Source organism: Dermacentor silvarum, chromosome 6 (assembly GCF_013339745.2).
Source record: "Dermacentor silvarum isolate Dsil-2018 chromosome 6, BIME_Dsil_1.4, whole genome shotgun sequence".
In the NCBI taxonomy this organism is placed as follows: Eukaryota; Metazoa; Arthropoda; class Arachnida; order Ixodida; family Ixodidae; genus Dermacentor; species Dermacentor silvarum.
In genome coordinates this window covers 131,348,003-131,469,898 of record NC_051159.1, presented here as the reverse complement: position 1 = coordinate 131,469,898, position 121,896 = coordinate 131,348,003, and the positions used below count along the sequence as shown (strand labels likewise).

Below are 121,896 nucleotides of genomic sequence, written 5' to 3'. Positions count from 1 at the left end.
TGTGCCCGAATAAACAATTTGGGACATTCGGGCCGGTACCTTCAACAGCGTCTGCTTGGAGCTCGAACCAGGTTGACCATCGGAGAGGGTCCGGCAGGGAAGACGAGGCGACGTAAAAACAAATAACACAATTTTAGTACATGGTTACGGGTGAGCGGTGTGCTCCAAAGAGAACACACAAGGAAAGTTCAGCGTGCCTGCACCTGCACGCTGGGGCAAAGCAAAAGTGTTCTCCACGTGGCTGCGGGCTGGCCTTCTTATACCCTCCACCATCCGGGCACTTTCTCCCTCTCTTCTTCCCTACTGCAGGCTAGGGCAATCCAAAGATTAGCAGAAATGGTAGGCGACCGGAGCCGGGTGAAAGTCCTCGGCGGGGGAGCAAGGTTGAGAGCTGGACGACAGGTTTCGTCTCTGACCCTCGCGAGTGACACGTCTATTCATGTTGACGAGCGAGATCGTTAGGCACGCCGATCACCATGCACGTGGTCCGAGCATGGTTGCTCTGGGGGAATCGTAACAATGTGCAACTAAGTGACGTGTTAACATTCTTGGGCAATCCTCTAGAAGGGTATATGTGCTTCGTGGGTAGGTGCCGCGGGATAGACATGCAGGACGAGAGGCAAGAAGTGAAGAAGTCGGCAACAGAAAATTGAAGAATTCAGCTACACCAAAGTGAGAAAAAGTCGACATCAAAATCAGCCGAGTATGGAGACAGAAATGAGGGGAACAGGGCCCGCATTCACAAAAAGCTGTTACGTTAAAGAATTGTTCGTAAGAGAAAATTTTAGCCAATCCTGATGGTGGACATATCATCAGCAAAGCCAATGGGAAAGAGGTCCTCACGAGCGAAAATCTTTGTGAATTCGGTCCCAGAATAAGACCAGAGCGTGCACTGAGCGAGGAGCGTAGATCTACAGAAAAGCGATAAATTTGGCTATACCGTGTGTCGCTGCATTGCTTCAGTACTAATCGCATTAACGTCGACAATCATCGAGTGATGGGTTCTGCCAAACTTTTTTCTTTCTTTTTTTTTTTAAGCAGCAGATTCTGCGCTTCGAGAACTTTTGCGGACAAGGGTATCTCGCGCTAGAACGCTCTAATAGGAGTTTTAAGAGCACGTGTTACCATATAGGCATATATACATTGGCGTTACACGCTGTGACCTTTGTCATATACCATATGCGCATGCATGCGTGGCGCTGTATATAATGTACAGTGGTAAAGTAGGAACGTTTTACTAAGGCTTTAATACGCGTTCCTGCAGCTTTGCGTATACAGAGCAATCTATAGAGAGACCTGTCGTTGCGCAAAGCAAGCGCGATGCCTTTGCTATCCGGCAACATCGCTGCCGCCGCATCTTTATTGAAAAATAACGACCTCATGCCTGCTAAAAGAGACAACTAAATTTAAAAAAAATGACATCGTATTACCGGGACGTTTTTCACTAGCGACATATTTAGACAAAGGAGTTAGCGCGCCTCCAATTGTACGAACCGTCAAAGTCGTGTTGTTTCTCTGCAGCGCATAACATTTCGTAATCGCCCACCGCATCGAGGCGTTTGTCTGTATTTCTCTTCGTGTCGCTCAGCGGCCTTTTGCAATATCCGTGTTCCAGACGGGCCTTACAGTTGTGTCACACCAATAAATAGCGCGTAAGAGTGCCCTTACACAGTCGGGAGAGAAAAAAAAAAGGGGGGGGGGGAGAAAAAGAAAGAAGAGAATAAAACAAACCGGGGTGATGGCGGTAGTAGCGGTACGACAACGCGTGTGCGTAAAGAGCGCATGAGCTACTTTCGACACAACACACACACACACACACACACACACACACACCACACACACACACACACACACACACCACACACACACACACACACACACACACACACACACCACACACACACACACACACACACACACACACACCGCGCGCGCGCGCGCGCGCCCCCGCGCGCGAAGCGTGGAGATTGGGGTAGTAGTGGTACGGCAACGCGTGTGCGTACAAGCGCACGAGCTGCTTTTGACGGTGTTCACAGACACACATAAATATATACACACACACACACACGTGTGTGTGTGTGTGTGTGTGTGTGTGTGTGTGTGTGTGTGTGTGCTGTGCGTGCGTGCGTGCGTGCGTGCGTGCGTGCGTGCGTGCGTGTGTGCGTGCGTGCGTGCGTGCTTGCGCGCGCCAGCATGTGTTACAATTCAGATGCAATGCAAGTTTTGCGGTGGCGACCATGTGCCAGATATTCTCCAAAGTACTGCAACAAAGGAGGCCCCTTTGCGTTTCCTTTCTTCGACGCTTTGTTTCTGGCGTCGATGAGACACAAGGAAAGGAGGAAAGAACGTTATTTGACGCCGTCGGTATATACTCGTCTCGCACGTGGCTCCCGTATATGGTCCGTGTGACATGGGTTTCTTTCATGGACACTTCAAGCACATTTCTGCCGTTGCCGTGAGGTTCCGTATAAAGTCCAAGGGCGATAAAATCGTCGACGCGCGCCGTATGCGTGAGTGAAAGCGCGCGGGGGACGCGCGCTATCACGGAGAGCGAACGCACGTCGGAAAGCAAACGCGACTTCCGTCGCGCGAAAGGCCGTGGGGGTATGGGAGGGAGGCGGGACGACGCTGTGCTGCGGCACCAAATGCTTAACTTGCAACCGGGCGCAGGGAGAACTGGCCACTCAATCTCCCACGCGAAAGGAGGAAAGCAGGAAGGCAGCGCGGGAGGGAGGGGGGGGGCAGCTTCTACTCTGCCAACAACTGGGCTTGTACTTTGCCCGGCTGCGGCGGTCGCCCGCACCGTCTCTTAAAAGCGATCTCCACACGGCTCTGACCTTTGTATGCGCTGTGCATTCGCCGCTCAGTTTCCGTTGAAGCGATAGACGCACGAACCTCCGCTCGCTGCGGCGGCTGCGCTTGCTGCCAGCGTTTTGACAGTCGTTGTCTGCGGTCCTTCAGTGTGATCTATTCATGTTTGTTTGTGTGCGCTGACACCACGCGTGTTAATTCAGTTAGTAAGCGAATGTGTCCAAGTTTATGCAGCCGATAAAGCTACTATCCCTACTCCGAATAGCTAGCTCTCTACTAATTTGCTATCGCAATTGATGCTTCGCCTTTCGGGCGAAACTCCGCCATTTTTTTCCTTTCTTTTTTTCACTGTTATTGCGATTGCGATGGCTGGTGTCGGCTGGACTTACAAGGCCGAGCGCCGACCAACTACTCTACTTTTGCTGTTTCCCGGAGCTTGAGCTGAAGAAAAAAAAAGAGAAGAAGAAAAGGAAAAAAAAATCGCAAGCGCAATCACCAGGACACCGGTTCCCGTACGACATGTGCGACGCCTCGACCCGCACCGGATGGTGTAGTACTTAGAACGTATTCCGAAGCGTATGCACGCGCACTGAACAAAATTATGGGGACTGGCATATAGGACGCACGCTTGTTGGAGACTTTGTTTCACAATAAAGAGTTTTATAGATTAGGGGACGCAAGCGGCTTGCCTACCTAAAAGTCTGCTTGGGCTTTGCTGGAGTCTGTTGTGCCATAGTACGTGCCAACCCTATCATACAGGCGACAGGAACTCCGATTTATCCGCGTCGAATGGATTCGTCGCGGGTAATTGCAAAGCAGCACCGGCCATCATCGCCACCCGTCCCTCTGGGTCCTGTCGACGAGTCGCCAAGGGGACGCGACGACACAATACGACGCGGGTGCGTCAGCAACCGCCCCGTCTGGGTCCTGTCGACGAGTCGCCAAGGGGACGCGACGACACAATACGACGCGGGTGACGTCAGCAACCGTCCCGTCTGGGTCCTGTCGACGAGGAGTCTCCGCCAAGGGGATTTAAGGAAGAACCGGCCTTTTGCTAAGCCAGAGAGTCGCCACCAGCCGCCCGGTCGGTCGCATACATACTGTATACAGTATACATACTGTATACTGTATAAGAGGAGATATACATACTGTATATCTCCTCTTCGTCTCCTCTTCGCCTGCTTCAAGACTCCGTCTCTCGTCCCCGACCCCGGGTCACAATAAGTCCGAGCGGATTGCGCACACAAGCCTCTTACATCCCCTAATCTATAAAGCTCGCTAATAATGCGACTCCGCACTGGAAGCTATACTATGGTCGCTGGACAAAAAAACTCACCGGACTCGCACGCGCACACCACCTTTGCGACGGACAGCTCACATGTTTTTTTTTTTTTCGGCAATCCGGAGAGAAGTAAAAAAAAAAAAAAGCTTTCCAGACAGAAGCTCAACCAACAAATACTCACCATTGCTGACATACGTGGACAAAGGCTGACCACATTAAGTCTCTCCGGACCGAAACTCACTATACAATTGCCAACTGACCAGGATGAAAGCGTGCAGAGATTCGGGCATTACTATAAGCTAACCTCTATAATTACAGTGACGGAAGTTTCGGAAGGTAGAACTTGCTGCATGCATTCATCAGTTTCACCCTCACCCTATGAAAAAAAAAAGGAAATACAGTGTGCTGATTTATCCAATTAACGTACACGTTGGAATCCATGCGAAGCGAAGCTGCCATATAAATTAAATACGATGCGTACAATTGTCTTTACTGTCATCATCTGCAACGTTTAATCGCATGCAATGCTTGTGTTTATGCACCTGACTTTAATGTCATGGCAGGCCTATCTTGTGCACTACTTCGTTTACAATGTATCCGCCGAAATGCGAACATCAGTTCATGCAAATGAACTGTAGTTCTAGCTGTGAGACGTAGACGCGCCGTGATATGTCAGCAGGATGTTTAATGTTTGTTGAGGGTACAATGGTAGCAGAGTTTGCAAAAAAATAAAAAAAAATCACTGGCGATTACGGTACTCCCTGATGCGAAATTTGAGCGCAACTGTATACGTGTTTTCATTTCGCGATATACGCGTATTGGCTAGTGCGGACAACGTGCCTCGTGCGGCCAGTTGCAAACGGAGCGAAGTGTGGTGCTACTGCCTTGCAAATCGGGAGATTGCGAGATGCAGCGCGTGGGCGACGCGTGGGCGCGATTCACGGCAGCCTGCGCAGACAGACCTCCACTTATGCAGCGCTTTGTTTCCATATATGGTATCGGGGGACGCGCTCGCCGCATGCCTTATCGTTGGTTTCATTGGTGAAAGCCACTTCGTATAGGCATCGTCGCCGCAGAGCTCGTCTTGCGCGGCACTACGCTTTTCTTCTCACGCTTTCGCCATGTCCTCTTCCTCCGCTTTCCACCTCATGGTTCCGCTACACCCTCCTCACGGTCTCTTCACTATCGCCGTCTTTCATTCTTCGCTGTGCTCGTTCGCTCGGTTACGAGGGAGAACGCCAACACTCGTCTCAGGAACGGGCGACTAAGAGCTGCGCTCTAAAACTCATATATTGAGCAAGTAATATCGAGCACGAAATTACACACCTGCGGCAATGCGCAGTCGGGAGGCGGCCGCTGAGCTTTTGTCGCTCGCGCAGCATTCGCACTTGCGATTTTGTGCGGGATTTTGTGGGCTATGCCGATCGAGTACGTGGTGGCGTCTGCGTGCATGCAAGTGTATCGAATGATACGTACAGCAAGCGTGCACTGCTGTAGCTGGCGAATACGACCCCGCGCGCATCGCAAAGTTGTTCAAATGATATAGCGTCATTATTTGAGGAGAGAGAAAGAGAGATAGTGGAGAGAAAAGGGTGCTATTTTCTGCGTCCCTTTAGGGAGCAGGGCTCAACACCTTGGGGAAGGAGATGGGGACATAAAGAGCAAGCAAACAAAATAGCAGCGTCCTCCCTGAGAGCCAGCTGCTGTCGCAGCAAAATAAGCCCAGAGCACATACAACTGCTGAAATCTGGTAGTGTTATGAAGGGACAAAGCTCAGCGCGTATGAAGCTAAAATTTAATGTATGCAAGCATTTGCGTGCCACACGAAGAAAGTTAAAAGGTATCCGAATGGTCAAACATTGCGAGAACTAACGGTTATTCTGTGAACACGCGGGATTATCCGAAGGGATCACTTCGATTCGTTTGAACCTGCGTGGTGAGCTACGTATGCAGCGGCAGCGCCATCTTATCAAAATTCACACGCTTGCGACCATTACAAAGAAAACGAAGCAAAATTTAGCGACTTTTTCGCTAAGTTACCAACACTTGTCCCGCATCCGATGACGGCAAATGATGACGATGATGATTAATTGGCATCCCCTTTAAAACGGGGAGGTGACAAATAGCCACCTAGCCTGCTTGAGTTAATCGGGTATGCTAGATATACGTATACTTTTCATTCTAACATTTTTGCAAACCTTTCCTTAATATTTTTTTCCCGTCCTCAAAACTTCTGGAACCGCTACCTATGCCTGTAAGGGACCCGGTCGTATCAATCTCTTCACTGCTTTCTTTCCACCAGTACTCTAAACGTCTCTTGTATATCTCGACTGCTGACCGGTTGATGCTACCGTCCACTTTAAGTCCAAGCGCTTCTAGAAGGTGTACGTTACCTACGGGTCTCATTGGGTGAATTCGTTCGCATTCCATTAGGATGTGCTGAGTGGTCTCCGTATTTTTGCTGCAGCATACACATGCCTCATCTTGGTGCGAATATTTGCTCCGGTATGTTTTTGTCCTTAGACAACTATAGCTCAAGCCTCAAATAGCAAGGGACTAACTACCCTTTGTGTTATCCGTACAGGTTTTCCCATCTAATTTCTTTCTTCCAGTTGTAAATCCCCACGGTCCTCTATGTTTCCATTCTTTGCATCCAACTCGCTGTCTCTGTTTCTCTCTCTTTCTGATGACTCCTGGGCCGTCTACTACACTTTAAATTACCCTGTACTTGATTGCCTGCGTTGCCTACATTGCCTGGTTGCTTACATCACTATCAACTTCATTACGAGCGCTCCGAGCGGTTGACCAGGACGCATGCGCGGTGTCTAGTGTGTGCGCGGGCGTGGTTATGCGTGGTCTGCGGTTTATTGCCTGCAAGAGTTGCAGTCACAATGCGTGCGAGTCTCACTCAGGCTTGCCTGAGTAAGACTCACTCAGGTGCCGCCCGATCTTCGCCGCGCGCTCTGCGACCGCAGTACTCAATTCTTGAGGCATTCGAGGCGAAAACGTGACGGTCAACGAACGCATGCAGTTGCATATGGGAGGTTGGACCTTTTAACGCGACAGCGTTAAGGGCCCCGTGTCGCAGAAAAACCGGTGTCGGCGTCGACGTCTACCGTCGGCGGTGTTGCCCGTCAGAAAAATATCCCGAACCATAACCACGCAGGCGTACTCCGCGTGGCGCATATATGCGTTAATGAACTAATTGAATTACTTAAAGTAAACTCCGCTAGAAAATTCATGAAGTTTCACCTACACACAGCCTAAAGACATCAGTGGCGTAGCCAGGGGCGGGGGAGGGGGGGGAGGGGGGCTGATGGGGCTTCAGCCCCCCCCCCCCCCCCCCGAAATTTTTTCGTGCCGGCATGCACCGCCGACCAAAACTACCACCGACGTCGGGAATCATTCTGGATTCTGCCTACAATGTCTTTTTCACCCTCGAAAAGACATTTCCGCACGAACATTTCGAACTACGGCTGGATTTCGTGGCAACGCCCTTGCACCTAGAGTCACGTAACGCAAGAAGCCCCATCCGAGCACAATTTTTCAAGGGCTTTTCGATAGCGAGCGGGCGCGTTGCGGCATCTCGCAGCGGCCGCGGAATCTACGGCGCGCATGGATTTCAATTACGAAACTTTATAGGTATAAAGTTCTTATAAACTTTTGACGCGAAAGGTGCACTGACATTTCCAAAGGCGTGCTTTAAAAGATTTTCAATTCTGGGACTTTATGGGGCTAATGATCTTATAAACTTGGGCCAACATGCGTGCACTAGAGCCCTCGTGTCCTAGCCGTTCCGGAAATGAAAGCACGCGCTCGCAATCTTGCCCACACACGAAAATACTAAATATCACAGTGACTGTGAGCTGGCAGCTGATAATTTTCTCCAAACATTTTCAGGAAGCGGGCCCAATGTGATCGATCAGCTGGACCAGGGCAGGCAAAGTAAAATATGAGAAAACAGAAGAAAGTAAATAGCCTATTCTTGAGGAAATTCTTTTGCGGGCGACAGGGTCTGCCTCTCTGTGGCCACGGGGACAGTGGCCCTATGGATTTAAGCATAGCCCCCGCTGAAAATACAGGTATTTTCAGAGCGCTTCTTCGCATGCGAGCTGATTGTGGAGATACATATCTGAGGAACCATTTGGAAAGTTGCCCCAGTAATGCCTCGTATTTAAGCTCAGATGCACAAAACCAAATTATAGAAATTTGTGCTGAAATTAACAAAGGAAGCCTAGTTGCAAAAGCAGGCTGCTTCTCCATACTTCCTGACGAAACGACGGACATCGCTGGAATCGAATAGCCTACTGTTTGTGCAAGGTACCTAAACAAGGATGCCAACGACATCGAGGGAGTGTTTTAGGTTTTAGCACCGGAATAGATGCCCTCTCTCATTGCGACTGCAGGTTCTATGCAAATGTGTACAAACTGCTGCAGATTCTAGTCACCCTTCCAGTGACCACTGCCAGCGCAGAGAGAATATCTTTTAACAAGAGTTTACCAAAAAACTACTTGCGCTCTACAATGTCTGTGGAACGCATGGTTAGGCTGGTGCTTCTATACACCCACAGAGACGTCGGCATCAACGTGTCCGAAGTCATTGACTGCTTCGCTCAACTTCCCCGCCGAGAGAAGTTTGTCCTGTAGATAGCGAAGCAGCAAAATATCAATGCAACTAAAAAGCTCTGTTCCTTCAGGTCCATACGCTCGTAATTGTGAAAACGTATGACTGTTCGTTAGCTTTTAAAACCGCAGAAATTTTAGCTGTTCATTCTAGCAGTTAGCATCATGATCAAAATTATCATGCAAATACGAAAATTACGAGGACATCAATAACCAATTTTGACCGACCTCGCTCATTGAAAGCCCGGCCCACGCGGCGTTTGCCAAAAACACACTCAGATATTGGGTAGTTCAACTTGCCGCATCGTCTGTGGCTTTCGTTTGACCCTTTCTTTCCTTTTTAGCTACCTGCTGCTATTTCTTTTTTGGAACGAAACAATACCTTCCTTTAATTTCGGGTGCAGAATAATTGTTACCGCTGTGCAGGCAGTTAAATTACACATTTTCGTACTGATTTCTGCATTAGTACTCTTTTATTCTACCCATATGGCGCTGTCGCGACCACCGCATGGCCTGAGTACATATCACGATTTCTGCGATCATAGTTTTGTTCCTGCCTAGATCATCGGTCTTTCCGTGCGCGAAAGTTTACTATCTGTGACTGTGCAAAATGTTTATTTTTCTTGTTTGACACATTATATACAGTGACGTTTACGTAGTTTTATTGGAGACTTAGACGTATATTTAATTATCTTGTTGCGAGGTTTTGTGTATACAAGCAGTGAACTTTGTTTCCAGCGACTCATTTTTGCCCTTTAACGAGTTGTATCTTCGCATTTGTATATTCTATTCTATCTTCGCATTTCTAATGTATATTTCGCAGAACTCCTACTTTTTATTTGTACTCACTGTTGCGAGTATAATCTCAGTGTAATTACAATACACGACCGGTAACAGCTGCTCCTGCGCAATCTATTGCAACGAGGGACAACGTCATTGAGTTTTTTTTTTTTCCTCGCCGTTGCATATGTGCAAAAATGTAAACAAGGTTCTTCAATGACACAGATTCATCAAAATATATGTCCTCAACTTATTCATTTCTTGGCCTTTACGTTTTTCATATCAGCTGCATGCACTGCTTTGCTGGCTTCGAACTGATATAGTTCTAAAGTTCGTGTGATATTTTCTTTACTTATTAAATAGAGAAAAAAAAAAAAAACGCAGCAGCATATATATCAGTTATTTCTGCCACAATTTTTGGGACATACGAATATATTCTTCTATGAAAAAATACATATTTTACTTGACAGTGCGTAGCACGCAATAATTCGTTTGCAGCATATTATATACAATGGCATAGGCAATGCAGTTGTTATTCATGTATTTGACCCTCGACAAATTCTATAAGGAGGAGGCCGCGCTGCAACCTGAGCCCCGCCCCCCCGAACAAATTTCTGGCTACGCCACTGAAAGACATGACAGCGTCGGATTGTAATTTGAGTATACGAGAAAACATAATTATGTTACGGCGGAAGCTCACACACAAGCCCATTTTTGCTTGCGATGAGTCACTGCTTGTAACCTCTGCCTTAGAGGGGTACGAGCCACTGCTCTGCCCTGCACGGCCGCCGGCATCGGCCCACCACTGTTTTCCGTCAACGTATACGCCGTGAAGAAATTCCGGGATCCTATAGCCATAGACAGCTGCGTTGTAAAAAGAAATGGCGCTGAGCAGGCCATGAAACGCGTAGGGCAGATAACCGGTGGACCATTATGGAGTTACAGAATGGATGCCAAGGGAAGAGAAGCACAGTCGAGGACGGCAGAAAGTTAGTTAACTGCGGCTAGCCTCGCGATAATCCCCAAATCCTTCAACCACCGTCATCGCCTACTCTGGTGCCCGGGCCACGCGGGGGTACAGGGGAACGAAAAGGCTAACGCGTTATAGCTCGAGCGTTTACTAACCGAGCGACAGTGCCCTCTTCTAACCCCAACCACTCGCACTATCCCTCACAAAATTCCACCAATTTAAATGCCAAAGACATGCTTGCTCATCAGCGCGGAGTCCGCAGAAAATACCCCCTGCCTCACCCACAACTTAGCGGGGAAGAGGCCGCCGATTGGCGTAAAATACAGACTGGGGTACTCCCCCATTTAAAATTGCTAAACGCCATGTGTCCCACTCGTTATAGGGCCAACTGTCCTTGGTGCGGTGGCATACCTACCCTAACACATGTAACCTGGGAGTGCGCTAAGCACCCTCATAGACCAAATACGAGTCGCACAATGGAGCAATGGGAGGCACAGCTCGCCCGCTCCGACCTGGCAAGACAAAAGTCTTTAATTAGCCAGAGCAAGCAGGCGGCAGAGGCCAGTGGGGTCCTGGACTGAGAGGCTCCGACCACCCCTCCTTAATATATTTTCCATTACAATAAAGTTTCTATTAGTTGGGGGGGAAGACATGAGGTAATTTGCAAGCTCAAGTTGGAATCAGCTATCGCAAGACTATCGTGTACCACTCTTAAAGGCGAAGCTTAAGCGTCCTCGAAGTTTTTTCCTAATTTCTGTGTGTTGGCTGTCGTGCAAAGCTCCGCAGACCCGTAAAAACTTTCGTGCCCAGGCCCGTTCTGTCGAATGCGTAAGTTGACTCCTCGTCTTGGGAAGCCCTCTATACGCTTTGAGCCATAGCTGCCTTGCACCCCGCTTGTGGTGGGGCCCTTTGGAACAGGAACACCAGTCAATGGAACAATAAGAACCGCGTCCCAAGGAACTGGTGCAGCGGAGGCGCGTAGCGCCGTGTCACAGCAGCGCGACATTTCCCGGAATAGAAAAAAAAAAAAGGAACATTCGCGGAAACCACTTGAGGGTGATTGTCAAACCCATGCGATGGCTTCTCAACAGACCCGTTGATATACTGTAACGCCGCACAGGAAGAGAATAGAAGGAAAAGAAGAAGCGGCGCGAGGTTTTTGGTGGATCGGCTGTTTCGGACCGTCCCATGTCTTCTCTACCCCTTTCATTGTAAATGAATACATTTTACCTCCGTAACAAGTGGTGGAGGTGCGGGGTACTGGACGCCCTGGGCCACCCAGTCCTACCAGATCTTCGCAGAAGCAGACGCCTGGCCGGACTACCACCAGAGCCAACAAGCATGGCCGACGCCCAAGCAGGCCGGTCAATGAACACCGCCGAAGAGGGCATCGATCAAGTCAGTCTGAGACCAAGGCAACCGAGCTATATTCTCCGGTAAAACAGATGAAGACGTGGATGACTGGCTGAGACACTACGGAAGAGTAAGCACGTCCGCGCAGCTTGTGAACGCTGCATTTTTTCTCGCCGGTACCGCTCTACTTTGGTTTGACAATCATGAACATATGCTGACTACTTGGGAAACTTTTGGCCAGGAACTGAAAGCCTGCTTTGACGACTCGAATTCCAAAAAGAAGAAAGCGGAACACACGCTCTCGCGCAATTGCCATGGCGAAACGTGTACAACGTATATTGAAGAAATATTAAAGCTATGCGAAATTGTCAATGCGAATATGTCCGATGAAGACAAAGTGGGACATCTGTTAAAAGGCGTCGCCTAAGACGTTTACAATTTTCTAATCACGAAAGAAAAACCTGAACACTCCTTCCGAATTCCGGCAGCAATGTCGTGCGCTCGAAGCTCTGAAGACCCGAAGGATCTTACCGAAGTTCGGGCGCTTGGACAACGTAACCACAGTTGCAAGTATGGATGTCGCTGCCTGCGAGGACATCGCCTCGATCGTGCGTCGAGTGGTTCAAGATGAGCTATAGCACGACTTCAGGGAGTAGACGCTGGTTATCAGTGCGCGTTTGTCGAGTGCTTTCCCGATACACCGCCATCCTGGTCGCGAGAACCTAGCATTGAGCGCCGACCGCGATCGGAAGAACCACACTTAAACAACACGAGCTTAAGGTACCTCCCGGCGAATCTCAGTCGCCGCCAGTCCTCACCAGTTCCTCGTGATACTGCGGAGTACTACCCAACATCTGGTTAGCTCTAGATTGTTAAATGAGTGCAGAAATGGCATTTTCGACTTTTTTCTTTGGTTAAATGAAGGTGCCTTGGACCTCAGAACCATAGATGAAGTATTGGCAAGCATCATGAGCACCCTATAAATAACTTAGGGGACCCGCAGAAACTTGTCGCTGTCCTAGCGGTCGGACAATTAAGCTACAACGACGACGCGGAAGTCGCTAGACTAGCAGATGTGTGCGCGAGCTGCAGGGCCAAGGCTTTAGTATTCTTCCTTCTCAGCAGCCAAGCGGCAGCAGCGCTGCTCGGGTTCTCTTCGTCATTACAAATACAATTTTATACGAAAAAAAAAAAAAAAACAAGATGACCAGAAATACAATCACAACTGCAACGGGCTTCACCACGAGCAATTTGCTATCGAGGCATAGGGTGGCGCACTCGAATTTTCGGGTGTGTGCGGTGCCTTGCAGGGAAGTAGCTTAAAAGGGTGTGAAAAGGTCCATCATCGAACTAATTGTGCCGTGACCAAAGTCACGCTGCACCGCCGACATGTAACTGAAGTCACATTTGTGCCTCTCTGTCGTCCCCTCGCCATTTTGCGACTATGTATTCACCTCGGTATACTTTGTCATCGTGCGGGATAAATAATGATAATAAATAAACGTAATTGATAACTTTATCGCTAGTCCGGACACCGCTTTGCCTTGCATCTTCATGTTTGCGCTGGTTTTATTTGCGTGGTCATGCAGCTTGCACAGCTCCTGTAACATCAGCTTTTTTTCTACGACTCTCCGAAGGTTTTGGGACATCCGATGGAGGTACCCTGCTGGACACTCAAACGTCCGCAGAATGTAAGAAAGTATCCGGAAGACGTCCATTTAGATGTCCGGTCTAAACGTGCATGGAAACCACGCATCCAGCAATTATTCGGCGGGTATCAGAAATTGAATATTCATACGTTCAATCTCTCATGCTTTTACGATCTCCGGTAGACGTTGCTCAGCTATTTGGATATATTGTGCAAAAATTTAGAGCTTAGGATCGGAGAGTACAGATAAGAGCCAGACAGAAAAAAAAATTACACCATCTTCCCGTACGGGAACCCTGAGTAGTATGCGAAGCAGCCATAGGGTCGACTCAAGGTAGTTTTATCAGCTGTATAAACTTGGACATGCAGCAGCACCAGCAACGCGCAGAACTGTTGCCGGTGCCTCTGGGGCGCCTACCGTCGCGCCTCTAACCTAAGCTGCTTCGTATTATCGCGCGCGGAGCCGCAGGTGTTGCCATTCGTTGCGCAATCCGGAGAGGAGGAATGCCGAGAGGAGAGGGAGGAGGATGCGCATGCGCAGTAGGGGTGTGGACGCATGGCGGTTGGATGGAGGGAGGGAGCGACATAGCCCCGAGCATAGCCTCCTATATATTCATATATAGGATCTTATATAGATCATATAGGAGGCTATGCCCCGAGCCATAGCCTCCTATATTATTATATAGGAGGCTATGCCCCGAGCATTAGATGCTTCGCATCTAAAAGTTGGGAGACGCTTAAGCTTCGCCTTTTAAGAGTAGAATGCGATAACATACAAAGACCCCTGACTGCTTATCACGCTTCCCGGCAGCTGCAGCTTATGTAGCCGTAATGTTAATACCGGAGGAGGAGGAAACAGCTATATTTCGTAAATTTGGCTTAGTCAGGGGTGGCTACCAGGCGATGTCTTACAGCCACCACCTCTGCTCTTTCGATGGCCCGAAGTTGAACCTCCCGGCTCGGGTCTCGGAGTATTGCTTCCCACGCTGCAGGCGAAGGAGCGGCCGGGAAACGCTGGCGGCGAACGCTATGCGCGAAGGCGAGCGTTCTGGTTCTTTTTTTTTTTCCCGGCCGGCCGGTCGGCAGCGCCGCCGCCTCTCTGTGATTGGCAGAAACGCGGCACGCGCACTCACGCTCAACGCCGTTGCCGCCGTGTTCATTGCGTAACGGGGCCCTTAAAGCTCTCGCTTTAAAAGTTCAGACCTCAGATACTTTACCTGCGATCATATGCCATCGATTTCTTCCCGTGCAGGGTGATCTTTTCATTGCTTCAAAGGGTGGCCTCGCAAAACCGGTTTCGGTCCCTTAGGGAACGCCGGGTGCTTAAGGCTGTCACGCAACAGTTCACGTGTACACTATCCACGCAGCCGAGACTCCGCAGGCCGTCCGTACAGAGTCCAAGCTCACCCTCAGCAACTACAGTGCTTACGAAGGTTTCGGCAATGAATTCCCTGACCCCTCAGCCCTAGTTTCGTAAATACCTGCTTTCTCATTCCCACCTTCACTTTTTCAATGCAGAGCATTTCTTTAACTCACATGTAGCGTGCGCCGTCCGTCCGCAACAGCTCGAGCACAGGTGCGCCCTCTCCCCCACCACGCTTGCAGCACATGTGCAGCGCGCGAAGCGTCGTAGTTGAGTCGCGCTCCGGCGCTGCAAGCACCTTAGCAACAGCAGGTGCTGTAGCGCGCCCTCTCTCCACCCCCTCTCCCACTAACGCGCGCTAAGAATCGCAGTGATGCCAATAAATAATAACTTTACGTTACCTACTTACGATTTTCTCTTCTCTCTCAACCCAGACCACTACCACCACACCATCACCACCAACACCACGGAACCCCACTATGCTCTGCATTTACACGTGTCCCTCGCGCGGGGGCATGCGACGGAGCATTTTTTCTTCTTTTCCAGCACAAGCTCCAGCCACAAAACGGTATTACACTTGCCCTCCGTTGCTAGGAGACTGAAAGGCCGCCTCCACCGTTACGTCAAGGAAATACAAATCCCTTTCGAGTTGCCAGCGGTGAATTTAACCACTGTATTCTTAAGTTGTCACTTATAATGCACATCCCGCTTGTACCGATCGCTGTACGCTTTCCGCCCAACCGTGTGCCTGGGAACTTTGTGGGGTGCCCATTTTCGGGATGTTGCTGCGTTTGAAACACGCCAGCTAGCGTAAAGCTGTAGGCTGCATTGTCCAAATTATGTCCTTGTGCCGTCTCCATATTTTTTTTTTATTAAGTTACTCATAGTTCACTGCGCTCGACTCGAGAGATACTTTTGCCGCTTTCGGAAGCGTTGTCCCGCCCTGCTCACCGTGATGCCTCTTTCGCTCGTTTAATGTGGACAGCGCCATTTAGGTAACAGAAGAGGTCTCAAGACCGCGACGTCACAACTAAAGGCGAGAGACCACTCACTCCATCACTAAAGCCCATCACGGGACGCAAGCGACACCTCGCGCCATCAACCTATTTGCAAACCATTGTTCAGCCGTTGCGAGTGCTCACCCCCGTTCACGGAGTGCATTCGAGGTGCCGCAACAGCCTTTGGGCAGAGAGAGAGGCGTGAAACACGACGTAGGATACCTGTACCTTTATTACAGTAGAAAGTATCTTTTTTTCATTTTGTACACTTCTGACAGAATTTGTACAAAGCCACGCATTTGACAGTGGAACCGGTCACAAGGGGAAAAAAACACATACCTACTAGAAAAAAAAAGAAAAAAAAAAACATTATTTACACTTTACATATGTACAAAAATGCATGAGAAAAAGGAAAGCTTTCGTTAAGTCATTCTCATCGTGCCTCCACACTCCAAAACGATGAAACATATAATACAGCACAGTCTAGGACGCTTGAGCAAACTTATTAAAACACACATGCACGCACACACACAGCTTCTTTTTCGTACATTTGCTTCTATTTCACAGTATTCGTAAGGCATTGAGGCAGGCAGAATGGTATTGGATTGTCACTTCCATACCACGCGTAGAAAAATTTTTTTCATTTGCATCTTGGAGCCACAGATACAGACAGATGCATCTGAAGAAAAGTAAGAAAGGGCAGCACGAAGCCATTTGTCTCTTCTAAGGGGAAAGAAGATTATACTATCTAGAAAAAGTGCATCTATACACGCACGCTTAACAACAGTGTACAGCGTACACAATTTTTTTTCCCCAACCAACCAGGCACTTACTTTCTGCAGGCTTCGCCTAGCTTCTATAGCTGCTGAACAGTATGTCCACACATCAGTTATATATTTATATATATATATATATGTATATATTCATATAATCTTTTCGTTACCAAAGAGTGGATGGAATAGTTTTCTTTTCTGAGTGATTTGCATGTGCATGTACCACAAGAATGCGCTTTCGCTGAAAACGTTCACAGGTTTGCTTAGCATGCAACACACACAAGAGAGAGAGGGATGCAGCGAGGCACTAAGACCTTGGCCTGCTAACAAAGCTGTGGCCATGGCAGATGTGATAGCGTTTTCACCCAAGCACAACAATATATGCCACAGGATCTTCAATTTCCCTGCTTTTTCCCCTAACCTGAGCCCTAACAGAGACGCAGACAACAACGAAGTTCCTACTACAGATTTTGGCACTTCATGTGTTCTTTCATCAATAAAAACAAGAGGGCGAAAGAATGGACAACAGACGCAAGAAGATAGAGAAACGGGGAGTGCAACATGAAAAGGTGTCCTAAAATGGCTCTTCAGCCTAACCCTGTTTTAACTCGCAAAGCCTAGTAGACTACCGAAAAGAAAGAAAAAAAAAAAAAAAAAGAAGTGCCACAGGTGGCGCCACCAGTCAAAACTCCATCATCTAACCCTCACAAGAATTTGGTGCCGAGTTTCATGGGAAGGTAAAGTGGCAGAGTGTCCGCACTACTCAATTTTGTGGAAAGCTTCTTCAACATCTCATTTGGTGGGTATATGAATTCAGAAATCCCCAAGTCAATGAGAATACTACAGACATGCCACGCATACACCAACGAAGAGGTGAGACTTGCCGAGTACAGTGTTCGTAGAAGCTCAATGCCATAGCTTGCAGCAAGGCCTTCATTGAAAACGGAGAAAGCCAATACAATTGGGGAAAGGTTAGACAGCCACATGGCGACGCAGGTGTGAGAAACGTGAAATGTCTGTGACGGAGAAAGGGGCTCGGCCCTCCCCTGCTAGGATAGGGTCGGCCCCATGTGGAAGACGTGAGCTGCATGCACGGAGGGCCTCCTTTGCACAATCAGGAAGGCGAACCAGGCTGGGCACCCACTACGCACAGTACTAAAGGGCGAGACATTTCCCTGCAAAGTGAGGTGGACAAACGCGTACCCAAAGCTTGGCAATCATGCTTTCAAGCTGTCAATGGGGAAGAGGAAGCAAGCTCCCACGAGATGCCAGAGGAAACAATAAAAGGCACATCACATTCCTACAAGATGACAGGTGGGCTTGGTCAAGATGCTGAACTTTAGAAGAAAAGGTTAAAGTGATGATGTGTGAGAAAAGGGAGAAAGCATAGCAATCAGCATGAAACACCATCAGCAACAGACATTAAATCATGTTGGATTGATTCCTCTCATACACAGTTACAAAGATGCCATGAGCAACGTCTGTATGAGCCACATGAAAGCATTTGCATGCACTTCAAAGCAAGTTATCAACAATGCGCCTTGGGGCAACAGATGTATCTTTTTTCAGGCTGCCTGGTTGGGATTCAAAGGAAGCAATTTTTCAAACTGCAACAGCACCAAGCGCCCTCATCAAGCTCAGAGGAACGTCAACGACACATGAACAGAGTGACAAGAGTGGCAAGGGAAAAGCGGAACACTTGTCTCGACCCTTCAAAGGAACAGGAGACCCAATCAAACCTTCCACGAATGCACCTATGAGATAAAAATGTCTCCAGCTGGAGGCAAGGTTTGACTGCGCGGGGTCTGTAGAGAGCTAAGTCAACTTGCACAGCGCACAAGACAACAAGCATTGGGACATCAAGTGCTGACCCTAGACCTACAGGCTGTGCTGTGCCACAAGAAAGCAGTTATTGTGAAGATCTAAGAACAAGTAAAAAGAAATGCACAGGTGACGCAAAGCTTTTAGGAAGCAAACATCTGTTCTACAATAAACTTAAATCTCTCAGGCTGGGCACCGATTTATGAGAAGAATGAGCACAGGCGGCGACGAGTCTGAGAGCTTGAAAGATGAAGATGATTCAAACAACACACATCTGATTTAAGTAACTCCATTCTTCATGCTTACCATAATAGTATTATTAAAAATAACTAGATACAGTAAACAGCGTGAGTTCTCAACAAATTAACACACTACACAGTGTCCACATGCTCAACACGCAGCTGCTTGCAAAAACACCTAGTTGCAGCGAAGCGGATACAGACACACCAGAAGAGAATGCAACAAGCAATTTGTACTCTGTTCTTTTCCTTTCAGGAGAGGCTTTAGAGAAATGAGAGCAGGGATAAAATGGGAGGAGGAGGCTGTGCTGAGACACATCACAAGCATATATATTTTATATATATATTTATATATATAAAGTCATAGCAGGCAGTTCTTTCTTCCCTACTCAGCGGGAACCACGATAATAAATAAGCTGACTCGCATGAAGGAAGAAGCTGCTTCAGGCAAACTAGTATCTCTTGCACTCCACAACAACAGAGGCTTCAACACTCGGGGAAGCAAGTTGGTCATCCTCTTTTAAGAGGACAACAGCAATGTTTATGAGAATGGCATAGGTGCTTCCAGTCATCAACGTAAACACCTCACAAATTACCTTCCCTGGCATTTCACCCAGCAGAATATAGACTACACGTGACGATGCAACAGGCTGCACCTTCTGCCTGCCTCAGATTTTTCAGCCAACACACGTTGCACAAACTTGACACCGGTTATCATAGACTACACCATCAAGCGCTGCAATAATCTTTGCAAGCATCTCGACCATATCAGCTAATAGAAGGGGACAAGGGGGGGGGGGGGGGGGGCATTTGCGTAAACTTGCAGAAGTCTGGCACATTTTGCATGTAAACCAACAATATTGTTTTAGTGCTTTCCTCGAAGACTCTGAAGCGGTTTTAAAGGATGACGATATTCAAGCACATAACTTGAAAGAATGCATGGCTAAATCCCAAGACATGGAATGTTGCCAAATTCTGTAACATAGTAAAAACTGTTCGCAATTTCAACCCTTTGCAGTATCGGGTAGGCTAAATTCATTACATCATGCTAGCAAGTAACATGCAAGGTCATCCAGCTGATGGATGACTTTACATCCATCAGCTGGATGACTTTACAGATGATGGAAGAACAGTCAAATCATGTGCAGAGATGGCCTGAATACTTGCCATGACAAATTTAGCTTACAGCAGCAATACTAAACTATAATAGATTTAGAAAAACTGCCACTAAATGTGCATTTTACACCAGCATTAAAACCATTTCAGTGTCTTGAAATTAATGGTTACATTTAAGACATGTACAGCTGTCACGCTAGTGCAATAGAACAGCTCATGTGTTTTGTTTTCATCTGTGGTTTGAGCAAGGCCAGAACTATTGAATGTTTGATTTCAGCACGTCCTTTCAGAACACACAATAGAAGCATCAGCAGAGACAATTTGTGCTCCTACACATTTGCTTTTACAAGTAACTGGAGCAGGTACCAGGCGCAAGGTAGCTGCTAAAACCTGTGCCCTGGGCTACATTCAAAATACAGTAGCAGCAAATATACAGCCATACAGTGCGAATAGGAACAAAACTTTTTTCAATGTGAAAAATAGGCACTAGTCCTTGTGGATTCTAGACTTCTACTACATTTATGTGAATGCAGCCATATATTATGCATTCAGTATGTTATTTCATTCGTTTTTTGTTTTGAAGGTCTCCATAAGTGCACACAGTATGTGTACTCCACTCCTTGCTAACCTGGCAAAAGCACGTGACCAGGACAACACCTTACAAAAAATGAGAAGCCACATTCCTTTGATCAAGTAATGCAACGAACAATACACAAGTCAATCAAAGGCTTGAAATGCAATTTCTAGTTGCCAATAAGCTTTTTCATATTCATTACTTTTCGCATTGACAAGTCAGCATGGATTAGAGTGCACAACAGCAAACGAAAAGATCTAAACAATGTGCAATAATGGACTGGGTAGTACAGAGAAACTCTCAATGAACAGAGCAGCACCTAAAGTGGGTAACAATCCATCATTACAGTGCTCTTTGCGAGTTAACAAGATAGCATTTGCGCAAAATTTAGCTGTGGTCTGCACAAAGTTTCACTTTCAAGCTCTCAGGGATAAGGCTTTGATGCTCAAAATTAAGCAATTGGTGTACTTATATTTTGACAATGGTAGTTAAATGATAATGACTGCAAAGCGTGCCCCTGTTAACGCAACTATTGCTTACTGTGAATCGAACGACTCATTGTGGTGGATTTTGATCCTCAGTACATACACAAATGAAAGGGTGGCAGGTCCATGAGAACAAAACCAAAAGTCAAGACTTTTCGATAAGCACACTAGAAGAATGGGACCAGTGCATTTTGAATGCTTCAATAACTCTAAACTGCACATGACTGATGATAGCAAAAACTATGTTATCTGCTAACACATGGTTTCATAACAAGCGTGCCTCGGAGAACACCGGTCTGTGGCATACGACCCAATCGTGACAGTAGAACACAACCAATCAGCTGTGAAGAAGTACAACACGACGATGACGTGGCCTAATCAGTCACAACGCTCGCTTGCGTGTTTACGCGTTGATGCGATGGCAGTGCCTCGCCCTCAAGGCAGTTGTTTCCAACTTAATGGTTGGGGAGCAGCAAAGCGAATGAAAGAGGTGGCGCCACTCTTGCCTACCCGAGGAACTTCTCGCGCACACGTAACCAGAAAGCTTTCACACCCTGCTTCTTCGGCGCAAAGACCACACACACACAGACATAAAGAAAGCCTCTCCCTACCGGGGTCTCGCTCCCTGCCACGACGAACACGTCCGCGTCGCCTTCATAGCGACGGGACGCAGCCGCTGCCGCGTGTCCGGCCGACACAAGCACGGGGAGTGGGGCAGTGCGAGAATGTTAAAAAAAAAAAAAAAAAGAACATGTCAGGCAGACCCGCAACCCGCGACAACGGCAGTCCGCACGGGAGCCTCTCGTCCAGCCGGGGCCGAACAACGAAAAGACAACGAGTTTGTTTGTCAGCCCCATCACCTGGGCGGAGGCGGCGTGGTGCGGAAAAACAGTTCGAGGGAGCAGGGCAGTGCGGTGACGATCTGGCGGGCGTACTTGGGGCCCCAGCCCTTGACGAAGGAGATGCGCGCCACGTTGGGCGCGTACGGGCCGTCCCACGACACCGACGGGATGCTGCGGTAGAAGCGCGCCCGCTCCCAGTCGAAGACGCGCAGACAGTAGCCGGGCAGCACCTTGAATACTGTGAGGTTGCGCACCGTGGGCATGTCGAGCGTCGGCGACGCCACGAACACGGCGTGCTGGGAGCGGTTGTAGACCCAGACGCCGTCGCGCTCGTGCAGCAGGGTCAGGCCCTGGCCGATCTTGGCACGCGTCCGGGCCACGGTCTCCTTGCACGGCCCGCCGGGGGAAGATGAGGGCGCCGCCAGCGAGAGCAGCTGCAGCGCCTCTTCGCGCGCCGACGACGAGGGAGCGCACTCGTCAAAGGTGACGTGCAACCACGGCCGCTGCACCGAGTACAGGTCTCCCACGCGCTCGTTCAGCTCCCAGTAGGCGATGCGGCACCACGGCTCGTCGTCGTCCCCGCTGGCCTCCCCGACGGGCCCGGTGGCGCAGTCCACCGGGGTCGTCGACGAGTAGCCTGCGAACGAGAGAAGGGAAGATCAGAAACGTGGTTTGCATTGTGGAGTAGCGCCGCGCCCGCAAGCAGGGCAGGACTAGTGACTTCCGAGACCAGCTCCTGCGAGCACAGACGCGCGTCAGACTCTCACGTGAGTCCGAGACAAGGCCCAGACATTGCAACAGATAGGGAGGTGGCCGAGGGCGGTTTGAGCCCTGTCATAATCGGCATACTAAATCACAAGTGCACTGGTTCATACTGGCGCCACGCTCATTTCTCAGGCGTGAGGTACGGCGTTAGTGCGTGGACGTTAGCATAAACTCGAGTGCCTGTAAACGCGAGTATAAAAGTGACTGCGATTTTGAGTGGAACACGAGTACGAACGTGAGTGACTATCGGCGAGTGTGGGTAAACGTATATGTATATGTGAGCCGTAAAGGTGGATTGGGCCCGAGTGGGAACGTGAGTGCGTACAACGCTCAGCAATTTAAACGCGGAGAGCATGGCTGCCGGCTGGGGCCACCGAGCTGATGCATTGCAGCATACAATGAAAGCGAGCGCCGTACTGTGTTAGTGAATTGGTCCCTCAGCGATCATCCAGTGCTCATTGGTGGCACAAGAAGCGCCGGCCGCAATTTGGTCCAATTATCGGGTTTGAATCGCTGGGCAACTGACATAGCCTGCGAAATAATGAACCAGTATCCGCAATTATAACGCCGACCTATGATGTACAGCGTTGTAAGACGCAAGGGTGATTAATTATTTGTGGAGTTTGACGTGCCAAAACCACGATCTGATTATGAGGCACGCCGTAGTGGGGGACTCCGGAAATTTGGACCACCTGGGGTTCTTTACCGTGCACCTAAATCTAAGTACACGGGTGTTTTTGCATTTCGCCCCCATCGAAATGCGGCCGCCGTGGGTGCGCTCTGGGCAGACTTACATCCGCGAGCTTCGTATGGGAGGCGGTAAAAAGGTCTTAAAAATTCCGCACACAAGAAAAATAAAAATGCACACAGATACACGCGGATGTAGCACTACGTACGACGCGGACGCCATTCAGTCGCACCCTGTCCCACAAAAAGCTTTAGGATCGCGACGCTTGCCACCTTGCTACTCAGAGCAATGCAACAAAGATAGCACTGCCGCGAGCCAGCTTTCACTCTTGCTTCGCTACTGCTTCGAAGCTATGGCGGCGACCGGGCAGAAGAGAGAAAAAAATAAGGAAAAAGCACCCTAATGAACCGAAAATGAGTCTCGACGTCGACGTCCCCACCATCTGCCACACACACGCGTAACGGGCGAAAACCTGCGACGCCAACGACCTGACAGAATAACCCCCTTTATTATTATTATTTTTTTGTCTACCCTCCCGATACCGGCCACCGTATGCCTTGCGGGGCGGTTTGCCACTGGCGCCGCTCGAAGGCAGGCAGCTGCTAGCGTGGCCAGTCCGATTCAAAAGACGTGCACGCGCACCTCCCACCGCCCCCCCCAGCCCCCCCCCCCCCCCCCCCCTTCATTTGCTCGAGCAACGGCGGCGGAGAACCAGCCAGTAGCGGTCAGTCAGCAGCGAGACAGACGAACGGCGCCTGGAGGCCCTTCCCCCCTCCAACCCCGTCGCGACGCCGCCGACGGCCCAGCAAGGAGACCGCTCAACCTCTCCACCACCAGTCAAGATGGGGAAAAAAATAAAGGGGGAGGGAAGGGGGGGGCGACCGGCAGGCGCGGCGGCAAGAAAAAGCATAGACCACCACCGCAAGAGGGCTTGCCGCAGCCGACCCAGAATTGCGAGACGCGAAACCTTTAAAAATATCGCGGGCACGATCGAGCGAAAATACTACGTTGCGGCGGCAGCAGCACCGGCGCGAACGAACGCGAAGGCCTTCCCGGCGCCGGCCCCCCGAGAACAAGCGAAGAGCAAGTCCTTGGCTCAGACAAGGCTTTCGGCAAGAAAAAGCTGGAGATAAGCTGAGGGCTGCGAGTTTCTGAAAATGAACTCGGGGCTTAGAGGAACCAGCTCGCTGGGCACCCAACTTGATCTGCGAGCTCCGTCGAGAAAACTTGCACTAGTTTTATTTTAATCGCTGCCATCGTAACCACGACTCAACGAGCTGGGCACACACTGCGGGGTACGACTCCGCAGGCTTATCGTGTCAAATCGTAGTTTTGCTAGAACCGGAACAGCGAAAGGCACGCATGAATATCGCGGAATAATCGAGACATTTTTTAGCGAAAGCGACTCGCGATGTGACGGCAGGCACGTTGGCGCGACACTGCAACGAACTCGGCACACCTGTACCTGCAGAGAGCGCGCAATCGCCTAAGTTGGCTGCTATGTTCTCTTATCACACAACTAAACAACCTTACAACCAAACAAACTCGTCTTCCTGGAACTGAGCTCACATACCAAATACTATTCGCGGGGAATGGCTGCCAAAGAGGTGTTTCTGGCAGAAAGCCTCATCGAAATTCAGAAGGCAAGCCAACGTAGCAACGAAACCGTGACCGTACAGATGGGATAAGGCAGAATTGCGCAGCGAAAAGAGATGCAATTTCTAGCAAAGTGTAATCGTCCTGCGAAACCCGCCGTTTACTCCGGCCTCTAAGCGCAGCAAAAACATGACATGCCCGTTCAAAATACTGACAGCCGAATGTCATTGTCAAGCACGAAAGACAGCGCAGTTGCCGTTAGCTTTTGCGGCATCGCTTTACAGTTATCAATTGAGGGCATAAACAGTAGCATCACCCGCTATTTACAATGGTCTGCGAGTCTCGAGACGTGGCGCACATGACAGTGCCATTAGCGTCATTTCAACCCCACAAAACGTAACCGACAAAATGTAGCACAAGGCTCACCGCAGCGCTAGTAAACAACCACGACGTATTTATCAAGCAGTCTCCAAACGCAGCGCTCATCATCGCGTACGAGTTAACATTAAAAGAAGAAAAAACCCCGAAAGAAATGATGCATGTGCCCGGCACGACAGAAATACCTGTTGCGGACGACAAGGACGAGGCCACGGCGTTGCACCGACGGCGCAGAAGCGCGCGCAGCGCGCTGACAAGACGCCGAAGTCGCTTGACAATTCCCTTCGAGAGACGGAGATACTTCTTAAGCCGGCGCAGCCACGCCAAGACCAGCATGCGGCAACCGCAAACGGTACGCTCCATGGCCGCGGACGACGCTGTGCAGGAGGACGTCGTCGGCATAATCAAGACTACGCTGTCGCAGCAGTGGCCGGCGGCGCCAGCGATGTAGATTCAAACGACGACGTCGCGCCGCCGCCAGCGCACGCGGAGTGACGCTGCTGCTGTCGAGGCCGCCATTGCGGCGCCCCTGGATGCACGCGTAGAGGAGGGCTCGCTCGCCGCACGTAGACTCGACACGGCGCCGGTTGACGCGAGAAAGCGCGCGCGGGGAGGGCCGTCCTCGTTCCCTCGCCAGCCCCGCACTCCCCTCCTCCTCCCTCCGGTCCTTCCTCCTCTTCCTCGTCTTGCCACACTTCCGGATACGCTTGCCGACTCCGTCGACAGATGACGCCAGCAGCAAAGGAGGAGGCGCACGGCTGCGATGAGCGAGTACGCCGGCGCAAACGTGCCTGTTGCTCCGTTTTAATGTTCTCGTATGACAAATGCACGCCGGAAAAATTACTGTCAAATACCACGTTGTAGCTCACAAGAACGCAAACGAAGTTGCAATGGACTGCCTCGTTATCGGAAACGTTCGGCTCCGGGCTATCCAGAGTGAAATATAAGGGAAAAAAAAAAAAAAAAAAAACGCAATGTAAGTGCCTTGCGGCCTTAAGTTTTTCAGTTCATGTTGGGGGACCGTGCAGTGATCGATCCATGTTGCGTGCCCAACAATGCGAAGCTCGGGAAGTTATGACAGCTTTCGTGACTCTTGCTCGGAAGTGTCGCGCAACCCCAACCGCGCGGTGCAACTCTGCTCGCGCGCACTGAGGTGTGAGACATTCTGCAACACGAGCGGACGCTCCGAACCTTCTCGGTCGACCAGTGCAACGGCTCAGAGCGACTGAACTGCCTCCTTACTGTCTCCCTGCAGAGTCGTCGTTATTCTGCCGAGATCCACTTGCATGAGCAACAAGAGGTCTATAGTTTTTGTTTGTGATTCGATAGCTACGATACGGAATACTTGACTGGTGCGACATGTTCTCGACCGATGAAACGCAGTCGGACATCAGACCAGTTACTAACTCCGTTTTGACGCGCAGCGCGTGTATGCGAAGCGTCGCTGCGATGGACACAGCAGCAGCTATGCTGCTCTGGCCGAATTGCTTCAGTGCAGGTTTCGATACGGCAGAACAAGGTGACCACGCTTCGGCGATGCTTACTACATATGCAACTTTAGTAAACTGCCTCTCGTTAGGCAGTTCTATAGGAGGAACTTTAGCAAATGAGCTATGAACTCAAGCGTCTACCAGAAACTGCGTGCACTGTCACGTACACCCTTCTGACAGGCCGAAAGCCGGCCTCTAGCACCCTGCACGAAACTACCGAGAGAGAGAGAGAGAGAGAAAAAAAAAAGAAGTACGCGACGGAGGATGGCGCCTTCCCCTCCGGCAGGCCCCGACTGACGTCGCTTCCGTCGTTTTCATATATCGCCGGCGCGACGTCGTGGCTCGAGCCAAAAATACTTTTCATCCGGGCGGACAGGAGGAATGCATCTGCGAGGATGCCGTCCAAAAGCGTTGCCCCTGATCGCGCCTCGACGTCAGTACAGTAGCAGCGGCAGTAGCAGTGGCCCGGGAGGGGGGTTGGGGGGGGGGGGTGGAGGCTCCTCTCGGCAGATTTCCATGTCTCTCCCGCGCATGCCTCGGCGGGGTTAAAGAATTCTCCCCCCACCGCAGCAGAGTTGGAACGACTCCGCGAAGTCATTCTGAGCGCACCTCGGCGCGAAAACGAAAACGGGACGGTCTTGGTTACAGAACGGGCTTGGAGGCGGTAGCAATACCATGCGCCAGGTGTGTCACAAGCAACCAAAAAGACCGCTCATCTTCGCGTACAGGTATAAGCTTACGAAACCTGGGGCGAGAGACGGCATAGGCGGAACGCCTCTACCCGCACTGTGTTACGTTAGAGCGCAAACCAAAATTTTAACGAAACACTCTGCCGTTCCTTTCCCGGTCCCGTTTTGTCGCCTCCTACTTCTGCTAACTGACGCTCGTGTGTCCGCAGGACGCTCTTACGAACGGCCCTATATATCGTAAGAACTTTGTGTGTGTGTGTGTGCGTGCGAATACAGGACGACATTCCGTTTTGCCACAAACAATGACAGTAATTGTTGCGGCGTGTAACCATCAAACAAAGCGCAGGCTTTAATCGGGCCCTATGGTTACTGGGAGCGTATATTTCTGTATTTGGCGAAGACGCCCGGAGGTCTTGTACAAACGCACCGCCGGAAGCGTCCTTCGCCATTCAGACAAAAGAATCGTTCACTCCCATTTGCTGGGGCCAGCGTACCTGAGAAGCAGCAGGCCTTGGCGCCCGATCATTTGTCCCTCAATTTTCGGGCTCGACCTTCACCGCGCTAGACGGCAGCTGGGGTCGCTACTATATAGGCCGCATGCGCAACGATCAAGGCGGCAAGCGTCCACGTTTGCGAAATGTGCTTCACTGACGGATCGTCTTTTTCCTTATTTTTATATCCCCTCATGTTATCATTCGTTAAAGATATTGAAGCTTGTGGAGAAGCCGACGATATCGACCGCACTTGCCATCACTTTCAATTTCATCAAAATAAATCACAGTGTGAGCCATTACAAAAGAGAACACCTTTTCGGAACATAGGCAACGGCTACAAGAAGCACAACCTTGAACCTCAATCGCTGATGCTTGCTTGATATACTTCACTTGTCGAAGAACAACTTTCCACGTAACGTCTTTATTTCACTATGCAATACAGCGACAGTTTACAGTCTTGAATACAAGTCATGTGTGCCCTTCTATTATTGGTGCTCACCCAACATGATGTATGTATGCATTGACGCCAATCACGGCGAAAAGCTGCGCGTTATCTCGACCCATTTATCTCTACGGCAGCGATGTGGAAGCTGTGAATAGGGCAACAATATGGCGTACGTGACGTCACGTGTATACACCCATACACGCTCACGACACGAACACATTTGGTACGCACTAATCTCAATACACGTAAATCGAAGTGCGCAGCAAACAGCACAGATGGTAAACAAATGAGGCGAAGGAGTTGCGTTCGCGCGGGTGATAGCGATAGATCCGCCCAGTGCCACGTCAGCAAAATAACACGAATATATATTTGCACGTCCGCTTACCTCGCTATATTGGCGACAAAAGTCGGCAAATGGACGACGTATTGCAGGAATATCTCCACCTTGCATGTTCGAGGGCGCATATTGGTAACGTACTCGTGACGTATACGTTCCATGCAAAAGAATTGCCCGCACACGTACATAATATGGAGAATGAGGGCCAAGAACCAGCTGGAAGCGATAAAATGCTTCCGTAGGATTCTGGTCAACAGCTCAGACATTCCGTTTCGAAGGCTCTGCAGACAAGTAGCAAAGGAAACGGCACGCCTCTAAATGTTGCCCCTGATGCAAGAAGCCGTGAAATAGTCCGGGTTTTCTACAGCTTCAGGCCAACTCAGCAATGCAGAATACAAACATAAATAGAACTGTCGATCGTCGCGGAGATAACAATGCTGCTGCTGACTGGAAGTAAGCCGCAGCTGGGGCACTGCATGCACTTACGAGCAGGCGAACAGCGTGAAAAAACTATGCAGACAAAGGAGGAGTACGGATGCGGATAGAACCGACGATGTGGCAGGTCGTTACATATGTATGTCGCCGGGCTGCGAAGCGTGGTCGTAAGAAACGCCAAAACCGAGTCGAAGGATCGGAAACTATATTACGTTTTATCAACCAATTACGATTAATAAATTCTACATCACGTCCATGGCGAGTGAGAGATCGAAGATGTTTTCTCTATCAAAGTTTTCCAGATATGTGCCCCTTACCTTATTCTCATTATATGGGTTTACACAGGCTGACTAACAAACAAATCAAAGCTCTACGCGATAACCCTCCCCCATTCTTTTCGCTCACCTGCAGTTTAGCGAGACACGTCGCGTGTGCGGATAATCAGAATGTAGAGTTGGGGTAGGAGGGAGTACAGGCGATTACGATACGTTGCACGCACAAGGCGACTCGCTGGACTGCCAAAGGGGTTAGGGGGAAAGAGGTTGCCTTGTCGCTGTTGAATGGATGGATAAACTTGATGCCCGCCTAGCGCACATTGATAAGGGAAGGAGCGAGATGAAAAAAAAAAAAAAATGCCAAGATGAACCCCTCGCTTTTTTATCCCCAAGCAGACTCCGAGGCCAGCTTCGCAAGGTGCCTCTTCTCCTCGAGTTTATGACGGCGGCTGCTGTAGCGCCGGCGGGCGCCGGCGCGTCGTGACGCACGCCGCATTCGTCACGGACAAGCGGCAGCCAACGGCGAGCATCGCAAAAAAAAAAAAACCGCGCAAGAGGCTAGCGAAGCGCCCAGGAAAATTTGGCCTCTGGGAAAGCTCTCCCGCGCGTCGGACTTCAAACGCACGGCCGCCAAGGCCTCACAGCCCCGCTGGTAGCCTTTCACTGCTGACGTAGAGTGTGTCACATTCGCAGCACTCTGTTGTGCCATGGCCACCGAAAAAATTCATTTGCCGGGCGGCACGCTATAATGACAAGGCGACAGTGAGCAAACCCCAGAAGATCGGTTCCACCATGACAGAAGAGGGAGATACGGCGCGAGCAAGCCTGCGGTAAGTCTATTTGCGACGATTCAGCGTACTCGGAAAACCGCTGTATGCTTCCTGGATGTCACTCGGCTCTAAAATTGCGACAGGTGAAGTTTTAAAAAGGGCAGGCGCCCATCGGAAGTACCGACCCCCCTTTTCACCCCCTCCTCCCCCCTAATATTTCTTCGAACCAGTAGCGCACAAAGGGAAGGTCACGCGCTTGCGGGGACCGAGACAATACCAATTAACGCACACACACAAGGAAGACGACGAGAGGGACACATGCCACGTCTTCTTTTCGCCGAAGCGTCAGCACCGGGGTCCTAATTGGTCAGAAAAAGCTGCCTTCTCGGTGGCAGCCCGCGACAGGGTGCACACGGCAAATGCAGCGGCCGCCGGCGCCCCGCCTCGCGCAGACACAAAGTGACAACAGCAGACGGCCGGGCAGACAGTCGGTCGCACGGCCGCGTCCCCCAAAAAACTAAGCAGCAGTGCGGCCGAGCGCAAAGCGGCGATAGACGCCACCGCACTGCCTGCCGGCCGCAGAGAGGAAGGTTTTCTATGATTAGCAGGAGGGCAGCCCGAGCGACCGACCGCGCTGGTGGTGGCTGCTGCTGCTGCTGGCGGAAGCAACAAACATCGTCTGCTGCGGCCGCCGCCGCCGCCGCCGCCGGTGATGTACGAGCGAAGGCTGGCGCCGAAACTCGCCGGCGCCACTGGCTCTCCCCAATCCCCTCTCTCCCGAGTCGGCGCCGCCGCCGTCGCGCCGGAGCCGCCGCCTGCGATCCAGGGACGCGATAAAAGGCGACCGCGGACACTGCGCATGCGCCGATGACGCTCCCGCGCTGCTCGTGCGCGCGCGGTGCAAGGGGAAGTAAAGAGAGAGAGACAAGCAGCAGCAGCAGAGTGTGTGTATGTATATATGGGGGAGGGGTCGTCGTCGTCGTACGTACGTATTCGCCCGTACGATCACTCGTCTCGTCGTCGCCACCGCCGCCGTCAAACGCTCTCTCGGACAGATGTCGCGCGCCGCGCCGCACGCCGGAGGCGCGCACTGCGTTGCACGCCCACTAAGCCAGAGGCGCCAAAATCGATTAGCCTCTTTACCGTTTCTTTTCATTCTTCTCGCACCCCCCACCCCTGCCGACGCGTGCCGCCGCGAAACACGTGCTGTGCGCCGCCAGCCGCAGACCGGAACGGTTTTCGTTAGCACCTATAGTGGCGTCGTTCTCTGCGATGGCAAGGGCACTTCCCTTCACACATTGCACGAGGGCTTCGAGAGCATTAGGCGCGCGTCTGGCGCATTGTTGCTTTTCTAAAAAACTGTCGAAGGGTTAAGCGAGTGGGCTACATACAAATTAGAACCTCGTTAAGCCTGCCCGACAAAGCCAACGGCATGAGTGCTGCAGTCGCTGTACGCTATTACATGTATTCCAGCGTCATGGAATGCAGACAGGAAAATAAGAGGTACCAAAACCATGCACAGTGGTAATAAGTTAATAAACATCTGCTCTGGAAACGTCTCGCTCAAGTGCTGACAAATATTTCGCTGACAAAAGACCGCCTGCTCCGGCATCCCATATTTCCTCATCACTGACGCTGCTGCTGGCGCCCGTCACAGCTCGTGAACACGCAGCGAAATAATAAAGCCAACATGACGCTCACCACGATGAATCAAGATGTAACGGCGCGACTTTGGACGAGAACGAGAACATAAACCGGATAGCAGACGAGGGTCAACACAAACTAGCCCTATCTTTGACGTTAGTTATACCCTAGCCATATTCTAACCTATTCCACTAAAAGGTCCGCAGGCAAGCCGCCTGTGACGTAGGCCGCGTGGCGGCAGCGAACGAAGGTCGCCGCGGCAGCTCCGACAACGGTGTTTACTCTTCGTTGGAAACCCGCGGCTGTCCGGCCCTGGGGAACGACTTCCCGAGAAGTCAATAGCGCGCCCCGACCAAGTTGTAGAAGCCGGGCCGGCACAACAAAAAATAAAAGGAAGGCGACGCGCGCTCCGACAAGGAGGCTTTGAGGGAGAGGCTCCTCGGCTCGGTGAAAGCGGCGCCGGAGCGACCACGACGCGAAGGTCGCGCCGGCGCCACCGCTGACGACGGTAGACGACACGACAGCGCTCCCGCGTGCCACAGACAGAAAGGAGACGTCGATGACGCGATGCCGTTGGTTAAATATAATTAACTCAAGCCTGCTGCCACGTGGAAAGGTGTGCAACCCACAATAGAGTATATATATATATATATAGTATATATATATATATATATATATATATATATATTGCCCGTCGTCTGGCGCGAAATGGCAGCGCCGTGTACGTGACGAACATCTTCGAGTAAACGAGACTTTATCTGTCGTCCGGTGCATTCGTAATCGTCATGCAATTTGTTGACAGGTTCAATCTGTCTGACAGGCTGCCCGAGTGAGCTCTTCTAGTTTGCTAGATTTTCGTTTTGTGTAAACTCCGACTTGACCAGTCTTTAGGAACACTTCTTTGCTTTAGTGAAGCAGCCGTTTCAATCTCTCTCGTCTGCGGTAGGCTTAGTTCAGCTTTTTAATCAAGCGTGTTTAATATGTGTTTGTGACGAACATGCATACGCGTTTGTACAAGCCCTCCCTACACGTCTAACATGGCAAATAGCATACACTCGTCTGACAGCAGACAAGTGTGTCTGCTGTCTGACAGTATTATAAACTAATAAATAAATGTATTGCTTTCGTGCTACGAACGATTTTGCCGCTATCACGGTGCAGTACCACCTGCACCGTGGTAGCGGCAGGTGCAGGTGGTACTGCACCTGCCCACAACTAACCTTATCAGCCATTCAAGTACCTTACGGCTTGCCTCGTGTGGAAGCCTCGACATCGCTCCCCGGGCTCTTCTCATATCAATTCGGTATATCCCCTTGTCAACAGCGCCCCCCCCCCCCCCCCCCCCCAATCGCTGCCGATATAGAAACACCCGTATCTTGTCATTACGCCATCGCGCAGCCCCCTCTCTCGGACCTCAGCCACGTCGCACTCGATACAAACCGTTACATATCTCGGATAAGCCAGTTTCAAGCTGTTATCTACACCCATAACCAATATAGTACTTGTAATATTTATCTTTCTTTCGCCCCCCTTCCCTAAGCGCAGGGCAGCTCCAACCGGTCGAGACAATGGTTAACCTCCCTCCTTCCACACCTTTCCTTCATCTTATCTTTCTCTCCCCTCGGACTGGCCGCAAGCATGAGTAATCGTTACTTAGCAAGGAGTACAGCCGTTGTCAGTCTTAACCAGACCACATGGTTAACCTCCCCCAACCACTGCCTTTCCTTCTTCTCATCTATATTTGTAATCTGACTGCTTATAAGTAGGAGTTAACGTTATCCAGAGGGGAGTACAGTCTCCCTCATACTTAACACGAACAGTCTTCTGGCTTCTCCTGCGGATGATGCCGGAGATTGGTGGTTGGGAGCGGTTCTCTGAAAGTGCCAGCTTTATGCGTCTTCCTTCCAAACCACTCGATGCTTGCTCATTACAACTTGCATTTAAGCCGCTTTTTATTAAGCCGCTAGAGATGCATCTTCATGGTTTAGGTTAAGTCGGACGGCGGATGTACAAGAATGTTTGGAAGGGAAGTTGTAAATACAGAATAAAGTACCATGCTATAGTGTTTCTAAACTTTTTTTTTATCATGATTATTATTCGCTATCCTGCTTGCAGGGCGGCGGGAAAGTTGGATCCAAGCCTGCAGTATCCTGGAAACGCCGTCGAGGGGCATTGTTTAGTGATCTGCGTTTTTAGTTCTAGCAACTTTAAAAGATATCGCGTTCACCATGGGTCTCGTTTTCGTTGAATTATCGAGACATGACTGCATCTCTTAGTCATCATCGTAAAATAAAACGCTTATCGCTAGTTTGCCCGGTCGCTTCGGTTTGTCGACAGCATAATATGCGTATAAAAGTTGCCTTTTTGTTTTCGCGTACAAGAAGATGCTACAAAATACTATAACTTTATTAGGTCTTTCGATTAATGATTAGGACCGAAAGAAAAATAACTCCTTGATGCGAAATCTGAGCGCGAAATATAAATCGGTGGTAGGCGAAAAATCCTCGTTTAATGTTCGAATAAATACGCAGGTCGCTGTTTCCCACACGTCGAGGTATATAGCGTGTTTTACGGGTCAGAAACTGTCGCGCACTCCCAAGGCAGGGTAGGCACGAGGCGAGCATTTCGCAAGCTCACTAGACCGCGTTCTCGGGCGATAAATAACTCACGTGCAACATTGCGTCCAGGTACAGAGCTACGAAACGCAAATAACGATTTGTTATGCGAAATCATTAATCGCGCGTGCACTACCAACGCTGCCACTCGCCACGTTGTCGGAAGACGGGTCTGCGTGTTTTCCGTTTTCTGGCTATGCGCCCATCCCCCCCCCCCCCTTTTTTTTTTTTGACTCTCTCTCTCTCTCTCTCAGCCTTCTTTCCGGCCCCACCTAGCTGTCGCGGCATCGCCTTAAAACCAAACCACGTCAAGGAAACGGCGGAATCTTGAATCTCGTCCAGGAACGCGTTTTACGTCCTCACCAATGCACAGAAGCGTTAGCGAAACAACACAGATAACAGATACCACTGCCAGCGGAGAGGATTAAGGCACATGCCACACGTGGCGTACGCCTAACGTAAGAAATGTTAAGGAAAGTGTTCAAACTATTACGGTTGTTCATAGTTCCTTCTTGAGCTCGATCTGTACGAAAGGACGGGGACCGGAAAACAGGAACAAACGCCCTTTTGAACTTTATTACGGGTGCCCTTTAGCGTAGTGTTGCTTCAAAGCTGCAGCTAAGTGTACGCTCACGCAGCTTGAGCACAGTCGAGCCGATCTAACGCATGCGTACAAAGGAAAGCGTAGACGCCAGGAGGGTCGATGGTGGGCGGCATCTTGTGAAGTCTGGTTTAACCGAGATATATCCGACCATGGCCTCCGATATCGTGTCGCGCCGCCAGATCTCGGGAGGTCCGTTGTTATCAACTTGGCGTAAACGTGCCGGTAGCGGCATCAGCGTAACGAAGTTTATTTCTTCTACGTTTCTCGAAGGAAAGAGCGCGAGCACCGCGAGAACGCTCCTATATAGCTCGTTATGGTTGACGACGTCGCTCGATATGTCGCTTTCAGCAGCGTTACTCTAAAGAGACAACCAGGAGTCATCAGAAAGAGACAGAAATAGAGACAGTGAATTGGATGCAAAGAATGGAAACAAAAAGGGCAATGGATACTTACAAGAATGAGAAGAAAGAAATTACAAGGGAAAATCTGTACGATAGCACAAAGGGCAGTGCCTTGCTATTTGAGGCTCGAGCCGGTTGCCTAAGGATCCTGATGGAATGTGAAGGGATTCACCTAGTGAGAAACAGTAGGTAACGCACACCTTCCGGAAGGTTTAAAGCGAACGGAAGCATCAACCTGTCAGCAGTCGGGATAAGCAAGAGACGTTTACAATAGTGGCGAAAAAAAAAAAAAGCAGGGAAGTGATTAACACGACCTGATTTCATATATTACAGTCATAGGTAGTGGTACGAAATAGAAATTGAAAAAAAAAAGTGAAATGTACACAAAAATGCTAGATGAAATACATGCACCTGATTAAAACAAGCAGGCTAGGTGAGTATTTGTTACCGCCCCGTTTCAAAGGGGATGCCATTAAATCACCATCATCTGCATCGGAATACATTTTACGGTGCACCTTCGTTTATGCTGAATCTAAGAACCCTGCGAATCCCTCGAAAACTTTCATTGATCGATTTCCAAGATCTGCGCCTGGCCTAATACATAAACAGAACACGGTGACGGATAAATGTGCTGGTATTTTTTCACCTAATTAGAAAAGCATTCAACATCGTGGATCACTATACCCTATATTAAATATACTAAAATACTATGGTTTTCGCGGACAGGTTCTGCCGAGTTGCTCGAAACATACTTGACACACTGCAGTCAGGCAGTCGTACTGAATGAATTTAGATCGTCCCCTCGGCAAATTACATTAGTACACGTTTTCCCCAAGCATCAGTCCTGGGACCTTGGTTTTTGCTTCTTGTACATTAATGACTTGACCAAAGCTCTGTACAAATACTGATGTGTGCCGATGACACAGTTATACTAACAAGAGATGATGTCCAGGATGTCCGAAAGAAAGCTAATGCCAAGCTGGCTAACATTTCTCGATGGCTTTGCCGAAAATAAATTAACAGTTAACGTAGAAAAAAAATCATGATCACTCGCGAAATAAGCCCGTAGATGTATCTTCAGTTCACATAGTACTTAATAACAATCCTCTCGAGCGCTATTCCTTCGTTCAAATATCTTGGCGTAGTAATAAACTACACTACACTGAAAAAACCACATTGATGCGCTATGTCATATGCTTTCAGGGGGATGTTATCACTTATTACAAGCCTGAAATTACTTTGGCACCAAAGCTCTCCGTACCCTATGAATTTATAATAGTCATTTAAGATACTACAGTGCATACATCCAGCCGGTAAGCAAAATTAAGAAAATGGATATAAGAATAATTACTCGATCTCTGACATATTTCATCCTAGCAAACCGCTGTTCAAAAATGTGCAGCTACTGCCATTTGATCTAATACGTCAACTAAAAGCTGTTCTAGTTACTAACAGTATAATAACATAAACATCCTTCATCCGCGTCCCTGTTCCGGACATCACGTGTCACTATATAGAAATGTAGCCTCGTATAACTTACCTCCAATTCACAACATATATGGAGAGCGACCAATACAAGTTACTGGTGCTAAACTATGGAACTATTTGCCACTAGAACTAGAAGAAGTCTATAAATTCAATACCTCATCGACAAGAAGTATTTCTTATCATTAATTCTGTTATCATGGCATTGCCTTCACGTCTCCTTAGCCCGCATTAATACCTTGATATTTATATGATGGTTTCTTTCTCCCAGTTAATTCTGTTATCATGGCATTGCCTTCACGTCTCCTTACCCCGCATTAATACCTTGATATTTATATGATGGTTTCTTTCTCCCAGTGAAAATTTCGATTATCTGGTGAGCCAACGAGAATTTCAAACTATTCTGTTTTTACACCTTTTGTGTATTATGTATTAATGATCAATGTATTACAGTTCCGTAGTTTTTTTCTTACTGTGGCATCGTTCTTTTTTTTTTCTTTTGTTTATACAAGACGAAACTCGTGAGCTTTGTCTATTGTTATCGCGCTCTCAATGCGAGTATGAAACCTACACCTGCGTGCCTTATTGAACTCCAGTACTGGACTATAATGTGGCTACGTGTCCAAACAGTTCATGGAAATTCACCGTACGCGTTGTGTGAAATAAATTTGAATCGAATTGAAAACTAGGGCGCACTTGACGTTCCTGCACAAATCAAGGAACACGACTCATGCGGCAGGCACTTGCGAGTAATCGAACCAGCGACCTTGTGTCCGGGTTCGATTGCACACACACACGCCCCCTCCCACACACACACACATTTTTTTTTCTTTTTGATGAATGTGTATTGATACAGAATCTCGTCAAGAAATTCTTAGAATGCCAACAAGAGAGAGAGAGAGAGAGACAACTGTGATGCTGGAGCTGTTAGCCTGGCTATTCGCCAGACATACTCCAGGTGCTGGGTGATGATTATGATACATACAGTGATAAACATTTAACAGTACATACAGTCACACGCACACACATATTTACAAAGTTTCGTTAAGGCTCGTGGCCCGCAAGAACGTTAGCAGCGCTTTCGTGGCGCGTAACGCGCAGGTGGTGCTTTGCCATGGGCCGAGTCCCGTTTAAGGTGTAATGTCGCCTTTAAAGACTGTCTGTCTGACGCGCAGCGGCAGCAGCGACACACATGTTGCAGCTCTTCAGGGGCGTCACATTGAAAGCACACTGGCATATCGATCGCACGCGGGCGTTCTAATCAAGCGCACTAATTATTCCCCTAACCCAAGCTCAATTGCACAATCTTGCTGGTTTGAATTTGGACGTATACATTCCGGGCCTAACTTCCGGTTCACAACAAGCACGAAACGCACATACCTCTAATGGGTGGTTGCGCGTTTAGTACCAACGTGCTTTCGTCGCGAAACCGAGTGGCTTCCAACTTTCTTCGCATTTACGACGACTCCGGCTTCCTTCATTCTTTTTCCCCCGTTTGCTGCAGCTTACGCGCGCCGCGCGAAATCAGAGGGTGCAAACAAACGAGCACCTTGCCAACAACGCTGTTGGTTGCACGTGCCCAGATGTTTGTTGCCTCGTTGCCACCGTGGTGATGCGAGGGAAAAAAAAAGCAAAAAAAAAAATAAATAAAAAGCCACACTCCCTCGAATTCGGTGCCAGACCGAGCGCCGTTTATCCTCCTTGTGGCAGTTTACGGACACAGAGGCGGTTATTGGCGCAGTCTTTTTTTAAGCGGAGCCGTCTAATTAGAGGGGTTCTCGGGCTAACCAAAACACAGTACAAACAACAACTGATAAGAGTGGACGACGCGAGCGCTGTCAGCCAGATATTTACTGATAAAAAGAAGAAGAAGAAGCAGGGCTCATACAGAACCACACATTAATTTTCTTCTTTTACGATCCTCACCAGCGACCTTCGCATCTGCTTAGGCCACTGATACATCCTTGTGATTAAAAATAATTCGCTGTTTCTTTTTTTTCTTAAATGGCATAATTTATCTGAAGCACAAGCGAGATGCCACGCGTACTTTACCACTCTTCATTGACGATACTCATTAAGATCTCGTATCTACACTGTTATCTGGTTTTCACTAGCACGGCTGTAGGTATCGGCACAGGACTCGTGTAACTCTCTAGCGTCTTACACTTTCCTGTGTGCTCGTTATGCCCAATCTGCGTTTCCTGTCCAATGTTTAGCTTACAGTATAAACGCTCGCGTCACTACACTCTTGTCGTGCCATTCCTTGTATTATGTTGTTTTCAATAATGCTAAGCCAGTAAAGACTCGCAGGCGGCTCTGCGTCCGGTTTATGCATATATAGACACACCGTCGAGACGAAGCACAGCGGTCTTCCGCAAAACCTTTTTAGCCAGACAGACCGAGCATAGAACGCGGCCACATGCCTTTTCTACAATCACACAAAGGCCTTCCGCGTCCCGCGAACCAAACAACCAATCAGACGGGTTTACAGATCTCAAACGCACTCCCCGTTTACACGGCGCAGGGTCTTGACCACGGTGTAAGATATATACTCTTTAGGTGGGGACACTCGCGAGGCGCGATCGACCAGATAAAGTAGCAACAGCGCGCGTCAATCGGTCAGGTGCCGGCAGCGGATACCTATCGGCGGTACGAGGCAACTTCAAGACAGAAAAGGTTTTATCTACAGTTGCTATAGCAACCGGGCGATTCGCGGGAAATCCGAAATGGTTGCGCGACGCGTGAAAGTAGGTCACCGTGGTGAGGGGCACGAGGGACGAGGGCATCGCCTTGACGGAGCAGATACGGCGGCGCAGAAGCGCCGGTTGCTATAGCAACATTAGATAAAACCTTTTCTGTCTTGAAGTTGCATCGTACCGCCGATAGGTATCCGCTGCCGGCACCTGACCGATCGGCGCGCGCCTTTGCTACTTTATCTGGTCGATCTCGCCTCGCAAGCAAGCCGAGAAGTGTCCCCACCTAAAGAGTATATATCTTACACCGTGGTCTTGACATAAGCGGTTGCGAATGCTGCTAGTGTGCGTCACGCCAAACACACCGGTGGCAACAGCCCTTTACAAATCGTGTTTGCAACGGTGGTTCCGCAACGTAAACGCTGATAAATAAACTACGCGAGGTAATAAGCGCGATAGTGGCTTCCGTGTATAACACGCTATAGCAGTCGGCTGCACAGAAGGATAGCAGAGGGAGAATACAAACATGGTGATTCGAAGAGAACGGATCGTTAAAGTCACGTGTTGTAGGCGCGCACAGCTGGCGTTGCGGAGTATAGGTAGAGGAGAGAGCGCGGAGGGATTAGTCGGTAGTCCTAGGAGTACTGAAACTACGATGACGCAGATATTCGCAGTAGCGTTGGTGGCGCCACATTGTGATGCTGACGTGAACTAGAGCACACAAAATTATTATTGCAGCGACAATGTCATACTTATATGCTGGTAAAAGGACATTGGTAGAAGTAATTATGAGCGCACAGCGGATTTATTTTTTATTAATTTTTTTCCTTCTGCGAGAATAATGACCAACACAAGAAAGTTTCTAAGGCGTGGGTGAAGGAAGTGTCACAAGATGTCGCTACCAGTACTGCTGCTGTCGACGTCTCCGGTGCCCTACAGGGTATTCTGTAAACTAAACCTTTTTTACAAACAAGCAAAGACTCTCTGATTGTAGAAAAGGGGCAACCGTATTTGGCGACATTAACTACTTCCTGTATAGACCTGTCATTCGAGCGGGAAACGGAGGCCAGCGAACGTATACGCGAGCACCAGATATATAAGCGTCACAGTGGTGTGGTTAGCATGAGTTCAGTACGGGAGCTAAACGATAAAAGCGACGAAGTTATGACAGCGAAATGTCGAAGCAGTCCGCGTTATCACCGAGTTTCTTCCTGTGATAGTGTCGTTTATTAACTTGTCAAGGAGTAATTAACGGTCGAATTAGTTTTCCATGTGAGAAACGAAATTAAAAGTGTTCGAGTTAACAACGCAATGGTTATTTTTTTCGCGTGGGCTGTAAATTCGAGCTGATACGACAATTACACGCAATGCAAACTACATAGTTTACGTTTGAGCCGGCTGAAACCGTGGGAAAGCACCTACGGGAACCGCGTATTTCTTTGTACGGAGGTTGCGCAGTGGAAGCGCAACTTCTCTCTCTCTCTCTCTCCCCCCCGCCACCCCATCCCCCTCTCGATTTTCCCCACTGAAAGCGTTCTTTACGACAATGTGTATAGTCGCCCGCATTATTACTTTCACTTTCTTTCTTTTCGACGTCAAGCACTCCCAGCTTTAACAAATCCAATCGTTCTCAATAGAAGAGAAAGCTCAGAACGGGCTGTTCGGCGGGCGCTGTGTCGAAACTAAACGAGACAGAGAACTAGACAATGGAACGATTACAAGAACAAGAAGCAACAGAAGCAGCAGGTGAGGAGAAGCCGACGAGGGGCGCCAGGCGGGGTTGATTCAGGCGGACACCGTGAATGGCGACAGTAGCCGGCTGACCGGTCCCGCAAGGCGAGAAGGCTGAGGAGGAGAGGCGCGGAATGCGCATCGTCGGAATGGTCCTCCCATTCGGCGCTTCCACCCAAGTTTTCGGCACAGTTGAGGTGTGCACGGTTGGTCCATTTCTTCTTCTCTTAAGAACCACTACTGCACTACCTAAGTTTCGATAAAAGATTACTTATTTATTTATTTCACGAGCTAAGCTGAGTTTATGCACAACGATTCGGTGAATCCGTCGCGCAGGTCGCATCCTCGGCGCCTCCATCTGCCAGTTACCCAGCTAATTAACATATATATATATATATATATATATATATATATATATATATATATATATATATATATATATATATAGAAACTTTATTTGGCTGGAAAATATTTTAAGTATAGCGGTGGTCGGAGCCCCTCAGTCCAGGGCCCCACTGGCCTCTGCCGCCTGCCTGACCTGGCTAATTAAGGACTTTTGTCCTGCCAAGTCGGAACGGGCGAGCTGTGCCTCCCACTGCTCCATTGAGATATTATTAGTGGGCCTATGAGGGTGCTTACTACACTCCCAGGTCACATGTATTAGTGTAGGTATGCCACCGCACCAAGGGCATGTGGCCCTATAGCGGGTGGGATACATGGCATTTAGCAGTTATAGATGGGGGAATACCCCGGTCTGTATTTTGCGCCAATCGGCGGCCTCTTCCCCGCTAAGTTGTGGGTGAGGCGGCGGGTATTTTCTGCGGACTCCGCGCTGATGAGCAAGGATGTCTTTTACATTTAAATTGATGGGATTTTGTGAGGGATAGCGTGAGGGGTTGGGGTTCGAAGAGGACGCCATCGCTCGGTTAGTAGACGCTCGAGCTAAAGCGTTAGCCTGTTCGTTCCCCTGTACCCCCGAATGTCCCGGGCACCAGAGTAGACGATGGCTGTGGTTGAACGATTTGGGGATTATCGCGAGGCTAGCCGCAGTCACGTGCCCCTTAAGAAACATGCAACATGTCTCCAGGGAGTCAGTGACCACGACTGAGTCCCTTTCCGAACGCTCCGCGTGAGCGAGCGCCATCGCCACTGCTAACATTTCGGCTGAGGTGGGGGAGCCCGCCGTGGTCGACGCGGTAATTAATTTGCTGCTGGCTGATCGCGTTCACGACTGCCAGGGCGTACCTCCTTTGGTAGCGCTGCCCGGTAGCCTCTGCATACGCAGCTGCGTCCGTGTAGTACGTATTGTACCTAGCGTTATTGGAGTACATCGATTGAATATGTTGTGCGCGTGCTTTGCGCCTTTCCTTGTTGTACTCGGGATGCATATTCTTGGGAATTGGAGCTACTGTAATTTTGGATCTCACCGAAGGAGGGAGAGGTACGGCCTCTTCGGTGAGATAAATCGGGTATGCTGGGATATTAAGTCGTGCCAATATTGCCCTACCAGTTTTTGTGAAGCTGAGGCGCTCCCTCTGTCGCATCAGAGTGGCCTGCCTCAGTTCGTCGAAAGTATTGTGTACTCCCAAAGCTAGCAAGCTACCTCCACGGAGCTAATTAACAGGTTCTCATGGCGTAGGGCGACACTGCAGGAGCATCGGAAAAGTGAACCGAAAGCGTGAAAACCCGCAGCGCGCTACTTATATTGAAATGCTCTTTCCTGCGACTTCACCAAGATGCTGCACCGGCGGCTTCCCTCCCAACCTCTGCCGTCTCACTTTCTGAACATTGATGCTAAAGACGCTTGGCTGTTGCGGCGAGTATTTCGCTCCTCCACCGTAATCGCGCGCATTCTTCAGCACTCGGAACAAATTTTTACCCCCAGCAGCAGTAAACGGCAAGAACAGGTCAGCGATGGCCACGCCGCCAGCCAACTTCTATTCGGAAGCAAAGCTAGCGGCGACAGGTTGCGAAGATGCGCTATGGCGGTCACCTCAAGACGATGGCGGAGAGGGGGAGGTCACACACAGACGTACCCCCCGCCGACCAGGCGAGTAGGACGGCGGGAGCACTCTTTTTTTGCGGGCGTTCTTCACCGGGACCGCTCCGGCCCCCGCTTGGGGTCCCGCGCGAGCGAAGTGTCCGCCAAGAGAAAGGCATGCCAAGTATGCGGGCAAGCGCGCATGTGCAACCAACCCATCGGGGACGCCCTCTGCCGGCCGCCGGGAGAAGTCGGGCGGACCGCCGCCAATTATTGCGGCCACTTCGCGAATTCCGCGCGGACTTCTCGAGGACAGCGAGTTCGCCCCTGTTCCGACGGCCCGCGTAGACGGGAAGCTTAAACTATCCGGTGCGCGTTAATTAGCTGGTTACCACCGCCGGCGGTCCGCCAATGAGCACCGAGCTAGCTCCCTACGTCGGGGGAGCTGGTTGGCGGAGTTGTGTGCAGTCAAAGGGACACTACGGAAAAACGCTAAACCGGGGTGGCGATTTGGGCGAGCTGGTCTTAAGTTCATGGCGTAAATGCAGCGCAAGGCACCCAAGTGCGGGAGGAAGTGGCTAGCGGAAAGAGGTACAAACACACGCGCGGCCATAAACACTAAATCAGCGTAGACTGGTAGGGTACTCTTTCAAAACTCTGTGTTCGTTAAGTTCGCTAAGAGGTCGATTAGTAGAAGAGAAAATAAAGGCCAAACATGATTCTTTCTTTTTCTTTCTTTAATTTGCGCCGGAACGCCATTTCCGGTATGTCAACCACATCACGAATTCGAAAGTATTTTTTTCCCGTATTTCAGCCACTGCGGCTGCGAAAATGTTATCGAAACTTCCTACGTTCGGTCTTTGGCTCTTTTAGAATACAGCGTGGTCAATCTTTGCCGAGAAAACGTTAAGCCCGGAATGACGTCACAGCGAGCTGGTCCGAACATAAAAGGGCCACCAAGAAAAGGTAATATACTACTAGTAAGTTACCCTAATACAATATCAGAAAAGCGACTCTTGCCATAAGAACAAGCTCGGCAAACAAGAAAAAGACGCAGGAACGAAACAGCAAGTTTCAAGAACGTTTACACTGGCTGACGTAAGAGTGACGTGTGGGCGCTGCATGACCACGATTCTTCGCACATAACACAAACCCACTACGGGGGATAGACCACGAACCAGGTGGTAATATGATAAAGGGGGAAAAAAAAAAAGGCACGAAATTCAAGAAACTGAAGTTTTCACCTTAATTCCCTGTTGTCACAATCAAATCATTACACCGCGGATTGGCAGAAATAGCCTTGAGAACAGTAATTAACAGATCTATTTAGTGTTTATCTTTAGCGTTCCTTTAACAAGACCAATACTAAAGGGCTTCGGACTCAATTTAACCATCGCGGCGTCTTTAATGCGTACGTAAGTCAAGTAAGTACTGACGTTTTATTTATTTATTTGCATTCACTAAACTGTTTAATAAGTGTAGTGCGTCACGCAATTTTTGACTGAACAAGCTGGTCAAATGAGTTCAACGGGGCAGTGCAGTTCGCTCCCCATGCCGGCCGACGTGAACATTCCATCCGATTGTGTCCTCGCGGCTATGGACTTCGCCTGGCGCCTAAACACAAGACAATGCCGGCCGCGTTGCCATGTCTGGGCCGGCTGCCAGTGCCCCGCCAAAAAAAATGTACCGCACTCGTATCAGTAGTACGCTGACCGCAAAAACGCATCGACTTCCAAGAATCGCGGCTTCGATAACCGCGAGAGAGCTCCAAAGAAGAGACACGTATCTGCAGCTCACGACGAAAATACAGGTCAAGCAGCCTCCTCTTGTAAATGGTTGCCGCGCGGGTGTGAGCGCGAGTGAACGAACGACGGGAGATACAGGTGGGAATCACGATAAGAAACAATCGCAGAAAAGAACAACAAACAGGGAGGCCAAGCAAGCAAAAGCCCCCAGCCTGCGTTCTCCTTTCTAAAACGCCACACTTCGTGTAAGCAACGCAAGCTATTTGCGCTATGAACGTGGCCTCCAAGATCGCACCGGCGCACTCGGGTGCGAATCTCCGAGGCTACGCTATCAATTAAGCAGGAGTACACCGTTGGTACGTCTAACGCCTGACTCGTTTACCAATTCAGCCAGAAGAGACCGCAAATGATATGGGCGCGATGTAAAATCTCGTGGATCACTTTCATATAGTCAAACTGCACAGCTGATCACGTCTTTTATGTACGATTTTTTACGAAGTTGCGCGAAGTTTACGAATCACGTTGAGCTCAGAAAGCTTCGCTGATATGTGCGCTATCAAGACTGCTTGAAATTTGTTCTCACGAAGTGACCCAGCGTAGGAACTGCTCCACGAATACGGGCCCTGCTGTTTATTTTCCCAGCAAAGCGTAAGAAAACTGACTTTCGATTAGAAAGATGCCACAGAACTGAAGACGCCCCGCTACGGGGCGGGCGAAGACGACGCCCTCGACCGCTTTCGTCGCCACAGAAACGGGCGCGTATATCGCAGCCGACCTTAGCTCCCAAGTGAGGCACAAGCCGTCCTTTTTAAGAACTGAAGCACCACGAAGTTCACGCACCACTACAGACTCCCAAGTCCATGGGCGCCACTATACAGACCTGCGACTACATCAGTGGCGCTCCGCCTAGAGCTTTCCTCGTTACAGCACACTCGTGGTCAGCTCGCGTCTATCTCGGTCGCACATCAGTACAGTGCCGTCCACCCAGCACGGCGGTGGCGCCGTCTTTTCCTTCAATCGACGAAAACGTAGTGAGTATATGCGGCACGGCTCGCGTTCAACTTGAGTCGCTATGGAGCGAGAGCCAGCTAGCTATATAGGCCCTTCTGCCTACTTCAACATCCCTCATTCTCCCACAGCGATATCGACACAACAGCAGCAGCAGCAACAACAACAAATAAGACTGCCACCACGACACCAGCGTGCAACAAACACGAAAACGGAAGAACAGAGAGGGAGAGGGAGCAACTGCTCGCGGCAGTCTGCAATGGCGCCACTCCCTACGCATTCTTTCGCAGCCGCGTTCTGCTACGCGGGGGTCCTTCTCCGTTGTAGCGGGGACAACGCTGTGCCATGAAGTGAGCGGCTACGCTCTTTGTAGCGGCGTCCTTCTTCCTCCTGCAGGCACCGGGGAAGGTACCCACCGTGCCCCACCTACACGGTTTCCCACTCGTGCTTGTTCACCCCCCGGCCCCCACCCCGCTTTCGCGTAGGCTGAAAAAGCAGAGCACTCAAGACGGCCGCTCTCGCGAGACCCACCTTCGCTGCCGGGCGCGCGACAAAAGGCTGATCTCGCACGAGTGCGTGTCGAGCGAAGGGATCAAGGAGGTCCTCAAAGCGCAGTGGCCTAGCGTATCCGCGACGACGAACGCCGTACATAAACACAGGACATCGGAGATTTTTCTTTTCCGACGCTATTTTTTTTCTTCTTCTCCTGCACAAAGCAACTACACGAGTCTACCACAAGCAGACACTGTTAGCGAAGGACAAAGGCTTTACGCGTCGCGTGGCGCACCTCGTCGCCCCACAACGCGTTGGGATCTGTACACAAGCCGCATGTTTACAGTTTACATTATTTACGAATGTAGCGAATCGCACCGAGCAACCAAGGACCAAACACTGGAATAAAAAAAGACCAATCTCCAAAGTGCACGCATGGGTAAGCGTAAGGCTACGATCATCATCATCATCAGCCTATAGTTATGTGCACTGCAGGACGAATGCTACGATAAAATCTGCTAAAGGTGCATGCTTGCCTCCGTGTCATGCAAACTGGACGTGTAGCAATAATTCGGGCATTTCAACTATTACACGGTTAGCTTCACAATATACCATATTAAGTATGATTACTGCTAGCATTACCATACCCGCCAGATGGAATCGGTACACTTTCGCAGAAACCGTTACTGCTGTAGGGCAAGTGAATTCACCAGGCGCAATAGTTAGGCTGGTGCACCAGCTAAGAGCACTTGGATACTGAGGTAACGGTACCACATATGCTAAATAAAGCATGTCCAGTTTCCGGATTAGGCGAAATGTATACAGCTAGATATATGCAGTCGCATAACGGAAACCCGACCAAGATGGTCGCCCCTTCCCGAAGGCAATGTGCACGTCGAGAGGTATCGTCGCCTTCAGAGGTGGGCCCTGCATGACTAGATTCCGCCGAAACGTCACTTCCGTTTGGGAGGCTGCCCGAGCGGTGACGTGTTGAGGCGTGACCGCATTGCGAAGTCGGAGGTTTCTCGCACACCTTCTCGCACATACCAAACGTGCTTCGGTCATTGGCGAATGCGGTGTCTAAGTATACAACTCTTCCGTCCCAACCTATTAAGAAATCGAGTCAACGTGGGTATGCACTTAAAACGAGCCGCTTGTTCTTGCTCGCGCACCATTTATTCGTAGCTCTGTGCCGGGGGCTGGACCCTCCTTTCTGTAAACACTAACTTCGGACACGGCGCAGTGTTCGAACTGGGCAAACACGCGTCTCGAAGGAAGCGTAATTATGCCTAAGGCGAAATACTGCTTTGCCCCATGAAGTGAAAAGTCCGGCGTCTGTCCAGCGTTAACTACCGATGGTACAAAAACCCACGTGACTAAGTGATGACGTCACGTTCCCGGCGCTGGACCTACTGCAGCTCGCACTGCGAAATCCTACGGTGAAGTCAAGGGAATGAAGGTGTAATAAAGTGGATTAAGGTTGGCACATATTAGAGCAATGTGGATTTGAGTTTTAATTTAAGGTGATAACTTAGAGAAGCCATAGTGCTATCGCATTCAAATCACGTAAGGATACTTAAGTGACTGTCACTTTTTGCACCCTGGGCTGGTTTGTCATTTTTGCATGCTGAAGTGGCGCTTGTTTCTCTCCCTATTTCCAGCGCCGAGTAATATTGCCACACGGCCGCATTAATCATGGTTAATCATAACATATGTTTCGGTTGGCCGCATGCAGTTAACGCTCAGTTATTGGCAACACTTAACCGCACTTACGCGTGGCGCTACCACGACCAACGAAGTAACTGCACTTAGCTTTCCAAACAAGGCAGAGGATCACCGGAAGATTGAGCCTTGAAATGATCAGCAGTTGTCGAACAAGGGATGTTTAAGCTTCAACCTAAGGCAACTCTTGTTCGACCACTGTAATGGGCGCTAAAGTTCGTTGCTTAAATGAGCATAAGTGCAGCAGCTAGGCCTCAACTGAAGTTTAGCTTAGCCGCGGTTAACGCGCCTGGGCAATACGCTTCGTATATTCCGCATTACGATATTAAGAGACTAGCGTAGTTTGCAGAAAAAAAATGCGGTGAGCCGTCCGCGAGTAAGTACACTTCACAGCACAGTCCAGGCCAACAGAACGGAAAACGAGTCCAGTTCACGCCCACGTTTCGGAACAGCGTGAAACGTACAAGTGACAACTTCATACGCGACAACACAATGCCTCCGCTAAAGGCGAACGACTGGCTGTATAACCTAGTGTGTATGGTTTGCGCTCGCCGGCGGTAACTGACGGGTGCAAGTGTGTGGGATGCAAGCGTGAGTCATTCTCTAGCTCGGGACCCCCTGCGGCGGCGGTCATGACGAGCGCACAGAGAATGCGACGTTTCTGACAAGCAGTTGTCGAGCAGACGTGCGCTTTCACTGCCGAACACAAGCGACGCGTTGTTTCGAATGGGGGAAAACTATAGGTGTAACGATGATGTTCGCAGCCCAAAGAAAGTTCGCCTCCCATCTCTTTTCAAGAAGCACGACCACGCTGTGCATTGCAAACGCAAAATAGTCAAATTGTCTCGTCAGGCTTAGCTCGGTGCTTCATGGGGGACTAGGATGATAATTCCAGGTATTATATAACGTCTCGGCACTGGGCAGTCCACGGTGACTTAAGGCCACGGTGAATGGCAGTGCCACCCCACATATCGATTTCTGAGCTAGACTAGGATACGCAGGTGACCTCGGCGTCACTTGAATGTATTTCTTGAGCAACTCCTCTTCGCCCTGGAAATCACCAGGTAGACGAATCACAAGTTTACAACTGCGTCGGAAAATAATAATAAAAGAACGAGGGCTGCGGTAGCGAGGGACGTACAATTAATGGTACCACATTATAGCAGGGTTTGCAATAAGTGTGGAAGGCCGTTCGTGATGCGCAAAGCCAAATGTTGATTCACGGCAGTTAGGGAATACTCCGGCGACGGGGACCGAGTGCAATCCGCCACACAAGTGACTCCCAACCTATAGGGCCTCGATTTGGCGTGGTCATTTACACCGTTCGGATAACTTACACACACACACACACACACACACACACACACACACACACACACACACACACACACACACACACACACACACACACACACACACGTGAAAGGAAATAAGAGTCTGCTTCCATCGTTGTCCCGTCCCTTTTATCAATAAGGGACAAGAACCTCGGGCATTGGCACTGCGGCGGGAAAGAAAGTGCGCGTGCCCCCCTAGCGGCCGGGCCACGAATAAACTAAGAGAGGACGCGGAGCGCAGGCAGGAAGAGGAGGACCGCCGCCAACAAAGGCGCGACCGCCGCAGAACAGCGACAACGCTCGAGAAGTCGGCGATGCGAAAAAGGGCGCCGCCGCCGACGAGGGTCAATGCTGCCTTGGGACTCGGGGAGAGGCCGAAAGAGCGCCGGAGGCAGAGGAGCGTGACGTCAGGGCAGGGGAGCGGCAGGCGGCGCAGGCTCAGCAACCGCTGCCTGCGTTGTCCACCGGACAGGCGAGGGAGACGGCCTCACACAGTGAAGTCCATTCACGAAATATCAGGTAAGGAAAAATGGAGAGGGGGGGAGGGAGCACTGTTGTACGCGCGAACCCCCTACCTAGCCTCATTAATTTCGCGCACCACGGCGGAGCAACACGAAAGCGCTTAAGACTGGGAGGGGGGAGTAAGACCAACTACGCAACTTCATTACGACCGGAGTCTTCCCGCATCCGGTCAGTTTCACGAACGACGCAGCATCACGACATCTCCGGAAAAAGAGAAAGACACGCAGGGTTCGGGCTGAGTGCAGCTTTCACGTTACGTTACGCTGACTGCTCAACTATACAGCGGTGCCGGAACACAACTGTGGTGCATCGAAGCGCGACGGTTATGTGCGGTGACAGCTTTCGAGTCTTTCAGCGCGGCTTAAACATGACAAATAGATATGCGCGGGAAGACGGAAGCATACTTTTTGTTTCGCGCTTAGCGACGGTGGCGTCGTAGACAGGGCTGGAGGTCGATGATCTGCATCCGGGCCGAGCTACGATGATGTAAATACAACGTCTACGGGCGACTGAACGGCTCATGACAGGTCATATGCCGATTTTTTTTTTTTTTTTTTTTTTCAGATCGCGTGTCCGCGAAGCTTCCTCAAGTATGAAAAGAAAAGCAGCAGGCTCCACACGGAAGGCATGAATTATGCATGTGTGCACAACGCGTGCAAATCGACCGAACGCAAACTGCATTTGATCAGTGGTCGCGAGTTGAACTGCATCTTGCGCGTGTTTGAAGTCACGAGTGCTCTCTGAGTTCGCTCACGCATCGGCCGCAGAGTTAGAAGGGGTCACAGACAGATAAAAATAACGATAACTGTCGCAAGGGCCTCATTCACGGCTCTCGAGGTGTGTAATAAAACTGGAGGCGCTAGCGAATTGTGCACGACTTAGAACACAATCTAAATTTGCACGACAGTTCTTGTTATCCGATAAGAATGCTAGGCACATGCACTATAGGAGAGAAACGAAGCCACCAATGCTGTCGAAATTAATGCTGTTACGAATAAAGCTTCAATTTCCATCCGGGTATATAGCTCGCAAACATCACACAGCCTTGATGAAAATATAACGCGCGTGTTCTTTTTAAAACGACAGCTCAGTGTAAAACAGCTCACGACACCCCTCTGACGACCGCTTCCAATTTCCATCATGTCTCGAAGGTCTCGTCGGCCTCAAAAATTTCGACGTCGCGCAGTCCCGGAAGAACGTACGATTTTAGTCGAGGTCCAAGAGAGGCTTCAGGCGGGTAAGCCCTAACCACAACCACAAAAAGACGCAGTGTTGACAGAAGTAATACGGGGAAAGGACTTCGGGAGAACCTCGATCCAACAAAGAGCTGCGCAACAAGGAGCCTCGCACAGCCTTTCGCGCCGTTAGAAACGTGCAACCGCTGGCAACCTGAATACACGAATTTGACCCCACTGGCGCCGCTCGACTTCCACAGCTCACAATTGGGGCCAGGCAAATGCGAATGTCAACTCGCTGACAGGCTGCGACGGCGCGCAACCGCGACTGCCCGCTCCGATGGAACTGTCGCGCCATGGGTTCGATAACAGGATAAAGTTATAGCGCGCCTCACGGCCGCCACGAGTACGACGCCATACACACAAGGAAAGCCTGCCGCAAGAGCCGGTCGCATCGCCCTTCAACCTTCAACAACAAAAATCTTCACCACAAAGACTACGCCGTATATGATACACCCCGTGGTACAAGTCACAATCCAGCGCGTCCATCACGGCGTCCATCGTACATAAATCAACGCGCTTAGATTGGGCACTAAACCCAGCGATATAAAAGGAGTCAGCGTACGTTACGGTTCAGCGTACGTTACGGGTCACTACTGACGGCGGTGCCGACGTCCTGATGCGACGCCTTCGGGGAACCACGAAGCAACGCTTCGCCTATGCACGGCGTCTTCTACATACTCTCTCGGAAGGCGTCAACGTTGTCACCACTCGGATGCCCGCAGGCTGCTGAAATCACCACCGCGCGCGCGCGCTCTCACCGCCAACTTTCCTTTCTCCCCAAGAACCTCTCGCTGCCAGCACCGGAAGGCCGGAAAGCGAGAAACGTCCAGAAACCAGCGGCGGGAAGCGCAGCGCAGTTTGCGCGGCACCCCTTCCTTATCCACGCCGGCAACGACGCCAGAGAAGCAGTGCGCGCAACAATGCTGCTGCTGCCCCGCGGCGGGATCTCCTCCAAGCCGACCGAGCGTATCATTCTTGCGCGCTATCAGCAACGGTCGACGTAACGGGTGTGTAACACGCCGCCCATGTCACGTAGGCCGCCGCTGCGGCCGAGGTTCGCATGCAGCAGCCGCAACGTCGCGACCCATAAGCCGCCCACAAGCAGACAGGCGGGCACGACAAGACGACGCGGCCGTGCCCACCCACAGCAAGGCAGCCGCGGTGCAGTCGGGCCGGCAGATTCGGGCTATATACGTGGCTGGCTGTTCACGACGAGCTCAAGCAGAGTAGAAGGAACACCACAAATGAAGGGATACGCACAACGCTTAATTGTGGAAGTTTAGAGAGATACAGAACTTAGAAGGAGGGGGGAGAGAGAGAGAGGGAGGGGGCTTACATGTAGCTCGCCTCGGCATGCTTGGCGAGCAGATGAACGATCGAAAGTGTGTCAAGACGATTTCATATAGGCAGTCTGCAATATCGCATAAAGTCGCCGCAACACTCGTCTACAAACATGTTCCTCGTATTGTATCCCTGTAAGGGTTCCTTTCGTTTTCCATTCTTTCTGCCATTCGTCGTTGGTTCGCACGGATCCCTGCCTCCGTTATCACCAGTATCGGCCACTCGCCGCGACGAGTGATACAATATACGGACCCTGGCAAGAAGTCATGCGTAAGGTATTGTGTCCTCTACATGCGTGCTGGGGTGCACATGCAACGGCGATGCCCTGAGCACACAGCGCGACGTCCAAATTCCCCTGAGAACCGCGTATGGGTGACTTCCTCCCCGCGAGTTCATCCGATGCCGCGAGCGCTGTGAAAGCGAGCGCGTGCGTGCATCGCCCCTTCGACCGCTACGGAGGACTGCGCCCGCCGGAAGGAAAAGAAACCCTCCCCGGCCGACCACGAAGGGTCGTCGTCTTTTCCTGGTTACGTCACGGCGCCGCTTTCTCCCGCGATAGAACACGTGGTGCGACGAGCCAGTTGCGTCAGCTGGTCGTGGAAATCGCCTCGACTTTGCACGCACGCACAACTGCGGAGCGGAACAGTCCACACCATTGTCCACTTACACGCGGTTCATATGTCAAACTCCTTCCGTAGGACAGACTGACTATACAGTTACCATATACAACCTTTGGAGTGGCGCTCGGTTAGAAAAGTACCTGGCGAAGAAATGGGGGTTTATATCTTGCCATTATTGTCAACAACTACTGCCAGTAAGCTGTAAATCAGGTGGGTCCCACTATCAGGTTTGAATTAATCATGTCTTTCAGGATACTTTATCACAGGACCAGGCTCATCCTCACAAATACCGGCATTATGCGCGGATTGCGTAGGTTCAGTTGAAAACTTCGCCTTCCTTCTGGCACAGAAACAGCTTCGCCATAAACACTGTAGATAAGAATTTCCCTGATTCGAGGCAACTGGGTGAAAATTCGGTTTTTTTTTTCCTCCCTAATTTTTCCAGGCCTGATAAATTTCTGGAAAATTACAAGTATCCAGGTTCTTAACTGATGGTAGACCTACCACCGTGTACCGGAGTGCAATGGACGACCGTCCTCATTTCGCACTTCTGTGCGGGGCGCGTACGCTTAACTTACTATAAGACGTCTTCAAAAGGATTTCGTTCCGTTGCAACAGTTGACCAGTGATTGACAGGTGCACGACATAACAGAGCTTCCGCTAATGTTAATGCACCGATTGACCGCGTAACTGCGCAGCATGCAGCCGCAGAACCAGGCGCTGCAACAGTGTCTCGCTATTCTACCACTGGCTTTCATCATCATCATCATCATGTTTATCTCACCACGAGATACACAAGGTGAAAAGGGAGAGCCGGAAAAAAAGCCGAAATTTCTTCGGCTTGACAGAGCTCCGGTCTCCCAGACAGGCACGGTAGCGGCTGGTGTACCAATATAATCACGTATAAAGTGTTGATATACGAGTATTCTAAGCACAAGTATATGCAGATACTTTCATGTTATTGTATAGAAACTATAGTTATAATACAGTCGTGTGAATTGACTCTCAGTATACAATCACAATCTGTTATCTTGCATATTATGATTTGACACAAACTCAATCGTATATAGCATAAGAATGCAAAAGCAATATATATATATATATATATATATATATATATATATATATATATATATATATATGTGTGTGTGTGTGTGTGTGTGTGTGTGTGTGTGTGTGTGTGTGTGTGTGTGTGTGTATAACAAGTTTCACAGAAGTATACAATAAACACAATTTACCATCAGGAAACGTTCTTTTTTTTTTAGAAATTATTTTACATACTTGTAAAATACATCTGCGCATTTATGTTAAAAATAGAAAAATAAAATCTGCATAGGCTGCTGCTTTCGCGACAGACACCCGGCAACGTAGCCCAGGGCGTCATCACATCCTAGAAGTTTAGAAGCGCGAAGACGCCCTTTGCAACATCCAGTTCACAACGCAAGCCCTGCCGCGCGGCCCGGGCACAATCGCTGCAGCGGAAACCTGGATGCTGGGGTTCACAGTTAAAAGTCTGAACGTATAAACACAACGAGAGTACATCATAAGTTCTGCGGTACTGTTAGAGCATTTAACAATACACATCTATAAGAACAGATCCAATATTTTAGTTTTGTTTTAGCTTTGTTATGAGGAGCGCCGGGATGCTCGTAACGAAGATCAACGAGCAAGTTTTCGCACTCTCGGAACATGCACCTATACAAGCTCGAACGCGCACCTGGCAGGATGCCAACTCGCATGTCGCCGCGCATATTTTAACCGTAATACACATATTGACAGAGGACATGGTACTAGCTGTGGCAATCACCTGGGCCGACCTCGCAGCTGAAGCCGCACTCTTCTGAAACATCTGAAACGCGAAAGTTGAGCATCTATATATGGGTTTACACGGCACTATTGCGCTCTCAAAATAAATATCTGACGCTGCCATTTCGAGTATACCAAGCGATGCTCTATATTCGCAGCATTGTTCACAGTGCTTTAACTTACAAGTGTATATATATAGTGTTTGAATTGGTTCGTACAGTCTCTTGTCTGAAGCCTCTTTTGCGTCACCTGTGCCTTCGGGATGTCCAATCAAGCAAAGTGTTACCAACGACAGTAAGTTAAAATTTGAAATCCTCACATGTTCGTGTCATCTTGTCTGGGTCCTCTAGTCTACCATAGGTTACGCAAAAAGAAGGCGGAAAATGGCGCAAAGGTATGCACCGGAATAATGGCGACAACAGCCGTATTCTCCGAGTGCGTGCTATATAGATGGCGCCACTATACCGCGCCGCAGCAAACATTGATGCTTCAGCAAGGCGCGTAGTATCTGCATCATCTGCACCTTGCTAGCGCAAGTTCGTCTACGTGCAACTGAAGCGGCGACTGATGAACAAGATCACGTACAGACAATCAGGCTCCCATGAGCACCCTAACAAAATTATACATGACATTCAATTGTACCTCAACAGAACGTCGATATAAGTCACACAGTCGGAACATGTTGATAGGAATACAGTATACATTTTATAACAACTGGTCTTTATTCCCTCACGATAGGCAGTATGTCAGCGTCATGCACTGTGTGCAATAGAGATCTGAACTTGCTGTCGTAAGTTCGTTTAGTGTTCCAAGCAAACATTTGTGTTTCTTCGTTACTTTTTTTTAAACAATAACGCCGGCGAATCGCAAAGTGGACGGTAAGCAGCACTTGTATAGAGACAAAGCGTCGACCATTTTTAAGAGGGCATCCTCAAAGTCCTTTCTGACAGAAACAGGCAGGACCGAGCAATGAACTTCACCAACGAGCTCAAAATATATGCACAAACACACCACTGTGAGTTGATATACACTCCGCACCAGTTCAGCCTCCAGCGAATCGGGCAGCCAATTTTTTTTTTTTTTCGCCTGTCTCAAATGTTTATTGCTCTCCCGCATATTTGACTTGTACTGCGATTTCTTAGAACGTCGTGTCAACACAGCAGCGCCAAAGTTAACGACACGCACGCAGCAACCATCGTTCCCGTCATCTGTACAGCTAGCACGGAGTTTACAAGCGGAGTTTGTAACAACTTGCGCGCACCCGCCGGGGGCTATGAGCGCCGGCCCGGGCTGGATCAAAATCGTGGCAGCCCGAAACAATGGTCCGGGGGCCGAAAAGAAAACAATGGCTCGCGACACGACACCGCCGAAGCCGCCAACGGCCGACATGGGAAGGAAGCGAGCTCCTGCGCTGACACCCGACACGCCTCGGCTCTATCCCGCGCTGGTTTTACGCTCGGATCCATGGCCGCCGTCGACACTGCGATAACTGTGCTCGAACACAAGCACTAGGCCTAAGCTGAGCAGAACTTTTAAGAATTTTATAAACGGAGCAGGCAAACGGCTACAGCGTGACCATAAAATACCATCAGAGGCCCGCACACACGCAGAATCTGAACTCTGCTTGGTGGCAGGGCTGCGCTACCTTAAGGTAGCGCGGGCGCCCTTATGAGCCCTGCCTCCAAGCGGAGTTCAGATTGGGTCCATAAATTTGGGCCTCTCAATTATAACTGCGGTTACGGAAAAGAGAGATAGAGAGAAGTAAACGACGTATCTTACTGCGTTTTACATGGGCTTGTGTAACGGAAAAACGGGAGCAAATATACAGATATATGCAGGGACGTTGACGATTCAGCTCAGGTAAATGTGCGATGAAACCGCGGGAGTTGGTGGGACGATCTGTCGTGACTGCCGTGGGGATTGTTGATGCGTCAATTTATCATGGCATGCCGGACGGATAATGAAATACACGAAGCGGTGACTACGTGCGCCTACTTGGTCGTCTTCTCGGCGTTTGCCAGTCCTTGGTTTGACGGCACAGGAGTCGGCCGTATAAGGTATGGGTGCCCGGTACCAGCTGCTGGTGCTGCGCGCCTTAAGGCAGGTGAACGACAGCAATCTTCTCGGAGTTCGCAAACTCTTCCTTATACCCGCGACAAACGGCTGCGGTGACACTCCTCCGGTGTGACAAGTGACGGTGTGACGAGTGACACTCCTCCGGCAACAACGCGACGCGCGGAGCTCGAAGCCCTTTCAACGTAAGGATTTCGTTATAACGAGAGCTATTCACTGCAACGCATTTCCGACTTCTCTGCTTTCACTTGTTGGAACCGAACTGCATAGACGCGCAACAAGACAGACAGGGAGTGGTTGCATCGTTAGGTTAGGCTTATTCTCCCATTCTCTCTTGCATGTGTTCGTGTCTGTTTCTCCATTTGCCGTGTACGCGTAGCGCCTCGTATACGCTCCTCCGACATGGCCGGGAAGGGGCGCGCCCGCCGCCGCACACAGGGCAGAGTCGCGTTACGTGACCGGAGAGGAGAGAGAGCCCTAAAAAAAAAAGACGGGGAAAATAATAAAAGCAGGCTATACACGTATACAGGGGGAGAAATTTTTCACGAAGAAATGAAAGTAGCGCACCCGGCGCGCGAACAGCAGCGGCCGCGCACACACATGCTAGCGTGCGCCGGCGACGCCGCCGCCGCCCACCCCGGCGCCCGCCTGGCTGAGTGCACAGCGGCCTTGGTGGCCTTGCGGTCGAAGCAGGCCCTGCCCGCACGGCAGGCACGCACGCATACAACACACGGGGCGGGGATTGAGATGGAGGAGAAAGAGAAAGAAAGAAATAATAATAATAACGCGGACGGCAGCCAGCACAGGTGGGCAGAGGAGACGCGACGCGGTCGATGAACAGTGTCTAGACACGGCTCGGTCGCCGCTGCCGCCGCCGGCGTTCGAACAGAGACGCAGGAGAAGCGAGAAAAAAAAAAAAAAAAAAAAAAATCAGAGCGCGCTTGATCAGCGGTCGAACGGGACCGTATAGCGGGGTGAGCTGCCGGCTGCCGCCGCCATAGGGCGTGAGACACTTCCTATTGGCTGTCCGAACGTGCTTGGTTCGTATAGGGCGAATGGATAGGGCACAATAGCAAAGGGTACACGTCCCCTGTAAGCGTGTTTCACTGGAAGGACGTTGAAACGAAAGTACCGTCGTGAGTAGCTAATAGAACACCGCGCGCACGACTGAAGTTGAGCACAAGGACTATAAACAGTCACTCAATAACGACGACGGATTTGGCCACGGCCCAGTACTTTCGAACCAGAAAATGGTCGGAAGTCCGACCGGTCTTCCTCCAGAATCGAAACAAAATGACAGAAATTTCAAGAATGTTAACCACACGTACGTGCTTCATCGAGTTGGCTATACACTGCGCAAAATGCCAAGTCCATATACATACATAAAAAAAAAAAGACAGTTTTCGATTCCAGCAACGAACACGAGAAAGTTTTTTGACAGACAATTGAACAGCGTGTGGGATATGCCAAACCGTAAGGCGTGTTGCTCTGGAGACGATTCCCTCGACGTTATTCTGCCGAGCGCGTGGTCGTGGTTTCGATTCCCTGACAGGGCGGCTGCGTTGCCATTGGAAGGTTGAAGGTGTACGCTATAGTGTACTTGGAATTGGGCATACACGTTAAGGAAGCCGAAGTAATCAAAACTAATCCTAAAAAACCCGCGCCTGAGCCCGTCATAGCGAGTGTGTTGATTTGAGACAGTACACCCATGCACCCAAAACAAAGAATCCGTCAACCAATTAATCAATCGTCAATTACTCAATAAATCAACCAAAATTGTGCGTAGTGACCAAGCACTGTTGAACCAGCCTGCAGAGCTATTTACGGAGGCCTCGGTCGGACTTGCGCGAGGTCTCGACAAGTATATGATACACTAATCAGCGCCAGTCCGCGCCCACAGCACCGGTCATCAGAGCACCGCCAGGACAATTAGGCCCCGCGGCCGCTCGCAGCTACGGCACCCGCCGAATGAGCGTGATACGACAGCTTCCGCGCAAAACTTGCGGAACAGTATAGCAACGGACGAAACATGTATATCAGATACACATTTGCTACCTTGAACCGAAGAGATAAGCGAACGGCCTTGCCGCGAGATCCTCTCGTCGCCTATCGCATGCAGCAAAAGTGGATATTTACGAGAAACTGCGTTTGCTACGTGGCTCCCCGTTGTCGGCGTTCACGAGCAGGTTTTAGTCGTTCATCTGTCACGTGTGAACGGTTTCATAAACCGCTGTACGATATCAGATCGAGACAGAACTTAAAAAACTCGGAAGTTGGCGGAAATTCCGTGCAGCATTCCAGCAAAAGCGGGAACGTTACATGCGGAGAGCCTTTCCGTAGGTTTAAGAGCTTAGAATAACGCAACTTCATTATATTAATCAGTGCTGAGTGCAATGCACTTCATCGTATGTGCTATCACCCCTAATAGTCGCGTGCAAGAGCTGCAGCCCACGCGACATTAAACACCACGTTTATATTGGCCCTGGTGCTTGTCGCAGTAGAACTCATACGAGGGCACCGATCCTGCACAGGTATCAGGACCGGCCAGCCCACGCCTATACGATGGGCACGCCGCTGGAGTGTGTCCCGTGTTTATTGCTAGTGCATTAAAATGGGGGGGAAGAAATGCAAGGCACACTCACCGAAAGGCAACGAGCAGGCATCGGCCATCGGCTGAAGGCTGTAAGGAGGCGGTGGCGACGACTCTGTGAATGCAGCAGCGGGAGACGCATTCAGAATCACGTTTGACAGGCAGTGTATCGCGCAATGCTGGAACTAGGACTATATAGTTTTGCGTGCTCGCGTAAATCCTGCAAAGTTAGAGGAAGACGCGCAGTTAAAAAAATTATAAAGAAAACAATACGTACTCGGGTCTGCCACCCCCCCCCCCCCCTTAAAAAAGAAAGAAATAAAAAGCTCTGAATTTCGCGGTGAAGTCGAGTCACGTGACGTGACCCGCCTCACTCCATAATATATATATATATATATATATATTCTTACCCCCCTGCCCCGTCACATTTGCAATACATGTAACGCAGTCGTGTCAACGGTCGAATCTTGTAGGGTTGTGCGAATAGCAGTTTTTGAGACCGAATCGAATCTAATCGAATATCTTTCGAATAGTTTGCGAATAGTGAACCATTAATCTCACCATTAATATCAAACAATTTTACCATCCTGGCCTTCACAACAATAGAAAGTTACTGCCATTATACACTGCAGATTGTAAAGCATGCTTTATTAAAGACACATAGGGAGCAGTAGGAACAACTAAGCAGATCGTTAGCCAACTCGCGGGACACTTAGGATAATACGCGGTCACGTATTATCAGCTTATAAAGGTAACTTCGAAGACCAATTGGTATCCGTGTATCGTCGGGACCAAACATGCATGTCGTCTGCGGCGACGATAGAGTGGAAAGAGAGAGAAAGATACGCTTCAGTTCGATCGAATTGTCGCGGCAGATGGTGCCACTATTTTGTATAAAGTAAATGCTGCCATGAAAGGCATTCTGATTTAATACGATGAGAGGACGCACGCAGGTGCTGCTTGTATGGGAAATAGGTTCTGCCATCTATAAATAGCACCAAACAATACCCACTGCCGAATTCCGTGTCTCAACAACATTTTATTGCTAGTGATCGTGTTCAGTCGGGAAAAGTCTAGCTGTCTGAGCGACGTTATGTCTACTGTAGCTTGGACAAATGTTATAGCATTTTTTTGTTTCAATTTGATGTTTGATCGCGTACAGTCGACGACGCAAAGTATTCTAAAAATATTGATACCTTCAAATAGTGACTATTCGATTCGAGGACCCAATCGAATATGGGGCAATATTCGATTCGTTATTATTATTATTTTTTACTTCGAACACTTAGAATTTCTAAGCCCACAAAGGTTACGCGAATGACGTTACTACAGATTAACTATGTGCTCAGGCGGACATAATTCGCAAGAAAAACCAGAACAATCAATTCAACGATTAAACTAATCACGTTAACTAACTTCTTAGCCACAATTGCCTTTACGACACATGTTTATATTATAATTCGAAAAAAAAAATGGGCACTAATGTCTAGCTCCGTGATTGTCGACATTTCAAAACGGTCACGTAAGCCGAAATAATTAGCTTCGAATTACCTGCTGTAATTACCTGATTACGGAACGTAGCACTGCGAAGCGCGGCTCGCGGTACAACCCTCCTGTGACGTAGCAGGGCGGCATAAATAGAAGCCGGGCTATGTATACGGCGCGATAAAGCGGCCCCGCCTCATCCCTGCCGCTGAAAGTGTAAAGGCCGATTTGCGCTCGAGCCGAGCCCAGCGCCGCAAGTCGCACCCGCACGCGTGCGGTAGCGCGAAAAATTGCATATATGTCGGACACTTGTGCATAAATTTCGGCTTACACTGTGTGCACAGTGTAAACGGTGGGTACAATCGGAAACATATACAATGGTAAACAAACGTCGTACGCTGCGTAAACCGAAACTTGTGCACAAGTGTTCGACATATGCAATGTTTCGCGCAACCGCACGCGTGCGGGTGCGACTTGCGGCGCTGGGCAACTCGAACATAATATGCATCCAATTAGGAGTTCCGCGTAGCACAAATGGGAATAAGACTGCAGGGATAGAGATAGATAGATATATAGATAGATAGATAGATAGATAGATAGATAGATAGATAGATAGATAGATAGATAGATAGATAATTTCATTTCGGCCCCCTGTCCGGGGCGGCTATATACTGGGCGCAAGAGAGAAATGCGACGGGAGCTTAATTTTAAGCCGCCCTGCTACGTCACAGGAGCGTTGCTCCGCGAGCTGTGCTCCGCAGCGCTGCGTTCCGTAATCAGGCAAATTCAACAAATAACTTGAGGCTAATTATTTCGCTTTACATAGCCGTTCTGAAATAATGAAACACAGTGCTAGACTTTTGTAACCATTTCCTTCAACTTTCCCAGTGAACATGCGCCGTGAAGGTTATAAATGGGAGCTAGACCTTTATGACGATTTCCTTCGACTGGACAGGACTAGAAAACTTTATTTAGGTCCTGCAGGACGCGCTTAGCGCGTAGCGGGTGTCTCCCACGTCTCCCGCGTCTCGCACATATAAAACATGTGCCGTAAAGGTTGTATAAATTATAGCGATCAGTTTCAATAGTGATCAACTATGAAGTTAATTAATGCAATCAGTTTAATTCGTGAAGTGATTGCTCTGTTCTTTCTTGCAAAAGATGTCCGCCAGAGCACATAAATTATCTTTAGTGACGTGATTCGAGCAGCTGCTGTGGACTTTTGGTAAGTGTCGGAGGAAAAAAAAAAAGCATTCCGCACAAAACGTAGTAACGTATACGGCTGATGCGGCGGGCACACTCACCGATGGGTAGGTAGCTCTCCTCCAGGGTCTGCAGACTGTACGGTGGCGGTGGAGACTCTGCGGGGTGAGAAGAGAGGTGGCAGTCAGCTACTGGCTCTCGCAAGGCGAAAGCTTAAGGCTTATCCACCGTTCAAACAAGTCTATCCATTCTTCTTTTTATCTTTTTATTTCATCGCAAATTTTAAATCGATGTTCCCAGTGAACACCGAACACCGTGATACATGCAAATCTATTTGGCACGTGGCGAAGCGCGCTATTGAAGAATGCGCCATGGAGAATGTTATAGATATATACGATGAAGAAAACCACGATTACAGAGCGGGGAAAAACGTACAAGCCAAGAAATCAAGGCAGCTGTTCACAACTGTTCTTACCCCTGGAATGAGCAAATCGTAAATGTCCAAGCGTGTTTCGCAGTGAAGCCTGCAATAATTCTGCAAACTTTTTTTTAATTCGCTCGACGCAACGAGCCTACCAGCGATTATAAATGATTCCGTAAAAAGTAAACGAGCGGCGTGGCGAATGCGCGTCAGGCTATAGTGTTCCTGACCATCAGGCCATACAAGCCCCATCCTAACGCAGTATACAGAGAGCAGGCGCAGCGCCAACGCAAGACTGTATAGGCGTGTGCCGGTGTGCGCGCGTCGCCCTACGACATTGATCAGCCCGTGTATACACGGACGATCCGGAACAAAAGCGGCGCACGTCACGGACGTTGACGTGCCGCGCCCCGGTGCCTGCTGCAGTGTTGACCAACATCGCGGGACACCAGCTGATTAGCATTTTCTCTCGGTCTTGTCGCTCACTCGCGCGCCGTGAGATATCACAAATTCTGTCAAAGCGAGAACGTATGAATATAAATTTGCGGAACCCTATATGAAGGTCCCGAGGGCAACGGTTCTACACATACCCGAGCGAGTATACAGAACAGCCTTGATATTCACGAGGCTGCACCTATTATACTCTCTGTGTTCGATACCTAAATTTAGCAGAAGAGATGGGGAATGACAGGCTGTATTTAAGCAGGTCGCTACAAGGCACTTTCACTGACACTGATCGACACTTTTGCTCTATATACAGTTCATCACGGTCTAAAAAATAATATTGCTGTCGACAGAACAATCTGCAAATACGCAAAATTGCGAGCGCTGTTGCGTGTATCCCTTATCATCTTGTGCTTCGTCTAAGCGCTTATCCTTTAATACGCGAACTATATGCTACACCGACCGGCAAAAGATCCTACCTTACTGCCAACGTCAAATGTCATATCAAATGTGTCGTGCGGCAGAGGATTCACTTAAAAAAAAGAGAGAGAGACACAGGCGTGGAGAGGTGTGTGCCGTTTGTAAAACGTAGAAAAGAGAAAGAGAAACAAAAAGACGCTTGCGCCTTTTTTTTTTTTAATTTCAGAATAGCGTGTTTCTGTATTCTTCGTCATTGTTTTACTTTGTTCTCTGTGATTTGTCATCTTGTTCTTCCTTTCTATTTATTCACTTCCCTTCTAACTTCAATCTCTACGTTCTCTGTTTCCATCCCTATATACTACCTAAAGAGTAGGCAGGCGCCATGTCCCTTCCGCCAGCCTGAAGCTTCTTCCCTTCTCTCCTCCTCTGTCCATGGTATACATGTTTTCGAACTTTATCATGAGGATAGGAATTAAGTTATTCGCTCCCAATTGTTCACGCTCGTTGAAAACATTGCGCGCGTTGGGAGGTGCGGCGCGAACGCAAATGAGCACGTCACGTGACACCGCCGACACGAGGAGACGCATAGCGCCAGGAAATCTGATCATGAGAAACTCCTCCGCGCAGAAACAAGGCAGAGAAGAGGGGAAAAAAAAAAGTGTGCGAAAAGAAACGAACTGATGGGGTTAGACAAGCAGCCGAATAACCGCAACTCGACGCTACCACTCCGCGCGAGTTCAAGCGAGCGCGCGCGCGCGCCTGCGATAAGTAAAACCGATTGCGGCAGTTATCACATAACATGCCGCTTAAAGGACACATACTTTCCAAGTTGCATGCAGGAACACTATACCACACGCGTCTGACGTGTAAAAGAATGGCGCTTAGCAAGCACAAAGGTAATGAGAAACACTTACGGAATACTTTAATTTGATACTAAAGTTGACTTCGAAATGCCGGAACGGCGTCAACGATATTGTCGTGACGCTGTGACACGGAGCAAAATTCGTTGACGTGCAGCACTAAGGTGATGTTGCTCATAAAAACAAATAAGAGGAATTATATTAATTAAAGTGTACCACGCTTTCCCGCGGCGCTCGCGTGTGGCAGCTGCAGCGATCGCAGAAACGGTGTGTGGCAATGTATAATGACGTCATGACACTGGCGCTTTCACTTTCTGGGTATCGAAAAGCGGTTCGTGGGAAAAAGTATTACAGTCTATCATTTGCGGCGATCTGACGTTTGCAAGCATTTTTTCTACAAGGTCTTGAATATTCAATGAATGGCGGATAGGAAAAAAAAAGAAAAAAAAGGACAACAAAGAAGTCGAAAATGTAATCAGTACGACTGGAAATGGGACTGGAAATTCTTGACTCCATATATACTGTTTGTTTCGTCGCCGCCTGCGACTCCTGTATTCGTTGCGACTAACGCGAGCACAATACGTTGCCTGGCTACTCGCTATGAGGGTGACAAAATGAAGCACTGGTGTTTAACATTGTTATGCTCACCACAGTAATTCCACAGCAACACAGCACGAGAACACACACGTATTACCTTAAGATTTCACAGATGCAACACGCGGTATATCCGCTTTGTCGCATAGCGGGCGACAAAGTGGCCAAAGCGCATACTGACGTCACAGTTTCCGGAAACTGTGCCATCATGGAAGTTAGCCTGCGGCCGTGGGACGTTTACTCCCGTTAAGTCACGCCCACAACCCGTCAGCTCTGATAAAGTGCTCAAACGACCGAATTCTCCAAGCGGCAGGAATGCTAGTTCGCTCAGGATAGCCCTCCCGCAAACAACGAAGCAGTCGCACGAACTCGCGCGCCCGAGAGCTGCAACTGGACTCCACCACTGGTCAGAAGACAGGACGAGCGTCAAGACCCCCCCTAAATAGCTATTTTGATGGAAGAAGAAGAGCCACTGTTTTCTGCCTCCCATGTGGGGGCACGGCTCAGTGACTAGAGCCCCCATCATTCCCGACATAACGGCAACCCACACCTATTTCAATGCCCGCGGACCGAAACCGCTCGCTCGCGAAAGCCCTTTTCTCGAGCGACCGGCCGGCCGCCGACGCAGGCGAGCGAGGCCGAGGCCCTGGCAGGCAGGCACCCGCGGATGATGGCTGGGAGAGCGGTTGCCGGACAGGCCGAGAGACGACGAGGGAGGACGCCGGCGCCGCGACGTCGGCCGGCTGCCAAGGCAGCGCCAACGGCCGCCGCTGCTCTGAAGGGGGGGAGGAGGAGTAGGGGTGGGGGACGAAGCAGCGGCGTCGGCTATCTTCGACGGCGGCGACCATCGAAGAAGAACCAGAAATATCCGCCGCTGCTTCCCCCCCTCCCTACTATTCCTCTCGCCTTCCGTCAGCCTCCGGAACGACGGCGGAGGAGGTCCGTCGTCCGACGACTCCGGAGACGAGTGAAGTCGCGCTCGTCCGTCGCGCAGCATCCACCGATCACTTTTTTTTTCTTTCTTTTCTTCCCGGCGTCGACCGACGCACGTTCAAACGAGTCGCGCGCGCGACTCGCGGCGGTGCAGTTCGTTTCAACCCCGCGGCGGCGGGAAACGTGAGCGGCGTTTCCGCTCCGGCGTCGTCGTTCCCTTTATCCGTTCCGTGCACCGGGGCATGGGAAGCAACGGCGAAACGTGAGAGGCAGCGCCGACGTTTCCTGACAAATGGGCTCTCTCCCGTCTTCGGGTCAGCCTCAGGAAGACGACTCCGCTTGCCGAACGAGGTCCAGCAACGAAGGTTTTCGCATGGATGAACAGCAGCAGCGGCAACAAAATCGCGCACACGCCCCGCGACTGATCAAAGACCCCTGTTCACAGACAAACAAAAATGCTTTAACGGTAGAACTTCTTGTAAAAGACCGACGTCAGCCAAGCTATGTCAGACACATTTTTAGAGAAAGTGACCGGCCTTTATAATAAAGCCCTTACGAACGAGAAGCTGCGCTAATTCGACCCCATGTCATATCATCGGCTAGAGATGCCAATCGGAACTTAAGAGTGAAAAGCATTACGCCACGTTACCTCGTCACAGGCGGAAGCGATCGCACATTTAAAATCGAGCCGTGTTACCACTGCACGTATTGTACAACGCGGGCAAAACGCTCGACACACACAATTGGAGAGAGAGAGCGAGAGAATTGACGTCACAGGCGTAAAAAAGCGGTGTAGAGGGAAAGGGCGCGATTCCATTCAGTCGTTGATAAGCGGCGGGCAAGGACGCAGCACGGCCCCTTGGGCAAACGCATGGCGACACTGCGGCCCGACACGCCATCAGCCCACGGCTCGCCTATTTACCGCACCGCTTATCAGACGCCGCCGCCGCACTCGGAGGGGGGGTCCCTCTACTCCTGCCTCGCGACACTCGAGTGCACAAAACACTGCTCTATCGCCACGACCGAGATGAGCCTGCCCACTCGAAGGGTCTTACGCACGCACGCACGCACGCACGCGCACACACATGGGCACTACGCGGCAGCCGCGAGACACGCTCGTCGCAGCAGTGCTCGCCACCACCAGGGAGCGCTGCGCCTCTTTCCGCAAAGCAGGGCAAGGAGATGCCGTATGAAAGCAACCTACTAAGTCAGATCGATCGAGGCCCTATATAGCGCGTGAAATGTACTACAACGTTCCAGCAGACACTTTCGCCTTCTGCCAAAGAGAATTGTGCTCTTTTGGAGGGAAGCTCAGCCACGTCATCACTGATCAGTTCCTATCCCAAAGACATTCTTAGCGCCAAAAAAAGACGCAGGATCAAGACGAGTAGTAGTAGTAGTACAAAGGACAGGACGGTAGAGGAGTCTGATTTGGATTGCTTTAGGAATTTGTGCTTATAAACGTTTTCGATTCTTAAGCGCTAAAAAAAGACGCAGGATCAAGACGAGTAGTAGTAGTACACAGGACAGGACGGTAGAGGAGTAGAGGAGTCTGATTTGGATTGCTTTAGGAATTTGTGCTCATAAACGTTTTCGATTCTTAAGCGCTAAAAAAAGACGCAGGATCAGGACGGGTAGTAGGAGTCTGATTTGGATTGCTTTAGGAATTTGTGTTCATAAGCGCTTTCGAAGCAAGAATTCCAAACAAGCATCTTGCGCTGCAACAAGAGAACCAGAAGCCCAGGTACCACCGCAATTTATTTTCTCTATGTATTTCTTGCAATCGCGCCCTGCCCAATCACGAAACACTTTTTAAACACTTTTCCGCGAACAGAATTCGTAAACCTTGTTGCAAAAATTCGCAACATCGTAGAACGAGCACTAATCCGTAAACTGATTCGGGAGAGGTGGTAGGTTTCTACTGACTCTTGCTACCCAACGCCCCCTGCCATCCCGCATACTTCTCCAGATCTAGTCATAAGCGCCGACCAAAGGGCCTGTGCCCACCGCGGCAAAAAAAAAAAAAAAAAAAAAATGTGGTCATTGAGAGAAAAAACGCGCCGTCGCGAGATTAGAACGCGGGCTTCCTTTTATCTAGGCTCACCGTGGCGCCGGAGAGCACACACGAGCGCGCGAGCAAGTCGTTCTCTTTTGTCGCATAACAGCTTTACGGCCCCACAGACGGGAGACGAGGGGAAAAGACCTCGCCGGCAGGAATAGCTCCCTTCTGTCTCCGCGCTGCGAAATGCGCGCCGGCACACCAACGGCTACACAGCTGCCACTGCTTGCAGCATCGGGATCTCGCAAAATGACCTAGTTTCATTACTACGGTCCTTAATTGCACACGTACGCGGGACGGCATTAGGCACTTAGACGTAGATAAGCTGGTAGAAAACTTTCAAAGACCGCGTCCCACACGGCACGCTCAACGCACAGACCAGAGGCTTCGCTTCAGAAATCCGTAAAGCCGTAAACTCGAGTTCACCGAGACCAGATATAGAATGGCGAGAAAGGAGCGGGTCCCATATACCCACGCATACAGTTGCGCTAGCGTCGCGCAACGCCAACGGCACATCATCTCGTCCAGCTAAAGCATGCGACGGTGAAGGTGAAAAGGTGCGGCCACACCGCCTGTGGCTGACGGTAATATAGCGCAAAACGGGACACGAAGGAGAGACAACGCTCTTCGCGCTGTTTTTTGTTCTTAACAGCACGAAAGAACTAGCTCTACAGCGAGCTCTCCTGCCGATTATGGAGCACGACAAACTCACCGTATGGCGTCGGTGGTTCGGAATCCGGTATTTTGGTACTCCACCGTTTTGAACTCCACCAGCACATCTCTGAAGGTCGGGTAGCAGAGAGCTGGTTGCAATATCCTGCGTCGTGTCGGGGCGCCACCTCTGACGTCTGCTGGTGTAACGGGCCCGCGCGACACGTAGAGAGGTCACGGTGGAACTCTCAAACCTGATGCATCGCCCGGCTGCTAGGCATTGCACAAGGTTTAAAAAGTTCACGGTTGTAAATTTATTCCCCCTCGAATACCAGAGGTGTCATCGTCGCCCCCATCTCCTTCTTCGCGAGCTACTCGCCAGCGTTTACGCGCTCGTCAATCACCTTCACTGCAACCGCGGCCACCTTTGGTGTCCAAAAGCTTGCTGGCACGCGAAAGCTCGCGTTTAACGTGGGGGGTTGAGGTGAAGAAGGGACACATACTTCTGGCGCCGTTTAGTCGCGGCCTTTATTCAATAGTTTTCTTTGATCACTTCAAGCACTCTGGGGCTACTTCCCCAGAAATGTGTCCGTCTGTAACGCGTGACACGATGCGCTCCATACGTATACATGGGGTCCTATGTGAGTATTTATGAGAATGCCTCGTGACTATAGGTATCACTACTGAGATTTACGGTTATGACTTTATATAGTGAGTACTCTTAGGTTTGGCGTATTATCCGAAAAGCGAAGACCGGGGCGACTGTGGTACCGACGTCAAACAGCATTTCACCGAGTCTAGGTCGACACTCAAACGCTGGAAGATTCGGCATTCCTACCAGAAGGTACGTCTACCAGAAGTTACGGCAAATTCGTAGACTTCGGAGGGCGAACGAGACGGCGGAGGAGGGTTTCCCGGAACCACAGCGAAAGACGCCAGGACCTGGAGTGGCTCTACCTTCTGGCTAGCTTGAGCAATTGACACCCCTTGTCAGTGAAACACTGGGTCTGGCATGCTTGCTTCCCCATTTCCAGGATCAGCTTGAAGGCGGCGTGTACGTGAGCTTTGTGTCATCCTCCTCATGAACCACCGGACTGGCCGATTGGGACATTACCCGTTTCCCTAGGGAGTGATCCAGGGAAGACGGAGTCCGGTTTTAAGGGACATCCTCAGTGTCTGTACTTATCACTGTGGAGGGTGCTCTCGCAGAACGATGTAGTAGCTCTGACATGTAGCTTCTGCGTGCTTGCTATACGATATGCTGTGCTTCTGCCAGTATACGAACATGACCTTTCTCTGTAAATAAGCTTGCCTCTTCTGTAGGTGAATAAACCCCCGTGCCGTTCCTCCAACCTCGTACTCGTCAGCAAGATGCAACCCTCGCCGAAAAGGCACGGACGACGGCGTGGGCCCTCTAAGCCTCCGTGTGACGCCCCGGTATATACCGTAGGCCAGCTAGCCGCTTCGAGACGCACCGGCAGCGTAGGCTAGAGCGCCACACTCAGTGTGACGCCAGACTCCAAGACCACTGCTCACAAATTCAACAGTACTGAATAATTAGGTTCACCAATTAGGTAATGGCCAACAGGTCACTGCAATACTCGAAGCACACTGCGTCCTCCTCGACACAGTGAGCTGCGCTGTGCTAATTCAGCCACTCAAATCAATCATTCGTTACATGAGTACCATGTGAGCGACTGAAAACAATGCCTACGCATTATCTAACAAGTAAAACACTAGGGCGTTTCTACAGTAATTTTAGTGTCTAAAACAGCAAAAGATGGATTGCGAATCACTAGAATAAAAAAAATACGTTTATGGCAAAAAAAAAAATTTTCTCTCTCTTCTCTAGGAATCGATACACGCCTCTCTGACAGCGCCTGGCGAGAGGAGACGTGTGAGTGGTGCCCAGATCTAATTGCCTAAGTGATTGATCGAAGTGCCGAATAGGTGCTTGTACGCGCCTCGGAGATTGGGGTAGGCGGGGTCAAATTTTGTGTCCACTTCAAAAACTCCTTCACACTGGCATGAGAACAAAAGTGGGGACCCTGCAAATTACCGAAATGTTGCGAAATCCACAATGTCCCGTCGGCACGATGGCCTATCCTGCGGTCTAGCTGGCACGCGCTCACTATGTCCCCTGCATGGTAGGCGGAATGTCCGAGTGAATGGCGCTTACAGTCGCTATCGTAAAAACTGTACACACTTTATTAAATACTCCCTCTTTACTTTTCTTCTACTCACTCTCCTACTTTCTCCTAAATCATTTTTTCTCGGCAACCAGTGCACTGATCTTGATTAGGCCAGTCGCATTAAAAAAATCTTGTAATTGTGGCAAGCAGTTTTTATTAGGGCCATCATTTTTAACAAAAGTTGAACTCCAGAAAAAAAAAGAAGGAAAAAGAAAAAGCTCGCGGACCAAATTTTCAGCTATAACGCAGTAATAAGTAATGATATCACATTTCTGTGAACTGCTCGTATTAAGAGATCCAAAGCGGACAAAGTTCACGTGTTATATACACGGCTCTGAGGGGTACCACCAATCTTGTAAACAGAGTAGCACTTTCACGTAAGCTGTACATTCGTATATCAAATTTGTTCCCTTTAGATGCTCAACAGATGCAATTTACGAAACTGCGATATCGGTTTTTATTGGGGAGTTGCGAATTTGCAAATTACGTGGTTCAGTCTTTCTTGAAACTTCCCAATTTTCGGGAATTAAAAAAAATTCACGCGCTACATTAAAATTCTGCTTCCTAGAGTCACTAGAATTTAATTTTCCCTCTCTAATGCAACGAATTTCGTTCAAATGTGTTGTAAATGCATTCATCTCGTCAAAAAAAAAAAAGAAAAGAAAAAAGAAAAAAAACACGACGGTTTTCCACAACAGGGCTCAGCCGGCTGCTGAGTTGGTATCTTAGTCGCGATCAAAGTCTCGGTGAGAGCGCAGTTGTACTATCACCGAAGCCGGACATTGATGGTCGCCATCTTTGCAAGCCAGTCCCACGAGGAAAGACCGTTCAGCATCGCTTGCATCCTGCACGAGGACCAACAGGTGAGGAGGAGGAGGGAAGCACGGGGAGAAAACGCAAGGCGACGAGAGCGCACGGAAATCACGGCCGGGCAATCGAGCCCGGGACTTCGTCTTACACGCGCTTTCGGCGTGGGAACCTCGTGGCGCGAGCAACACAAGGCGGCGGCGGCCCACCGGGCCAACAACGCATCACGCCACTGGCGGCAAACGGCGGCCGGATGGCGACGGCGCGCCGACGGAAACGGGAGGCGACCGGCGCTGCTCGTCTTACCCGGTGAGGTTTCGTCTACTGCACTTCCACCTCATTTGATGCCGCGGAAGACGGCCAGAGCCAATCACTGACCCAGTTTTCAATCGCTATGAGCGGGCAACAACCAATAGCACTTGGCTGGTCGACTGGAGCTTCTGACGTCGTCTGTACTCCATCTCACTAATTGCATGCAGAACAGCGAAACCTATGGTACGCGTCAGTCGGCTGGAAAAAAAAAAAAAAGCACTGAAGAAAGGTCCCTCCATTGTCCGCCTCTGATAGCCTCCTCACGGGAACGCCGTCTGAATGAACTTGCGCGAGAGGATCACTAGCACACATTCGGCGAGCCCTACACTCCATTCTCTGGAAAGCGTAGCCTGCTCTCGTTAATCATTGGCTGACACGAGCCCTAACATACGCTGCACCGCACGGAGTTTGTGATGCGACTGCATAGAGTGCCGTCAGCGATTGGATATCGGCGAAGCTATCGCTATCAGTGGCGGGCGCTCAATCGTCAACGCCGCCCAATGAGGAAACGCTATAGGAGGCCCAGCGATATATACGGGCACACTTTGTCAGAAGCCGACGACGTTCGGCGACATCACCATTTGGCCGGCCTCCTCCAGTTACGAGCCGCTCGCTTCGTAGCTGGCAAGGAAACAGCGCAGAAAACGCTCGAACAACATTCCCCCAAGTTCACACTTTAAAACGACACTTCAGCGTTCGCACTACGTGAGTGAAGGGCATGAGTGTGTGTGATCGCAAGTCTATAACAGCACGGGCCCTGTTCTTCAGCAGCCGGCCCCTGTTTCCGAACTGAAGAGTACTGCGGGCTGCTACTTCGTGAATGCATATCTTTTATCTGCCTGACGCTTACTTCATATGTTCTACGTCAATGCATGGTTCGGTGGAAAGCGAAGCGGCGAAATACGCGCTCCAACGTCACGGGAGTCCCCAACGCCGAAGCGAGCAAGCAAGCAGTCCGGGTGCTTTGCCAGCGAGCATAGGACACGCAGAACCTCTGCGGCAGCATGCAGCACTACAACGCGGGCGGCTTCTCCGTGAGAGGAGGAAAGTGGCGCGAGGGGTAGTGCGCTGCGGAGGAGGAAGGCAGGCTAAATTTGCGCCTTCTCGGAAGAGAGGCTTCAGCGGAGCTGACCGCTTTTATATTTAGTGGAGTGGTGGGGGAGGAACGAAGGGAGGGGGGGGGGGGGCGACATTGTTGCCGCAGACCTCGAGACACGCAGGGAGGTAAGTACCGGCGGATAGCGGCATGCGTGCGCGACATTGCAAACTATGTGCACGAAACCGCAGCCGCGTGCACTGCGACGTGTATATCTGGGATGCTGATAAGGGGCTCGGTAAACTACAACCGGAATAAACCGCCGCCAGCAAGCCGCCCCGGGCCACTCGGCGCTGTTGCTGGAATTAAGTGAACATGTAGAGCATGTGTGAACAGTGAACAGACTATTACAGGCACTGAGCTCTTAGTTGCCGCCATAAAATGTCCGACGCATGACGCAGCGGCTAGCTGCAATATGTTCATCCCTAACAAAAAATCCGCATGAGAACGAAGATGTTGGATTACCGTGCAAACGGACCAAACCATCGAGGAATGCCGAGCCGCAGGTTACACCGAAGTAACGTGAAGCAGAAAACCTCGGAAGAGCATTATGTACACGCAAAATGAATGAATGAATGAATGAATGAATGAATGAATGAATGAATGAATGAATGAATGAATACTCGCTTCAGCTAAGATGCAAGTATATGCAACATACTCCTAACCATGTTTCGAACTCTGTGTCATAAATATTCTTGGTTCCACTGAAAGAATATCTAGCAGTAGCTCTGCACGCCGAAAGATCCTCTCACCAAACCACATCCTCAGTTCAACTCGTCTATACAATAAAGCAGCAGCACTGAGAACCCACCCAGATCTTGGACGAAGCGGCGTACATGTCTTAGTGCAGGCCCACCCTTCACTAGTTAGAAAGCGCTGCAAGACGCATTTCACGCGCACAGCGCGCAAACTGGCGTTTTCGGTCTTTCGTAACGGACTACGATATCCACTGCGCCACGAACGGAGCCCCTATAACTGCGCCATTTCAGATTCGGAGCACGCACTGTACCTGACAAACACCTCTGTAGAAGGCAGCAGTGGGAAGCTCGAGCACGCGCACAGAAGCGTACACACACTTACACGAGCCATTAGGCTCCATTAAACACCCGCGCATATTCAAGTGATGCACCTTGGTGCGACGTGAGAGCACAGCCGCGGCACCCAAGGAAGCTCCGGCGCATGCAAACGTGCTCCGAAACGCCGCCTTGTGTGGAAGACCTTTCCTCGACTCCGCCAAGCGACCACACAACAGCGAAAAATGAGTAGAGATGCATTCGTTAAAATACGAAGAAACGAAGAAGAGAGGGAGAAAAAAAAAAGAACAAGCTCTTATGGTAGGCTTCGTAAGCGAGAAAAAGAAATGGAGGACGCTGAAGTTTCGCCTTTAAGAGTAGAACGCGATAGCATTATCGGGACCCGTTCCCATCACATCGTTCACATACGGCAAGTAGGCTTCATTCACTGCAACATTGAACGTGGCAAAGCCAGCTTACAAAAACCAAGCTTACACCGATCCCCTTAAAGTCGACTTCACTTTGAAACTGAAATGCATTGCTGGAAAGAAGTTTTTCCAGGGACAATATAAGTGGTCTTATATTAAAATGTGAAGGCCCTAGCACCTTTTCTATTATTTTATTAATTGTTTACTATTGCCCCGACACACGCAGGTCTGGTAGAAATGCTGGAAAATGGGTTTGTATTTGAGTTTTCCTCGTAGCAGAATTAGGTTTTCTCGTACATTCAAATTACAATCCAACGCCGAATGGTAAAGTCGTACTTTACCATTTTATTGCGAATTATATGGACACTTCAACCGGAATTCTGCCGTCGTCGTCGCCGTGAGGTTCCGTATAAAGTCTAAGAGCGATAAAATCGTCGCCGCGCGCCGTATGCGCGAGTGAAAGCGCGCGGGGGACGCGCGCTATCACGGAGAGCGAACGCACGGCGGAAAGCAAACGCGACCTTCGTCGCGCGAAAGGCCGTGGAGGTATGGGAGGGAGGGAAGCGGGGCGACGCTGTGCTGCGGCACCAAATGCGTATCTTGCAACCATGCGCAAGGGACACTGGCCACTCAATCTCCCACGCGAAAGAAAGCGGGAAGGCAGCGCGGGAGTGGGGGGGGGGGGGCAGCTTCTACTCTGCCAGCAACTGCGCTTGTACTTTGCCCGGCTGTGGCGGTCGCCCGCACCGTCTCTTAAAAGCGATCTCCACACGGCTCTGGCCTTTGTATGCGCTGTGCATTCGCCGCTCAGTTTCCGTTGAAGCGATAGACCGCACGAACCTTCGATCGCTGCGGCTGCTGCGCTTGCTGCCAGCGTTTTGACAGTCGTCTGCGGTCATTGAGTGTGATCTAATCATGTTTGCTTGTGCGCGCTGACACCACGCTTGTTAATTCAGTTAGTAAGCGAATGTGAAGTTTATGCAGCTGATAAAACTACTATCCCTACTCCGAATAGCTCTCTACTAATTTGCTGTCGCAATTGATGCTTCGCCTTTCGAGCGAAACTGCGACATTTTTTCTGACGGATTTCGCTGTGAGAAATTCAACTCTTCACCAAAACCTTGCACCACGTGGAGGGCCTGCGCTGTCGATGTGGTTGGATGATTTTCTCCGCCACCCGCGATCACACTCGGGTTGCCGACGCCGGATTTTCTGCGACACGGGGCCCTAAACGCTATCACGTTAAAAATAGCTATAGAAAAAGACAGGTGGCGACGCCGCCTTCAAGTTCCAGCACAAGCTCGCCATGACGTCATGGAGTTTGACGGCGTCTGCTCAGACCTATAGTTATTATTATTTTGTTTAATCCGTAAAGATGGTCTACATTGTATTCTAAAAGTCAAAAAAACGGAATTTAACATGTTTAAAGAACATTTTACTGAGGCATAACAGCCCAAATACGAGAAAATACTTTAAAATTCATGACGTCAAACTGGCGTACTTAAAAAAAGAGAGAAATTCCTTTTCTAATCATGAACCTATTAACGCCAAATTGACGATAACAGAATTGTGAACGGATGCTATCAGTTTAAATTGATCTAGTGTTTTTTTCTCTTTAGTGATTGATGGTGATGATTCATTGGCATCCCCTCTGAAACGGGACGGCGACAAATAGTCGCCTAGCCTGCTTGATTTAATCAGGTATACTATACATGTGCTTTATCTAGCATTTTTGTATACCTCTCATTCTTTTTCTTTTTCAAAAATTTACCTTGTACCGCGCTACCTAGGATTTTAAGAGATCAGGTCGTATCCATCTTTTCCCTGCTTTTTTTCCACCAGTACTCTAATATCGTCTCTTGCTTATCTCTACGGCTTATCTGTTGATGTTTTCTTCCACTTTAAAGCCATGTGCTTCTGGGAGCTGCACGTTACCTACGGTTCTCGCTGGGTGGATCCCGCCGCATTCCATTAGGATGTGCTGAGTGGTCTCTGGATCTTTACTGCAGCATACACATGCCTCATCTATAGTTCCGAATATTTTCTCCGGTATGTTTTGGTCTTTAGGCAACCGGCTCGAGTCTCAAATAGCAAGGCACTGCCCTTTGTGTCATCGTACAGATTTTCCCTTCTAATTTCTGTCTTCTCATTCTTGTAAATCTCCACTGTCCTTTTTGTTTCCATTCCAGTAATCCTCGGAGGCAGCACCGCCCCACGGTTGGAGTTCTTACTACGCTACAAGGCTGAACGGCGATTCCAGAGCTGAAACTTCGCCACCAGGCCAGTCGAAAAATCGCTAAACTTGCTAATAACCAATGTGTAAGAAGAAAGACACGCGTTTTACGCAGCAACGCCTCACGATGGCTGGCGGGACTCCGTCTTGGACACCAGTTATAGCCAATGGCTGCGACATCAATTTGCACGCTGCAACAAAAAACACTACTAAATTTGCTGGAAGTGCTGGTTTTCGTCCACGCTGGAACTCCGCAGTCTGATTCTACCCTCCATCACGCCCGACGACTCCAGTCAAATCTTTGCCGGCATCGACCACTTTTGTTGCGACCGCTGCGCTAACGGTAAAGGAACCCAGCCATCTTCAGTGGCACTGGTCATGACGATGTTGATAACTGGTTGTACAACTAGGAATGGGTGAGCGCGCATAATAAATGGTACGGTGCCACGAACCATAACGCGATGTTCTACTTCACCGACGTGGCTATAACCTTTGGCACCGCAATGACGAAGCGGACCTTCGCTCCTGGTCGGCATTTAAGACAATCTTTACGCAAGTCTTCGGCGGCCCAACGGTAAGAAAGCTTCGTGGTGCCAAACAACGTACGCTTGCGCACCCGCTCGCAACAAGCCACTAAAACCTTCGCAAGTTACGTCGAGGACGTCGTTGACTTGGGCAAGCGTGTCGATGAGTGAAGCCAAGTGAAGCACATTCTAAAACCGCCGAGGGCTCATTCCGGACGAAATCCAAATGGATTTTGGAAGCGGTAATGTACCGCGGCAAAAATGACAAGGCGTTTTACCCCTATAGCGTTCCTTTAAATTGACACTGTGTAGGAACCCTGAATCAGTTCAAATTTGAAATTATTTGGCCACTTTGGTATTTGTTCGTATTTGGTTTGGACAAGTATTTTGTCCAAACTGCCTAATTTGAATGTTCTGTTCTTTTAGAATACAACGTATTTACTTTTATTTCTTTCTTGTTTTTTTTCCCGACAAACAATGAACTAGAACTACAGCAGGGTAAACGCTGTCAGCAAAATCCATGACGTCACAGCACGCTTGTGCGCGAATGTTCGGGCAGTGTCGCCGGCCGTTCACTGCCTCGCTCAAATATGTCTCACTGCCGTGCTGGTCGACGAACTGTCGGAGACGGCGTTCCAACAACGACTGCACGGATGGTGGATAATCCACCAGTCGTATCGATGCGCTGGGGAGTCGGAAAAGCCATACCGAGCGCACTGGCACATAAAGTGGTCGATGTGCTCAGCGGCACAGACATCGCACGCAGAGCTAGCAGTCAGCCATTCCGCGTAAGCCTTCGTGAAGGCTTCACCTAACCACAGCTGACCTAACCACAGTCCCCTTTCCTTTAACGCGATGTCCTATTGTAAGCGAACGAGCCATCAGGGATCGTCTCGCTTCCTCGGGTGGGCAGCGGTGGAACGATGGATGAATCTTGTCACGGCGAACGAGTTGCGCCCAGTCTTTCGCGGCTGGCTTGCTGGAGCCGAGCCAGCGCGAGAGAGGCCACGACACGCGCTCGGCGCCCATCCACACGTCTCCGTTCCGCTCGGTTTACTGGACCTAGCTCCTGCACGAGCCGCCGGTCACGGCCTTTCGAAAGTGACACTTTTTCCGGTTAAGTGCCCACTTCCACAAAGTGACACTTTTTTTTTTCCGCGAAGCGCCCACGCACTAGTAGGCGTTTCGCGGAAGGTGCATTTTACCTTGCGCCACACCCAACGCGGTAATTACACGAACCTTTACGGGAAACGAATGCTAGCGGGTCGAGTCTGGTGTCGGGCTGACCCAACCCGACCACACCGCACTTACAAATACGCTTTCTTAGCCAAGAGGGTCGAGTATAAGCCTATCCGCGCATATATGATATAGGTGACCCAACCCGCCCCCAGGCTCCATTGGTCCGACCCGCTAGAGTACGCGACAAATGCGACCACCGGATCAGCCCGACTCGTCGAATTTCGGTAAGCGTAGCTACAATTTACAAGGCGTCCCAGCGCGACAGAGTCGACGGACGATTGAGAAAAAAGTTCAAAAGCAGAGCCCGGAAGGACTTTACCGGGATCGTCCAAAGCACGCTTCTTTGTCGTACCCAATACTTAATAGAGATATCTACATCAGGGGACGTAAGAGGCTTGCGTTCCGCTCGTGCACGTAAGCAACCTGGGTTCCAGCGAAACCGAAGCGGACTTTTGGTTCTTGGGCATGCAAGTCACTCCCGTCTCCTAGTCAAAAACTCTTTACAAAAACGTCGCTGATAGATCGCCATTTATCGCAGCGTCAACGTGATTATACAACAGTAATACGGCCACCCAATCGTTACTAAAATAGTATGATTATCGATTCGCTATAAATGCCACTCCCGCCAAACAAGCCCGTGACACGCGCCACGCACCGTTTCCCCACTAGCGGAATGCGACGTGTTCTAATTTTCAAAAGGAGACGCGAATCTTTAATGCGAGACGTACAAATATTTTTGCAGCTGGAAATCCATTTCTAGTCTTGCACGTATGCAAACTATCAAAAGGCACGGAAGTAAACAAAATAGTCGAGACGAAGGCCAACAGGCAAGAAGAACACGCCGAGCTACGCCCCAGGTACACTGACGAATCTCGAAGCAACTCGCGTCTTTCTTTAGAATGTCACGACTGACAAGGGCAGTGCATGCCTACCAGAAAAGCCACCTACAGAAGCTATATAGCAGTGCAGGAGAGGGTGGCTCGATGGCGTCGAGGACACCCAGGCACCCTATCACCTATAGCAACAGCACTCGTTCCTGCCTCGATATTTTGATCTTTCAATCGTCTCGGCCATCCCTTCTCATAAATTGCGCTGCACGATGCACTACCTCTAAGGGAGTTCGTTTCTCTGGCTACGCAATTTAAATCGCAGAAGGAACAGCGCTACAACTACAGAAATACACAAATGAATATGCTAAAGCCACATGTTGCGAATTACGTGTGCGGTGCTTTATAAATCTACCACGGCGCCATCTCTCTGCCCACTTTCTTGTGTGTTGGTGTACAGTATTAGCCCCGGGAGTGTTAAACGAGCGCCGCTCACGGTCAAGGCGGCGGACGTGGCACGGTTGTGAACAACAAAAATATCGCGCCCATCTTTTCGAGCAAAAAAATAGAGCATAGTTTTAAAGTTTCGTCCAAGTTAAGCGAAACACCCGGTATACAGTAGGGTTCACTCCGTTAAAGGGAACCTCCACCTAATAACAAAGTGAATCTAACTAGAACATTTCTTCGCTTTGTATCGAAAATGAGTCACTAATAAACCAATTGAATACACGTTTACACATTGAAAATTGTCCCTGGGCCTTTCTGCCTGATCCCAGCAATAATCGATTCCCGAATACTAAATGCGCGTTTCCTCTAAAGGGTATACTGTGCTGAACATCAATATAACATCGCAACGTAATCGGAAACACAATTACGCAACAACGCGAGCATGCAAACCTATACAGGACTTCTCTCTCGCATGGCTGTGCAGCATAGGGTCCGTCGGCGCAACCGCACAGAAGCCGTCAGGACGGACGGACGGACGGACGGACGGACGAGCGTCGACGTGACGCTTCCAACTCGCCCCGCTAACCGCAGGCAAAAGAAGCAGGAGCAACAGTGAGCGGCGTGTCGACGTGCTCGCCAAGTCAGCAGCACGGCGGCGAAGCGCCCTCCGGGAGGGCGCCCCGCCCGACCCGGTTTTAATTTCGACGCTATACCGCTGCGCAAAACGCCGCTGGTACGCTCGCACACCGGTTCGCCATGCTCCCCGCGAACCACAGCGACTCGCGAGGGGCCAAGAACAGATACGCGCACGGCGAGTAGCGAGGACACATTACCATACCACCACCGCGGAAAGTGAACGCGCTCTTCTCACACCGAAAATAGTTCGGCGCGCGAAGCGCGAGTAATCGTCGCGGTCGTGATAGGCACTCGCTGCATAATACGAGCGCTGTCCCCAATTCGGCACGGCGTTCCATCAAGCTGGGTTTCTGCTTGTCGCTAAAACACCCGTGCCTACAGAGCGACGCCCACGATGGACCTCTTCCAGGAGGTGCCTCGCGATACACGTTCCGTGGGCGCAGCGTATATAACGCCGCGGACTCACTTCATCTGACGCAAGTAACGCCGCCGCCGGAGGGTCCCGCGAGGGGCGCATCCATTTCGTTTCATTAGAGCCGCGGGCGGCGGCTTGCGCAACGCAGACCGCACGCGGAAGAAAGAAAGAACGCGCTCGAGGAGACGCGCATTATATTTCGCAGCCTCGGTGCGAGCAAGGTCCTCTCGCGACGGAGCGTCCTGCATTGCATACTGCTTCCTCTCTCGGAATGCTTCGCGCATGCGAGACATCTCTTCTTGGCCGCCTGACAACATCCCGGCGGGGCGTCACCAATGCGCGCTTGTTGTATGCTGTTGGAACACATGGTGGCGCCGTCGAAGAAGCAAAGGTGATCCGGCCAAGGAAGCGGGGGAAGAGTAGTGCGATCCCGTCGCGACCAAGGCGGACAACTGCGGACATTCGGCGGCAGAGCGAGAATCACCAGAGGGAGGGAGATAAAATAAAGAATGAAAAAAGGACGGTGCACGATTGGCTACACACTACACGTGGCGCTGTCCTCCGCACCGCTTTAAACCAGCTAAACTGAAAACCTTTCTCACAGAACGCAGCACATCGCCTCTTGTCAGCCATAAGATAAGGAATACCTGGCGCGGTAGGGTGCAAGATCTTGGAAACACGGTCCCACATATTACAGCTGGAGAAGGCCACTACGGAGCGCTGCTGCGGCTCCCGAAGCCAACCGGACTGATGGAGAGAGCCATCGGCTCTTGACGGTCCCAAATGGTCCTCCCAGCGAAGGAATGACTTAAGCCCCTGCGCGGCTTGGCCGACGGAGTCGCGTCCCGTGATCGAACAGAGGCTTGCGCGCTCGTAACACGTCTCGCGGTCACCAATTTACACGTGCATTCCGAGTAAACAATGAAGCGCGACCACAAATTAGGACTGACTGTATTTCGGCGAGACAAGGCCAAGAACCGGCCAGTGGCGAGGCGGACGAGTCAAGCGTCCGGGTTGCAACTGCCGCGTTAGTCCAGGAGTTCGGGAAGTCAGGTGGCTCGGGCCACGAGCCTCGCACCTCTCGGCCGCCAGGAGGCGGCGGCAGCAGCACTTGGGTCATCCGCGTTGTCTGCTAGAGTGCACAAGGGCGAGGGCACGGTTTGAGTTAAAGAGACGCCATGGTCAATAGTAAAGATCGTTTCAGACGGGCAGGTCGATTCACTTGAAACACTATCACCACTTCTCCGACAGAATACGGCTGATCTATTAAAATAACGATCATACTTCCTTTCTTTAGTTATTTCGCGCCCGAACCGCAGGGCTAATTACTCCATTAAGTACTTCATTATAGGTCCCAAACAGACCACCTTTGCGCACGCAGAGCGCCACGCCTTGAGGTTGTACTCGTTTGAGGTTCTTTTGTATACCCTTCTGCATCTTTTGTAAGCCCGGCGGTTCACTCCCCATTGTGACGTCATTGATTTCGCAGGATGCTTTAGCGTATATGAACCCGTTCTGCTGATGAAAAAAATTCCCCGAGACTGCGCCGTTGCTAATAAGAGTAGATAATGCAAAAATTATATGACGTCACGAAGAGCTGAAGCAGGTATTTGAAAGTGACGTCGCCGCCCGCCTCCTCTCTCGGCACAATTTTTTCGCTTACCGTATACCTTAGCCCATAGCTTGGGTTATTTCTGACATAACATTATTTCTTTTTCGGGGGAACTCCAGATTAACTGCGACCACCTATAGGGTTCTTTGACGTGCACCTAAAGCACGTCGTTACACGATCGTTTTTGCATTTCGCCTTATTCGAGATTCGGCCTCCACGCCCCGGAATCGAATCCGCATCCTCGTGCTTATATAGCAGCGCAACGACAAAGTCTTAGTACTACGCCACCACGGCGAGTACTATATAATACTTGTTTCTACAATCTATAGTTTCGGTATAGCTCGCCCCGATTCTGCATGCACTCGCTACGGCTGCCACACACAATCGCACGCAAGACTCTTGATTTTAGCATTATTTATTTATTTATTTATTTATTTATTTATTTATTTATTTATTTATTTAGTGAACAACTTCATCACGTCTAGCTTTGTTGCTACACTACATACGTCAACAATTCTGCCCTACGTCATGACGTCACGCTCACCTCGATGACGCCATGGGAGCTCGCATTCCTAGACAAATTTAGTAAACTTGAGTTTCCCACCATTCACGCTTGCCAAGTGTCATCTTTCTTTGCGAGCGAGAAGCGCGTCGTAAGAGTTTCTACAACTTTGCCTATACATGTGTCAGCGCTAACACAGTTGGGGCAACGAGTTGGCCAACAACTATACTCGCAAACGCTGACCTCATATACGCGTTCTCGTCACGTCTCCGAACAATCGTTGCCGCTTCGCTACATCTGACAGTGCCGCCTTGGAAGCATATTGTTTCCGGTCAATGTTGGCCAAATTGTTGCCCAGCGTGACAAGAACACTCAAGGGCGAACAGCCTCAGAATAAATGAAACATAAGGACAAGAGCCTTCGCTCGCACCGGCTATACCTTAAGAAAAATAAGGGAACAAAAAAAAAAAAATTGGCCGAGACGGACAGGCCCTGTCGCTGTACCTTTTCAAGGCAACTTAACTCTGGAACACCTGCGCATATACAGTTAGGACTTCGTTTCTCCATTTATGTTCTTCATTTTATTTCTTTATAGCCGACAGCCAGATGTCAAGAACATCGAAAAGCTACGGCTTTGTTGTCCGGCATTTCGTTTATGTCATTGTGCAGCGGGTGAGCGCGGTATATCAAGGTCTACAGCAAGCTGTTCCGGTGAGGTGACCTCGGATGGATTACAGTGACCGTTCCCCGCTGCATGTCACGCCCGCCGGGGCTCCGTGCAACTTTAAAAATGCAGAAATTAATACATTCCTTGAACACGACTGACCACAAAGCGTACCGACTGTGCAAAACTGCGCATCACACGCGTTAATTCTGCTCTCCTTCGCCTTATTTCCCAGTGAGAATAGAGTAACGAGGCCAACGTACGCCTCGTTCGGCTGCGCGTAGTTCTTTCCCGATTCTGTTCTTTTTAGATCAATAACCGCGTGTATTTCTCCTTTTCGATCATTCAGACAGTACGACATGATATGGTTTGAACTTTTACGGTTTAAACGGACGTTGAACGACTGACCTGTTCAAACTAAACATCGACTAAGACTGCCGCGGACCTCTCCGTTATGATTAAATGGCGGTCCAGTATATCGCAAGCATTCTAATTCTCCGATTCAAAATTAGTTCGTTAGCTAAATATATACCGTTCCTCCCAGGTATAGCTGATCCCAGCAACAGTGAGGAGCTTCGTGCTGGCCAATGACGAGGGACAATTAACAAAGAATGAAAATAATCTTTACAAAATTTACAGCGCCTCCCAAGACTGGGACACGCATATAGCGAACCCCCCCCCCCCCCCCCCTCCATACACACTCACAAACCACATGACTTTGTTGTCAGATCACTTATTGCTTTTATTAATCATTAAAAGAAGGTCAGCCGAGTTACTAAGTGCTCGTGGCCGTTTTAATGTAAGGATTTCGTTCGCTCAGTTATATTCCTCTCTTATCATCAACCGTTCACGATCGGCTGATCCTCCTGCCCAGACGGGCAGAGCGAATATGGTCACACTATCCCGCCCTAGTATAATAACAGACACACAGGGACGCACGCAGTCGAGCTGTCCGTTTTGTACCGCGGGCAATGAACTGAAAACCTTTCACGCTCAAGGCTGCGGTATACACGCCCAAGGCGCTCGACCCAGGTCGCGCGGGCGGGCGGCAAAACAGGCGAGACGACCGGGGCTAAATGTGACGAAGAGGGTCCACTATATACATCGCCTATAGCCGCACTTCGGGGCTCGGCTTACACGGGCGGCCCCAGCGGCGGCTCGCTCCGAAGAGGACCGCGTCCGAGACCTTCTTCCCCCCACCCCGTCCACGGCTGCCCGCGGATGCGCCTATACCGCGCGATCAGGTTACGAGCAGCAGCGATGGGGGGAAGGGGAAGGGGGGGGGGGGGGGGGGCACCGCCGCATTCCTGACCGCATCTGGCCACGGCTGTCCCTCACCCGTGCCCCCCACTCCTCTGACGAAAACATGAACGAAGGCCGTAACCGCCTGCGCGGCGACCAAGGGTGCTGGAGGCGCGGCGTGGAGCACTTCTGGCTTGCCGACCGGACATGGGAAGCCGCGACGGCGCGGCGACGGAAATACGAGCGAGCGAGGAAAAACGACAGACACGGGATCAAGGGTGCAGGGGATCGAACACGCGAAAGTTTTCTTCAAGTTGTGCACGTGCCGGTCATGACAGCTATCATACGCGCCGCGGTATATACGGCTTCCGGGATTGCGTAAAGCCGCGCCGCTTTGCTGTTTTGCATAGCTAGCCTGCATGCGTAATCGTGGCGACGTTGTTGTTCGTACACCGTCGCAGCATTACACAATCTGGGATGGCCACAGTTGCCATTAGTTCACCAAGGTAACTAAAACTGCATGAGAAAGCGGGATTTGGAAGCGCGCGAGAAGCCATTCTCGGCGTCGGGTCCACGTGGGCATCGCCGCTTTTCAGTGTATATTTCAAATGCAAAGTATATCTAGCGCCTATGAGCTTATCGCTCTGCTAAGCAGGCGACGCAACAGTGCAGGGCGTGTGGCGTGGCCAAGACAAGAGCGCTGATTTGCTCGGTTTCTCGAGTGTCGGGGCTCCCAGTCGCGGCCATAACTGTTACTTCGTTATCGTTGCTGTAGCAACTACGATAACAAAGAGCTCAGCATGCCTGTAACAGTTAGCGAGACATAGTAACAGGTAGACGAAAGCGAAAGCGCGTTCAGATTGGCACCATGCACACCTCACCCTGCCGATGACAACAGTTCGGTTATCGCGAAACGGCGCCATACGAATACCGGAGCCAGCAGAAAGCGCGAAACACAAGTGAGCGTCGAAACCATTCGATCATGCTGCCGTATGGCTAATCCCCCCAACAAGACATCCCATCAAATTTTCCGTCAAGTATCCAATAAGTTCGAGCAGCCTCACGTCCGAGTGATCGATATGTTTGTCATCCAAAGCAGAAAACACAAGTTACGGTTGCGTGTGCGTGATCCGACGTCGTATCCAAAAACCGTATGCATATACGTTTTCAACAGCTGTGTATCCAACGGGTCCCAACACAGCCGCCGTCCAGAAGCGTCGCGAGTCCATATCGCCTACCGCAAACATACCACGTGTCTCCTGGTGGAACCTCGTACCGGAAGTTCGACTTTACACGCAGCGGGATGAAGTCTTTACACTAGGCACATTATAGTCATTAAAAACAGCGTACCGTAAACGGTCCACTGTTATAGAGGGAACACATGAGTGTAAAACACGTGTGAATATTTCTCGTTCTCAGTTGAACAATCGCCCACCATTGCAGCAGACTACTTGAGGTTGGTGGCAACGGGAACTTCCAATGCCCCTGCGCAATGCATTGACATATATATATATATATATATATATATATAGCTTCAGTCCGCCGCCACTTGTAGTTAGGGCGCCAGCAAAGTGAAAACAGCGAAGTGAGAATCTCACATTGAGGTGTTTCCTTTAACTGTGGACCGCAGCAGTACGCAGCAATACGTAGTTAACAACAACAACTACTACTACTACTACTACTACTACTACTACTACTACTACTACTACTACTACTACTACTGCAATAACAACGCAGTAGCGTGGCTGTTTAACAGTTGCGAGAGCGTCTCCGCTCTGTGGCGCGCATGGCGGTTGTCCCCGGAGCTCCTCGCGACAGCAGATGGGCAAGCGTGCGACGGCGACAGTCAGGTCTCGTCTTACGGCGCCACAGCAGCAGGGGCGCACGAGGGGGCTCTAGACTCAACACGTGCCGCCGATAAATCAGCGGGAACGAGAACAAGAGAAAGAACACTCCCTCACGCACCAACAATGAGCATTGTGTGCGCATGTCGTCGCCCGCGCGTCGTGTAAAGCCGAATGAATAAACGACAGGTGGCGCGCGCCCTAATAACCACTCGCAACCTTCTCTTTACGAAAGAGTCCGGGTGACTCTTGTTATTTTCGTTTTTGATCCTACAATACCCACGCGCTCGGCTCTGACGTACGCAAATCACGCCCGTCAAGCAACCGGTGCGAATGAAGTGACCGGGAGCGGCGCGACTGCGGTCTGCGTGCTGCTCTATACCATATTACTATGCAGTCGCCACTCATTGTCTCCAATCGCTTCCGTGTCATAGTTCACTGCCCCGCACAAAATTAGAGACGAGCACTTGTTCTTGCGCTCCTTCCGATCGAAACGAATAGCTTCGTTTGTAGATGAAGGGCCGAATTCACAAAGCTTTTCCTTCATAAGCGCTCTTCTGCCACTGGCTGGACCGCTTCGCTAATGATATATACGCCCAGCATCAGGATTGGCTGGAATTTGCTCTTACGAACACTATTGCGCGTAAGAGCTTTTTGTGAATAAAGGCCCAAGTTCGCCTCACTTTCTCTACTATACAACTTCCGTGCGCGCGGAACTATACACGACTCATTTAGTACGAAGCGAAGAGCGTTCGCTTCCCGTTCACAAAACAGAAAGCACACGCTTAAAACGAAAACGCGGAAACCACTTCCATATCGCTTTGGAGGGCCACGGGTCGTTAACGGGTCACCCATTTATAAAAGATTTCCAACTAATCCGGAGTCCCCCACGTACTACGGAATAGTTCTCATAACTCGTAACCACTCACAATCAAATCGTGGTTTTGGCACGTAAAAACCCCAGAATTCAATATCCAACTTGATCAGTATGTGCTCCGAACCCGCGCAAACAGGCGGGTCCAGCTAGCTCTGACAGCCCGCCGCCTCCGTCAACGTTCGTCCTTCTTGAGTTCATTCCGTGCATCAAAAGTGTTCCGAACAGCGGACTTGTAAATAATATACCTTGTTGCAGCGAGCCTGACAACCCTCACGTATGCATTCCAATCACTCTATGCATGGTATGATCAACGGTTCCGGGTGCGTAAGGCTTGCGTAAAGGTATACGCTGTTCCCTAACAGTATAGTGTGTGTGTGTGTGTGTGTGTGTGTGTGTGTGTGTGTGTGTGTGTGTGTGTGTGTGTGTGTGTGTGTGTGTGTGTGTGTGTGTGTGTGTGTGTGTGTGTGTGTGTGTGTGTGTGTGTGTGTGTGTGTGTGTGTGTGTGTCAGTACTGAAAAGTGAATGATGTATTGAACGTGTTACATCAGACACCATAAGCCATGGTATACTTCATAGCAAGTCAGAGCCAAGAACCCGTAACAGCTATCGCCGTAAAGAAATAGAGCAAAGGGACGTCGGGAATGGGAACCGTGCGCGGCGACTGAAGGGCCCCTTTTCTATAAGACAAGGCGCTGCGACTGTGGACTGCCGAAGAGACGGAGGGAGCAGCCAGCCGGAGGGTCTCTTCATGTAACCGTAATTCTAGCTAGTCGTGCACACCCTCCTGCAAGCCCCGCATGCAGCTGGAAGCTGCAATTAGGCCACCGGATGGCCCGCGCATCCTACCGACGTCATCGCCTCGCTTCTCTCTCTCTCTAACCGCTTCCTGCGCGTGTGAGAAGAGAGCAACAGGATCACGTGCGACGCACGCAAGCCAGACGAGAAAAAAAAAAAAAAAAGAGAGAACTTTAGCGCGTTCGTTTACTTACTTATTCCTTCTTACGGAATACCGTAAGACTGCAGCGCTGGAAGCGACGTCTAGTGAACTAATGTCAACCACAGACTCACACAAATCAGAACGCTTGAAATACACTTTCATTGCATGCATTGTGCACCTAATAACTGTGTCGCAATAACACGTTCCCACAATACTGCGTATATTCTTCGTTTTGTTTCAGAAGTGCCCTCGCTGAAAGTTCTTTCGGGGGTTTTGCGTGCCAAAACCAGTTCTGATTATGAGGCACGCCGTAGTGGAGGGCTCCGGATTAATTTTGACCACCTGGGGTTCTTTAACGTGCACTACAACGCAAACACACGGGCGTTTTTTGCCCTCGCTGAAAGGAAAAAATGAAGATAGAGGGCGACTATACGTCAATGATCGTTGCGGCAAACACCTTCAAACCAGCAGCCAAATATAACGTGGTATCTGTAATGATCGAGACCCTTTTCGTATTTGTAAAAATAGCTTTCTTGTGATGAAGCTTGCCCAATTAATGGGAGGTTTAGTCATCTTCGCAAACAGCGTGTACATGTATAGTCTGCTTGTATTCTGACATGGAAAATGCAGACGTGGCCCTCGTGATGAAACCATGCGTTAGAGACAAGCCTCAGCGTGCGAAGCTAGCAGTTTGTCTTCATTTGAATGATGATCGGGGTCGGTATTAGTTGGGCAAATGTGAAGTGCAGAGAAGCGTACTTGCGAATTAGGAATATTAAGGGTATGTCACAGTCGTGTATGCTCCAGTAGAACTGCGTGTCACAAGGTGGTGTCGCTATAGCGTTCCACTTCTCCAGTGTTAAGTAAACGGCAATAGGCAGATTACTCGCCTGTGCAGCGTAGAAATTCTCAATCGAAATTACCTTTCGTCTGACTAATTGTCCTTAAAATCTCGATCTCGAGAAATCAGCGATTCAAACATTCGTTTCCCTACAAGCGCCGAGTGCAGTCACCATAATAACTGACTGTCATTGTTCGTGTTGCGCTTCTTTGTCTGCTTAGGCGGTGAAATTATTCCTCACGTCATCGCCTTTTCTTCGTTGTGTCTAAAACCAGTGTACACTCCCTGCAACAGTCTAACTCGTGCTAGATTCCTTAAATTGTTCCGCAGTCAACAGGATCCATAAATAAATATTCTGACCACACACCCGCGCAGACAGCGAAAGAATCGAAGCACACGGAATCAGACAGGGAGAAAATAAACGAACGGAACAAAGGGGAAAGCAAACCAAGAGAAGTCACGGGAAAGGAGGACGTCGGGGGGGATGGAGAGGGAGGAGGACTCGGCCGAGGGAAGGCGAAAGCAGCCGTGGCATCGGCAGCGGCCGGCGCCGCTACAATCGAAGCAGGCAGGAGGCAGGCAGGCAGAGCTGAGCAGAAACGCCGGAGCCCGGTTATTACCGTGCTCGCTGATTACAGGTTCCACCACTCGCGAAGGAGAGGAGAGCGAGAGGGTTCGGCAGAATGAAGAAGCCACGGCGGCGCCCACGAGGAGCGCAGCAGGAGGAGGAAGAGGAGGAAGGAGCGACTCCCGCAGCAGCATTCAGCAGCCGAGCGCATTGTTTCTCTCTTTGGCTTTTAGTTCTCTTTCCTCGCGCGGAAGGCGCCACGCACGCACGCACATACGTCGTCGTCTGCGGGCGGCGGCGAGGCGCCTGCAATTGTGACTCCGCACAGCGGCGGCGGTGGTGGTTGTTTCTTCGCATTCGTCCTCCATCCCACTACCGCTGCCGTAGCAATGCCGGCTGGTTGTTGGTGCTTCTCACTTCTCCCCCCTCTCTTCCGCCCCCTTCCTTCACGGGGCACACACGCTCATCAAGCCTCATTTTCAATGGCCCAGAAGAAGACGCTGGGACCTGCCCTCGAAAAAGAGATTCCACAGCGCCACGATAGTCACATTTTTTTCTCCCTCTCCCCCCCCCCCCTCTTCCCCACGTTTTTCTACCTCCGATAGCCACCACTTCACACAGCCCACGTCCTCCTAATTTTGGGAACCTTAGAACTAAAGAGGCCTGAAGAACTACGGAGGGAAGGAGGGAGAGGGGTATATATAGATGCATGTCGTGGGTTGCAGCTGCAAGGCATGGCGCAACTGAAAGCTAGAACAAACGTAAGCCATCCAGCGCGGAACGTACACACAGACACACGCATATGCGCGCACACATAACGCAACAGACACCGAAGAGGGCGAAGCTGCCTACACCGAGTCCCCGCCGTGGAAAGAGGTGGGGTCCGGCTTCCAGAAACCGTCGTCCCAGAGCGCATTATGTGCGGTGCTCGCTCATTGTGATCTCCGCGACTGCCGCGTATACAGTGCAAGGTTAGCCCTAATTCAAGGATCCTGTCCCACTCATCGTTTCTCTTACTTTTTTTTTAATTTTCTTTCATTATACGTTATTTCAGCCTCCACACTCGCCCTTACACGGGGTACAAAGAAGACTTCCAGGTATACCTAATCGCTCGCCTTCGAGAGAGAGAGAGAGAATGCGCGAAATGTCGCACCGCCCGAGTTGCCCACTACAATGCAATCGCACCCTGGAAACAGCGGACGAAAGCTGGAACTAAGAAAATAATTTAATTGCCCCTGCGTCCAGCACCGGAGTGAAGTAAAAACGCAATCGTCGCACATTGAAATGCACGCAACGATGAGGTAGTACACTTAAGGCATGATTTATAAAGAGAAACACTAAATTATATTTACGGTAATTTCACGGTAATGGGTTGATTATTAGAAGAGACAATGATGGTCAAAGCTCTCTGTCCCCCTCCCCTTTCTTTTATCCTAATTTTGGGCCGGAACCATGACGTCTGTACCCCAGTGTGACGTCACAGATGTCAAAGTATCCGTATTTCGCGCATTGTGGCTCAGAGTAAATGTTCTTGAACTTTGCTAAGTTCTGTCCTTGGCTGACTCTTTTAGAATACAATGCAATCCAACTTCACGGATAAACAATAATGACATAATAAATTAGCCCGAGCAGGCACCGTCCAAATCCATCACCTTAGGACGAGCTGCAACCGTTCTTCGTTCTTGAGCATTTTCGTGCTTCTCGGAGTGTAAGAGCGCCTTTTTTTTGGTAGTGCAGAATGGTATAATTTACGAATATAGCTCAAATTATTTTTCGCTTTAGTGTTCCTTTGTCATTTGCTTTAAACTTCGATTTTCAGTTACTAGTAATTAGCTAACATTATCATCGAAATCGGCCAGCCCTAAGGCAAAGAGCAGTTACAAAACAAGTTCACTGTGACTGGCCGAATACACAAGGCATGTTGTGACAATTGAAAGTAGTAAGTGCATCAGAAGCGGTTGTACGGATACAGAACCATGAAGAGGGCAAGCTCGTTCATAGTTAACTGACGAGAAAGCAGCACAAAAACGTTTACTGTGCTTATCTTAGTCCCTCGATTCCAGTCCACTTAAGAGACTTCCTTTCAATTCCCGCGGACATTCTGCAAACCAATGGGAACGTTTCCCGAAATGACACCCTTTTCGCGAGCCCGATTTATTAGAGAGCGCGCACCACTCCCAGCGATTCAGCGAATGCAGAGGGCGCCAGGGCTCCCGAGGACGACGCAGGGATTCAGCCCTTCGCGATTGGTTACGCTGGGAAGGTCGAGCTTTCGCATCTATCAACCGCCAGAACGTAGCTCACTGTGCAGGCGCGACATTGGCCTCGCCTTTCGCTTGCCACCGCGGTCGCTCATTTGCATGTTTGCCAGGCTATTTTCGTGCCAGCTGCTGCTTCCCGCGGCGGACCTTCTTTGTTTTGAATCGTGTCGCTGCCCCGGCGGCGCTTTCAAATCCGACGAAACTCCAGCAACAAACTCGCCCCCGTTCTTCTCGCCTCGAAAAAAAGCGGCTCCACGGAACGCGGGAATGCCTCGGCTGCGCTCATCATGAGGGGGAAGTTGCATAACCGAGTGGAAGCCACACAAGCCGAAAGAGCAAACAAGGACGACCTGACAACGTGTAAATATCTAGTCGCGAACTCGCAAACAACGCACGCGCAAGGCTTAACGCAAGGCTCATGCAAGATTTGAAGCAATGGAATAATCCACGCGCAAATGACGACAATGGCTGTAACTGAAAGACCAGCATCAAGGTCACTTTATTTTTTATGATTAGTTTTTGCTTAATCAAAAGTAATCCCCTCCCCTGAGTATATAGGGGCGTTTGAGAAACGAGCATTCTACTTGATCATTAGTCGTTCGACTGCGGACAGGAAGTGCGACTGATTGGGGGCTACACGCAAAAGCTGGAGCGAGGCAGAACGTCGTTTTATCCGAAACTGGAGCTCGTATGTAGACGACCTGGCCAACCGGAAACGAACAATGAGCAGATGTCTCCTAAAACATAACGGGTGAGCGTCGGCGACTTGGTACTCGAACTGCACCCATCTCTGCGCCACGCCGAGGCATGTACTGCTTTTGTCAAAAAAAAAAAAAAAATACACAGGCTACTCGGAGCCTTCGCCATATATATCGTTCGGCTATATGGTGCAGTTACCGTGCGACTCCTAACACTGCAGACCTCTGTACACGTGAGTACGAGTGTTATTTTAGATCCCCAAAGGGTTGGAACTCGGCGCACCACTGGAACTACCTTAAAAATCATGTTGCCGTCCCACGTAACGTAGCCCGTATACTCATGACGAACAGCACACGAGACAATTCTCGAGCATACTATTTCTCCATAAACGGGAGGTACACAGCTTTCGGCCCCGCTGCAAGTGACAAGTCGGCGCTAACGGCACGCCTCGCGGGACCGTGATTCCGCGTTGCGAAAAGCGTTCGCAATTGCATCATGGTTGCAGCATGCTTGCCCATTCGGCACCCGGGGAGCATCGCAGCATATACGAAAGGGCGAGATTCGGGCGCGCACAACATAGCAAGCGGAGTCCGCAAGCAAGAGGCTGCCCTTGTGCGTGTGTGTGCTGCGCCTGCAGCAGGGACGCGGGTGGTGAAAGGAAGGGAAAAAAAACTCCAAGGGGGAGGGGGGGTGCCGCTCATCCCCTTTACATATAGTCGCCCGGGCGAAAGTTGCGGGCGGAGAGCGCAACCGGCGCTGCGGCACGCAGCCGAGGGCGAGGGAGAAAGAGAGAAAGCGGGCAGAAGCAGCAGCTAGCAAAGCCGTGGGGCGCCGGAAAGGCGCCGCCGACAAGGCTGCCCCTTGTGCCGTCGCCCGCCGCTGCTCTGGCGGTCCGCCGTCTTCCTCTCTTCGTCCCTCGGCCGCCCGCAGGCTGGAGAAGAAGAGGAAGAGAACACGGCGAAGAAGAAACGAGCCCCCAACACCAACACGGACAGTCTTCTGCGGCCCGCCGCTCTCGCTCGCTCGAGAGGAGACGCGGCGGAAACGCTTTTCGAGCCGCACAACGGCACGCCGGAGAAAAGTAGTGCGTGTGTGTGCTCGGGGACCGTCCGACATCCTAGAAGAAGCAAAAAGAGGTGGGAGAAAGGGAGCAAAGGGTACGCGACGGAAACTTCTCGGAGCGCCGAAATCGGCTCGCGACTCATGCGAAATGCGCGCGTTAGCACGTAAACAAGTTGGCTATGCGACAGCGGAGAAAGTTTAGCTTCAGTGAGTTTCGGTGGATGTCCGCAATGAGCGCCTTAAACGCAGCGGCTGGCTCACAGAAAAGGAGTACGCTGGCATGCTCAGTGGTACACAACACAAACCGTGTGCTTCATTGTGCGTAGTTACTCTCTAACATTGCTAAAGTTGTACCGATAAACGCGGCAGAGAGTTGTGATGCAGTGCAAAACTTTAATGAATTGATAGTATTATAGGGGTGGGGGGGGGGGGGGACACTATGTTGCCGTTATCGCCTGCCGCCGACAGCGCACTCACGGGATTTACAGCGCGTGCGTAGTCGTAATCTAGTGGGCAACATCGAGACATCCGTTCATGGGTCAAAATATAAAAATACGCTATTTGGTGCCCTTATGGACCCTTCCACCGGTCGTTGCACAACCACATACGTTTCCCACAAGATATAAAATTAGCCAAGACTAGTGACCGCAGATACCAAATCAATACAAGCAACACACCTACATCGTAGCATTAATAGTGGAAAATGCAGCAGTGCGGATTATAGATCAGACGTATTATATTCTAGTTTATATTAAGACAAAACAAACGGAGGTGGCAGGTGCCTTCATTTCTCGTGCAGCAATGAAACTGGAATGGCATGGTTTAAGAGCAATTCTTATCCTTATAGTCTTCGAAAATTGTAATTGCAATGCAACAGTTAGTGCACGACGTAATTCAATTTCGCAGCGGGCAAAACGGGACGAAAAAGGAAAAACGAAAGTATGGCAAAAGTGCTACCCCCCCCCCCCCCCCCATTTATACACCAGTAGTGTCGCAAGGCCACAGTGAATCGGGCGCGGCTCCCTACATTATGGCATTGTAAAAGGACGAACAATGTCTCTTTCACAAGACACAAAAAAGTGAATAAACACGGATTTCAAAAACATTAATAACAGCGGATTCTGCGCGTGTTTTGACACCGACAGCCGCTTCCACGCGAGGATAAAATAGGCACTGAAAGATCGACGAGGAAGCTTTGTAAAACGGAGAAAACAGACGAGCAGAGACGCATTCGCGGAGAGGGAAAGTGTGAAAGAGTCGCGAGCCGGCCTGGCCGGCGCCTGTCGCCGTCACTACTAGGCCTAGTTCCCACGTGCAGTCGACGACAGGCAGCGAGCAGCAGAGCTGCCGCACTCTCTCGCCACCACGAACTGGATAGAAAAGCACGATAGCTCGCGCGCGCGAGCCAGCGACTGTTTGCGGAAGCGCGCCAGGCCTGTAGCCTAGCCTAACGTTCCCCCGCCCCCCTCCTCCTAACTCCGGGGCCGAGCAGCAGAGAGGCAGAGCGCGGCGGAGAGCAAGTCAGGCAATGAAGAAAAACACTAGAAACAAAATAAAACTGCAGCGGCGGAGAAGAGCGGCCGGAGCAGGAGGAAGAAGGGTAACGGAGGTGGGAAGGAAGGAGAGGGAGGGCGCAGGTCGCCGGCAACGGTTGTTGCGCAACAGCGCCGGCCGGCGCTGCTGCAGCGGTGAGAGAAAGAAGGCAGAGAGCGGGGACAGAGAGAGAAAAAAAAAAAAAAAAAGCGGCCGACGCCGGCTGCCATTGTTTACGCGCCCCAGCGGCGTCGACCGACCGGCCGCCGCCGAGCCTCGACGTCGACGATCCCCGGAAAACACGAAACAGCCGCCGCCGCTGCTTGCGCGGCCCCAGAAGAAAACGCGGACGCAGCAGAGGAGGCAAACAGTACAAGAACAGGCGAGAGGAGAGCAAGAGCAAAAAACGTTATAAAAACAAAAGGGCGTGAACCGGGGTCTGGTAGTGGCTGAGGTGAAGGGGACTGTTGCATTCGCGGTGGCTTTGAGTCGGCGGCGAAGTTTAAACACACACAGACATGCGAGGGAAGAAGGGAGAGATCGCCAGGATTCCGAGAGGAGTCACATAACCGACCGACCGACACCGTCGGCTGCTGCGAGAGCCCGACAAGCGGAGCCCATGCAGCGCGCGGCAGCGGCACATTTGTCTCGCCTCCTCCGCCGGAATCTGCTGACACTAACGGCAGCGCTAAACAAAAAGTGGGGTGGGGGTGTTCACGTCGAGCTGGGAGTGGCAGGAGCCGACCCGGGCGCCGAACAGCGATAAAAAGAAAAGAAAAATTGCGCGACCGACTTCCGCTCACTCGACAATGGGAATAGGGGGGACGGATTGGTTGGTCTTTGTCGCGTAGATTTGGACTCGCACGGCGAAGCTTCTGAGTTGTGCATCTGATGAGTGAATAACCTGAAATTTGCCGCTCGCTACCGAGCCTCCGCCAGATTTCTCTCGGCACGGGGCTCAGAACAACGCAATGCTTCATTCACATTTAGGCGGAACTTGGGATAGTCTCCCATATATTTGATATACCTATACTCAAATATCCTATATCTCAGAGCGCATCTGCTGGTCAGCCTGCGCTGCATCACACCGTGACACGGCATAAAGGAGGTACTCCAGAGCACCGAGTTGTGCAAACCGTTCATGCGTCTTACCACGACTAAACGCCTCCGCACGCTAATTAAACCAGGGTTTTAACCTGCGTGGCATGTCCTCCATCTCCTGTGCTTTTATCGATGTCGTGACAACGAGGTCCGAAGTATTCCGCGACGGTCGTCGCAGATGTGACATACTGAATGTAGGATTGATTCAACACAACACTGTGTAAAAGGCAGAGTTAAACCTGAAAGCATCAAACCTGATAGCGGCGCACATCCACAAAGTAAACCCACGAGGGCAGTTCAGAAAGGATGCTTCGCCGTTGACAAGAAAAAAAAAAAAAAGTCTTGGACAGCTGAAACAACCGGGAACCCTGTCCTTTCTGGGACAGTCGCTCTACCAACTTTAGCTAACCAGGAGGTCAGCAGATAGTGTGGATAAAGCTATAATTAAGGTGATTTAATTTCTGGGCGAGTTGGCGAATAATATAGGTGGAAAGACGCAAGGTGGAAAGACGCGAGCACAAGTAGAAGGAGCACGCTGCTTGGACAAGTAAACACGTACGCTATAGAGATTAGTAAGAGGCGACTGCAGGTTCGGGGCAGAAAACTAGGAAGACCACAAACAACGGAAGCGTACGAGAACAAAGTTCCCAGTAGTGGTTCAGAAAGTTTGACTGCTGGGAATTCTTTGTGTGTGGTTTTTGTTTTTCTTCAACGATATACGTAGGACATTAGGCAAAAAAGAGAAGAGCTTGGTGGCGCAACCCACCACCCCACCCCGTTTCAAAGGGAACGCTCATAGCATCCATCCATCCATCCTAAACGCCCTACGCGCAACGCCCGAGGAAGAGCGTCAGGAAAGGATTAGTAGCGCGCAATGGGCGAGCTTCTCTACCCTTCTCTGGAACACGGTGCCAGCTGCTTATTACTGAATGGCTCACACGAGCCCTTTGCCTCACTGCACGAGTTTGTGAGACGGAGTGTACACGTCACTGCACGTGGAAGCGAATAAGTAATACCGCACAAATACGCCATCTCGCTTCAGCAGTGATCCCTCGAGCAGACCACACCCTTTTGCTCAGCGAGAGTTTTTATTTGCCCTCAAGGCTGCCCTTCGTTACGACAGCTGCACACGCCCGCAGACACGCCAGGGAGAGGCATGCGAGAGACGTGTATTCATCACGGAAAGCGATCACACCCACACACACCCAGCAGAGAAAGCAACGAAGAACGATGAAAAGATAAACACGCATCAAGAACAAATGCAGGGTGGCAGCGATGGTTCAAACTTTCCTTTCGGAGCCATACTTCGGAAGGATTCTTTGCCTGTAATTCTATTCCTATATTAATTTTTATCAAACGTACATAAAGGCGATAACGAAGGCATCTATCTCTCTCTCATCAGCGTAGCTGACGACCTGGTTTGCTGTTCTAGTTCTTGGATGATAAATGGGACGATTACACACTGTCACGCTGTTGGACTGCTAAGCACGAGGTTGCGGGATCGAATCCCGGCCACACCGGCCGCATTTCGATGGGGGCGAAATGCGAAAACACCCGCGTACTTAGATTTAGGTGCACGTTAAAGAACCCCCGGTTGTCCAAGCTATTCCGGAGTCCCCCACTACGGCGTGCCTCATAATCAGATCGCTGGTTTTGGCCCGTAAAACTCCATAATTTAATAATAAAATAATAAATTACACACTGTCGTCACACTAGCATACAGCGATATATGCCGACAGGCACGAAAGGTGATACTGCCAAGTCTCCTCAAGTCCCCCTTATAGCTTTCAAGAAAACCTAGAGACAGCTTCGTTGGGCGGCAGGAGACCAGGATGCCCCGCAGCTCGTGACACGAGTCGAGATGCAATGTAAGTGTTACCGAAACCTTCACAGAATGTTTGTCAACATTCTTCAAAGCACGTGGACGCGGAACATGGTGCGAGCCCTCGGGAACAGCGCGCAGAATACACTGGCGAGGGTACGACGGCTGAGTCGAGAACAAGTCTGAACGAGCCAGAAGCTACGTGCACTGCAGGCTATGGGCGATGCCGTTACGGATAGCTTCAAATTACTTTCAACCAAGCGTGACAGAATGTTTGGCGTGTTTTATGACCTCGGGTTCAGCAATACAACGCGAGCAAGTGTCGCCGCGCGGGCTGAAGTGTCTAAAGCAGAGAAATACGAACCTTATTTTAAATCATTACTTTGATAACATGCATGTTGCAGAAGTGTATTCGCAAACTCCTATACGTTTCAGTTTATAATATATCGACTCTGGCAGCGTTGAAAAGCAGATGCACTTCGCAGAATTGTGACATGAATTTTAATTGGGGAGTTAAATGTGCATGCTTGAAGTGTGCCTTCCTTATCACTTTTTTTTTCTTTTTGTCAATTCCTCACAGTATGTTCCATAGGCCATACAGACAAGACCAGACAAGAACCTATACGGTAAAAGAGAAGAAGAAAAAAAGAAAGCGATATCACATGCACACCACAACGGCAGAGACAGCAGAGATGAGATACGCGGGACAACAGCGACAGCCCCGTCCAAGAAAAGACGACAGCGATCGCACGTTATCATGAGTCCTCCCTCCTCTCCCCCCCCCCCCCCCCCCCCAGCCGGCAGCACGAAGTGACCAAAGCAATAGGAGAACCGAAAGAACACGAGATCGTCAAGGAAGCAAAAAAAGAGAAAGGAGGAAGCAGCGGTCAGAAAGAGGCAACAAGAGCGTTCAACCCACCACCACGAGAAGTGACTCGGCCTTCCCGGCATGCCTTGTGGCGCCACGTAATTTCGCGCGGATATCCGATGTCAGCCAGTGCACACATGCCTTGCGCCATTGTTCATTTTCTTCTCTCTCTTCTTCTTCTTCTCTTTTTTTTTTTTTTCCTTTCTTTTCGTATGGCCCTTTCAGAAAGAGTCGCGTTACCGTGACGCCACCGCCGAGGTCGAGTGGCCGCCTCTTCAGAAGTGAGTCGCCAAAACCATCGAGGAATTATTGTCCGTGACTCGAGTCATCGCCGAGGAAAGAAGAGACACACATACCGCGCTTCTTTTCGCAATGCTCGGCCGCCGCACTTGCTGCGAAAACACCGGCGCCCAAGCGACACCGGATCACTGGTTGACAGACTTTTGCAACTCACTTGCCAGTCGCTAAAACCAACCTCCCTAACTCAACCACACCAGCGTGATTGGCGCCGCGACGCACGGCAATCGCCTCCAAAAGAGAGCACGCGAGTCCTCTGACGCAAACAACAACAACAATAACAGAGAAGCAAAAGCCGTATTAAGGCAGCTGGCAAACATGGAGGATGGCGAAAACCACTGCGGCTTGATCGAACCGCCCCCACGCGTCACAACAATCCTGACTTCACGCGCGCCACCGACGATAAACAGCGCAACCGCGAGGCTCGAGCAACTTCCCTCTCCCGTCCTTCTTCTGTCAGACCTGAAACATCGCGATTGTGTGAGATGCAATCGAGGATGCCATCAGTAGCGATTCTATGACTGCACACTGAAACTCCTAATGTTCCAGGTACATTTGCGACAGCAGCCGTCCCCAAAATTTATGTTCCACGCGCCGGGGGCGCACGAAGCGCAAACCGAGCTGAATGCTCATCAGACGAGCGAGCGAAAATGAGGCAAGAAGCAATGCTGCGGCGACTTTGCAATGTCAGCCAACTTGCTCCAACCAGACGTCTAGGAGGAACTAAAACATAGACAAAATTTGTAGCAAATGATCATCATCATCACATGGCGACGTTTCGCTAATGATGGAGGGTTCTGGGCCGCGACCTGGCAACTTCGTAAAAAAAAAAAATGAAATTACCAACACCGGTCGAGCGCAGTCTCAATCGCACGAGCACGCCGTTTAGCTTTCCCAGCAGCGACGCGTAGAGAAACGTAGTATAAAGGCTATTATATAGACACGAACGTTTGCTCGAAAATTCCAGGAAAGCTTGTTCTAGCGCAAAGATGGATCGCAGTGTATGACGCGTGACAGCTATATGCTGCCATCACTGAAGTGAACGCTCCTCACGCTGCTCTGAAGCTAAGCGCACACAACGAAAGTGACAGCTATCTACCGTGCTTATCTTCGCGACGATTACGTCACGTGAAATCTATTCCCCGCAACTCATGACACACTAGTGTGACAAATAACGATGAGCGCTAACGAAGTGCCAAAGCGAGGCCAGACATGCAATCCCTTGACACCGCTTGCCCGAGGTTTCTGGAACGCGCTGAATCAGACTGGGCCTCAGTGAGCCTGGAGAGGTGATTGAAAGCTGAATCATATGCTGCACACGCTGTTAACTTTTTAACAGATGGCCGCGACTGTACTTCCGCTCACTGAGACACCTCAGACAGCTTGAGTCGTCCGCAATGCCTCGAACTAGACAACCTTGTCCTATACTGAGAGATAAAGATTAAAGAGTGATGCTGATTTTAATTAGGCGCTGGAGATATTAGCGCTGGATAATTGCCTGGCAACAGGTAGCAAATACCTACAAGTATCTGCTCTGTCCAATGGGCTGCTACCTTTAGCCTGTACAATCAGAGGCATGATTATAGCGCACGTGCTGCAAAAGTAAAGCATATATAACGCACTTTGAGCATATACGTAACTAAATGAGACCCAAATTGCACTATTGCTCGCCTTATACTCTCCGATGCTCACTATGCAACTGCGTGCAGTGGTTTAAGGCAGCAACTGCTGGGAGGCCTTCTACGCGTCAGTCAGTCGTACTACAGATGTCATCAGGAAGTTCTGAATGGGGAGTGAGAAGTGGCAAAACTCTCCAAGATGCTCAGAGAATGTACACCACAATCGCGTCACGTTTTTTCAGTCCTTGCTAACACGTTACCAATAAATTAAACAAGCAAAAACACCTTCGCTGATTTCAGAGTCAATTTTATTGTTTCATTAGTGGTACATATACACAGATGTTATACAGAAAGAGGTCCCACCGTTAGAACTTCAGAGGGACCTCTTGTTCTTAGCTGCATAAGAATACAGTGACAAAAAGGCGTCAATTTCGATTAGCAATAAATTAAAAAAAAAACGTTTACAGAAGTTATACAACGTTGAAGCAGTGAAACTTAGCAACTCGAACACAATGACAGCGAGGCTGTATAAGCGATGTTCTCGCAACCGAGTTTGCAGACGCTTGAATACATCCGGTACAATTCCTTACCTACACCGGAGTCTTTTCAGACGCTTCACTATATCCGAGCTTAGCACTTCTATACTCTCTGCTATATCCTGGGCGTGTTCCATGTATGCCACACCCGCTTCGCTCTGCAAAATACGCCTGTGCTTCTTCGATATCGACCACGTACGTTGCCACACACACGTTGCCGCCGCAGCAAGTAAGCCACCACTGTCTTCGCTGTATAATATAACTATGTACCAATTAACACAGCCACAGTTCAATTTGCAAGCGACGCAGTACATGTTAACACAGCACACGGAAGCGATGTCAAGCTTTACTATTCCTCCAAGACAGTAATGTTAAAACAGCACACGGAAGCAATGTCAAGATTTACCATTTCTCCAAGACTGTAGTTCATCTAACAAGCTCTAGCCTATTTACATCAAAGCCATCGCCTCCAGATGTCTCACCTGTACATATATCAAGATCACATATTTTCTTGTTTCTGTTATGCTTTTCCCACCCTCCTCCTCCTAGAAACTTTCTGTCCCCGATCCCTTCACTATGCAAAGTAGCGTGTAGGCCCTCATTTGATTAAAAAAAAAAAGCTTTTTGTCTCTCAGGGGAGCTAAAAAGGAAGCGAGAACCCAGCGCGATCCACCAAAAGCAATGAACTATAGATGTGGCAAGCGGCAAACTTGGCGCCACACACCCCTGAGGTGGGGCTGCAATACGCACGAAAACCGTGACTCAAGGCACGAAATAACACTCGTCGTCTGGGCTAGGTCGGCTGCCCCCAGGCACGTTAATTCCCAGACAATTAGTCGCCCCCGAGGGCTAAAAATAAGAGGCCCGCCCGCTCGCTCGCCAGCGGCGGTGGCGGCGAACCGACGATGCAGAGCGCAGGGAGCAGATACAAGTCGAATCGCGGCCAACGCGCGGAGCAGCAGTCGACGGGACGCCACCCCGGAGCATGCCACTGCACTATGCAGTTAACACCACAGTGCAGCAAAAAGCCGACGCTAGAGGTCGCGACAGGTGAGGGGAACGTGCGCCACGCACCACGGCCCTCGAACCCGCAGCGTTTAGCGGGACTCCCACTAGAGAGAAAAGTGGTTTGAGCTGTGTTAGTAAACTACCCTTCCACAATAGCAGTAGGCCAGAAAAGACGCAAAAACGAATAACGGGTAGCGACGCCGCCTTGACGTTCTCGCACCAGCACGCCGTGACGTCACGAAGTTATAAGCCGTCTGCTCGAGCCTAATTAAATTTTTGTCGGTCAATATTGATTACAATGTATTCCAGCGATAGATTGAACTTCGGAAGTTTCAAGAACTTCTACTAAACCACAACGGCCAATATGAAAAAAAAAAAATGCAATCGTGATGTCATGCAGACGTTCCGACCCTAGGGTTCGGCGCAAAATTCGAAACTAAATCTTTGACGATAATTTTCTTCTCTAGCAATTAGCGTATTAGCGCGAAATCAACGGAAGTAGAGTTCTCTAAAAATACTCCATGAATCTAAACTGAGTCAGTGTTTATCTCTAGTATATCTTTAAGCTAGCATCTTGGAGAGTACGATATTCCAACCAGAATGCGAATGTTTTTCTTGACTTCCATTGAAGTCGCTTACTATTATACTTCCAATAAGCATGCTCTTTACCCTTCGGAAGCGTATGTCTACCCAGAAACTGATGAGATATTAACGCGCGAATACTATAGCATTGTAAGGCTACGCCCACTAGCAACTGATGCGCGCACGCGAGCCCGCACTCGTACATACGCAGGCACGGTCAGAGAAAGAGACAGAAGAAAGGGGAAAGGCAGGGAGGTTAACCAGATGGGAAGATCCGGTTTGCTACCCTACGCTGTGGAGAGAGGGGAGGGGGAGGTAAAGTGACGGCAAAGTAGAGATAAAGAAGTAAGAAGCGCAGACACAATCGGTCACAGGTCGCACAGCACAGTAGCACTTGCAGCACTATAAACATCTGTCCAGGCTAGAGCCGCTTGTCAGAAAGCGCAGTATAGCAAATTCAGTACACCTCGTAGCTTTTGCTGCACTGCACGTTCTCAGTGTGATGGCACTAGCAAGTAGCATGCGCGCTCCACACTACCGCGGGCAAGACGCCTGCAACAGATAAGCCCCGACATACATGCGAGATCAGCGCGGCGGGGCTCCGTCTATGTGCACGGCCAGCGAGAGAGGAGGTGATAATGACGGAAAAGAGTTAACAGGCAGCAGCAGCATCGAGAGAGAGAGAGAGAGAGAGCGGCGTAGGGAGTGTTATAGAAGGGTAGCGTTAAATGAGGCGGCAGAAAAAGTGCATACCTAAATACATGCCAAACGTCGCCGCTCGACGGAGCGGGTCCGTCAAGGACAACACAACGCAGGGACCGCACGCGGACGATATCCAAGCGCCGACTTACAAGATTCCGCCGGGAAGGCGAGATGCGATCTATCTCGCCACGCGGTTCTCCCGCATCTCGGAGCTTCGCGGAACAGCCCGCATGCGTTCGCCCCGTGGGATGCCAAGAGCGCAGGCGCTCGGTGCGACCATAGTGTTGGCAGCGGTGCCGCTGACTTCTAGAACGCAAGTTAGCTGGAGAAGCAGAACGTTATCTGTGCTTTTTCAATCGTTGAATGCTACACTCATCATGTGTCAAGCGTCGCCTTATTAACTGTGTTTGCAGCCCTGCAACGCTTGTACAGTCGATGCAGACTCTACACGAGCTTGTGCTATCAGCTGAGGCCGTATTCTGAGAAGATCCTCTTCGGCGATAGTATCGCCTTGGCGACAATATCGTCGTCAGGCGCGCGCTGATTGGCTGGTTGAGCAAAACTGGACGACGTCGTGCCCAACCAGTCAATCAACTCATCAAAATTTGCTAAAACAACAAATCAGCACGCGCCGTTGGCGAAGGCGATAGTATCGCCGAAGTGGATCGTTTCAGAATACGGCCCCTGCACTGGTGTGGCTTTTTGTGCTGTTAACCGTGAAACTTAACCAGCTGATCCACACCTTTCGGTATGGAAAAAAAATCATGCTGCCGGTGAAACTTCCCTGAAACGCCGCGCACGTGAGGGATCTGGCGGTCAACCGGCACATTACAGAGTTACAATGTTCCTGTCTTAAGTAAGCAGATCCCGAAGATTCTACAAGATACTTGACGCAACTGGCGCGAAAAAGAAGCCATGATGGTGCCGCACGTCTAAAAAAAAAAAAAAAAAAAACGAACTGTTAGGTCCAGCAGTAGGGATTTAACTTCGAACCTCCACCAGAACAATCCTTTTCTACACAGTTCGAAGCAATGGAAGGCATTGCTTGTTAGACGACACCGTTTGTGGTTCGAGGATGGGGAAACGAGCTGCCAATTAAATTTTAAGCAACCCTTCTCGGGGCCACGGATGCATGCTTTCAGGTTGCACCAGCGCTTCGCAAGGATAGCTGCCTGCTGTAGAGGTCGATTCTCGTCCGGGAAAACCATTCCGGCTTCACAACTAGGCGAATTTATCATCATGGCGTAATGCGCCCGCGAAACGATCTTCCGCACTGTTTGATGCCGCATCCGTCTGCAACCCCGCTGAGCGAAATGTGCCACAACGTGTCGCGTGTAATGAGACTTCCGCGCTGTTTGTGTGACGCGGAATTGGACAACCGCGACCGCACGATCCTATTAACATCCCTGTCAATATCACTAGCCCGTAGTTTCCGGCACTAAACACACATGCCGTCTGTATCCGTGACGGCAAGCTGTTCCTGAACAGTGTAGTATAGACATTCTGTATCACCGTTTGTCCTGCAGAGATTAGACGTGTAAAGTTCAGACTTAGTTCACAATACGACCACATGGGACGCGAGCGGCGCTACAGTCGTAATCCCTGTCAACAGGAAGCTCCAGAAAAAGCAGTACCTAAAAACGAATTCTATAGTGCTGGAGGTATTCGCAAGCCAATGATGACGATCCGCAGAAAGGACATTGTTTAGCCTTACTCACTTTACGATCACAAGAGACCCGACATGGAGCAACAGGTCTAGATACGCAACAAATCCGGATTATATAGACTCACGGTGGCTTCGCTGGACAGGCAACTGTCCGTAGTGAGCTCAATACGCACTATAGGAGTACGCACTATAATGTGCGTACTGAACTCAATTCTCTGCCTTTCATCTCTTAGTATCGCTCTTGTACGCTGTCGCGGCGCTGCAAGTGCTACACAACGCCCTCCTAAATAGCTCTTAAGACGTCATCGATCAAGACCGCGGATTAAGCAACGGTTCGCACAATTCTAGGTGAAACCGAGTGCGTCAGGTGCTATAGCAAAAAGAAACGAATGCGTACCTCTACATTTTGAACGCACATTTATTCCATTCGAGAGGCAGCAAAGAACGCGTAAGAAAGCGGCGTCAATAGTCATAAGATCCATGGCCGCATGGAAAACCGGCGCCTTCATTGTACTTTTTTCCTTCTACGTATACCTTCAACTAAACTTTGCTCGTCAGTTACCTTATAGGGTACTTGAAGCTAACGCAATTAAAGGGAGAGAAAGAGACTATCCTTTCAAGTCCGCACGCAATAGTGAATGCATCTTCTCAGGTCAGTGTTCCCTCAGCTTGTTCCACGACGCGAGAGGTTCAAGGCCGCTCTAAAATGTTTTTAATGATTTTTTGTTTTCCTTCGTCGACCCACCGCTTTCTTTTCTGCGTTCGGGCTTTCGCCTTCGCATATAGAGGATCCAGTAATATATTGCTCTAAGCCGCGCGAGCGTATTAATCTTGTTTTGTGTGACTCGCTGTTGCGGCATGACTCATAATACCCTCACAATGGTGCTTTGTGAAACGCGTAGAACAATGGCTCCAGTCCGCCCTACTTCTTTCTATTCCATTTTTTTTTCTTCCGCCGCGATGTCCTTTATTCATACTGAAGCTCCTCGCAACCGAATACTGCCAGCGACCGAGCAACTAAAGAATGTCAAAAGAGTGCCTCATTGTTGCTCTTTTTCCTGCTATTTACTTCTTCTAAATAAGGGTTTTTTTTTTTTAGACCATACAGATTTTTTTATTAAAAAAAAAAAAAAGGGCGAGGTGGACATACTTTGCCGCTGATAACGTGAGCTTCAGAAGACTAAATTAACAAACAAAAAAAAAAAAACATCAACGAACTTTTATATTGGTGCCTCGGGGCCAGTTTAAATGACAAATTTAGAGGCAGTCACATTTTACTGTACCCCACTGTTAAAAAATCTTCAAAATCGCACCTAATTCGAGATGTTCATAATCCAATTTCGAAGCTCAATTGAGTAAATCCAGGTGTGTGATACGAGCATGTCATCGACTCAGTGTTGTTCATTAATTATGCTGTTTGGCCAGGCAAATATATATATATATATATATTGCTGTGAGTTCAGGTCGTTAAATAACAATAATTATTTAAGGAACTCTTAAAAGTGTTCAAACGCGAAATTTTAAACTTAATCTTAATCGCATTGAGAAATACCGAAGTAATTTCTTTCCATGAACACAGCGATGTAGTCTAAACTTTTCGGGGATCCAAAGAAAACGCTCTGGAAATACGCTATATCTCGAAACTCACATTTCCTCTTTCTCAAAAACCATTTGTTCGGTGCCCCCCCCCCCCCTCTACCCTTACCCTGCCTTAAATTGAGCAAGAGTACCTGGGGCATTTATCAGGTGCGTCATATATGCGAGCAGCACTCGTTCTTGTGGTTCCTGGGCAGCGTCATCGCCATCATTATCAGCCTGCAAAGGAACCTCGAGGAACTCCTCAGTTAATGCTAATTTATCATTATATCAGCCCTGCACATTTTGAAATCGTCGAAAATGGCGTAGTATATGAACAGCTAGAAACGCAACTTCCTTTTGTCTGAGCGATAACTTGCTACAGCTCGCTCGCTAATCGAGTATACATGGCTGACGGCCTTGGAAGTTCGACGTAACCGAACGGGCGATTCGTGTAGGCGGATTAATTTTTAAGGGCCTATGACAAATTAATCAAGCACTCACACATCGTTCAGTATATCCGAATGTTGAGCTGGCCCGTGTTCGTCTTAACGGGAGTACGCTATACTCTCCACATTAATTGCTGCCCGGATATGCTCCGACATACTACCAGAAAGACGTTCAATGGTCTCTGCCCCATTTCCACACGCTATGCACAAATAATCATTTGTAACTTTTATCCTGCAATTGCGCGTTCTCCGCCACCATGATCTGACTTCCAACAGCACCGTACTGCCCTTTTTATTACCCCCCTCCTTTCTGATTTCATTCATTGCCGCTCGCTAAACGTACGCACCCTTATAGCTACCTTACTCTTCACCACGCCCCCTATATCGTAAACTTTTATTCAGTTCTCCTGATCCCCTACGGAGTGTGAGCGCCTACGCGGCCAGAGCTAGAATCTTGCTGTACCTCACGCCGTAGTGCCTATAACAAGGAGCAGAGTAGTTACTGAGATGGAAAACAAACAATGAATGGTGCAGCGGATTACAGCACGTGCGCTGCGTATACTAGACGCATAGGCCTAAGTTATGGACCGCAGCAGACAATCAATTTCTTTCTTTGCATCCATCAAGGCAGAGAAACACTGAGGCCGACAAACAGCGCCAAGCAATGCGGACATATTGCATACACGACCGTGGCGGTAATCATGTTTTTCAAGTGTGTACTGCTACAGCGGCAGTCGCGTTGCGTCATCTGGCCGAAAGGCACAAGCGCGCCTCTTGTCCTGACCGCTGAACGACTTCACATTGTAACAACTACTTCGTTTCATACTTGGAAGGCAATGCTGCGTAAGTTGCTTCTGCCCCCCCCCCCCCCCCCCCCGAATCAAATTTATTTACCCCTGGTTACATCACTCTATACGTCTACATGATGCATTTAAGATAGTGGCGCCATCGGGATGGTTTAAACTATGTCGAACCGTTACGCGGTCCCGTTTACGGAGTAGCATTAAAGCATAACGCGAAGCGAGACGATTATAAAAATAAGAAGGCACGTTCTCTTACGAAAGGCGCGCGCACGGTCGCCTTCCAGACGCACACACGGCGCGCCTTTGCCGGCCACCGGAATTCATGGCCAGAGGAGGACGAGGAGGATAAGCTGGTCGATCCATTAGTGCGGGCGCGTGCCAGCCGGCCAAGAAGGAAGGCGCCGAAGAAGGCAAGATTCCGAGCGCCGCCGCCGCCGCAGCGACGACTGATTAATGACCCCCAAGCAAGACCACAAGGTCTGTCCAGCCAACGCGCCCAGAGGGAAGAGAGGGGTACGCAATAGAAGAGAGAGAACAGCGACGCGAGCTTCATTTATGAGCACAAAACGAGCTTATTTCACTCGCGAACGAACTCAGAAAAGTGGGCGTCATGGTAGCAACACCGGGGCAAAGCTAGCGTACGAAAGTTTTTTTTGAACGGCGGAACGACACAACAAGCGAATGACCAAGGGCGGAGACGACACCGCGGACAATCTCGTTATGTTAAGCTTTCCAAACCGCGAAACTATCCATTATATTGCCTGGGGGATCCACAATGGAGGCCTCGGCCTGGTGTCAACGTTTCAACAACGGGACTTGAGGGAGGATACGTGCGAGCGAGCCGGTTTAAAATCCTTTTGCCGGAAGCGAATTTACGGGGATTTTTCTCACTTCCGGGTGGAAGGGGCGCATTTCGGAGCGACTCTGCCGCTACCGATGGCTTGCACCTGAGGTCAGGGACGAAATACAGTGCTGCTGTGATGGGCATAAAGAAGAGTAAAAAATACAGGGGAATGAGTTTACATATTATAACAACGGAAGAAACTACGGCCAAAATGTCGGATCAACAACGTGAACGCCTTGCCGATCGTCGTATTGATCGTCTCGCTGTGCGTTCATCAGTGTGCGGAAGTGGCCTGTGACATACGACCTTACTGTGAAAGTGAACATTGGCGGAGATCGAGAGGATCGGTTCAAAGCATGACTTCTCGTCGTGCTACTGGCCCGTAGGAGGACAAACACTTGCAGACACACAAACAACACGTGTGTTTCGTCGCTTCTTGTGGTCTTCTGACGCTGTTTGATAACGCTTCATAATACCAACTGCCAACTTCGCTATACCAACTTGGTTAATTAGAAAGTTTCGAATTAACCAAGTGAATATTGTCCCAATTCTATTCGTTCTTTGAATCGAATAGTCAGTAGGGGTGTGCGAATATTCGTAACTTTCGAATAACGAATTGAATAGTGTCCTATTCGATTCGGTATTCGAATCGGATAGTCGCTATTGGTAATACGAATATTTTTTGAATACTTTTCAAATACTTCAATACGTCAACTGCACCCATTTAAACATAAAATTTAAGCAAATGTACGGTAAACTTTCAGCCCCGCAGGGGCATAGTAGATACATAAAACATGAGAACTTGCGTAGTGGAGCAGGCTACACCGCTTAGTAGCCATACTTCACAGGCTATACAACGATTATTCTAGCTCTCTGAAGAGTCCTTGCTCGTAATGCTGCATTTGTGATTTTAATAAACAATACATCATAATGTACTATGTAATGACAGAAACTTGCATAACTTTAGGAATACTATAAGATGTGAACACTGTTTTATATTAATTGTGATAACTGCTGTTCATTGTTCGAAAAGTATTTGATTAGATTCGCTTCTGGCAATATTCGATTCGGTCTCAAAAAATCACTATTAGCACACCCCTAATAACAGTCAGTATTCGCAAACACGAATACTGTTCTCAAACAGTCTTCGAATATTTTAAATCGTCAACTGTGCGCGATCAAACATTGGATTGGAAAAAAAAAAAGTTCAATAAACGTCATCCCGGAGGTCTAGGAGACGTAAAACACGAGAAGCTGCGCAGTGGAGCACGCACACAGGGAGCCAGACGTTTCCGGTAAAACGCAATCATTACCACCGACCGAAGAGTGCCGAGTACGCAAACAAACTGCTCAGTTGTTCCTAAATGCTCCAGTTGTTCCTTTAATAAACGACGCTTCGTATAATGTGCAATGCAATGAATGAAGTTTGCGAGTGTTGTGAATATACTAGGACGTGAACATCATATTATATTAATGATACAAACGGCTGCTCATTATTCGTAAACTATACAAAAGGTATTCGATTCGATCCTGGCACTGTCCGATTCAGTCTCTAAAATTACTATTCGCACACACCTATATACTTTATTATTATTATTTTTGTTTAATTCACAGTGAAAGTACGGAGTGCATGTAATAATTATGCGCACTTTATGTACATACAATTCGGCGAACTAAGCCAAATCTCCTATGATAACGCGCAGCTTCACGGAAAAGCACCAAGTATAGACGTATATTGTCTCCATAGCACGGCTATTTCTCAATACACACGCAATCTCACAGCAGTACTGGCCGAAGCGTTCCATCATTACACAACAACACCACAGGGCAGGCGAAAGACGTGGCTACTCTAAGATGTGACTGGCACGCGACACGCATTTGCCCTCAGCAAACGACCCGCAAATCTTCGTTCGTCTCCAGCGAAGCATTCCAGAGGGCACAGCAGACGAGGAAGCGCCAGAGCAAATGAAAGCACTCAAGGACTCCAGTATCATCAAACACGTCGCTCAAGGATGCGAACCGTCCTGCACGAGCTACCATAAAGAACGAGCTCGGATCAAAAATGACGCGCGACAACGTACAATTTAAACCGACGCAACGCAGCAACGTCAGCGCTATATGTATAGCCACGCCCCCGGCGCGTCTCTAGTGCAAGCGCTTCGTATCGCACTGCACGCTCTGGGCCCGAATCCAAAGACCGCAGAGCAGCTGGAACACTGGATGGGTCGAGGAGAACAACTGGCAACCAACCACTTCAGTGAACATATCAGCGATTACGGACCGCCAGTTGCATGCAGTTCTTCCGAACGAAAAGGGTTGTGAATTTGGTCAATGCCTTTCAAAATGAAGCCGAGTTCGAAAAACCGTCAACGAGCGTTTCAGAACTGCAGGGCATCCGTGCGGCGAAACCACGCTAAAGCTCCAAAACAGGAACCGTAAAGGCTGATTCACACTACATATGCCGACACGTCCCCGACTTTGGTCTGCCGACTGTTGGCTACAGCAGTTAACAGGACGGAAAACGCTGTGGCCAACGGCTTAAGGGAAGGTAAACGCCGCTGCCAACAGTCGGCAGACCAAAATCGGTGTCGTGTCGGCCTAGTGTGAATCAGCCTTAAACAAAGCACGTTCTGAGCGCCACCGCCCAAGTCGGCACACTATGTACTATACGACGGAAGGCGCAGCGAGAGAGTCGCCTTGGTCGCCATTTTTAGAAGCCGCTCGCTCAGCCAACGTCAAGGCACTTTCTTATTTTTCGTCTTCCCGTATAGTGCGCGCTTTATGTCCGCGGGGTACTTCTGCCTCGCTTATTTTCGTTCCTTCTGTTTCTCCTCGTACACGTTTCCGAGCAGCAGCCCTTTGTAGAGTCTTCCTTCTAGCTGATGCCAAACTGTCTCTTGGAAGTCTAAAGTCGCCCCTGCCAAGATGACAAAAAGGGCTTGCTAAAATTTCCTTACGTTTTGAGCAGAAAAAAAAAAAAAAAACCTGGGCAAGCGCTTATATATTCACGCCTCGAAGGCAGTAAAACACACGCAGCTGCGCACGAACACGCGGAAACCAAACAGTCCCTTCGTTCTCAAAGACGAAGCTTCCGCGCGCAGTGCAATGCATGGCTAAGCCGTTGTAAATAAAACTGCCTTTCCTTCTTCACATTTGGCGCAGTCTTCGCTGACCAGTCGCTGCCGAAGACCGACTGAGCTCCGTCCAAAACATGTGGGAAGCGAGCGAGCGCGCGCGCTGCCAATGCTCGAAACGCCGCTGAGCTGGCTTGCAGCCACGACAGCTTGCGAATGCCGTTGCAGTCCGGCACTTTGGAGGCGTGCCTGTGTCCATTGGCTGCACCTGCGCCTAGCAAGCAGCTTCTATCCAAACACGCGGGAGTCAGGCGAGCGGACGCCTGCTGTTCCGAAGGCCGTTAACGAGCTTCTACCGCTACCACGAAACGATACCCAAGCGGAAGGGGCATGAACGATAGGAAATAAAAGTGTGACCGCGGGCTAACGCCAGGGACATAAAACGTTTTACTTCCCGCCGGTAAGAAGAAGCGCTAGGATGTCAAGCGAATATTCCTCGCGGTATACCAAGGTATCTCGGGAAGCCCGCTTGTTGGGCCATATGCAGCAAAATGAAAGGGCGCGAACAATTCGCAATGAACGTGGCTTGACGCATAAGACATGGTGTAAACGGCGATTAAAACAAACCCGTTCTGCAGCTGTTTCCAAAAGCGAATGATCAGGGGCGTCGACAGGTTTGACAACTACGCTGAAGTTGATACAAAGGCGCGTTATTTTGAATTTACCAAACGTCACCAGGGAGTGAGCCGTTGCGCAACGGTAAACAGCAGTTGCGTGCAAACGTCAGGCGAGTTGCCCAAATGATGCGAAGCGTAGCAAACAAGGCCCTCCTTTGCAGTGAACACCTCAGTCTGCCGCATCTTCAGAAGCAGCCTGAAGAAGCGAAAGAGAGAGAAAGTTGAACAATGCGGCTTTTACTCTCGCCCAGATGGCTTACGGCCCACTCTCGCCGCTGCCGGTACTGCGGGAAAATATAAATATACTCCCCGCGCCGGCGCCGATCAAGCGGAGGAGATAGGGAGGGAATCGCAGTAGTTGCCAGCCGCAAAGCCGGCATCCTGGCGGCGGCGGCAACAAGCTGACTTACCTGGCTTCTGCACGATGCTCCAGTGGTACGGGTTGCAGCAGACCACGGGCGGCGACGCGGCCGCGCACCAGGGCAAGCGCCTCAGTTCGTAGTGGTGCCGGAGCTGGGGCCAGCGCCAGAGTCGGCAGCAGAGCACGTGCGGCGCCACGACCTCGTGCGGCAGCTTGACGTCGTGGTGTGGCAACAGCAGGCACTCGCAGCCGTCCCGTCCCTTGGTCTGCACCGCCTGCAGCATCGTCTGCAGCTGCGATACGCACAGATGCTTCAGCATCGACTCGACGGCCTTGCGGTCCTCCAGCGAACAGAAGGCTTCATAGCTGACCGTCGGCGATGCCGCCGCGCACAGCGGCGGCTGCGACGACGCGTAGTACGACACCACCAGTTTGGCGCTTTCTTCCCACAGGCGTTTCACCAATTTGCACCGCTTACTGGCGAACATGAACGCACACCATAGCGCCGAGGTGTCCCAGCTCGCCGTGGCATACAGGCCGCCGAGCGGGACGCGCTGCTCACCGCTGCCGCTGTCGCCGCCGCCCCAGTGCGGCCCCGCCGGCCCCCATGGCGGCGGCTCTGGGGCTCGACGGCCGCCCGCGAGCACCGCGCCACATGCACACGGTCGCCACTGCTGCACACTGCTGCCGCCGGGCCGCACTGCTAAACACGACCGGTGCCAGAGCACGGGCCCGCAACTGCCGATGAGACACGCTTCTGATGCTCGGCGGCCATCACTGCTGCGACGACGACGCGCGGCGCCCCCACACGGTAGATACAGTCGTCCCACAACAGCACTCGGCGCATAGCAAGAGGCCGACTGGCGCGTCTGCTGGGGCCCCGCTGGCGCCGGCGCAGCCTCCTCGCCCTCGGCGCGCCGCCGCCGTCGCGCCCCCGTCGGCGACGGCTCGAAGCGGCGCCGAGGTCAAAGCACCGTTTTCTGCTGCTGCTGCTCCTCGTCCTCCTCGCCCGGGTTCAGAGTTCGGACTCCGGGCCGGCCTTGCTTCTTCGAGTCCGGCTCTTTATGCACGGCGGCGGCGGCGCTCTTGGGCGACCGCGATCACTGTGCAAGGAAGCTGGCCGAACGGGCGCTGCTTGCACGGCGATGCATCCGGTTCTCGAGCAAGAGCTCCTTGGGAAGAAGAGGGGGCGGCGGCGGCGAATGCACGCGTGTCGTCGGCCGTCTAGACTGGCCGGCGGCGCTCGCCCCCTCCTCGAAAGCGACCGACCGACTGCGGCGCAGTGCTGATAGTTGCGCAAATGACAGATCAAATTACCTCCAGCTGCCGTGATTACGGCGCTCACGTTCGTTCGTTCCTGTTGGTCCTGTTTCTTTCTCGGTGATCCTCCGGCGGGCGCCGTCGTCTGCGGCTGCCCGATTATTGAGGCATCGCCGACTCTTTGCCTTCTTGCCGAACCGCCTCGTTTGTCTGGCCGTGGAGAATGATCTTTCTGATAGTTGGCCCCCCTCGGATGCACGAGTAAAAGTAATAGAGAGCTAGGCAGGGGATCGGGACCGCTCTATCTTTCGTCGCGGTGAAATGAATCAGCTGATCACGTTCTCCGTTTTCCTTTTTCGTTCCCAGCCTCAACTTTGCTTATACGACAGGGTACTTCCAAGCATGATGATGGGGCTCCATTTGGTAGGTTTGCGCAATGTCTGAAAGTTGTCATCCTTGGGTTCTGCTTTCTTTCTCTCTCTCTCTCTCTCTTTCTCTTTTTTTTTTATTTTTGTTTTTCGGCACGGACATCCATACGAATGAACCGGTCAGCAGTCACAGTAAAAGAATTTAAGTGGAGATTCGGCTTAGACGGGTTATGTTGTCGATGGATTACTTTCCACCCCATTGGCGTCCTTGGTTACAGCTAGACTAGGATTCAAAGCGTAACTTAAGCAAACGGAATGTCCACTAGTTACACGTGTGGAGACAATCATCCCAGTAAAAGAAAGAGGAATGAATAAGAGGCACATCGCAGCTGTATTTAGACAAATTTTGCCTGCTGCTTGAGCGTCTCACATGTATAGTTTAGCAGATGTGAGGTTTATTGTATTCTGAGAGCTATTCTAGTCGTTGTTATCGGCCACCTGCTCTTTGTCACAAATAAGTTGCCTTACGCTACCAGTTCCTCAATTAGAATGTTTTCGCAGTTTATGGAATGTCTTCCTTTAGTGCTGACGCATCTCTTCGCCAAGAAGATACCGTCAACGCTCGGTGTGCCACACGGAACATGCGCCTTAATCCCAATAAGCGCGAATTAATGCTTTGATGACGCCATTCTATTATACAGTTACAAATTACAGCAGTGATGGCAGCATATAAGGAAAAGTAGTCTTCTATATGTAATTAGGAGCGCAATATAACATGCTAACCTTTCTTGGCAGGCATATCAATTACGCACTCAACTTTGCTAACCACATTCCATGTTACATGCGCAAGAATGTTTGCATGGCTTCTCCTTCAGTAAAATATCATCATGAAAGCTTCATCTGTTCTATCTCGAGTACGCTAGCTCAGCTTGATACCCCATCATTTGATGCATCGTTATCGCCTTATAGTCTGTTTAACTTCGTAGTGAACGTTTTATTTCATCAAACTGGCTTACAACACTCAAAATATTGTCCACAGAGTCTGCCACTCAATATTGCCTTTCTTTTGTTACGTAGAAAAGTGCCCTTTAGTGCTTTACCTGAAAATGTAGCACAATCATAAGTTAAAGCACCGTGCGACTTTCTATTGTGATCAACAGTGCTTTAACAAGCAGTCGTCCTTCCTTCGTCAGGACAACAGTCACTGCTGCACTGACAAAGACAAGTCCTTATATATAATATACGTTCCATTCTCTCGGATAAGATTGTTTTACGACTGAGCTACTTCTAATGCATCCCAAGAATACCTCCCATGCACTTACGCGGAACTCAGTGCGTCTTCTTTTAAGTATACACATTCGAAAAATATTTGTTACTTTGTGCAACGGTGTATGTTTTCTTTGTTTGTACCATGCTATGTGTCGCTCCCTTTTGTAACACCTTCATGCAGCCACAAAGAGTATTCAAATAAATAAATAATGAATTATTCCAGCGCGCTATTACTGGAATCATAAGACACAAGGACGCAAAGAAAGCACGCAGGCGACACTTGACAAGCGCGAACTAACTGAACAATCATTGAGTATCAGCAACTTTCTGATACTTGATTATCAGCAATTTGCTGGTATCAGTAGCATGTATATACTATTTATTATTTTATGTATAATTAGTAAATACTGGCAGAGCGAAATAAACCTGATAAAAAGTACGTGTACGGTGCTGAACATGTCTCATCCTGTTGGTCGCATGAAATTTCGAAGAGACGAGCAAATGAAGGAGAAACTCATTCATTCATTCATTCATTCATTCATTCATTCATTCATTCATTCATTCATTCATTCATTCATTCATTCGCTGAGCATTGGATCAGGAATTCTCCCTTGTTTTTGTTCTTTTGAATGTAAGGAGCTTGAGAGGAGTAGAGATTTGGGTGTATACGAGGTAGGGGGGAAATGCTACTTGCTTATTTCTTTCCCTACGCTAGCCCATTGAAAGACTCAGTTATCGATAAAGCATCCAAATTGATTGATTGAATAATTAATTAATTGATTGGTTGATTAATTAATTGATTGATTGGATTTGACGTCCCAAAGCCACACTTCGTATATGAGAGACGCCGTAAGGGAGGGCTCCGGATTAATTTTGACCATCTGGGGTTCTTGAACGTGCACACGAGACAGGTTAACAGGTCTAAATTAGGTTGATCGTTTCGCTTATCAACAGGTATAGCAGGTATAGGAGCGAGCTGTCGTATGTGGCTGTCCGGTGGGCATGGGGTCCCTCTTGGAAGGATCCATTAGTCTGGCGCAACGACTGAGCTCTAGCCTAGCAAAAAAGGTTTTTCGCGGTGCGGATATAGGCCGGCAGATGTCCGTAGCATGTCCCGGTCATAGCATAGCCGGGACATGCCAAGGACATCTGCCTTGATGGGGTATACACAAACATTTTCGCATTTCGCCCCGATCGAAATGCTGCCACCATGGCTGGGAAAGCATACAGGATAGAGGGTGGACAATGCAGTCTTTAGGCGGTCGTGCAATGTCGCATCGTATAAGTATATACATGTCTAGAAACTATATGGATTATGGCCTGTCATAACTCCACAGTCTCTGGACTCGTTTCTCACGCCGATGAGACCTAGTAGACAAGAACCACCAGTGCATTCATGATATCATCGTATAAACATGTAAGTCTAGTAGAGACTCTATGGACTTACTGTCTGTCATAACTCTGCAGGCTCAGTACTTGTGTCCCATGCCGATAGGTCCCATTAGAAAGCAACAACCGGGCATTCACCATATCAGTCTCAACGTGGCATATATACGCAAAATTTAGGGGACAGAGTGACTCGCCGATGTGTCCCTTTTCTATGTGACAGAGAAACGAAACACAAGCAGGAAACATGTACACACAAGAACAAAGACAAAATTAAAGTCACTTGGTTGCAAGAAATGCTGCCTGCAAGGCATTTGAAAACTAAGGTAGCCACGGTAATCAAGTTTGCACAAGTAACATTTAACCAAGTTTGCAGTTTCTTGAGCACACGATGCCTCGGGTAAGTTTCTAATCAAACTATCAACTTATTCCAACCTGCGATATTATGGTGACAAAATAAGAATTCTAAAAACAATAAAGATGTGCTTTCAATGGTACAGTGTTTAGTTCGTGACATCGACGTGTTGTGCGGAAAGAAGAATCAATGAAAGAAATTGGCGCAGAATGTGAACGGACTATCCTGGCCCTGCCAGGCATATAATAAAACGTTCTGACGAGCGTCGTTGCGCTAAAACCTTACAAAGACTGCCTATCAGCATGCGACGAGGTCGAGGAATAATGATCGTATTTATTTACATGTATTTATACCTCTCTCTCTCTCTCTCTTTCCATCCTTATACCACCTTCTCTCAGTGCAGGGTAGCAAACCGGACGTGCGTCTGGTTGACCTCCCTGCCTTTCCTCTCTTCTATTTCTCTCTATCTCTCTACCCATACCCGGCCAACTGCCACGGATTTTCAGTGAAGTTAACGAATTCGGGCTCGTTCGAATATTTTACGAATGTTTCGTCAATCTTTATAAACAATTAAATTCTGTCTGCGAAAACATATCGCTCGTCGGTCTCCGAGCATACCCTTGGAAGTGTTCTTATTGTGAACGACACAAGAGAGACAACCTGCTTCTAGCAAGTCTATTCAGACAAGTTTTTCAAGCAGGCGAAGTCGGCAACAACAAGTCAGGGAAAAAAATTCCTGTGATCTAAAAATAGTGCGTTGCTTGCAGTTTTTGCTCCACCAAGTCTACTGCTGCTTGTCTACTACGTCTAAATGTAAAGAATCGGTAATAATGAGCGTATGTAATATATGCTACAAAAGGTGTGCGCTCAAGGCAAAGTTAACAAACAATGCGCGATATTCTCCCATCCCGGTGTTGCGTCCACGGGAATTTAACGAATTTTCAAAGAGAGTCTCCTGATACCATCAGGTACGCAATTGCGTTAAAAAAGAAAAAGGAAGAAAACAAAATCCTCGTTCCGTATGAGTGCGCCGTTCGTTGCAGCCTCAACAACTCAGCCCCGGAAGACGAACTGACCGCGCAGTACACTGTACACAGGAGGCTGAGTCGTAGCCGAGGTGGCAAGTGACGAACAGCAGCAGCCGAACGAGGTCGACGTCCGGGTCCCGAGCAATAAGCCGCTGGAAGGAGAGCGCGGTGCTCCTAACTCGACCCGCCGTACGTGCCGTAGCACGTGGCCCCGGCCGTGACTCAGCTATTCATGACTCTCACGACGATGCGTCATGAACGTGTCATGACGCGATAACAGTGCGTTTTCTCTTTCTTTCCTTCTCATATATTATTTTCGCTTTGGCGCGCTCGAGAACTCGCTCTTCCCTGGTGACCGGAAGTGAGTATACAATAAATAACCTTTCCTTTCTCTCTCTCTCTCTCTCTCTCTCTTTTCCCACATTTCTTAGCGAAATCTACCATGCTCATCGTCTCCAATTTGCGGGTGATGGCTCCTGCCGGCTGCTGTCTTGCCGAGTATAGATACAAGTTCATTAAATTCACTGTGACACTACCCACTCAGCCACTACCCACTAGGCCACTACCCGCTGTGCCCACTGTAGCCTTGTCTCTATGCGACGCTAGGGCCCGATATGCGGTGCCACAATGCTGTCATTTATGTAGTCATCTTAGTAGGGGTGTGCGAGCTGCTTTTTGAGGCCGAATCGAATATGAATGCCAGAAGCGAATCGAATAGAATATCGAATACTTTTCGAATAATTAATGACAGTTATCACAAATAATATAAAACGGTGTTCACATACCAGCATTGTTAAAGTTAGCAAGTTTCTGTCGTTACGTTGTACGTTATGAAGTGTTGTTTATTAAAAGCACAAATGGAGGATTAGGAGCTAACAAGTAGTTCCTTCGCATGCACAGAGATCTTCAGAGAGCGTGAATTATTGCTGTACAGCTTGTAAAGTATGGCTGCCGATGTGACGTAGCTTGCTCCACTACGCAAGTTGTCATGTTTAATGTCTGAACAATGTCCGAGGGTGGGGAAAATTTACCGTACTTTTGGTCAAATTTTACGTTGATTTGGGCGCAGATGACGTTTTGAAATATTCGGAAAGTATTCGAAAAACATTCTCACTTACAAATATTGACTATACGATTAGAAGACCGGATCGAATAGTCTATTGACTATTCGATTCGTTATTCGAAAGTTTTGAACATTCGCGCACGCCTACATTTTACTCGCGGCTTTCGATTTCTTGCGGTGTACAGACCAGATAATATATAGAGGGGAAGATCTCAGCAACAGAAGCGGCCGAGCCTGAATATCAGTTACAACACGGGAAAACATGTCATTAATGGCCAGAGTCTGCATTGAGTGTGGAAGAGATGGACCGAAGAAATGCTTCGCTTATAACAGCGATTCCCACGTTTGCGTGTGATCGGCCTATGTGAAAGCAAACCACAATTTTTCCATTATTCAGCTAGTTCAGGTGTCGCTGTGGACACGTGACAACCAAGCATAGGGTGAATTCGAAACACAGGACAAGACGACGATGGCGACGACGTAGATGAAAACTGCTTGCGCAATCAGCGCAATGTCGTCGGATTAAAAATAAATAATAATAATAACGAGGAAAACCACCGGGTGGCGAAGTAGCGGCCGGTCAGAACAATAAGGTAAAAAGGCGCAATAATAATGTTTTAGTAGATCGACATTATTTAGTAATTTTAGAAAAAGAGGACGGAAGCGGCTTAGGGCACCTACATACGAAATATTGCAGGTAGTAGGGCGCACACCCATAACCCGAAATCCGGTTCAGTTCTTTTGTACAGAGAGCCTGCAGCGTCAGCTAACTGCTGGTTCGCTATTTCTAAAACCTCTTCAGTCTTGTAGAGCATACTTCAAGGTTAATAAGCTATATTAATTTGCTTCTTTTTCAGCGACAGCAATTAGCACACGCTACGTCTATGCTGTGGTAAAGCTCTGTAAATTAATAAGGGAAACTTCTACTAGACGGAGCAAGATATATCTTGCCCCAAGGAAATTCGAGGAGAACGTACAAAAGAGCAATTGACAAATGATGATTTCTTTGTCGAGCGCAGTGTAATCCGAAGCTACGTACATTGACATCAACCTTTCCTTGCGGTAGCGCTCAGTACAAAGGGCATATGCCGTTGTCCACGTATTCCTTTTACTTTTTTTTTCCGTGTAAATGCTGCAAACGAGTTCAATCGCTTCGACCTTTTCCTTTATGCAGCTGCACAACTCCGACGATGCGCACAAACGAATAGGGAAGTAAATTTTACCGAAACTTGAAGGCGCTTGACCGGGCAACCTCCAACTGCTATATCCGCATAAATTAAGGCTCACATAGCACTGACCTCGAGTGCACCTGCAACCTTTGACTGAACTTCTTGCTTTCGGCATGTGATGAATGAAAGAAAACGACGCCGACGACGACGAAGTGCGCACGCGCTCTTTCGCGAGTGGGCCACGCATGTGAGTGAGTGAGTGAGTGAGTGAGTGAGTGAGTGAGTGAGTGAGTGAGTGAGTGAGTGAGTGAGTGAGTGAGTGAGTGAGTGAGTGAGTGAGTGAGTGAGTGAGTGAGTGAGTGAGTGAGTGAGTGAGTGAGTGAGTGAGTGAGTGATCTCGCCAAATCAGCGATCGTTCACGTCCACGTACTTTGAGCTGTTTCGAACT

General features: G+C 49.8%; 1 protein-coding gene across 1 annotated transcript; it reads right to left on the bottom strand.

The window, feature by feature from the left end:
• Positions 1-16,042: 16,042 nt before the first annotated feature.
• LOC119456006 (mothers against decapentaplegic homolog 6) lies at positions 16,043-115,215 on the bottom strand. The gene is made up of 4 exons (XM_037717589.2): positions 113,600-115,215; positions 62,475-62,531; positions 59,738-59,800; positions 16,043-22,315 (listed from the first exon to the last, which is right to left on the bottom strand). The coding sequence occupies exons 1-4, from the start codon at positions 114,036-114,038 to the stop codon at positions 21,693-21,695; spliced, it is 1,182 nt and encodes a 393-aa protein (XP_037573517.1). The 5' UTR covers positions 114,039-115,215; the 3' UTR covers positions 16,043-21,692.
• Between the last annotated feature and the right edge of the window lie 6,681 nt (positions 115,216-121,896).

Excerpts from the sequence above, each read along its gene's own strand:
- LOC119456006 (XM_037717589.2), bottom strand. The coding sequence starts at position 114,038 with ATGTTCGCCAGTAAGCGGTGCAAATTGGTGAAACGCCTGTGGGAAGAA. Across the intron at positions 62,532-113,599 it reads GAGCATCGTGCAGAAGCCAG|AGTCTCCACCGCCACCGTAC; the intron begins GTAAGTCAGCTT and ends CTCACCCCGCAG. Across the intron at positions 22,316-59,737 it reads TGCCTGCTCGTTGCCTTTCG|GCTACTCGTCGACGACCCCG; the intron begins GTGAGTGTGCCT and ends TCTCGTTCGCAG.